The sequence below is a fragment of the Humulus lupulus genome, chromosome 8, assembly GCF_963169125.1.
Source record: "Humulus lupulus chromosome 8, drHumLupu1.1, whole genome shotgun sequence".
Lineage (NCBI taxonomy): Eukaryota > Viridiplantae > Streptophyta > Magnoliopsida > Rosales > Cannabaceae > Humulus > Humulus lupulus.
Window position 1 is genome coordinate 73,139,911 of NC_084800.1, and position 144,179 is coordinate 73,284,089.

Consider the following 144,179-nt stretch of genomic DNA (forward strand, 5'->3'; position numbering starts at 1 on the left):
TATTTGTAGAGATTAAGTTTGTTCACATTAATCTTTGTGAGAGTGCTGAGTGTACTTGGGGATATCTATCTAGTCCATTGTAATCAAATAGTGTCTATTGTGAACGTGTTCATAAGGATCTTCGGGAGAGGATTCTATCTAAGTCTCACTTCGGGAGGAAGTGTGCACTCGCTGTTCTTTGAAGGGAGTTCAAGAGAATCAGCGTTTCATCAAACCAGATTCATAGAGAAGAGTACAACAAGATTGCGGCAATAGTTTAAGAGAGAGTCATACATTGTTTAAGTCAATGCTTTTGTATACTTTGTTTCTTTACTAATTGGTTTATTCTCTGGGCGTGGCCCCAAGAAGTAGGATATCCGAAAGGGTTTCTGAACCTTGGAAAAATTCGCTGTGTTCTTTAATTTTTGCACTGTCTATTTTGTGTTCAGTTCTGTCGAGACAAGTTCGGATTCTGTCTCGACAGAACCGTTTTCTGTGTAAACAACTAATTACCATTCCGCATTTTAATTAATTCATTGTTTAATTAATCTGGTAATTACTAAAAATGGAATTTCACAATACAATCTAATCCACACTTTTATATATACTAAATACAAACATGGTAGATTTATTTAATTTTATTTATAGAATTAATTAATTATTTTTATTAAATTTTTGTTTCATTATCATATAAATTTTAAATAAATAAATAATATTATTTATAAAAAATGACATAAATATATTAAATGAAAAATTAAACCAAAATATTATTTATGATTCGATAAACATAAACCATACTTTTTTTTTTAATAAAAATTAAGATTATGTATTATACATTATTATAATGATATTTTATAATATTTAAATTTATATTAATATAAGTATCAAACATCTAGTCTTGTGTTGAATATTATAATAATGATATTTTATAATATTTGAATTCATATTAATATAATTAGTAAGACATTAGGATTATATATTATTATCATAATAATATTTTATAACATTTAAATTTATATTAATATAATTATTAAATATTTAGCTTTGTATTATATATTTGTTTACCAAAAAATGGCTCCTGATGATGTGGCTGGCACTGGCAGTTTCGAGTGAAGGGATCATGTTCGACTATCGACCAAATAACTATTAATTCGACAAGTCTCGCAATTAGGTGCAACCAGTCTGGTCACATACTTGCATGTACTTCATTTTGGATACGTAATCTTGTAATAATTACCTTTATTATGTTTCCTTTTATTACATTGATACGCTGATCTTAATGGTAATTAAGGCCCATCGACCCATGTAACCCCTCTTGAGTCTATAAATAAGAATGAAAGGGCCCAAGGGAAGGGGACTTTTTGGACTCTTGAACTTTTTGATCTTTGTATTCAGAAAAAAAAATATAGTGTGATTATCCACCGAAATTGTAGTCCTCCCAAGGCTTGTGAAACTCCAGATCCCTAGTTCTTTGATCACAATTTTGGGATTCAGTATCAATAAGAACACTAAGTGGACGTAGTTCATTACCATACAACTGGGGCCGAACCACTATAAATCGCTTGTGTTATTTACTTTTCATTTGATTCTCTTATTGCTTTCATCTCATTTCCTGTCGTTATTTTGAACCTATGTCGTTGGCCAAATCAAGGGTCAAAATTTTGGTGCTTTCATTGAGAGAATTATTTCGAGACTTCAAGGAGATAAAATGGCTAAGATATCCAAGAAAACTGGGCAGACTTCCGCCGCTGCATCCACTCAACCTCCTCCTCCAAATGTGGCTGAAAAATGAGCCACACTTGGATTTTGAGGAGGAAGAAATGGATTATGAGATGCTAAGGACAACACTGAGTGTGTCGCAGGAAGAGTTGGCCAATCAAGAGAATGCGCGCGGAGACCTTGGCGCTATAGTAGAGGGAAATCGAACGTCAGCGTCAGGAACTGAATGAGTGGCATGCAGACATGGACCGCCGACAGAGAGATGCCACTGCCGCCTTAGAAGCAGCCATTCAGTTAACCGGCTTCTCAACCGGATCAGCCAGGATATCCAAATTTAGGATCCTAAGCAGTAGCCACCTTCTTAAGCTGGTCGAGGCAATCCCCAGCGCCAGAGGCAGAATAGGGTCAGGTAGCCTCCCTGAAGCTCTAGACGCCCAGTAGCAGATGAGCCAAATCCACCGAGCAGGGGGCAACCTTTTGCTAACAGAAGGCACGGGGAGTCAAGCTCTGCGGTCAGGGGACCCCCACAGCATAATACTGCACGGGGACCTACCAACCAACGCAGACCTCCCCCTGATACTCGGGAAATCTCAGCTAGAGGAGGAAATAGCGTGACCAGCGGGTCGTGCTATAGTCGGTCGCAGTTTAGGGGCGACCATGATTATAATGAAGTCGATTCCGACAGGAGAAATGCTGGTCGAGGGCATGAAGGAGGAGGTAGAGAGAGGAAACCCCCACTAAGAGAAAATAGGCCTACAAGCCAAAATGTTGGGGGACAGCCTAGACAGCATAACGTCTTTAATTGGCTGGGCGCCAGCGAGGAAAGGCGCAGGGATGATGATCTGAGGGATGTGTTCAACGATAGGCGCGAGAGGCACGATGAGTACGCTCCTCCGACACCAGTTGCGCCAGCGATCTCAGACACTGTACAGGCCAAATTGATGCACTAAATCAGGTTGTCCAGCAGCTGGTGGGAAGCAAGACGTCCCAAATCGAGTATGATCGGAGGATAGGTACTCCGTTTGTACAAAGGATTGTTGTAGCGAAAGCTCCCAGCAAGTTCAAGATGCCGGTACTGCCGAACTGCAATGGGTATGGAGACCCAGTATCTCATGTAAACAAATTTGAGATATAGATGGATATCCAGAAGGTGTCAGACGATGCCCGTTGCAGGATCTTCCTCGCCACCCTATCCGACACTGTTTAGGAGTGGTTCTTTAAATTCCCCCGGCTAGTATAGTATCATGGGAAATGTTCATGAAGGAATTCTACGGAAAATTCTACGTTGGTCGCGTACACCCCATTGAGGCCAACCAGCTGGTCGAGATACGATAGAAGGAAGGAGAGCCCTTAAAAGACTATGTCCAGCGTTTTATGCGAGCAGCTGCTAGAGCAAAAACAGTGGGAGACGAGGGAAAAATGATGGCCCTAACTGCTGGAGTGAGGCACCATACTCACCATCTGCGGAGGCCCACACCTTGCAAGAGATTGTGGGAAGGCAAGGGAGCGGTACGCTCGAACCTTACGCCATGACTAGAACATCGAGATGATGAGTGTGGAGGATCGAACAACTAAAAAACTCAAACAAAGGATGAGTTGATAACTTTCTCTGAAGACGATGCTCAGCATGTCCGATTGCCACATTCAGATCCACTGTTTGTGGACGTCCAGATTGCCAACATGATGGTTAAAAGGGTGTTAATTGACACAGGGAGCTCGGTTAACATCTCGTATAAATCTTCACTGGAAAGGATGAAGTTGTCCGTCAATGACTTAGAGCCATGCAACCAGTTTCTGGCGAAGGGCTCGCACCAACAGGGTCGATTAGACTCCTAGTTACAGTAGGAGCTGCGCCTGTGAATAGGACATTACTCACTACTTTCATAGTAGTTGATTGTCCTTCCGCGTATAATGCTGTAATTGGAAGGCCTATTCTGGTCGACCTGCGAGCTGTGACCTCGGTTTGGCACCTTTCCATGAAATTCCCAACTGACGCAGGGGTAGGATGCGTATTGGGGAACCAACAAGAAGCGAGGGAGTGTTACAACTCCTCGATATCCAAGGCGAAGAAAGGTGGGTCGAGAGAAGCCCCCGGAAGAGAGTTGCAAACGACCAATGAAGTACATGCCCAATCAGGTGGTTGTGCCACCAAATAGGGTGTTGACCAAAGTGAGGACATGGACTTGGATCCTCACTTTGGGGATTTTGATGAAGAAGTAGGACCCATCGAGGACCTCGAAGAGGTCCAACTCGATGAAGCAGATCCGACAGGGCTATGAAAGTTGGTAAAAACTTAGAGACAACAACAAAACAACAACTGGTGGAATTTCTGAAGAAAAACCAGGAAGTCTTTGCCTGGTCTCATAAAAAAATGGTTGGGATTGACCCAGCAATTATCAGCCATGTCCTGAACATAGACAAAAGATTTCCACCAGTACAACAGAAGAGAAGGCTGCTCGACAAAGATAGATCGAAAGCTTTAAAGGAAGAAGTCGAGAAGCTAAAGGAGAACAAACTCATCAGGGTGGCATTTTATCCATCATGGGTCTCTAATCCCATACTAGTACCAAAGCCAAATGGAAAATGGAGAACATGTGTGGATTTCACAGACCTTAATAAAGCCCGCCCAAAAGATTGTTTTCCACTCTCTAGAATCGACCAGCTAGTCTATGCCACTTCAGGGCACGAGATCCTGTCATTTATGGATGCATACTCTGGGTACAACCAAATCAGTATGCACCCACCTGATGAGGATCATAATAGCTTTCAGACCGATACAAGGTTTTACTGTTACAAATTGATTCCCTTCGGTTTGAAAAACGCTGGTGCAACTTACCAGCGACTAGTCAGTCACATGTTCAAGGAGCTGATCGGTACAAACATGGAAGTATTTGTTGATGACATGCTAGTTAAGTCAAAGAAGGAAGAAGAACACATAGGGGACTTACAAGAGTGCTTCAACATCTTAAACAAGTATCAGAGAAGCTGAATCCCCTCAAGTGTTCCTTCGGGGATGGATCAGGGAAATTTTTGGGATTCATAGTAAACTCACAAGGAATTGAAGCTAACCCAGAAAAGATTACGACCCTAGTCGATATGAAATTGCCAAGAAATATTAAAGATGTTCAAAGTTTAACCGGGAGCGTTGCTCTAAGTAGATTTATCTCCAAATCGACGGATAAGTGCGTCCCATTTTTTAATCTACTTAGAGGCAATAAGAAATTTGAATGGACAGAGGAGTGCAAATATGATTTCCAGGCTTTGAAGTCTCATATGTCGCAGCCACCGATTCTATCTAAACTGGTTGAAAACGAAACTTTGTTCATCTATTTGGCGGTCACAGGATATGCTGCAAGTGCTGTCTTGCTAAGAGAAGAAGAAAATGTGCAGAAGGTCGTATATTATGTAAGCAAAATTCTAATAGGAGCAGAGCTACGGTATCCACCCATCAAAAAATTAGCCTACTACTTGATTTTAGCCTCCAGAAAGTTGTGGCCATACTTTCAAGCTCACCCTATCACAATTTCAACCAACCAGCCTCTACGGCAAGTTCTGCAAAAGCCAAAAGCCACTGGTCGATTGTTGAAGTGGGCAGTTGAGCTTGGACAGTTTGAAATTTCATATTTGCCGCGAACAACAATAAAGGGGCAAGTTCTGGCTGACTTTGTCGCAGAACTCACTGAGCTTCCAGACGGTGAGCAGATAGAAGAGCCTGAACCTCAAATCCAAACTCCCTCTTGGAAGTTGTTTACAAATGGTTCTTCTAATGAGCACCACGCTAGAGCTGGAGTGATTTTGGTGTCGCCTGAAGGCCATTGATTCCACTGCGCAATCAGATTTGACTTCACAGCGTCCAACAACGAAGCTGAATATGAAGCACTGCTCGCTAGGTTATAATTAGCCAGAGACATGAACATAAAGTCGCTTGAAATATATAGTGACTCCCAGTTGGTGGTTAATCAAATTATTGGAGAGTACCAAGCCCGGGGATTGAAGATGGTTTCTTACTTGGACAATGTTGGCACAGTTTGAAAAGTATACCCTCCAGCAAGTACCTTGCGACCAGAATTTGAACGCTGATGCTTTGGCCAAGTTAGCAAGTATCAAGGATGCTGACACCCTGAATATAATAATCGTTGAACAGATGTCCACATCAACCATCCAAGTGGAAGAAATCTCTCTGGTGATTCAGGCAACGGATACATGGATGGCACCTTTTGTTGAATAATTGACGTAGGGTGTGCTACTGACGAACAGAAATAAAGCCAGGACTCTCCAGAGGCAAGCTGCTTGGTTCATCCTGGTCGACGGAATTCTGTACCGAAGAGGATACTCTATGCCACTCCTCAGGGGTATTTCAAAAGAAAAGGCCAAAGAATTAATGAGAGAGGTCCATGAAGGCTTTTGTGGGGACCATGTTGGGGGGCAGAGTTTATCAAAAAATATCCTAAGGCAAGGATACTTCTGGCCGACAATGAATGAAGACTCGATGGAATTTGTTCAAAAATGTAACAAGTGTCAGAGAATCTCCAAGATTCCGCGAGCAGCCCCTAATGAGCTAAAACAGATGCAAAGTCCGTGGCCATTCGCAGTATGGGGAATATACCTGATTGGATTATAGAGTCCCAGAACTTTACTTAGCGATTTAGATAGTAGTAGTAATAGTAGTAGCTAGTAGTAGTAGTATAGTATGTTAGTTACCATAGATTTTGGTTTAAACCTGGACTTAGTTGAGCACTCGTAGCAACACTTATAGATTTTATAAGTTTAACCTATAGTTTAAGAATATTAATTATAACATAAGGTTTAATTAATATAGCTAATTATAAAGATATTATTTATTATACTATAAGGTTTAGATAGAACTAATAAGGTCATGACACTTGTCATGTGCATGTTTGTTAATGATTTAAGTATTTTGATGAATAGTTTAATTAAAAAGAAAGATCTAGAAGCTCTAGAACCTTCCAACAGCTGTTAGGGTCGAATAATAACTCAGTCAAAGTTGTTTATCCAATTCAAAATAAGCTAAAATAGTGCAAATGCGTATATAATATTTCAGCGTATGCCAATATATCGCTGCTATAGGGGCTGATATATCGCCTACGGAAGATACGAAAACCACGTCGACTTTGCATGAATGATCAAACCAGCCTCGTGAATACTAGGGGAGGCGATATATTGGCCCCACTTAGCTATTTTTGAAAGCTTAGTTTTTCAATTTTAAAAATAGTCTTAACCTCATGACTTGCCTCTGAACGTTTTTGACCGAATCTTAAGCATCTCTTGAACGATTATTCAAATGTTTTCAATTAATATTCATTATTTTTATTCAAGCTAAAATGAGATATTTTCACTCCTTGAACTCTATAAATAGGACCTAGTGCACAGCCATTTTCTTCATTCTTCAAGCTGTGTTCAGAGCCTCCAAGGTGCTAGTGATACTATAGAGAGATAAACACTTGGGTTGGGATAAAAAGCTTTATCATCTTAAGCTTTACAAACACTTGGGAAGTGAGATATAGTGGGATTTCGATATCAAGGTTTAGATTGATTCATAAGGTCATCAAGGTATTCTTATTCTTTAGTTCAATTTTCTTTAGTCTTCATTCAAGTCCTAACTCATTATTTTGATTCTTGGTTAGGTACTTAAGTTCTTTGAACTTAAAGTTTCTTTACGGTAAGTTTCTTGATGGTTTAGTTCTCTTTTTTTTTCCTCTCCTTTCTTTAGGAATTCACCATTTATTTTTTTGTTTTTGGAGTGTTCCAAATCCCGTTCTTGTCTCCATATCCCAGTATTTTTGGTAAGGAAAATAGGATAGATTTTGTATGCTTTTATGTTTTGATATGTTATGTTATGAAATATATGAAAATGTTTTTATGTTGCTTAGGGGCTTATAGTTGCTTAGCTAGCAAACCTCAATGTATTTTGAGGCTCATAGTTGCTTAACTAGCAAACCCCAATATTTTTATGTCATTTAGGGCTCATAGTTGCTTAGCTAGCAAACCCTAATGTTACCATGTACATGGATTGAAATATGATATATGTTTTATAGTATATATTCGATATTGTCTTATGTTTATGTTTATATGTTATATGATTGATTAGTAGATTTCCTTGCAGGGCATTAGGCTCATTCCTTTATTTTTATGTATGCAGGAAAATAGTTATGGTGGCGGAAGGATTCGTGGTAGCTTGGCTTGTGTATTAAGGATGGATGGATTCAATGGATTGCGTGAATGATCGAGGATGAAGTTATTTTTAGTCTTTTAAATGTAATTCCGCAAATTAGTATTTTGTATGCTTTTATGCTTTGTAAACAATGGGATCCCATACCCTATCATATATTATTTCATATTTTTATGTTATTTTTTATATTGATACAATGTCTATTTTTGGGGTTTTAATAAAGTTATTTCTTATGTATGTTTTTCTCAATTAGTAGTAGCTATGTTTAGTAGATTTAATGGTCCAAGGTCTTAGAAATAGTTAGGTCATTACAGTTGGTATCAAAGCAACGGTTCATCTGCATGAAGTTCTCCTTGATACACACGCACAAACTCCGAATCTAACCGCCAATGTAAGTGTTTATGTTTATGTTTATAGCTAACAATTTAACCCTTATGTTTTCAGTTGAGAATGGATGGAGACTTGACTTTTCAGGATATTCGAGCCATTAAGGCATTAAAAAGGATTAGAGAGCCAAGGAATATAGTAGGAGCATTAGAAAGAATCACTCAAAGATTGATTTTATTCCACTAGGAGATAGTTCACCTTCAGACTACTAAGAAAATCATGATGAGATCAGCGGTACAATATGTTTTAGTGATTAGACTTTTTAAAGATTTTCCTCCTGTAATTTCAACCTTAGAAGAAATATGGGAAGCCATAGATGATTTACCGGTAGCTATAAGATACTATTTTCTAATACTTAGGTTCAACTCTAAGATGGAGTTTTAATTTACTAATGAACAAAAACATAGAATCTTGATGAAACTTCCCCGAAGAAATTTTGAGGCTCAAGATAATGATGACTATGAAGAGATAGATGAAGATATGTTAGATGAAGGGTCAGATGTAGAGTATCCCGATTTTTAAATTCACCTTAGCTATGTTAGTTTATTTTTTTATTTGCATCTATGATTGTAACTAGTGATTTTTTTTCTTTTTCAAATTATTGTTATTTTTGATAACATGTATGAGTTTGATATATATATTTTTTCACAATCATAATAAATAATAAAACTAATAAATAATGACCAAGTTCGATGAGGGTGGATACAAATCAATGGACCAAGTTCTATATTGAGAGTTAGGGGGCCATAGTAGTGGGAACAATTTTACTGATCCCAGTCCTCCCTCAATATGGTTAACTTTGGAACAACGACGAGTTTCGAGCCTGAAAATTAAGTCATATAGGATGATTAGAAACAGACTTAGTAAATTATAAAGATGGCTTATTTTTCTAAGTTTAGAAACGCACCCTAATCATAAAGAAGGCTTATATAAATTTTCATAAGAAATCATAATTAATAGGTCTGAGATATGTTTGCTTAGATTAAGTTTTTGCCTTAGAGCCTATTAGGGCAAGTTCTAACATGTTTTCTTGACTGTTAGAACTATGTTTAAGATGTAGCTTAGAAGGTTTGCTCGCACCAATTCCAATGCCGCCAACGCCACTCCTAAGAGCAACGAAGCCCATCCTGTTCGTAGAAGGGGAGTGCGAGCTATTGCCAACCGAAATGCACCGCCGCTGCTGGTTGACAACATTGTAGAAATTGCTAGACTACGGTAGCAAGTTGAGGATTTACTACAGCAACAGTGACAACAGGCTTTGCCTCAGACTCAGCCTCCGCCTCCGCCGCAGCCACAGTCTCAGCAAGTGGCTCCAGCACCCAAACAAGTGGTCCATATGGGGAATGGCCAATGGCGAACTATGCGCCATACCCAGCTCAGCACATGGAGCCAATTTACAAGCGGTTTCGTAAGCAACACGCTCCGAACTTTGAAGGGACAACAGAGCCCTTCAAGGTAGAAGAATGGCTTAGAAATGTGGAGCCGATCTAGCACACGTGAATCTCGGCAACGCGGACCGCATATCCTGTGTTTCGTCTCTGATTAAGAAAGATGCTAGAATATGGTGGGACTTAGTTCAGCAGACTCGCGATGTCACCACCATGACTTGGATGAGATTTGTGGAGCTGTTCCACAAAAAGTACTACAACTCAGCTGTCATCGCTACAAAAGTCGAGGAGTTTGCTGGTCTGAAGCAAGGGAACTTATCAGTAGCAGAATATACTTAGCAGTTCGACCGATTAGCCAAGTTTGCACCAAAATTTGTTCCAACTGACTTTCTGAGGGTAACCAAGTTCATTAGAGGACTTCGACCAAATATTGAACTAGGGGTTAAATTAGCAAACCTGGGAAATACTACCTATGCCAATGTTCTAGAAATGGCAATAGAAGTAGAAAGGCTTCAGGCGAATGTTAGTAAAGAGGAAGCCAGTAAGCTTGAGCCTAAATAACAGAGTCAACCTCAGAATGGTCGGAACAATAACCATCAGTCCAACAACAATAATAATGGTCAGAAGAGACGACATCCTGACAACAAGCAGTCCGATAACGATAAAAGAGCACGGACAAACAACGGAGGCAATAAGACGAACTATGTAGAATACCTGCGATGCTCTAAGTTCCAAAAGAAACATTCTGGTAAGTGTTGTTCGAACACCAAGGAATGTTACAATTGTGGTCAGGAAGGTCACCGAAAGAAAGAGTGTCCCCAGCTCAAGCTAGAGGGAAAAAGGGAAGACGAGATGGTTCCTGCCAGGGTATTTGCCTTAACCCAAGGAGAAGTTGACGCTAGCAATAAAGTAGTTATAGGTCAGATTCCTATCCTCAATAAAGTATGTTCAGTATTATTTGATTCGGGAGCCACTCACTCGTATATCTCGTTAGGAATGATAAAAAAATTAGACAAACCTTGTGAAAGATTTAGAACTATGTTTCTAATAGAGTTGCCTTCGGGTAAAGTAGTTCTATCATCACGAATAGTACGAGGCATACCGATCAAAATTGAGGACGTAGAACTAGAAGGAGACATGATAGATCTGGAGATCAAATACTTCCATGTGATACTAGGCATGGACTGGCAAGCAAGCCATGGCGCAACCATCGACTGCAGACGTATGCAAGTAATGTTCGAGACTCTTGACGGTCAGAGAATATGCTTTATGGGAAAGGTTTTAGGGCTACGCACACCACTTATTCCATCTCTCCAAGCTCAGAGGATGATATAAAAAGGATGTCACGCATTCTTAGTTAGTGTCACCACTAAAAAAGATACGAATGACACGTCGACTTTGCGTGAACAATCGAACCAGCCTCAGGAATACGGAGGGAGGTGATATATCGCCTATAGGGGGCGATATATCAACCCCACTTAGGTATTATTTAAAGCTCGGTTTTTCAATTTTAAAAATAGCCTTAACCTCTTGACTTGCCTCTGAACGTTTTTGATCGAATCTTAAGCATCTCTTGAACGATTATTCAAATGTTTTCAATTAATATTCATTATTTTTATTCAAGCTAAAAGGAGATATTTTCACTCCTTGAACTCTATAAATAGGACCTAGTGCACAACCATTTTCTTCATTCTTCAAGCTGTGTTCAGAGCCTCCAAGGTGCTAGTGATACTATAGAGAGATAAACACTTGGGTTGGGATAAAAAGCTTTATAATCTTAAGCTTTACAAACTCTTGGGAAGTGAGATATAGTGGGATTTTGGTATCAAGGTTTAGATTGATTCATAAGGTCATCAAGGTATTCTTATTCTTTAGTTCAATTTTCTTTAGTTTTCTTTAGTCTTCATTCACGTCCTAACTCATTATTTCGATTCTTGGTTAGGTACTTAAGTTCTTTGAACTTAAAGTTTCTTTACGGTAAGTTTCTTGATTGTTTAGTTCTCTTTTTTTTTCTCCTTTCTTTAGGAACTCCCCATTTATTTTTTGATTTTAGGAGTGTTCCAAATCCTGTTCTTGTCTCCATATCCCGGTATTTTTGGTAAGGAAAATAGGATAGATTTTGTATGCTTTTATGTTTTGATATGTTATGTTATGAATGTTATGTTATGAAATATATGAAAATGTTTTTATGTTGCTTAGGGGATTATAGTTGCTTATCTAGCAAACCTCAATGTATTTTGAGGCTCATAGTTGCTTAGCTAGCAAACCCTAATGTTTTTATGTCATTTAGGGCTCATAGTTGCTTAGCTAGCAAACCCTAATGTTACCATGTACATGGATTGAAATATGACATATGTTTTATAGTATATGTTTGATATAGTCTTATGTTTATGTTTATATGTTATATGATTGATTAGTAGATTTTCCTTGCTGGGCATTAGGCTCATCCCTTTATTTTTATATATGCAGAAAAATAGCTATGGCGGCGGAAAGATTCGTGGTAGCTTGGCTTGTGTATTAAGGACGAAGAGATTCAATGGATTGTGTGAACGATTAAGGATGAAGTTATTTTTAGTCTTTTAAATGTAATTCTGCAAATTAGTATTTTGTATGCTTTTTTATTTTGCAAACAATGGGATCCCATACCCTATCATATATTATTTCATATTTTTATGTTATTTTTTATATTGACACAATTTCTATTTTTGGGGTTTTAATAAAGTTATTTCTCATGTATATTTTTTTCAATTAGAAGTAGCGATGTTTAGTAGATTTGATGGTCCAAGGTCTTCGAAATAGTTGGGTCATTACATGGATCTTTGCCCACAGGGAAAGGCGGTGTCAAATACGTCGTAGTGGCTGTTGATTACTTCGCGAAATGGGCCGAAGATGAGCCACTTGCAACCATAACGACCATGAAAGTACTGGACTTTGTGGTCGAAAACATAGTGTGTTGTTATGGAATACTGATAACTCTACAAAATAGAGTTATTTTACCACTTTTTATGTGCTAATTGTTGCTTAATTCTTGATTTTTTAATTAATTTACTAAGTTTTTAAGTAATTTTGAACTTATTGGGTTTATTTTGATTTTATATATTTTTGTGTGTTTTTATTGTTATTTTGTTTTAAAATGTTGTAATTAATCATTTGAATTATTGTTGTTTAATTTGAGGTAAAAAAATGTTGTATTATTGAGCTTAAATGTTAAATATAAATTAAGTTATAATTAATATTTTCAAAGAGTTAACTTGATTTATTTTATAGTTGGAAATATTTTATTATGATTTATTTTGTAGGGAATTTATGGTATTTTTGGGCTTTTAAAAGTAAGGAAAAGAAATATGGCATTTATGGAATTTATAAAATAAATATTTTATATTTATTTTGTAGGGAATTTATGGTATTTTTGGGCTTTTAAAAGTAAGGAAAAGAAATATGGCATTTTTAAAAATGCCATAAGACAAGCCAAGGGTCTCATCCCAGCTGGGCCCGTTTCTCTTCCAGTCGCCTGGCCCAGCAAGCCCTAGGCCCAACGAAGCTCCTCAGCCCAACCTGCACCCCACGACCCACCTCCTGAAGCCACACAACCCATCTGATGCTTAACCCACCAGACGTACCCCACGGCCCATTAGCTCTTCAGCCATTCCCTTCTCCAAGCTCCCCAACGCCCAAATGCCTCCAATTCCTCCAAGGCCATGCCCACCACATGGCCCAATTCGGCCCTGCCTTCAGCCTCACCACACCAGCCACCAATGCCACTTTTTCTTAAGCCCAACAATGTACCCTTGTCCCCTTTGCCAAGAAAGCCAACTCTTTACCCAAATTTTTCTACACATTTTACCCCAAATCATCATCATTATACCCTATGATTTACCCCTATTTTCCATATTAGTATTAATTTAATCAATTTAATTAATTTAAATTGATTGTTTTAATACTCTCATTTTGGCTATAAATAGGGATTTTCAAGACCATTAGGGAGTGCTTATTTTGGGAGAGGTCATACCACAAAGTTTCTACACTTTCAAACCACTCCATTCTCTTCATCTTATTCTTCTTTTTGGTCATTTTTTCTATGAGTTTTTAGAGGAAAAATTTGGGGGTTCCTCCTCCAAATTTTCCTATTTATGTTTGTAATTTATATTCTAGGTATGAGTTTCTAATCTTTTTATTAAGGTGATGATGAAACAATATGTAACTAGATAGTGTTTATTTTGTATGTTGATTTCTCATTTTGTGCAATAACGTTTATAAATTTTCTTTTTCAAATATTTTCTTTCATCTTAAATATCTTGTATTTTTTATTGTTAGAACATATTTACACTTTGTTCTTCATTAATGCAAAAACATAATATTCTTTGTGTAAGATGTGCCATTAAATTGTACACATCCAATGCTTAGAACAAAAATATTATGTTTTGCCTTATAAATAATGTTATTTGATTTGTTTTTTTCATTAGGTTGATTCACATTAAATACTTTGAAATTATACTTTTTGAAAAAGTAAAGAAAAATCCTATCTTTCTAGAAGTAATTTGTGCTTGAAATTATAAATCTATTTGGAAAATGATAGTTTGACTTATTTTAACTATCACTAAAACTTGAGAATCAATATACTTATAAATATTATTGAACTTATATTTTGTGGATTCTAATACCTTAATAATCTTCTTTTACCATCTTGATTTCTAATATTAATTTATTTTTATTTATTGTCTTTAATTTCTTTATTATTATCTTTTATTTTATTTTATTTTCATTATACAAAAAATCTCATCAATCTTTGGAGCTAGGTTAGAATTTATTAATTTTGATTTAAATAGTTTTCTTTTTTTATTTTAGATAACTCCTTTGGGTTCGATCTCGTGCTTACACGATTACTATATTTCATATACGATTCATGCGCTTGCGAGTATAAATTTTTAAAACATACCCATTTTGGGTCCATCAATTACCAAGAAAAATTGTCTCAAACAACGACACACAATTTGATAGTGATCTGTTCACGGATTTTTGCGAGCGACATGGAATTATCAAAAGCTTCTCTTCAGTTTCTCATCCATAGGAAAACAGACAAGTCGAGGCTATCAATATAACATTGAAGGATACTCTGAAGAAAAGGCTCGAGGAAGCAAAGGGGGCATGGCCAGAGCAGTTGCCTGAAGTCCTCTGGTCGTACAGAACATCACATCGAACAACATCGGGCCATACACCATTTTCCTTAGCTTATGGATATGAGGCTATGTTTCCTGTTGAATTAGATCTGCCATCGCCTCAATGGATAACATACGATCAGGGCTCTAATAGTCAATTATTAATGGAATCTTTGGATTTGGTTTATGAAAGGTGTGAGCAAGCCCAGCTCCAAGTAGCAGCTTACCAGCAAAAGATCGCCCAGTATTTCAACTCTAAAGTACGTGAAAGGAAATTCAATGTGGGAGATTTGGTACTTAGAAGAGTTTTTCTTAACACCCGCGACCAAGCTGCTGGAGTACTCGGACCCAACTGGGAAGGTCCCTACCAAATCGAAGAACTCCTCCATCCAGGCACTTACAAACTTGCTCGCTTAAATGGAGATCTCGTAACTCGTTATTGGAATGGAGAACACCTGCGCAAGTACTATCAATGAACAATTCTTCTTAAAGAATTGGCTTGTATTCAATTTACGTTTTTCAAGTTTATGAACAAGGGTTGGTCATTTTTGTGACTGATCGCTTATAAGTTTAAGATCATATTTTTGATCACTCATATAGACACGATTTGCCCATTCATTACGAGAAATAAAAGGGACCGTGCGCAGCTAGTCAATCTTGCCAACTATTGTATTTATTACAGGTATTTGCTAATTACATGTGTTGTTTTGCTATATTTTCATTGTTTTTACAAGTGTTCGAACAGGTTTCGGTCAAGGCAAGTGACCGAGGACCTAAATCTCCTCAATCACTTGGGGGGCATATAAGTTATCTAGTAAGCAAAGCATATCAAAAGGTATGTGAGCACACGAGTAAAATAAGTGAAAGCATGCTACGGTACTTAGAGTATTTTTCAAAATTTTGTATTTTGTTAAATCAAACCAAAGTACTATGCTAAGTTTGGTCATGCGAACATATGTTATAATAAAATGAAAGTATTATAATATCAAAAATGAATCCCTTTACACCGTGAGCAGTTACTACTTGGATGTAATTGTCTATTAAAAGAAAAGTTGCCCGTGCAACAATAAAAATAAAAACGGTCTCGACTACAGGATAAAATTAAAAAAAAGATAATTATGAGGCAGGAGGGTCTTGAGGATTTTCTTGGTCGATGGTAGTTCCAACTTCATTTTCCGCACCTTCAATTCCTGTGGCTAGGGAAATTTCTGGGGAGGCTAGGGTATTTGCTCTCTCCTCTTCCTCCAGGCAAGCAGTGCACCAGGCTATTTCAGTTCGCCTCAGGCGCTCAGAAAGATAATTGAAGTTGGCACCACGGTTGTGCTTCCAGAACTCATAAAAGCAATGGTTGGTGGCTCCCCTATACCTTTCCAAGTTGCTGGCGTTGGTTTCCTCAAGCTCCTTGACGTGCCCCTCCAGGTCCTCAGTCTCCTTTCTGCTAGCAATCATCTCGGCCTCAAGCTGTTTGGCCTCCTGAAAGTTAAAGTCTAGCACACTCCCTAAACTTCTCTTTTTCTTCATTGGATTTGGTTAGGGCAGCCTGAAACTGTTGAAGCTCTTCGGCCCGCTTGGAGTATTGCTCGAGTAGTTCTGCGTTTTTCCCCTCAAGCATCTTGTCCTCCTCAGTGTGTTTGGCATCAGATTCTTTTGGACTGAGCGATCAAAGACCCCGTGTGGCGCCAACCGACAGTCATAGTTAACATTCCCTGCGATTGGATAAAGAGATAAGATGATGGCTGAAAAAGACACAAAGTAAAATGAACAAAGCTCGACAATAGAAAGCAACTTATACTGGCTATCTCGTTCAGTGCTCAGTTTATTATCTAATCAACCTCCATGGAGTCTGTGTTGATGATGGATTCTCGACTGCATTTTTGCTTTGAGAGTTTGTATATTCTCTCTTTGGTTGAGCTGACCACGGTGCTTGTCAAGACATCTCCAGGTCGAACGTGAGGTGTCTGGTCGGCAGGTGATGGTGGAATAGGATTCTGGTTAGCTAGTGCGGGGGGAGATGGGCTGATCAAGTGGGGATGGAGGGGGCGTTGTTTCTCTTAAAGGAACGACTGTTGGAGGATCCCCAGTCCGGGCCTTTTCAGTTGAAGGAGCATTGCTGCTCTCTCCACAGTGTCGCTTGCTCTCCTTCTTCTTGCTCGAATGAGCAGCAGGTGCGTAGTAGTGGTCAAACACATTCCCATATGACATATCTGCAAGTAAGGAAACATTGTGAGCAGTTAGACAATATGTATAGATGGAGTTAAAAATGAGAACAAGGAAATTGTAAGCCAAATACCCGAGCTATAACTACTGGTCACTACATTACTTACTGAACTACTGCTACACTCACTCACTGCCTGGAAGAAATCTGAATTTAAATTGGGTATGTACTTAAAGTTTTCGTCCCCGTCAAATAAATGACAGGGAATGGGCAAACTGTCTAAAAGTGAGAAGACAGTTCCATTCTCATCTGAAAATTCCTCAATGGGTGTAAGGTGTTCGGAAACCTTCTTTTTGCCCTTTCCCAATGGAGCAGGGGGAATGTCTGCTCGTGGGGTGCTGGAGGGTTCCCTGATTGTCACCCCAGTTGTCCTCATCCTTGGAGGTTGTGACACGTCTTGGTGTTGCTCGGGAACTTCTCCACCAGTTGCACTCCCCACCGTTTATTCCCTCACATCTTGGTGAGGTGCCAAAAGACCGACCAACCTTAGATTGGCCTCAGTGACCAGCTCTTTGATGCTTTTCTCTACATTGGTCATGCTAGCAAGGGATGTTGCTCGAATCTCCATTTCTGGAGTAGGAGCTGGTCGTTGCCATGGACCTGAAGGGTACTAATTTTCAAAGGAGGATGCAGATAAATAAAAATAAATAATCGACCAGAGAATAAAGAGATTACCTCCTTGGGTGAAGGCTAGGTTGTTGGCAACCAAATCAGTAGTTAAAAAGTACTCTTGGAAGTACTTTCTTACATTAGACTTGTAGGTAGTCTCACTCAGGAAGATACGAGTCGATTTCTGGTGATAGAAATGAAAAAACCCCGTGTTGTCTTGGTTGGGGTTGGATTTAAGATTGAATAGGTAGTTGATATCATGCGGCGTAGGAACAGGCCACTTTTTATGGCTAAAGGATATAGAGAGCATAAAGCATTCTATACCCATTTGGAGTTATTTGGAAATGAGCGACCCCGAAATAATTGGCCACTCCTTGGAAAAAAGGATGAAGAGGCAAGATTGCTCCTGCCTTAATATGGTATCTCGACCAGGCGCTGAAGGCGCCGCCAGGCAGGTTTGCCCACTGGTCGTTGGTGGGTTGGAATAAAGTTACCCCAGGAAGTCCGTACTTCCTGAGGTAATTGGTTAGCATCCTAGTAGTGATTTGGCTAGGAGGAGCAACGTACCATCCGACGTCTGGTCGAAGGACATCCCGGGGTTGGGCTTGAGTTTGGATTCCTGGCTCAAGGGTGTTTTCAACTCGACCGCTGGTCGAAGGAATTTCAGCCCGAGGAGGAGGCTGATTTGCTTGAGGGTTGGTTGGTTTGTTTTTTTGGGCGGTGGATTTTACTCTACCCATGTTTGATGGACTGGTCGAAGGTCTGTTAGATGGGGTATGAGAAAAGGGAATTTCCGGAATGAGTAACAACGGCTGTTCTTTGTCTTCGATCAGCTGGGCGAGCAGGTCGTCGTCGATTGGCCTCTCACCTCCCCATAGATCGTGCATGAAAATCTGCGAACAGAGAAGGGGAGATGAGAATTTACAGCCCAAAAGACCAAGAGGTATAAAGAGTTGGAATAACGTTGCTCGTGTATAAAAGTTAAGCTTTTATACGACCAGAAACACTCTAACAAAAACACTAGGTTTTATGCGAATAGTTGAGAAAATGGATCAAAGAGCAGAAGTGAAAAGTTTTTCAGAAAAAACTTTTTCGACTCTAAAAGGGCGGGAAAAACCCAGTTGTTCTACAAGCTTAAAAATCGAATTTTTACTTCGATTTTACGCCCTAAACAAATGATCCTAACTACCAAACTGATTCCTAACCCCAGCAAAGTGTTATTTTCCTACCATATTAAACGCGGATAACATACCCATTTACCCCAAAGCAATTTTTTCAAGAACAACAGACATGAAACAGGCAGTGCATGGCATCTCAAAGAATTAAAGGCTTGAGAAACTTACTTGGATGAATGTCGAGGTAAAGGTCTGAAATGTTAAGGCAAGTCTCCAGCTATAAACTTCGCAAATCGTGAAGGATTATCCGAATTCCTGAACTTTTGGGTCATGTTCTTCAGAGTTCTTGAGGAAAGAGTAAAGGGTAAAAAGTAATTTTGAGGGGGTACTTATATTGAGCAAGGGGCAGTTACCTAGGCAATCATGGGGGGTAATTTCCCAAGGCATGGGTAAATGTAATAGTCGTCATACCAGTTTTGGGAAACTGCAATGATGTGATTGGTTGCCTTTTTCGAGAAGGCATGGATGACTCTGACAGATTTGGTGGGGCATATGAAAGGTTAGTCGCTTAAGTTTACTTTATGCTGGTCGCAGTAAAATAAACTTGGGGGGCAAATGTTTACCCAAAAATTGCTCCTGATGACGTGGCTGGCACGTGGCAGTTTCGAGTGAAGGGATCATGTTCGACTATTAACTAGACAACTATTAATTCGACAAGTCTCGCAATTAGGTGCGACCAGTCTGGTCGCATACTTGCATTTACCTTAATTATGTTTCCTTTTATTACCTTGATACACTGATCTTAATGGTAATTAAGGCCCATCGGCCCATGTAACCCCCCTTGAGTCTATAAATAAGAATGAAAGGGCTCAAGGGATGGGGACTTTTGGACTCTTGAACTTTTTGATCTTTGTATTTAGAGAAAAAAGCATAGTGTGATTATCCACCGAAATTGCAATCCTCCCAAGGCTTGTGAAACTCAAGATCCATAGTTCTTTGATCACAAATTTGGGATTCAATATCAATAAGAACACTAAGTGGGCGTAGGTCATTACCATACAACTGGGGCCGAACCACTATAAATCGCTTGTGTTATTTACTTTCCATTTGATTCTCTTCTTGCTTTCATCTCATTTCATGTCATTATTTTGACCCCGTGTCATTGGCCAAATCAAGGGTCAACAATATTATTATAATAATGATATTATATAACATTTGAATTTATATTAATATAATTATTATATATAGTCTTATATTAAATATTATTATAATAATGATTGTTGACCTGTGAAATTGGCCAATGGTCGTATGTACAGTATACGACACCTTTTGAATGAAATAAATATAATATACGACAGAGTACAAATATCTAAAAAAACATAGAAATTTGTAGGGGTTCAGCCCTGTTCTGATGAACAGTAATAACCTAATCCACTTAGTCTTTAGTATTGAATCACTCGATAGACAATTACACAGATGAATTGAAGTGTTCACTCGTCACCAATTTCCCCAGAGTTTTTCCCCATAAAATATCAGTCTAAAAATTGATCGAAAGATCTCCCATTATGAAGCCCTGGGCCCTTTATTTATAGTACATAGGGGCTATTACATGATCAGTAATACTGGGGATCGTGGTTTGGTACTTGATTATTGGGTAGTGGAGATACATGTCCACATCCCCATGATTATGAGATCGTGGGTCTTCTCGTTGTTTCTCTAGATCATGGTTGATGATGCATGATTGAAACCTTTGGGAAAATGATAAGTCTCAGTTGGTCTATGATACTTAGGTGCTAGGACTGATGACTCTGTGGGTGCTAGGCTTGTTGATCTTTTGGGTGCTAGGCATGTTTATCTTCTGTTTGAATGAGTGATAATTTTATCTAGCGAAGTGTATTTGGGAGTTTAGGTCGACCACCCTATGATGAATAGGGTGGGCCGACCACCCATGTGGCTCTTGAGTATGTCAGGTCGACCACCCGTAGAGGGTTAGGGCCAGGCCGACAACCCCTAGGGGGTTTAGGCCTTGTTGACTTCCCTATAGGTCCTGGACCTACCTTTTTTGCTCATAGTCTTTTTTCAATACTTTGTCGTTTTTCCCTACTTGTGATGCCACGTGTCGCTTTCTCATTCGCCACGAAATATTTTGAATTTTGAGGGATAACATTTGCCCCCCAAGTTTATCATAATGTGTTCAACATTAAGGTAAACTTGATCTAGCCCAAGAAACATATCGTAGCAGTACTTTATCAGCAAAGTCCCTCGGGACATTACGTAGTACTTTTATTAACTATCGATAATTTGCACAGCACGTAATTTTCAAGAATAATTGTAATTCCTAAAAATAATTATATTTTTCAAGGAAAATTAATTTCCTAAAAATCTAGTATATCTTTCAAGGAATTTTGAAGTCCTAAAAATATAATATATTTTTCAAGGAGCTTTGAAGTCCTAAAAATAATATATATATATATTTTAAGGGGTTTTGAACTCTTAAAAATATAATATATTTTTCAAGGATGTTAATTCCTAAAAGTACAAAATATTTTTCAAAGAATCTGAATTCCTAAAAATATAAGATATTTTTCAAAGAATTTGAATTCCTAAAAATATAAGATATTTTTCAAGGAATTTGAATTGTTAACCATATATTTTCAAGGAATTTGAATTCCTAAAAATATGGTTAGCTTGAGAGGCTATAAGTTGGGACTCACTCATCACAATCTCATACTCATGCGCCTATACTGTAGGGTATTCTGAGCGTGATTATCCAATTCTTCATCAACTCTGCATATTTTCACTTGGGTAAGTATTTTCTCCTCATCTTTACATCATTTAATTTAAATGTGCTTACATTTAGTAGAAATACTTTGAATCTTTGACAAGTCTGTCTGAATCTCTTGCTTTGCTTTACTTTGATTCAAAACAACTGACTTGTTTGAACCAAATCTTGTTTTTAATCAAAAATGGGCTTGATCCTTGCCTCTTTTTGTGTGATGTTTTAGGGTTTAGAGGTCAGTAGGCCGATCACCTTTAGATTCACTAGCCTGGGCAATTTCCAGGCTTGTAAAACCCTATCCTAAGCCGACCACCCTTGAGATTCACTAGCTTGGGTGATTTTTAGGCTTGTAAAACCCTAGGCCGACTACCCTTAAGTTTTCCTATCCTGGGAGATTTCCAGGCTTATAAAATTAGGGTTAGGCGATTTTCAGGGCTCCACATCTAGGCATAGGTGACTTCCAGGGTTTCAAATCAAGGCATATAGGTGATTTCCAGGGCTCAAAATCCAAGTATAGGCGATTTCCAAGGTTCCAAATATAAGCCTAGGTCGCATTCCCTATGCCCTGGGCGATTTGTAGGGTTCCATAACCCAGGTGGCCGGCCTTAACCCTAACATAGGCCGACCACCACACTCCTTGGGCGATTTCTAGGTCTGCCATTCCCATCATAGGCCGACCAACCCTAGGGTTTCCTAGCCTAGGCGATTTCCAGGCTTGTGAATTTCACCATGGTCCAACCACCCTAGGGCTTCTATGGGTCGAGCACCTTAGGGCTTCTATAGCCTGGGCGATTTCTAAGGTCATCGCCCCAATCATGGGCCGACCACCCCTGGCCATTTTTTTTTCTTTTCTTTTAACTTCTTTACTTTTGCTCCTTACTAATGGATATGCCCCTAGCTATTGGCTTCATTACGTGATGTACTAACTTTAGTTTTTGCTATTTCTTTGTTGTTGATGTCCAACTTCTCTTTGTCTGAAAAGTCTTTGAGCGAGTGTACTCCCCAAGAGCTGTTGGAAAGGGTGAAAATGATTGTCTCTTGTTCCGCTCTATTTTATTCAGTGACAAAGATTTCTTGAAAAGGTATAGCCCAATGGTGAGAGTAAAAAAGACAACTCGGCAACCTTTCGAAGATAATCCTCACATTGTCAGGCACATCACTCAAGGCTCTTCACCTGGCCCTTCTTAGACCTCTTCTCAAAATCGTACTCCCCATGGTTCTCAGGGTACATCTCAGCGAAGTCATTCTTCTTAGTGGAGTCTGCCTAGTCAGTGAGACTCCTCACAATTCCCTTTACACTGGGATACCAGTCGGGTTCTCCATCACTCTTCTTCTAAGCAAGAGTATACCAAGGGCTCTCATCGCCAGGCTATTCACCCTCAGGAGCGCTCTATTCACAGGTTCCAGCCTAAGGTAGCTCGTGATGTTGCTGAGGCTCAGGTCGGTCTTTCAGATGATACTCCTCGCCCTAGTTAGTCTTCTTTTGGTCTTTTATTCTTTGTCTTTTCTTTTTTGCCATTGGTAGGGCACCTTGTACTTGAAACTTTTTACATATGACCTTTTATGCCTTTATGATTATTTGTTATGAGTACTTAGTGTATTAATTGAAATGTTTTACCAGGTACAAGTTTACATTATTTTATGAGCTCTACTGCTTGGTTGCCGGTGGAACAGTTTGGATTGGTATTCTCTTGCAATCTTGACTTCGTACTTTTAGTATTACGGTTTCTTATTTGTTTTAGTGCTATATTATCATATGTTTTTATTATTCTGTTAACAAGTAGCATTAACTATCACTTTCTAATCTTGTACAGATTCATCCTTGTCAGCTAACGTAAGAAATAATCAGCAACAGTTAACAAACGTTGAAGCAGTAGACTGCAACTGTTTAAGACTATTTTGTTGACTATTGTGAGAATTTTTTGTTTTTGTTAATTAGGTCGTGTTGAAAATCTTAAGAATTTTGGATTATTTTTTAGATAATCTTGAATGTATTTTGACACAATTATTTGGTTATGTGTTATGAACCATATAATTGGTACTAAAAAAATATATTTGTACAATGTTAAGGTGTCTTAAGTATATTAAATGAAGTGGGTTTGAATTAAAGAAATAAAAAATAATTATAATGTACAGGTTTATATTATAATAATTCAAGCTTATCCAAATATTAGAATAATACAAAAAATGTGTTATTGTATCTTTTATAATAACACTGGTTTACAAGCATAAATTTATGTTATGCAAACTATTTTCTATAATGCAAAAAGGGTGTTATTATAAAGTGTATCATAACACTACTTTATAAGTACAAAAAAGTGTTATATAATCTACTTATAAATAACATAATGAAATACTTATCTAACTATTAAAATAACACAATAAAAGTGTTATTGTAGGCTATACCATAACACATGTCTATAACTTTGGAAAAGTGTTATGCAAAGTGGTCCGACCTACTATAACACTGCTTTCCTTAACACATCAAAAAGTGTTATGATATATATTTGATAATACTTTTTCGGTCTTATTGAAAGTGTTTTTTCTTGTAGTGTATATAGCAGAATTAGAGAGTGAAAATGACATTTTTGGCCCTTATGCGGTGTTGAGAGAGAAGCAGGTTGAGTGGAGGCATTTTGATCATTTGGGATCGTTCGAATATAAGGGTTCGACTGAGTTCATTAACTCAAAAAATACAAGTCTCACTCTTGTTCTCTCTCTCTCTCGTTCTCTCTTTATGCTCGTTAGCGTTTTCGAAGGAAACTCGAGTTTTAGAGCTCGGATTCAAGCGAGGTTAGTGTCATAACAATTCTAGGGAAGATTAAAAGCTTGATAGCCTGGGAATTTAGCTGGAAAATGAATGTATCAGAGGTAATTTGAGCTTTAAGTTTACGAGTATTTGTTTTCCTTAAGTTTCTTAAGCTTGATTGAATTTTATGGTTTTGGGGAATTTGTGATTTGTTTGTGAGTTGGGTTTTGCTACCTGTGATGTACTGATGATGTTATGAGACTCAGTTATGGGTTTGGTACTGTTTTGGGGTGAATTTTAAGGGATTTAGCTTGGAGAAAACATTTGAAAAACTGAGTTAGCGAGGTCTCACCGCAGCTCTCATGAACCCAGGAGCCTGGGCGGTTCCCTGAACCGTCACCGCTCCGCGTGTAGAGTCCAAGAACTTTACTTAGCTAATTGTTTAGTAGTATTATAGTATGTTTAGTATTATCTTTGTAACTGTGGATTTTTGGTTCAGACCGGGAATTATTTGGACACTCATAGTAGTACTTGTAGATTTTCTAAGTTTAACCTATAGTTTAAGAACATTAATTTTAACCTAAGGTTGATTAATATGACTGATATTAAGGATTATATTTATTGTACTATAAGGTTTAGATATCAACCAATAGGATTTTAAGCACATGTTATGAATGGTGATTAAGGATTAAGTATTTTTTAGGATTAAATTTAATAAGGAGTAAAGTTTGAATGTTATAGGGTCAGTCAGCAGCTTTGAATACGTTGAGGGCTTAGTCAAGGCTGTTTACTCCATTCAAACTTAGCTAAAAATGTGTAATTTCGTGTTTAAATATTCAGCGTGTGCCGATATATCGCAGCTATAGGGGCGATATATCGCAGCACGTAGATACAGAAAACACGAATCGATGCACGGTCGCCTCGGGAACAATGGTCCAGGCGATATATCGCCTATAGGGGGCGATATATCGCCTCCTCCAGCATAAATTCAAACATTTTTGAATTCTTTTCCTTTCAGCCATTCAAACTTCTTCATAAGTCCAGCATCTTTTGAACGAGTCTTCAGCCTCTGCTGAACGATTATTCAAATGATTTTCACCTAAAAAGCCATTATTTTTATTCAAGTAAAATCAAGATACTTTCATTCCCAAACTCTATAAATAGGACCTAGTACCCAGCCATTATTCACCTTTTACTCTAAGTTCAGAAGCTGCTAGTGCTAAGTGAGTGTGAGAGTGTAAACACCTGGTTTGGGAAATCATAAGCTTAAACATCATAAGCTTATCAAACACTTTGGGAAGTAAGGTTCTTTAGTATTTCGGTTGTGGATAGATTGGTCTTGCAAGTCTTTGAGGTAAACCCGAAACTCTATTTCATTTGCTTCATGTTGTTTTCTTTCTCAAAGCCTTCTACTCAGTCCCCTAACCTCATTCTTATTTTGGTTAGGGAATCCAAGTTCTTAAGCACATAAGTTGTGGTAAGCATATTTCTCAATGGTTTAGTCTTCCTATTCATTTTCATTTCTTCTTCTTCATAAGACTCACTCTTTCTCATATGGTTCTAGGAGAGTTCCAAAAGTCCCAACTCAGTCCATCATATCCCGGTAACTTTGGTAAGGAAAATATGATAGAATCTATATGTGTTATGTTATGAAATATGATATGTTATGAATATGTTATGAATGTGCATGTTTGTAGGCTTGGGCTTATGCCCTATTTGACTAACAAGACCCCAAAAAGATTTTGGGCATATGCCTACTTAGCTAGTAGGACCCCACTAATCTCATGGGCATAAGCTTGATTAGTCTATGGGACCCCAAGTAATAATGGCCATTATAATAAGTGTATGTATTAAGTGTTATGATATGTCTTTACGTTTATTATGAAATTTATGTTTATGACTATGTGTTAGATTTTCCTTGCTGGGCATTAGGCTCATTCCTTTCTGTTTTATGTGCAGGAAAATAGCTTTAGAGGCGGTAAGATTCGTGACGCTTAGAGGATGTGTATCGATGGTGTATGGAGTCAAGGGGCCGAGCGTTATTCGATTCGATGATGTAGTCTCATTTTACCTTTTTATGGTTTTATATGTATTTTCCGCATTTCTTATGTAATTCTTTTCATTTAAATCATGTTTTGTTTTTTAAAGACAATGGGATCCCATATCCTTCTTAGTATTTTATTTTGTAAGTAACTCTTATTTCTTTTACAAGTTACTTAATAAAATTATGGTATTTTCGTAAAAATGTAAGTTTATGTATAGTTTCGTTAATGGTCCAAAAAGTCTAGATTAGTGGGTCACTACAGTTGGTATCAGAGCAACGGTTCCTTTGCATGAAGTTCTCCTCGATACACACGCTCAAAGCTCCGAATCTGGCCGCCAAGTAAGTGTTTAAGTTACTAGTTATGTTACTTATGTGTATAGCTAACACCTTTAGTGTTTATGTTTTCAGTTAAGAATGAACGGAGCTTTAACCTACCAAGATATCCGAGCCATTAAGGCCTTAAAAAGAATAAGGGAGCCAAGAAACACCGTAGGAGCCCTAGAAAGGATCACTCGAAGGTTGCTTTTGTTTCACCAAGAGATAGGTGGCCTTCAAGAGGCTAAGCAAATAATGCTAAGATCAACAAAACAATATGTACTAGTGATTAGGCTATTTAAAGATTTCCATCCTGTAATAGCAGCTTTAGAAGAAATATGGGAAGAGATGCATGAGGAGGATGAATTACCATTAGCGATGAGATACTATTTCCTCTTAGTTAGGTTCACCGCAAAATTTGAGTTTCAATTCACAAATGAGCAAAAACATAGGATTCTCACCAACCTTCCTAGAGGACGTTTCGATGCACATGACAATGATGATTATGAACAAATAGATGATGATATGCTAGATGACGGATCGGATGTAGAAGATCCCGATTTTTAGATTAGTAGTTTTTATTTGTTTTATTTACTTTTTATGTTATGATTGTAATAAGTGAAAAATCTTTTCCAAATGAATAACATGCTATTTGAATATCATGTGTGAGTTTGATTTTATTTTTGCAATCATAATAAATACTAAATAAAATGAATAATGACTGAGTTCGGTGAGGGTGGATACAAATCAATGAACCTGGTTTCCTTATTGAGAGTTAGGGGGCCATGGTAGTGGGAACGATTTTACTGATCCCAGCCCTCCCTCAATATGGTTAAACTTTGGAACAAAGATAAGTTTCGAGCCTGAGAATTAAGTCATATAGGATGATTAGAAACACACTTAGAAAATAAAGATGACTTGTTTTCTAAGTATAGAAACCCACTCTAATAATAAATAAAGACCTATATACTTTTTCATAAGAAGTCATAATAAATAGGTCTGAGATATGTTTGTTTTAGAATAAGTTTTTGCCTTAGAGCCTATTAGGTCAAGTTCTAACATGTTTCTTTCAACTGTTAGAACTCTGCTACGATGTCGCTCCGAAGATCTGCACACACCAACGGAAACGCCACCAATGATGTTCCAGCGACCAATGCGGTCCCTACAGTTCGCCGAAGGGGAGTGCGTGCTACTGCTCGACGCAACGCACCGGCACCGCCAGCTGACAACACTGCGGAGATTGCCAGACTGCGACAGCAAGTCGAGGAACTTCTGCAGCAACAACGCCAACAGGCTCAATCTCAGCCTCAGCCTCCGCCACAGCCGCAATAGCAGCCACAGCAAATGGCCCCAGCACCCCAGCAAGTTGGTCCATATGGGGGATGGCCTATGAAGAATTACGCGCCGTACCCAGTACAGCACATGGAGCCAGTGTACGAGAGGTTCCGCAAGCAGCACGCTCCGAACTTCGAAGGGACTACGGACCCCTTTGAAGCAGAAGAATGGCTAAGGAATGTGGAGCCGATCCTGGCCCACATGAAACTCAGTAATGCGGATCGCATATCCTGCGTCTCGTCTTTGCTCAAGAAGGATGCCAGGATATGGTGGGACTTGGTCCAGCAATCCCATGATGCTGCCACCATGACATGGACCCGATTTGTGGAGCTGTTCCACAAAAAGTACTACAATTCAGCGATACTTGCTACAAGAGTTGAGGAGTTCACCAACCTGAAGCAAGGGAATTTAACAATGGCAGAATATGCTCGTCAGTTCGATCGCTTAGCAAAGTTCGCAGCAGAGTTAGTTCCAACCGATTATCTGTGTAACGACCCAAATTCACTAATAAGGCTTAAGGGCCTTGGTTAGTGTGCCGAGAGGGCATGGTGGGAATTATGTGTGATTTCTATGATTAAGACGCATGATTATGATTTAAAGCATGTTATATAATTATGTGAATTATGTTATGTGATAATTATGATGTGTGAATCGTACCACGTGGGTGCTGTGATACCAATGTGATGCACGTGCCGAGACGGTCCTAGGAAGCTAGATAGTGGTAACTGGTAATTTGGTAACCTGCGTAACTATTAGTAACCATAGAGAGTAACAGGTTTTATGGGGAAAGTGGTAGAATCGCAAAGCTGGTAAAAGGACGAGTATGCCCTTGGGGGTTAGTTAGGAAGGGGTATTAGTGGAAGGGTAGAATAGTCATTTGGTAGGATAAATGACCATTAGCTGAAGGGAAAAGATCATAAACGTTATCTCATTTGGGGCATGATTGATTTATGCTGAATATGGAGACCTAGAAATAGAGAAAAAGAAAAGAAGAAGAAGGAAGCTGAATTTGAGTCTTGGAAGGAAAATCAAGAGGGTTGAAGTAATCAAAATCAAGCTTAAGCCAAGAATATTCAGAGGTAAGATTTTGGTTATGGTATGTCTAAGTTTCAAGTCTGATTTTTGGTTGATAAGTATGAATTGAAACAAATTGGTGGCTGGTTTTGTATGAACTCAGAATTGGGTAATCAAAGGGGAAGGAGGTTTAAAGCTAGAGGTTGGACTCACCACTCAAGGTAAGGTTTCTGTGTAATTATTAGGCTTATTTCTGTTAAGGTTTAGGGAGTTTGAAGTGTGGCTCGTGTTTGGGTTTAAGTTGTTTTTAATTCTCTGGTTTGAGTTGCAAAGCATGAAACTCAAGAGTGAATCTTGGGAATAGTTGTACGAATGGGCTTGAGTATGATGTTTCTAGGTTGTTGTGGGGTTTATTAAGGATCTAGAGTTGGTTTTGGGACTTAGGATGGAGTTTGGGGTGATTTGGAGTGAGTCAGGCTTGGGAAAAACGCGAAGGAAAACCCAGAATTCTGGGCCTGCGAAGGCGCGCCGCGGCACAGTTTTAGCGTGCCGCGGCACAAGGCCCCTGACTTGCTGGGTGCCGCGGCACAAGGCCAATTTCAGGACATCAATTTTGGCAATTTTGGCCCTTTGCTTCGGGGGTTCGGGGGATGTCTCCAGGGTATAGTTTTAAGGTTTTGGGGGTTCCGAGAGTGTGGGTTAGGTTCCGGGAAGGTAGTTTTGGATTGGTTAGTGACAAAGAATGTTTTATTTGTGTTGTGATTAGGACTTTGGAGAGGCTCGGGGTAGAGGACCGTGCTTGCGGCTACGTGGCATCGAAAACCAGTGAATTGAAAGGTAGGAAAACTGCACCCAAATGTATGATTGTAATGGGACTAAGTGCTCCCGAGAGTTGTATTGTGTCAATGTTGGTATTATGCCAAGGGACACGTAAAAGCGGTCTAAGAGTACCGTACATGATTTTAGCGCACGGGGTGCGAATTGGCCACTGGGAGCCAGAAACAATAGGATAACAGAGGGAGCAGCCTGTGAGCGCTAGCCCTGGTTATCGTCTGTGCATTATGTATTGTAAGCTGAGATGCTTAGTATATGAAATACTTGATTGATGATATACTTGAGTTTATGAGATGCTATATGTGTAATTGACTTGTTTGCTAGTTGTTCATGCTCTGTTGTTGCTGTGTTTTCTTGCTGGGCCTTGGCTCACGGGTGCTTCGTGGTGCAGGTAAGGGCAAGAGCAAGCTGGACCAGGCCTGAGGTGGAGAGCTCCGAGGTGAAATGTACATAGCCAGTTGTTCGATCACCATGGTCGAGGAGTGTGTCAGGACAGGGAATTACCTAGCTGCTCGTTTTTTCCTTAATATGGCCAGTCAATGTATTTGAACTTTGTAACTTTTGTAAATGGCTTTTAAACTGTCATTTTTGGGATCCCATGTAAATAAACAATGTTTAGTAATGAAAATGTAACTTTTGAGACCAAAACACTTTTAACCCTAGTTCCTCTACTATTTCAGTAACACGCTTTTACTTTAATGACTTGATTAGCAAGTCTGGCACTTTATAAACACACAGTGTAACGGTCTTGGCTATCCAGGGCATTACAATCTGAGGGTGAACAAATTCGTGAGAGGACTCCGACTGAAGATCGAGATGGGGGTTAAACTAACGAACTCGGGAAACACTTCATATGCCGACGTTCTTGAGACAGAAATCGAAGTAGAAAGGTTGCAGGCCAACGTAAGCAAAGAAGAAGCCAGTAAGCTTGAACCCAGACAGCAGAGCCAACCTCAGGCCAGTCGAAACAACAATCAGTCTAGCAATAGCGGCAACAATCAGTCCAACAACAATGGTAACTGACAGAAGAGAAGGCATCCTGACAACAAGCAAACTGACAATAATAAAAGGGCACGACCGAATAATGGGGGAAATAGGTCGGGCTACGTGGAATACCCGCCATGTGCCAAATGTCAGAAAAAGCACCCCGGAGAATGCCGCGCCAACACCAAGGAGTGTTTCAACTGTGGTCAAGAAGGGCATCGTAAGAAAGAGTGTCCTCAGCAAAAGCCAGAAGGAAAGAAGGACGAAAAGATGGTTCCTGCTCGGGTTTTTGCTTTAACCCAAGGGGAGGCCGATGCTAGCAACAAGGTGGTCACAGGTCAGGTTTCTATCCTCAATAACTTATGTCATGTATTATTTGATTCGGGAGCCACTCACTCGTATATCTCGTTAGGAATGATAGAAAAACTAGACAAACCTAGTGAAAGATTTAGAACTAGGTTTGTAACCGAGTTGCCTTCGGGCAAAGTAGTTCTATCATCACGAATTGTACGAGGCGTACCAATCAAGATTGAGGACAAGGAACTAGAAGGAGACCTGATAGAACTGGTGATCAAAGACTTCGACGTCATACTAGGCATGGATTGGCTAGCACGGCATGGCGCAACGATCGACTGCAGACGCAAGAAGGTGATGTTCGAGACTCCTGACGGCCAGAAACTGTGCTTCATGGGACAAGCTTCAGGACTACGCACCCCGTTAGTGTCATCTCTCAAAGCTCAGAGAATGATGGAAAAAGGATGCCAAGCGTTCTTAGCCAGCATCACGAATGTGGAGAAGGAGACATCACTTAAAGTTGGAGATGTTCGGGTTATACAAGAATTTCCAGAAGTTTTTCCCGATGACTTGCCAGGATTGCCGCCAAATCGAGAAATAGACTTCACGATAGAATTAGTACCAGGCACCGAGCCTATCTCTAAGGCACCATACCGGATGGCACCTACGGAACTCAAGGAGTTAAAGACGCAGCTACAAGAACTCCTAGAATTGGGTTTCATTAGGCCAAGCCATTCACCATGGGGAGCTCCGGTACTATTCGTGAAAAAGAAGGACGGAAGTATGCGAATGTGCATAGACTACCGTGAGCTGAACAAAGTAACGATTAAGAACAAGTACCCGCTACCTCGGATTGACGATTTGTTCGATCAACTCCGAGGCGCGACTGTATTTTCTAAGATCAATTTACGGTCCAGGTATCATCAGCTCAAGGTAAAGGGAGAAGATATTCCTAAGACAGCCTTTAGAACTCGTTATGGACATTACGAGTTCTTGGTTATGTCTTTTGGTCTTACTAACGCACCAGCCGCGTTTATGGACTTAATGAATAGGGTCCTCAAAGACTACTTGGATAAATTCGTCGTTGTGTTCATCGACGACATTTTAATTTACTCCAAGGATGAAGTAGAGCACGAGGAACACTTAAGGCTGATTTTGACGCGATTGAAGGAACATCAACTCTACGCCAAGTTCAAGAAATGCGAATTTTGGCTTTCGCAAGTGGCGTTCCTCGGGCACATCATATCAAAATACGGAGTTGCAGTGGATCCATCAAAGGTAGAGGCAGTGAAGGATTGGCCTAGACCAAAGAACGCGTCAGAAGTAAGAAGCTTCTTAGGGCTAGTAGGTTATTATAGAAAGTTTGTAAAGGGCTTTTCTAAGATAGCCACTCCACTCACCAACCTGACCCGGAAGCAACAAAAGTTTAACTGGAGTGATAAGTGTGAGGAAAGCTTCCAGTTGCTTAAGGATAAGCTTTGCTCAACACCAGTACTTAGTGTCCTGACACCCAACGATAAGTTCGTTGTCTACTGTGATGCATCAAAGCTAGGATTAGGATGCGTGTTGATGCAAAACGACAAGGTGATAGCCTATGCCTCACGTCAGTTGAAGGAGTATGAGCAACGCTATCCAACTCACGATATGGAGTTGGCAGCGGTGGTCTTTGCGTTAAAAATCTGGCGCCATTATCTTTACGGAGAACGGTGCGAGATTTATACGGACCACAAGAGTTTAAAATACTTCTTTACGCAGAAGGAGCTCAACATGAGGCAGCGCAGGTGGTTAGAGTTAGTCAAGGATTACGACTGCGAAATCCTATACCACCCAGGGAAAGCAAATGTAGTTGCCGATGCACTTAGCCGGAAAAGTTATGGGAACTTAGCAGCCTTATCCGGAATAGAAAAGCCACTACAGCAGGAGCTTATCAGTGCTGGAATAGAAATGGTTGTAGGCAAGCTGGCTAACTTGTCTATCCAATCAGATTTGTTAGAAGATATACGAATTGGTCAGGGACATGACGACACACTAGCAGCACACATGGATGCAGTCAGAGAAAGCAAGACTACAGATTTCTCAATATCCAGTCAAGGTTTATTGAGATATAAGGATCGGGTATGCGTGCCAGACGATCAAAGTATTAAGAAGGCGATCCTAAAAGAAGCGCACAATACCCCGTACTCAGTTCATCCAGGGTCTACCAAGATGACTCATGACATCAAGGCAGTCTATTGGTGGCCAAGGATGAAGAAGGAGATAGCAGAATATGTATCTAAGTGTCTCGTATGCCAGCAAGTGAAAGCGGAGCATCAGCGGCCTACAGGATTATTGCAACTACTTAGCATACCGGAATGGAAGTGGGACGATATAGCCATGGACTTCGTGACGGGTCTGCCAAAGACGAATAAGCAGCATGATTCCGCTTGGATAGTAATAGATAGACTAACCAAGTCGGCTCATTTCCTGCCTGTTAAGACTTCATATACGGCAGACCAATATGCAGACATCTACATCCAAGAGATTGTACGATTGCATGGAATCCCCAAGACGATAGTGTCAGATAGAGGATCAGTGTTTACGTCAAGATTTTGGAGAAGCTTACAGCAAGCCATGGGTACTAAGTTAAGTCTTAGTACAGCTTTCCATCCTCAGACAGATGGGCAGTACGAGCGTGCGATTCAGATTTTAGAGGATATGCTACGCGCGTGTATACTTGATTTCGGAGGATCGTGGAACAAGTACTTACAGCTGATCGAGTTCTCGTACAACAACAGCTACCAGCCGACGATCGGAATGGCACCTTATGAGTTGCTATATGGAAGAAGGTGCCGATCACCATTGCACTGGGACGAGGTAGGAGAAAGGCAGCTTCTAGGGCCCGAAGCTGTTAGGCAAGCTCAAGAAGAAGTAGCGCTTATTAGACAGCGTATGCTTGCTGCTCAAAGCCGACAGAAAAGCTATGCGGATACCAAGCGACGCGGTGTGGAGTTCCAAGTTGGAGATCAAGTCTTCCTGAAGATATCTCCTATGAAAGGTGTCAAGCGGTTCGGGAAGAAAGGCAAGCTTAGTCCCCGATTTATAGGTCCTTTTGAGATATTGGACAAAGTGGGACCAGTTGCATATAGACTAGCCCTACCGCCAGCACTAGCCGATAGCCATAACGTCTTCCACATCTCGATGCTACGCAAATATGTGTCAGACCCATCTCACGTCCTCAAGTACGATACCATAGCGCTCCAGAAAGACTTAAGTTATGAGGAATGACCGATTAGCATCCTAGAAAGAGGGATGAAGCAGTTGGGGTCCAAGAGCTTTCCTATAGTCAAAGTCTTATGGAGTAATAGTTCTGAACGCGAGGCAACGTGGGAGTTAGAGGAGGACATGCAGAACCGGTATCCGGAGTTATTTGGTAAGTAAATTTCGAGGACGAAATTCTTTATAGTAGGGGAGAATTGTAGAGTCCAAGAACTTTACTTAGCTAATTGTTTAGTAGTATTATAGTATGTTTAGTATTATCTTTGTAACTGTGTATTTTTGGTTCAGACCGGGAATTATTTGGACACTCATAGTAGTACTTGTAGATTTTCTAAGTTTAACCTATAGTTTAAGAACATTAATTTTAACCTAAGGTTGATTAATATGACTGATATTAAGGATTATATTTATTGTACTATAAGGTTTAGATATCAACCAATAGGATTTTAAGCACATGTTATGAATGGTGATTAAGGATTAAGTATTTTTTAGGATTAAATTTAATAAGGAGTAAAGTTTGAATGTTATAGGGTCAGTCAGCAACTTTGAATACGTTGAGGGCTTAGTCAAGGCTGTTTACTCCATTCAAACTTAGCTAAAAATGTGTAATTTCGTGTTTAAATATTCAGCGTGTGCCGATATATCGCAGCTATAGGGGCGATATATCGCAGCACGTAGATACAGAAAACACGAATCGATGCACGGTCGCCTCGGGAACAATGGTCCAGGCGATATATCGCCTATAGGGGGCGATATATCGCCTCCTCCAGCATAAATTCAAACATTTTTGAATTCTTTTCCTTTCAGCCATTCAAACTTCTTCATAAGTCCAGCATCTTTTGAACGAGTCTTCAGCCTCTGCTGAACGATTATTCAAATAATTTTCACCTAAAAAGCCATTATTTTTATTCAAGTAAAATCAAGATACTTTCATTCCCAAACTCTATAAATAGGACCTAGTACCCAGCCATTATTCACCTTTTACTCTAAGTTCAGAAGCTGCTAGTGCTAAGTGAGTGTGAGAGTGTAAACACCTGGTTTGGGAAATCATAAGCTTAAACATCATAAGCTTATCAAACACTTTGGGAAGTAAGGTTCTTTAGTATTTCGGTTGTGGATAGATTGGTCTTGCAAGTCTTTGAGGTAAACCCGAAACTCTATTTCATTTGCTTCATGTTGTTTTCTTTCTCAAAGCCTTCTACTCAGTCCCCTAACCTCATTCTTATTTTGGTTAGGGAATCCAAGTTCTTAAGCACATAAGTTGTGGTAAGCATATTTCTCAATGGTTTAGTCTTCCTATTCATTTTCATTTCTTCTTCTTCATAAGACTCACTCTTTCTCATATGGTTCTAGGAGAGTTCCAAAAGTCCCAACTCAGTCCATCATATCCCGGTAACTTTGGTAAGGAAAATATGATAGAATCTATATGTGTTATGTTATGAAATATGATATGTTATGAATATGTTATGAATGTGCATGTTTGTAGGCTTGGGCTTATGCCCTATTTGACTAACAAGACCCCAAAAAGATTTTGGGCATATGCCTACTTAGCTAGTAGGACCCCACTAATCTCATGGGCATAAGCTTGATTAGTCTATGGGACCCCAAGTAATAATGGCCATTATAATAAGTGTATGTATTAAGTGTTATGATATGTCTTTACGTTTATTATGAAATTTATGTTTATGACTATGTGTTAGATTTTCCTTGCTGGGCATTAGGCTCATTCCTTTCTGTTTTATGTGCAGGAAAATAGCTTTAGAGGCGGTAAGATTCGTGACGCTTAGAGGATGTGTATCGATGGTGTATGGAGTCAAGGGGCCGAGCGTTATTCGATTCGATGATGTAGTCTCATTTTACCTTTTTATGGTTTTATATGTATTTTCCGCATTTCTTATGTAATTCTTTTCATTTAAATCATGTTTTGTTTTTTAAAGACAATGGGATCCCATATCCTTCTTAGTATTTTATTTTGTAAGTAACTCTTATTTCTTTTACAAGTTACTTAATAAAATTATGGTATTTTCGTAAAAATGTAAGTTTATGTATAGTTTCGTTAATGGTCCAAAAAGTCTAGATTAGTGGGTCACTACACCGCGGCCGGTGTCCAAAAAAAAGAGAGGCTGGGCTCTCTGACTTGAGAAGAGGCGCAATGCCTATGAGGGGCGTCACGGCTCAAATTGGGAATTAAGGCCAAGTTAGGTTTTGGGTAATTTGAACTCAAACCTAAGGGCTCGGGAAGGATTCTACTACCCGGTTTAGTAGAGTTCAAGGTCTCGGAGACTAGGACTCAGTCCATAAGTCTTTATTTATTCGATATTGATGGATATCGTTTATTATGGTTGTGACTAGGGTACCGCTATGTCTCGGAACAGGATCCTGTTGAGGGGTCGTGGTTAACTAACTTCTGCTTGGACCAGAGGTAAGAAAATTGCACCCAATACGTGATGTATGTGATTAGGGCTTGGCCCGGTTGTTAAACATAGATTTTATTAGGGCTCGGGCCCTTATAAATGAGCATGATTATGATTGTGCATGTGATTGCTGGATTAAGCATGCTTGAATACTCTATATGTGGATAATTGTTGGATGTTGTATGCAGGTTTGCATTATCTGATTGGAAACATTGACTTATAAGTCAAGTATAGCAATAGCGCACTAAGCGCTGGTCGAAAGCATTGACTTATAAGTCAAGGGCAGCAATGGCACACTGAGCACTAGTCGATATAGTTAGGCCTAATCAAGAGCCTATTATACTCTTGACTGACCCTATGGTTGTTGGAAAACTAAAGCGCTAGGTACGCATGGCTAGCTCTAAGGCTGGTTATACAAAGGATAGGGCAGTGAGCTCCGGGGTGACTCTATAGTCCCATATCCTAGGGCAACGAGTCTCAGTATGACTTATTAGTCATTTATTTAGGGTAGCGGCCCCAGGGTGACTCTATGGTCACTTATTTAGGGCAACATGCCTCAGTATGAATTATTAGTCTCGTATCTGAATAGAATGCATGCATGAGTAGTGTTATTACTGCTAGGCATGCTTATTATGATTCTGTGATATGTTATTAACTACTTATGAGTATGTTTAAGTTTTCTTGCTAAGCCTTGTCTCATGAGTGCTATGTGGTGCAGGTAAGGGTAATGCGAAGTTGGACCATCCATGAGTTGGAGTTCTTTGGTGGCGACGTGTACATATGCGGCTGCTCAACCACCACGGTCGAGGTTTCTAAGAGGAACTAAGGTCAAACCCTATTTTGTCGCTTAGGTCGGCTGGTTGTACCTTTGAACTGTAATTAGCCTTTTAAAATGTTATTTTGAGATCTCATGTACGAACGTAAACATTTTAATGAAATGGTAATTCATTTTGACAAAAAAATTTAACCATAAACTGTTAATCACATTTAGTTACACATTTATGGCCAAGAGACTCATTTAGAGAGTCTATCACTATTTAAAACACATAGTGTAATGGTATTGGCTATCCAGGGTGTTACAATATACATGATTTAAAGCCTTAATAGTGGAAGAAAAAAAAAGACACAAAAATGGTGGAAATGACAGTTACCGTCGCTAGGGAAGAAGGCTTCACGCGGGAGCGAAAATGGAAAATGAGGGGTCTGTGAGAGTCGGGGACGAAGGAGAAGGGTTTTATGGACATTTTCTTAGTGGTTTTTTCACAAAAATCGCAGAGAAAAAACTCATTTTTCTCAGCAGATTTTTTTTAGCCGTAGAGAAAAATGGTCTTATGATATTGGAGACATTTTCTTTGTGTTTTTTTTGTGCTTTTTATTTAACGTTGAAAAAAAAGGTGGAGAATACTTATATTTATAGTAGCTAGTGTCTTTCTGATGTGAATTTAATAGAACAATTTCTAACTACACTTCAAAAATTGGGTGCAGCAATTTTAAAATTGAGAATAATTCAAACTTTAATTAAACAATATTTAACTAATTAATTTCCACAATATATATTTGTCCAATTTTAAAGTATACATGATCATAGGCTTAATTTCCTATATTTTTTTATTTTACTCACAAAAAGGAGCTGTTCTCAAGTGCAAACCCCTTCCCCCAGATTTAATAATAATAATTATAAAAAAATCAGTATGCTAATATACACAATTTTTATATATCACTCACAATATCAAAATCATTGTTGAAATCTAAAACAACATCAAAATATCAACGTTTTTATGTAAAATAGACTATTTTTTAGTGAGATGTAAAGTAGACTTAATAAGCTTATTATAAATCTTAAAAAATATTATAAGAATTAATGCAAATGTTGGGGCGATTGAATAAATGAGAAAAACTTACTAAGAATATCAAATATATCTCTATCGAACGAAAAATAAAATAAAGAGAAGACATCTTAAAGTTGGGATTTTATGATGTCTCATGTAGTTTAAATTTTTTTGAAGTAAAAATAAAAATAATAATTTTCAAAATGCATTATTGTTAAATAATCTCTCTCTCTCGGCTAAATCTTGATTTTTTGTGGTTAATATGTATTCTGATAATGGTTTCGTGAGATATATATTGTGTCAGCTGGATTAATTTTGGGAGGATATATAGATTGCCTTAATTTGATATAATTATGGGATGATAGTTTACGAATATATAATGGCGTTTCATGATATGAACTATATAATACTTACAATTATATACTTTCACGTAGTTATTGCTTTGCTCAAATTTTAGTCCCTAACTAATTCAGGAGAGTATTGGGAGCAAGCTAGTTATATTATAAGTTCATTGCAATTAAATCGTTTTGCATGATATAAATGCGTATATAACTATTTAGAACTACAATTGACTTGATATTTCGTAAAGAAAGTATGTAGGCAGCTTAATTAGTCGGAAATTTACTCATTTGGTACCTTATGATTTTGCAAAATATCATTTTGGTACTCTCTGTTTTCAATAATGCTCATATGGTATCCTATATTTTAAAACCATACATATTTGATACCCTAGACTTTGAGTTGATTGATAAAATTTTGTTAATATGACAAAGCTGTCATCAGTTATATGTAATTCAGTAATTAAATATAAATTTGGAACTTATATAATTGAGAGCATTTTGATTAAATTTGTAAAATTTTATTACTTAAATTTGAAATTGGGTATCAAATATGTACGATTTTATAATACAGGGTACTAAATATGTACGATTTCAAAATACAGGGTACCAAATGAACATTATTGTAAACACAGGGTACCAAAATGATAATTTGCAAAAACACAGAGTACCAAATAATTACCTACCCTAATTAGTCAAATTTACTAACTATAGTCGCAATTCCAATTTTCTCAAAAATGAACAAGTAATTAATATGATCATAATTGGAATCAAAATATTTTTCTTTAAATAAAAACGGTAGTAATTAAGAAGTTATTATTATAATCTTCTTTGATAGGTCGAACTCAAATTAATAAATTCTTATGCTATAAAGTTGTCATAAGTGAAATTGTGTTTGACATTAATTTTAATATATTAAATTTGAAATTTTTATTTAACCTATAGTCCCTAACTAATTCAAGCAGAGTTTTGGGAATATAGTACTATCATCAAAAGTTACAAAACATGTACTTTGTATTTAATCAATACAAAGAAAAATGTATGATGTATCCATTACATAAGGGAAATTTGACTTTTTATGCTTAATAGAATGGTGTAATACAAAATAATGCTAGGCATTTTTAACATTACAAAATAATGCCAAAAGTTTTGCTAGTACCCAAAATACTCCTAAAAACAACTATCTCCTCTCTTCCCTCCTCCTCTCTTCCTTCCTCCTCTCTTCCTTCTTCTTGTTTCTTCCTCACTCTCACTCACCTCACCTCACCTCACACCACCACTAAGAGCACCACGGTAGAACCCCATCAAGCTTGGGACCGCCACTAAGAAAGCCATTTGTAGAGGGGGATCAAGACCAAATTAAGGGTTGAGAAATCTTGGAGAAAAATTTAATGGATAAGCAATTTTTTCTTAAATACTTGGATTAGTGATGTTTCCTTTAAACTTTTTGAGCATTTCGAATAGATTTGAGCAATATTTGTACATTTTTTTGGGGTTTTTTCTGGTTTTTTGTCGATCTGCGTTTTCTGGGAATTTTCTGGGTTAGTGTTATGCTCGATGGGTGCTCGATGCCTGCTCGATGCAGGCTCGATAACACATCAATTTTAGCGTTGCATGTTCTGCTCGATGAGTACTCGATACCTACTCGATGGGTACTCGATGGTAATGTGCATTTTCACTATTTCACGCATGCTCGATAGATGCTCGATGCAAGCTCGATGGCACATCATTATTTACGTTGCATGTTGTACTCGATGGGTACTCGATGGTAATGTGCATTCTCACTATTTCATGCATGCTCGATAGATGCTTGATGGCACATAATTTTTTACGTTGTATGTTGTACTCAATGGGTACTCGATACCTACTCGATGGGTACTCGATGGTAATGTGCATTATCACTATTTCATTCATGCTCGATGGATGTTCGATGCCTGCTCGATGCAAGCTCGATGGCACATCATTTTTTACGTTGCATGTTGTGCTCGATGGTTACTCGATAGCTACTCGATGCAAACTCGATGGTAATGTGCATTCTCACTATTTCGTGCATGCTCGATGCAGGCTCGATGCAAGCTCGATGGTCATGTTTTTCAGCATCATTAAAATACCATTTCCTACCATCTGTTTTTTAGCTAACTGTATATGTGTTTTTTTATTTCAAGTTCTACTGTTTACGTATTTGTTTCTTACAACGGTGTTTGGGAAATGGATGGTAGGAAATGGTATTTTAAGGATGCTGAAGGTGAAGTGATACCAGTAGAGAATGATATCACTTACTTGCAACTACTTGACATACTGCACGAGACATTTCAGGTGGATAGAGAGGTGTATGAATTGAAACTCGAGGTGCCATACGTATGCGGCGAGCAACCATTTGCACCGGTTCAATTGAAGAATGATCGTCAAGTTCATGTATTCTTATGAATAAGCTTGAATGAACGGGTAGTCTTATGTGTGACTCCAATTAAGAAGAATGTCATATCAGATCCTTCTCCTAGTCTGAACAAAAAAGACACGACCAGTATCGATTCATCTCCTGCAGGTAGCAATTATAAGCATCTTAGCGAGGTGGGCACTTTTTTTCCAGTTACTGATCCGATGGCTACTATTCAGCTTGATATACCACAAGGAGGTCCCACAGGTGTGCTTGAGGCATATGAGTATGATCCCTATGTGAATGATGATCCAGTTGGTAATTGCTTTGAAGATAATGATGATGGTTCCGAGGATGACTCGTATTATAGTGCAGATGTTTCAAATGAGGAGTTAGACATTTCCCAAGCCCAACAAGTAGAAGAAGAGTCAGGACTGCCTCTTGCACAGGCACACCTCCCAACTCAAGGACGCCGAGCACCTGCTCGAAGCAGTAATCAACCTGCTAGGACAGAAGATAACTGTAATGCCCCGAATTCTCCGATGTATTTAACGGCGTGAATAGTAGGCCGGGAGGGCCGTACTTGCTTAATTATGTTATTAATTGATTAAATGCATGTATATGTTGATTATATTATGATATGATGTGAAATGCATGCATGTGAGTCCATATTTCTTTATACAGGGGTGTGATGGTAATTTGGCCCGTTGAGGGTAAATTGATTATTTATTCACATGTTGGTGATATAATTTGAGACCACATTATAATGTGGGTTTGTTAGAGCTATTTCGCATGAGACGATCAAGGAATGTTAATTATCGGTTTGGTCATAACGGGCTTAAGCTCGGGGCTCGGGGTGAGTCTCGGGGTGCTTTTAATGTTTAGAGTGTTACTGGGTATTAAAGGGTAACGGGATGTGAAATATTGGTGTTTGAGAATATTGAGAATAGCGGGAATTGGGAAGCGTTAATTATCATTGACGGTGTAGGTTGAAAATGTCAAAAATGCCCTTGAGTTGGTTTTAGAAGCTTTATTATACCTAGGGGTATAATGGTCATTTGTGTTGAGGATATATATGATGTATGGATGGCTGCGAAAACAGAGTTTTGCTTCTTCTCCTTCCCGTAGGTTCATTTCTCTATTCTTCCTCTTTGGAGTTTTGAGCTCAAGGTGTGGAAATAAGCTAGGAAACTTGGAGGTTGAGGTTGTATACATAGTTCAGCCATTGGAGAGGGTTCAATACCAAGCTTGAGGTAAGCATTGATCTTTATTTTTACTGGTTTTGCTCTGTTTTCATTCATGGTTTTCAGCTCTTGATTTAGGTGTGGAAAATTGGAATTAAAGGGAGTTCTTGAGGTGTTTTCCTTGGGTTATGATGAGGGAGAGTTTTGAGTGTTGTTTAGGGGTGTTAATGGGTGTTTGAGAGAGGTTTGGGTGGTGTTTAAGTTGGGTTTGAAGGTTGGTTTCAAGGGAAAACGCAAAGGAAGAAAAACAGGGGTTTTGGCTGAAATGGGCGTTGCGCCGCGGCATGGCCAGGGTGTGCCGCGGCCCTTGGGAGCTGCTGGGTTTAGCCGCCTCTGTTTGAGGGGCGGGCCGCGGCATGGCCAAGGAGGGCCGCGGCCCTTAAGGCATTTTTGGCCAAAGAGAGCTTTTTGGCTCGGGGATGCAAGCCTAAGGCCTCGGGATTGAACCTACTACCCGGTTGAGTAGTGTTTGAGGTCCCGGAGGTTAGGTTTTGGTTTGGGAACCTTTTATTATTCATTTTATTGATGGAATCCCATGATTTGGTTATGACCAGGTAACCGCTAAAGGACCAAAAGGTTGATCGTTCTCAGGGTCATTCTTTTATTTGTTCTTGCTCGGACCAGAGGTAAGAAAACTGCACCCCAAGTGTGACATGCATGGATATTCCTGAGGCATGTTGAATGTGAGAGTATGGACATGGATTGTATATGGAATGCTTAGCATATGTTGCTCATTTGTGCATGGCACTGACTTATTAGTCAGGTTTGACAAGAGTGCTAGTATCACTGTGAAGCTGTGACTTATTAGTCAGGTTCGGCAGTGGTATTGGGCATTGGTCACGATGAGCTGACTTATTAGTCAGGACGGCTTTGGCGTGTGTCACGCAAGTCAGTAAGATTGGATCTAATCGATTATTAGCATTGAATGACTCAAGGAGCATTAATGCCTGACCGACCCCGAGGGTCGATGAATGAAATAAGCGCTTGGAGGCTAGTGGCTTACTCAGCAGCCACTCTCCCATTTGATTTAGTGACTTGCATGGCAGTCACTCAGTGTGGTTTATCGGAACCTCATGTGGTGTTTACCCATTGGTTTGAAAGCTTTATGCTCAGTGTGATTATAACGATAATCATTTGATAATTTTTATGTAAAGTGTTATGTTTTCTTGCTGGGCCTTGGCTCATGGGTGCTATGTGGTGCAGGTAAAGGGAAAGAAAAGCTCACCTAGCCTTGAGTGGAGAGCTGATGTGGTGGTGTGTACATTTGCGGCCGCTTGACCGCCACGGTCATGGTGTTCTCAGAGGAACTAGGGGGTTTACCCTATTTTTGCCGCTTAGGTCGGCGGGTTTGTAAATTTAAAACAGTAGAGACCATTTTGTACTGAGAACAACTTGTTAATGTTTTGTTTAGCTCTGCAGAGCAGTTGTAATAAAATCTCCATTTCCTTTTCATTGGTTTTATGCCTTAACCCGTTAATTACACTTAGAGCACGTTTTTGACCAAAGGACTCAGGCAATGAGTCAAATTTTCGGTCCATCGTTCACCGTAACTGTTCTGGGGTAGCCAGGGCGTTACAACTTGGTATCAGAGCAATGCCAAGGTTAAGGTTCCTGTAGACTGGCTGGGCATGTACACACATCACTGACGTCAAGCTCGACTCTTGGTTTGGTAACTCTTTATGTAGTTATGTGCATAACTGCTTAAATGTGGTGCAAATGCTTTACCTGTATGCATGAGTCACTGTGTGTAGAGTCCAAGAACTTTACTTAGCTAATTGTTAGTAGTATTATAGTATGTTTAGTGTTATCTTTGTTACTATGGATTTTTGGTTCAGACCGGGAATTATTTGGACACTCATAGTAGTACTTATAGATTTTCTAAGTTTAACCTATAGTTTAAGAATATTAAGTATAACCTAAGGTTTGATTATATGACTGATATTAATGATAGTATTTGTTATATTATAAGGTTTAGATATCAACCAATAGGATTTTAAGCACATGTTATGAATGGTAATTAAGGATTAAGTATTTTTTAGGATTAAATTAAATAAGGGTAAAGTTTGAATGTTATAGGGTCAGTCAGCAGCTTTGAGTACGTTGAGGGCTTAGTCAAGGCTGTTTACTCCATTCAAACTTAGCTAAAAATGTGTAAATTCGTGTTTAAATATTCAGCGTATGCCGATATATCGCAGCACGTAGATACGGAAAACACGAATCGATGCACGGTCGCCTCGGGAACAAAGGTCCAGGCGATATATCGCCTCCACCAGCATGTTTTCAAATACTTTTGAATTCTTTTCCTTTCAGCCATTCAAACTCCTTCAACAGTCCAGCATCTTCTGAACGAGTCTTCAGCCTCTGCTGAACGATTATTCAAATGATTTTCACCTAACAAGCCATTATTTTTATTCAAGTAAAATCAAGATATTTTCATTCCCAAACTCTATAAATAGGACCTAGTACCCAGCCATTATTCACCATTTGCTCTAAGTTCAGAAGCTGCTAGTGTTAAGTGAGTGTGAGAGTGTAAACACTTGGTTTGGGGAAAAACTATAAGCTTAAACATCATAAGCTTATCAAACACTTTGGGAAGTGAGTTCTATAGTATTTCGGTGGAGGTTAGATTGATCTTGCAATCTTTGAGGTAAACCCATAACTCTAGTTCCTTTCTGTATTTTATGTTATTTCCTTTCTCAAAACCTTCTACTCAGTCCCCTAACCTTATTCTTATTTTGGTTAGGGAATTCAAGCTCTTAAGCATATAAGTCGGTAAGTATGTTCTTTTTTTATGGTTTAGTCTTTCCATCTCTTTCATTTCATCTCCTTTCTTTAGACTCACTCTTTCTTATGGTTTTAGGAGTGTTCCAAAAGTCCCAACTCAGTCCATAATCCCAGTAACTTTGGTAAGGAAAATAGGCTAGAATTAATATGTTATGTGCTTATGTTATCTATATGTTTTATGTTATTAATGTGTTATGATATGTATATGTGTATGTTTGTAGGCTTAGGCATATGACCCATATGGCTAACAAGACCCCAAATGGGTTATGGGCATATGACCTACTTAGCTAGTAGGACCCCACTAATCCCATGGGCATATGCTTGTTTAGTCTATGGGACCCCAAGTAATAATGGCCATTATAATAAGTGTATGTTATATGTATTATGTTAAGCCTTTATGTTTTCTTATGAAATTATGTATATGACTATGTGTTAGATTTTCCTTGCTGGGCATTAGGCTCACTCCTTTCTGTTTATGTGCAGGAAAATAAGCTTTAGAGGCGGTAAGATTCGTGACGCTTGGAGGATGTGTATCGATGGTGAATGGAGTCAAGGGGCCGAGCGTTATTCGATTCGAGGATGTAGTTTCGGTTTTATGTCTTTTTTACATGTATTTTCCGCACTAATTATGTAATGTCTTATTATTTTAAAGTATGTTTTTGTTTTAAAGACAATGGGATCCCATATCCGTTTTGGTATTTACTTTGTAAATAACTCTTATTTTGCAAGTTACTCAATAAATTATGGTATTTTCGCAAATGTAAGTTCTTTTAAGGATTTTATGTATAGTTTCGTTAATGGTCCAATTAGTCTAGAGTAGTGGGTCATTACACTGTGTTGGCCTTGTGTCTTTGAAATATTATGAACTGTTACATGATACATGCAAAGTGCTGAGTGCCATAAACATGTATCTGCTTGTGCATATTGAATGACTGTGGAATATGATAACTGTCTGCTTGTTCTTGGACCGTGAGGCGGCAAGAGGTTTAGTTATTACTACCTGACTGGCCGTATTGGTTATTATTGTTTCAGTAAGGTATCAGTGACAGAATGAACCCAGAACAGACAGACACTACAGCTGGCCTGAGTGGTCAGGGTCAGAATAATGACAATAGTCAGGGTCAAGAGAATGACCATTCCCAGATTCCACAGCCAGCACCTGCAAACTGGCAGCAGTTGTTTAATGATTTGCAGGCTATTGTGTTGAAACAAGGGGAGGAGCTTCGTCTCCTGAGGCAGCAGCAAGTGCCTGTAGTGGTTAATGTACCAGAGGCACCTTCTGTGTCAGTGCCAGTTATTGGGCAGCAGCCTGGGGTTGAAAACAGATTGGAACCTCTTTATGAGCGGTTCAGGAAACAGCAACCTCCAGTTTTTGAAGGCAGCGCTGATCCTATTAAAGCTGAGCAATGGATGAGCATGCTTACCACTATGCTTGACTTTATGAAGGTAGTGGGTAGTGAGAGGGTGGCCTGTGCTGCCTATATGTTTCGGGAAGATGCCCGGATATGGTGGGAAGTGGTTGGTCAGACCAAGGATGTTAATCTCCTGAGTTGGGAGGAATTTCAGACCTTGTTTAATGAGAAGTATTATAATGATGCTATAAGATCGGCGAAAGCCGATGAGTTTATGAGGCTACTTCAGGGAAGCTTATCAGTTACTGAATATGCCTTAAAGTTTGACCGTTTGGCAAAGTTTGCCAAAGAGCTGGTGCCCACTGATGGGACCAGGAGAGAGAGATTCCTCCAGGGGCTACAGCCCAGGTTAGCTCGTGACGTTCGCATCACCACTGTGGCAGGAGTTACTACTTATGCACAGGTGGTGGAGAAGGCACTTACAGCTGAAATTGCAGAAACTAAGATCTGGCGTGACAATGCAGCCAGAAGGGATTTCAGGAGGCCAGGTCCTCCATTTGTGGGTTCTGGTAGGGGTGTTGGCCCCAGTGATCAGAAGAGGAAGGTTCCTGATACCTTCCCAGTTCCAGGTCCTGACAGGAGACCTCGTGGTATTTCAATAGGTCGTCCTGGGGGCAGTGAAGCCTGGAAGACCCATCCTGAATGCCCTAGGTGCAAAAGACGCCATTTGGGAGAGTGTAAAGCAAAGGCCTGCTTCTTGTGTGGAGTAGTGGGTCACCTTAAGAAAGATTGCCCTCGAGTAGGGAAAGAGGAATCCAGAAAGGTGGACAGCTCGACCCCAGCTCGAGTGTTCACATTGACTCAAGCAGAAGCTGAGGCTTCCCCCTCAGTCGTTACAGGTCAGCTTCTTAGTGCAGGAACCCCTTATCGTGTGTTAATTGATTCTGGTGCTACACATTCCTTTGTTGCTAGTAGCATTATTGATAGGTTGTGTAGACCTTGTGATTTCTATGCTGTGGGGTTTGGTACTTTGTTACCCACTGGAGAGATAGTGGTATCCAGAAGATGGGTCAGATCTTTGCCAGTGATAGTAGAGGGCAGAGAGTTGTCAGTGGATTTGATAGAGTTAGTTATGACTGACTTTGATATGATACTGGGTATGGATTGGTTGGCAAAGTATGGGGCAACTATTGACTGTAGAAGGAAGATGGTCACCTTTGAGCCTGAAGGTGAGGATCCTTTTGTGTTTGTTGGTACTGTGCATGGACCCTGTATTCCTATGATTTCTGTGTTGAGGGCCAGGGATCTCTTGCAGAGAGGATGCATTGGATTCTTAGCCAGTGTGGTTGATACCACTCAGGTCGTGCCAGTGAGACCAGAGGAGACTAGACTTGTATGTGAGTTTCTGGATGTGTTTCCAGAAGATTTACTAGGGTTGCCACCACACAGGGAGATTGAGTTCGTTATAGAACTGGCACCAGGGACGGAGCCAGTGTCTAGAGCACCATACAGAATGGCCCCAGCTGAGTTGAAGGAATTGAAAGTGCAGTTGCAAGAGCTGCTGGATATGGGTTTCATCAGACCTAGTTTCTCACCCTGGGGTGCGCCAGTTCTGTTTGTAAAGAAGAAATATGGTTCTCTGAGAATGTGTATAGATTACAGGGAACTGAATAAGCTGACAATTAAGAATAAGTATCCTTTGCCAAGGATAGATGATCTGTTCAATCAACTGCAAGGTATGAAGGTATTCTCTAAGATCGACCTTCGTTCTGGTTATCATCAGTTGAGGGTCAAGGAGGGAGATATACCGAAGACTGCTTTTCGTACTAGGTACGGGCATTATGAGTTTCTAGTTATGTCATTTGGATTGACTAATGCTCCTGCTGCTTTCATGGATATGATGAACAGAGTGTTCAGGGATTACTTAGACCAGTTTGTGATCGTCTTCATCGATGATATTCTGGTATATTCTCAGACTGAATTAGAGCATGAGCAGCATCTGAGGTTGGTTCTATAGAGACTGAGAGAACACAGATTGTTTGCAAAGTTCAAGAAGTGTGAGTTCTGGTTGTCTCAGGTATCCTTTCTTGGACATATTGTCAGTAAGGAGGGGATTAAGGTAGATCCAGCGAAGATCGAAGCAGTCAGAGATTGGCCAAGGACAAAGAATGCTTCTGAGGTTAGAAGTTTCCTTGGATTGGCAGGTTATTACAGGCGGTTCGTGGAAGGGTTCTCGAAGATTGCTAGTGTTTTGACTGAGCTGACACGCAAGGGCCAGAAGTTTGTGTGGTCAGATAAGTGTGAGAACAGATTCCAGGAACTGAAGCAGAGATTGATTACAGCTCCGATTCTGAGTCTTCCGACAGATCAGGAGAAGTTTGTGATTTACTGTGATGCTTCTCATCAGGGTTTGGGCTGTGTTTTGATGCAATCAGAGAAGGTTATTGCCTATGCTTCTCGTCAGTTGAAAGAGTATGAAAAGAGGTATCCTACTCATGATCTGGAGTTGGCAGCTGTGGTTTTTGCTTTAAAGATATGGAGGCACTATCTCTATGGAGAGAAGTGTGAGATTTATACAGACCACAAGAGCCTGAAATACTTCTTCACCCAGAAAGACTTGAATATGAGGCAAAGGCGTTGGCTGGAGTTAGTAAAGGACTATGATTGTGAGATTTTGTATCACCCAGGGAAAGCCAACGTGGTAGCTGATGCCTTGAGCCGGAAGGGTCCGGGGCAGATTCATGGTATGAGGCTGATAGCCAGAGAGTTAGCAGATGATATGACCAGAGCTGGAATAGAGTTGCTGGTGGGCCAGTTAGCTAACATTACGCTACAGTCTACACTGTTGGAAAGGATCAAAGAGGGTGAGTTGAGTGATCCTCAGCTGATCAAGATCAGGGAGGATGTTCTGGCTGGAGCATCCAGGGATTATACAGTGTCTGAGGTAGGTTTGTTGAGATACAAAGGGCAGATATGTGTACCGTTAGACACTGCATTGAGACGAGAGATTCTAGATGAATCTCATGCTACACCTTACTCTTTGCATCCAGGCACCACGAAGATGTATCAGGATATGAGATCGTTATATTGGTGCCCGGGGATGAAGAGAGATGTAGTAGAATATGTGGCTAAGTGCTTGACATGTCAGCAAGTCAAGGCTGAGCATCAGAGGCCGGCAGGGTCACTGCAGCCTCTGGATATTCCTGAGTGGAAGTGGGAAGACATCACGATGGATTTTGTGGTGGGCTTGCCCAAGACTACTGGTCAGCACGATTCCATTTGGGTGATAGTAGATCGCTACACCAAGTCAGCTCACTTCTTGCCAGTGAGGACTACATTTACAGTTGATCAGTATGCAGATCTCTATGTGAGAGAGATCGTGCGGCTCCATGGTGCACCTAGGTCGATCGTGTCAGATCGGGACCCCACTTTTACTTCCAAGTTTTGGGGGATTTTGCAGAAAGCCATGGGGACAAAGTTAAAGTTCAGTACAGCTTATCATCCTCAGACAGATGGGCAATCTGAGAGGACGATCCAGATTTTGGAGGACATGCTGAGAGCATGTGTACTGGATTTCGGTGGTTCTTGGAGTAAGTATTTGCCTTTGATAGAATTCTCCTACAACAACAGTTACCAGTCTACCATTGGGGTAGCACCTTATGAGATGCTATATGGTAGGAAGTGCAGACTCCCATTCATTGGGATGAGACAGGAGAAAGGAGATACTTAGGTCCTGATGCAGTACAGAGGACCAGTGAGGCTATAGAGAAGATTAGAGCTAGAATGCTTGCTTCTCAGAGTAGACAGAAGAGCTATGCAGATCCCAAGCGCAGGAACGTGGAGTTCCAAGTAGGAGACTATGTTTTCCTCAGAGTCTCGCCATGGAAAGGGGTGAGAAGGTTTGGGAAGAAAGGCAAGCTGAGTCCTAGATTTGTAGGTCCATTTGAGATCCTGGAGAGGATAGGTCAAGTGGCTTACAGATTGGCTTTGCCTCCGGCGTTGTCTGCCGTGCATAATGTGTTTCATGTGTCAGCTCTTCGGAGGTATGTATCTGATGTGGGCCATATTCTGAGTTATGAAGATCTGGAGCTTGAGCCAGATCTCTCCTTTGAGGAGCAGCCAGTTCAGATACTTGATAGAAAGGACAAGGTCCTCAGGAATAAGACAATACCTTTGGTTAAGGTATTGTGGAGGAACAGCAAGGTCGAGGAGGCGACCTGGGAGCTGGAGTCAGATATGTAAAGTCAGTATCCCGAGCTGTTCAGGTAAATTTCGGGGACGAAATTTCAGTAAGGAGGGGATAGTTGTAATGCCCCGAATTCTCCGATGTATTTAACGGCGTGAATAGTAGGCCGGGAGGGCCGTACTTGCTTAATTATGTTATTAATTGATTAAATGCATGTATATGTTGATTATATTATGATATGATGTGAAATGCATGCATGTGAGTCCATATTTCTTTATACAGGGGTGTGATGGTAATTTGGCCCGTTGAGGGTAAATTGATTATTTATTCACATGTTGGTGATATAATTTGAGACCACATTATAATGTGGGTTTGTTAGAGCTATTTCGCATGAGACGATCAAGGAATGTTAATTATCGGTTTGGTCATAACGGGCTTAAGCTCGGGGCTCGGGGTGAGTCTCGGGGTGCTTTTAATGTTTAGAGTGTTACCGGGTATTAAAGGGTAACGGGATGTGAAATATTGGTGTTTGAGAATATTGAGAATAGCGGGAATTGGGAAGCGTTAATTATCATTGACGGTGTAGGTTGAAAATGTCAAAAATGCCCTTGAGTTGGTTTTAGAAGCTTTATTATACCTAGGGGTATAATGGTCATTTGTGTTGAGGATATATATGATGTATGGATGGCTGCGAAAACAGAGTTTTGCTTCTTCTCCTTCCCGTAGGTTCATTTCTCTATTCTTCCTCTTTGGAGTTTTGAGCTCAAGGTGTGGAAATAAGCTAGGAAACTTGGAGGTTGAGGTTGTATACATAGTTCAGCCATTGGAGAGGGTTCAATACCAAGCTTGAGGTAAGCATTGATCTTTATTTTTACTGGTTTTGCTCTGTTTTCATTCATGGTTTTCAGCTCTTGATTTAGGTGTGGAAAATTGGAATTAAAGGGAGTTCTTGAGGTGTTTTCCTTGGGTTATGATGAGGGAGAGTTTTGAGTGTTGTTTAGGGGTGTTAATGGGTGTTTGAGAGAGGTTTGGGTGGTGTTTAAGTTGGGTTTGAAGGTTGGTTTCAAGGGAAAACGCAAAGGAAGAAAAACAGGGGTTTTGGCTGAAATGGGCGTTGCGCCGCGGCATGGCCAGGGTGTGCCGCGGCCCTTGGGAGCTGCTGGGTTTAGCCGCCTCTGTTTGAGGGGCGGGCCGCGGCATGGCCAAGGAGGGCCGCAGCCCTTAAGGCATTTTTGGCCAAAGAGAGCTTTTTGGCTCGGGGATGCAAGCCTAAGGCCTCGGGATTGAACCTACTACCCGGTTGAGTAGTGCTTGAGGTCCCGGAGGTTAGGTTTTGGTTTGGGAACCTTTTATTATTCATTTTATTGATGGAATCCCATGATTTGGTTATGACCAGGTAACCGCTAAAGGACCAAAAGGTTGATCGTTCTCAGGGTCATTCTTTTATTTGTTCTTGCTCGGACCAGAGGTAAGAAAACTGCACCCCAAGTGTGACATGCATGGATATTCCTGAGGCATGTTGAATGTGAGAGTATGGACATGGATTGTATATGGAATGCTTAGCATATGTTGCTCATTTGTGCATGGCACTGACTTATTAGTCAGGTTTGACAAGAGTGCTAGTATCACTGTGAAGCTGTGACTTATTAGTCAGGTTCGGCAGTGGTATTGGGCATTGGTCACGATGAGCTGACTTATTAGTCAGGACGGCTTTGGCGTGTGTCACGCAAGTCAGTAAGATTGGATCTAATCGATTATTAGCATTGAATGACTCAAGGAGCATTAATGCCTGACCGACCCCGAGGGTCGATGAATGAAATAAGCGCTTGGAGGCTAGTGGCTTACTCAGCAGCCACTCTCCCATTTGATTTAGTGACTTGCATGGCAGTCACTCAGTGTGGTTTATCGGAACCTCATGTGGTGTTTACCCATTGGTTTGAAAGCTTTATGCTCAGTGTGATTATAACGATAATCATTTGATAATTTTTATGTAAAGTGTTATGTTTTCTTGCTGGGCCTTGGCTCATGGGTGCTATGTGGTGCAGGTAAAGGGAAAGAAAAGCTCACCTAGCCTTGAGTGGAGAGCTGATGTGGTGGTGTGTACATTTGCGGCCGCTTGACCGCCACGGTCATGGTGTTCTCAGAGGAACTAGGGGGTTTACCCTATTTTTGCCGCTTAGGTCGGCGGGTTTGTAAATTTAAAACAGTAGAGACCATTTTGTACTGAGAACAACTTGTTAATGTTTTGTTTAGCTCTGCAGAGCAGTTGTAATAAAATCTCCATTTCCTTTTCATTGGTTTTATGCCTTAACCCGTTAATTACACTTAGAGCACGTTTTTGACCAAAGGACTCAGGCAATGAGTCAAATTTCCGGTCCATCGTTCACCGTAACTGTTCTGGGGTAGCCAGGGCGTTACAATAACACTGGGTGGAGGGAGACAATTGTATCAAGAGAAGATCACACCAGATGGAGTGCCCCAATGTTTACAAAAGAAGATATTGAGACATCTGCTAAAACCCATTCCTCATCATCTGGTGGACCATTGGGAGAAATATATGTTGGGAAGACTTTTGAGGACAAGATTGATTTAAAACCAAAGCTGCTCTATTTGCAATGAAGAATAACTTTGAGTATATGGTGAAAAAGTCTGGTACTGACGTGTGGTATATCACATGCAAAGATTCTGACTGTTGTTGGAGACTGAGAGGGAAAAAACAACCAATGTCCCCCATGTTTGAGATCACGGTATACAAGAGCGTACACACATGCTCACTAGAAGTGCGACAAAAAGGTCATCGTCAAGCTACACCGTCGGTCGTTGGACACCTCATAAAGAACAAATACGCAGTTGATGGGACCAGTTACATGGCAAACAACATAAAGGAGGATGTGAAGAAAAATTTTGGTATTGATATGAGTTATGAAAAGGCATGGAGATGTAGAGAGAAGGCACTTACGTATGTTAGGGGGACATATGAGGATTCGTATTACAAGTTGCCATCTTACTTGCACATGTTGCAGCAAAATAATCCAGGTACAATTACTGATTTTGTCACTGAAGATGGTTGTTTCCTATATTGCTTCTTTGCCCTTGGAGTTTGTAGGAGAGGATTCAGATTTTGTCGTCCTGTGATATGTGTGGATGGCACGTTCTTGAAGAATAAGTACGGTGGCCACATGCTATGTGCCGTTGCTTTGGATGCTAATAGTCATTTATATCCAATTGCGTTCGGGTTGGTGGATAGTGAGAACCACAACTCGTGGAAATATTTCATGACGAAGTTGAAGGAAGCCATTGGGGACGTTGATGACTTGGCTTTTGTGTCAGATAGGCATGCGAGTATTATTCATGCTCTAGAGGCTGTCTTTCCTGATGCCTACCACGGCGCATGCTACCATCACATCAGTATGAATGTGAAAGCCAAGTTCAAGACTGATCACTGTCACAGTGAGATGTGGGCAGCAGCCTATACATGGAAGAAGACCGAATTTCTAAAGCATTTTGAAAATATTAAGCAAATGGATCCTCCTATAGCTGCCTATTTGGAAGGAATTGGTTTCGATAAGTGGTCTCGTCCTTTCTTTCTTGGAAAACGATACAATATAATGACAAGTAACTACGCTGAAAGCTTCAACAACAAGACCAAAGATGCAAGAACCTTTCCAGTTACAATTTTTTTAGAATTCATTCGGCTCACACTACATTCTTGGTTTTCTAAACGACGTAGTTTGACAGAGAAGACTACCACCAAATTATCCACCCTGATGGAGGCAGATGTATCAAACAATGCTGACAAAGGAAGGTTCATGAATGTCTATGCCCTTGGTCAATTCGAGTTTCATGTAACTGGTGCAGACAGCGATGCTGAGGTGAATTTGATGACGAAATCATGCTCATGTGGGGTATTCCAGCTCATAGGCACACCTTGTCCCCATGCAGCTGCAGCAGCTATAGAGCGTGGAGTGAACCTTTACTCTTTGTGTTCACCATTTTACACCATTGAGTCATGGAGGAATTCGTACAAAGAAACCATTTACCCAACTGGGAACGAGGATGACTGGATACTTCCAGATGACATTAAGAATATGGTAGTTGGTGTACCCATAGAGAAACAACAAGTTGGTCGCCCAAAAAAGCCAAAGCTAGGAAGACCAAGGACAAACCGTTGGCCATCTGGCGGGGAAAAACCAATTACAATGCGTAAGTGCAGTAGATGTGGTGGTCGTGGCCACAACAAATCCTCATGCAAAGCTCGGCTTTGAGTTTATTTTTTGTTGTATTTTATTTAAACTTGAAGTTGAAGGTTATTTTTTCGTTTTCTTTTTTTATTGTCGTTAATGAATTTTGGTCGTTAATTGTCGTTAATAAAAAGATGCTCGACTCAAAAAAAATTCTTAAAAATCTACATTTTAAGCAAATAAATATAACAAGAGAATGTTCAATGTCTAACATTCTGATACCATAAGTCAACTGTCCATTTGTTTCTAAACAACTCCATGTTGTCATCGCAAATCGTGTCAAGTGGTAGCCTACCCAATAAGTGTTCGATGTGCTTGATGGCGTACACACCACAATCTCCACTTTAACCAAAACATAAAATGCATTAGTAACAAAATCAACATAGAATTTAATTTAAAAAACTTGAATAAAAACTAGACTTTTGTTTACCTGACTTTGGTTTGGGGTACTGAATCAACTGGCATGCGGTGCACATTGAACTCTTTGCATCTTTTAGCTCCAGGTGGAATCGTCAACCGAGGGTCGTCCTTGAAAAGTTGTGACTGCAATAACAACGATGGGAACAAAGTAGACCATGACTTCATAAACGATTGCAGTTGTTTATCACTTATCACGGTCATGTCCAAATCATAAACATTCAGAGTCCAAGTTGAAATTGAGGCTTCAACTGCAAACCAATGCGCTTGAAGGTAGTTCTGGCACCAATATACAGTGTCTACTCCCTTCCACGATGCCAGAAATTGATAGTCAATTCCCGTAATCATTGATATCACATCTGAATCCCACAAAAACCTTTTCTTATCCGCTTCCTTGGCATTCTGATATGCATCATAACGGGCCGGTACCACTTGTGAGAACATAATATTCATCACAACAGCATCTTTCCGATACGTCCCGGGATAGAACTGTTGACGCTACGTAGCATATGCTTGGCCGCATCAATATGCTGCAAAAATGATAGGAAAGCAATTAATCAGCCTATCGAAACCCCTATTGAACCCACTGTTTATACCAGATAAGAAATATTAATAAATTTAATAAAATTACTTACCCCATCATCGATCCAAAACTGTGGTGTCTTCATCGTCAGAAACCAACTTGGACCATACACACCAGTTTGGACATCCCTCTTCGTCTTGTTCGGAATATCTCCAAGCAACCACTTGCCGAGCGTTCTGTACTGTGTAGCAAGTGGCTTCTTTAGAGGGTCGAGGACTAATGGCACGTCATCAATCGCATCCAAACGAGCTTTCTTTCTGGTTGGGTCGGTGTAGTCTTCAAATTTCTTAGGTTTGCGTCTTTTCCTCTTGGCCAATTCAAACTCTACACCAGCAACATCCCCAGGTTCTATAATAGCAACACCTGGGGTCTCAGGATTTGCTGTGAGTACTATCGGGGGAGGAGCCTATGTCATGTGAGACAAAATCATCTGGGAGGTCAAGTAAGTCGAAATCAGAATCAGAATCATTTGGAAGATCTTGTACGAATGTCAAGATCTTATTGACAACATCCATGATGACCGCCTGGTTCTCTAGGATGGTATCCTAACGACTCTCGACTCGCTCCAACCTCTCCAACACCTCCCGTAAATCAGGTTGATCAGGACTGGGGTGTACCGATGGGGCTGGGGCCGAGGGTGTGGGGCCGATGGGGACTGGGGTATCCTCATCATCAGGGCCATCAACAAAAATATTGGCTGCCTTCGCAACCTCAACAGCTATCTCCGCCACCTTCTCAAAATCAGTGGGAGTTTCTACCTCTTCTTCTTGGCCCAACCTGGGATACAAGGGAGCATCACCCTCCGTCAGAGCGCTATAATAATCTATCTCCGAAGGCCGGGGCTTCAACATGGACAACACAATCAACTGCATCAAATACAAAGCATTAAGTTAGTTTGAAACCACCAAAGAATACTCTATTTTGACATAATATAGCAAAACTTACACTCGTCTTCTTGAACATCGGTGCAAGGTCAGCCTTCGAAATAGGACGCTCCTTATTGCTCGACCAACTGAGCATCCTCGGAAACTGGTTTCCATGGTTAATACCATACTCACGTGCAAACTACTAGATGGCTTCGTATGCCCAATACTGCAATGCAGGGACATAACCATACAAACTGTATTTTGCTTCTTTCTGTTTCCCCTTAACTTCCTTCTTCTTCTCATAGTTCCTCTTCTGATGATGCATGTCTTTCTTATATGAATCCATAAGCTTGTTAAAAGACACCTTCCCCCATGGGTAAGTAAAGAAGTACTCAGTGTCCTCCACCATCTTCAGTGAATCTATCCATACATTTAACTTGCCCTCTCGTGCAAGTAAAACCCCCTCAACAAAGAAACATAGGCCCAACTTGTAGGCATCTTCAACTACAGTGCAGTTTTTTAAAGTAGCCTCCAAATGCATTATCTTTACTGTTTCTTCATCATTAAAGTACTCATTGATTAAGCGGTCACTAGTCAAGTGTTTCTTCAAACCATTCTTAGATGGCCTGGAACTGAAGTTCAACCCCGTAACCAAAGCAAACTCGCCTCTACCAAATCTGCAGGGTCTAGATCCCAAATGTAAATGCAACTCATCCTCTTTGATGAACTGGATCTTGCGCAACATTAATTGATGTATGAGAGATGCAGAGAAGTCTAACTTCTCAGCCATGAAAAATTGCTTGAAAGGGGATTCCTTCACCCTTTCTATCAACTCGAGCTCCTCAAACTTGTCCTTGATTGTTTTAAAGTAACCATTGCCCCTATATGTGACTCGTCCAAGAAAGTGATCTGTCAAGGGTAAAAGAAACTTCGGCATCTGCAAAAAATAAAGATAAAAATAATACAGTTAAACAAAGTCGCGTGAAAAATCCATAAATAAACATACATGCAACCATCGACCCATATCGAACACCCATCGAACCCCTATCGAGTACCCATCGAACCCCCTATCGAACCCCTAGAGCATGCATCGAACCACCATCGAACCCAACATAAGACCCAATCCATCGAGCATGCATCGAACCCCCATCGAGCATGCATCTAATTTCTTAGGTTTAAACCTGGAACCCATATGGGCCTACCCCATCGAACCAACATTGAACCCCTAAGGCCTACCCTATCGAACCAACATCGACAAGCATCGAACCCAACAAATATCCAACCCATCAAGCATGCATCGAACCCCCATCGAGCATCGAACCTAAACTTGGAACCCTTAACAGCTTAACCTATCGAACCCCATCGAGCATGCATCGAACCCCCATCGAGCATGCATCGAATCCCCCCATCAAGCATGCATCGAACCCCCATCGAGCATCGAACCTAAACTTGGAACCCTTAACGGCTTAACCTATCGAACCCCCATCGAGCATGCATCGAACCCCCGTCGAGCATGCATCAAACCCCCCCATCGAGCATGCATCGAACCCCCATCGAGCATCGAACCTAAACTTGGAACCCTTAACGGCTTAACCTATCGAACCCCCATCGAGCATGCATCGAACCCCCCATCGAGCATGCATCGAACCCCCATCGAGCATCGAACCTAAACTTGGAACCCTTAACGGCTTAACCTATCGAACCCCCATCGAGCATGCATCGAACCCCCCATCGAGCAACCTTACCAGACCCACAAAAATCCCAGACTTCACTAAAACATACCCACACTATTCCATACCCAAAACAAACCAGATTAATCCATACACACAAACAATCCCACACTAATCCATACACAAACAATCCCACACTAATCCATACACATACACACAAACACAAATTCAATGTAATAAGCTTACCTTTGTTTTGGGTATGGAGAAACTCGAACCGTGGGTTTTGGATGACGGACGGCGAGAGGCCGTGGGTTTCGGATGACTGACGGACGGCGAGAGGCGAGATGCGAGAGTGGAGACGACGGGCAGCAGCGCGGGGTTTCGACCGGGGGCAGCGCGGCTTTGACAGGGGCTGCGACGGGGACTTGAACCGAGAGTTTGAGAGAGAGAGCTTGAACGGTCGGGGGAGAGCTGGGTAGTTCAATGGTCGGGGGAGAGCTTGACCGAGAGTTTGAGAGAGAGAAGGAGAATCAAAAGTGGGATTGGGGGGAATTGTGACAGGGGCATTTTGGGTACTAGCAAAACTTTTGGCATTATTTTGTAATGTTAAAAATGTCTGGCATTATTTTGTATTACACCACACTATTAAGCATAAAAAGTCAAATTTCCCTTACATAAATGCAACGTATTGTACATATCTCAACATGATATCCTCCAATCTTTAAAAGATAAATGATGATTGCATTGATAAAATATAAAAGGTTAACTTATTAACCAGCGTTCAACTTTCCTATAAAAAATGCTTGGACCATAAGTAGACATAAACATGTCAAAAATGAGGGAAAACTGGAGCCATATAAACAAGATGACAGGAAGGCAAGCTAAAACAATGACTGAATTTCTAAGCCAAATTTGTGAGCCAACCATGATGAGAAGCGCAACAGAAAATGCTAATGTCATGCTTGCAAGTGATACGAAAAGTGTGGTAAGGCCTATCATCATTTTTGTGGGTAAGGATTTGAGAAAATCTTCTTCTGCGTAACGCGATGTTAAGATTGCTAGAAACATTAAGACTGAAGCCACAGAAGAAAAGAGTGATATGGCGTCTGATACGATAAAAATGTCGAATAGTTTGCGTCCTAAGAAAATAGGATAACCTGAATCTTGATTATTTCCCCCAGGCACAGTGAATGCTACGGCAAACATTACTGTAAAAACGAGAGCACCAACAACAGTTGAAGAAGAGGCTGTATCTTTCATCCATTCTTCTGCACGTTTCATCAACTCACTGTGGCTTTCTGTAAATAACTCTCGTGGTGTCTTCGATTTATCATTCTTACTTTCCAAACGGTCAGCTGTCATGACTCTCTCTACTTCCTACATTTGCTAATGATCGATGAGCATATATATATATATATATATATATATGTAATGTTATATTTGTGATTATATATACGTACGTACCTTAAACCATTGTAGTTCCCTTTGCATTTGTAAGGCTGCACCTTGAATTTTATTAAGTTGGCTGGGTGGTGCCAATAGTCCCGCCATGTGTAACATATTGTTTCCACTGTTATCGGTCTCAGTAGCCATTGCTTGTTTAGAACCAAAGCCATGTAGGAGAGAAAATATTTTGGGCTGACGAAATTCGATAGCATGCATGAAAATGGTCGACCCCTTTTCATTCTGATGCCATATGAGTTCAGGAACCATTTGCAGCACGCTCACAAAAAACTCCACATTTCCTCTACCCGCTGCTTCATATAGTGCCTCACATAAGGAATCAACCATTTTTGGGTCCAAAGCTTTAATCTCCTTGGATATCAGATCCAGGAGTTCAAAGGAATGGTGGTGGACCAATTTCAAGTCATAAATTCTTCTTATTCCTAGATCAAATAATAATGATGAATAAAATTTATATATGTAACTTCAGATATAATAATATTAATTTCTGTAGATTAATTAAGCAATAGATTCATAACTTCAGATATAGTATGAATAGGTTTTCAAGACAGTTACCTAAAAGCTTGAGGAGTTTTGAAGCTAGCAGATGCAATATACCTATACGACGTTAAATTTATATTATATATCAACGTAAATGATGCAAAATACATGAAAGTAATTCACGGTCAACTGAGAAGAATTAAAAAATCAAACCAAACAAATAACAATTAATTAATGTATAAGATTAGAGAAATAGTAATATGTATACGTACCCATATTTCTCTCATTTGTTCGGACATCATCATCTCGAACATCAATAGGAAAAGAGCAGTTGTTATGGTTGACTTGTTTATGTTGTGGATGTCTTTTCCTTTGCTGGGAAAGCTGCTCATGTTTTGGTATGCATATACCTAAATATATATATATATATATATATATACATACATCAAAGAATCATAATTAATTAATTACCTAAAAAAACCGTTATATTATAATCATATGTAAGAGGAAAAAAGAGTTGACGTGACTAACAATAGTTATATATCCAGCGTTGCCAAAATGTGAGTTGAGTTCCACTAAGAAATGCAGAGGATGTGCAGGCCAATTCGAAAAGAGGGCATCTGTCCCTATGGTTTGATGCAAAAGCCAATCTTGGGCAACGATCCAGCAAATGATAAGCAATGTCTGTACGTACGTATAGTGTTGTTATTCCACTACTATGTATTCTTTGTACCTAATAATAATATATATATATGTAATATTAATTAAGAATAGGATGATCAATCGATCTCTTACCATATTGTTTCATTCTTATAGCATAGGTTAAGAGACTTGCCCCATTTGTACCTTTCTCCGGTAACAAGTCTTCCAAGGGTGTAACGGGGTAGAGATAGCGAGCCATGCTCTTGTTACCATATGCAAGAGCAAGCACAACCGGAATCATTCCAGTCTCGGTGGGAATACTCACAATTTTAGGGTTCTTTCCAACCATACACTTGGCTATATTTGCTTTCCCATTCATTGTAGCATCAGCAAGAGCTGTGAAGCCATCCAAGATTCCTCTTCGTTCTAATTCTTTTTCTTCCATTAACTCAACTAACACTTCAACAATATCGGTGTGTCCCGCTACGGAAGCAATATGAAGAGCTGACTTGCCAAAATTTAGACTGGTTGCCCTCAATATGTCAGGATTTTTATTATAAATTTTCTTTGCCTCATTCCATTTTCCTTCCTGGACTGCGTTGAAGAAACTGTTCTCATTGTTATGGTCTCCTGCCAGATAAATAATAGAGAATAACTATTAATTTAGAAATTCTATTAATATAAATTCAAATATTATAAAATATAGTTATTATAATAATATTTAATACCAAATATTTAATAATTATATTCGTATAATTTTAAATGTCATAAAATATCATTATTGTAAATATGGTATATAATACGTATATATAATCTTAATTTTTATTAAAATATTTATTGTTTATATTTAAAAAAAAACATGCTTAATCTAATTTATAAAAATATATATCTCTTCTATATAATAAGTGAGTAGATAAGGGAAATTTTTTATTTTAACGGTTTTTTATTTTTTTAATGTTAATTTTAACGGAATATTCTTATATTTAACAGAATATTATTATATTTAATGGTAGTTTGTAAACACTTAAACTTAAATAAAATAAAATTAAAAATTAAAAAAATAAAATAGGATATTTTTGAGATATTTTACAAAGATAATTATTTAAAAATAATATATAATTAAACAAATTAAAATATGATATTTTTTTAGATATTTTACAATGATAATTATTTTAAAATAATAAATAAATAAACAAATTAAAATATGATATTTTTTAGATATTTTACTATGATAATTATTTAAAAATAATAAAATCATATGTTTTATAATTTAAATAAAATTTAATTAAATTTAAACTCACTTATTAGAATAATATCATATTAAATATATAATATAATATACTCTAAATTAACAACAAATTACTTTTTTTTTTTAAAAACAAGCAAGAAACTTAAATTTAAAATTCACTTATAATATTTAATATTACATTAAATATATAATATATAATATATAATCTCTTGTTGTCACTTTTAAATTCAGAAACTAAAACAAACATAAACTTAAACAAAAATAAAGAAATTAATTAATTAAAATATGATATTTTATTTCAAAATTGATATGACATTAATATAAATTTAATAAAAATAATTAAAAAATCTATAAATAAAGCGAAACAAACATACATATTGCATTTTTTTTTGTCTAGTATACATACTAAATATGTACCTTAAATAATAATATTTATTTTTTAAAAAAAATATAGACAATGTATTGGCTTAATTTTTCTTTTAATATATTTATGTCATTCGTATATATTTATATATAATATTGTTTGTTTATTTAAAATTTATACGACAATAATAAAAAATTAATAAATTTTTTAAATAAAACTAAACAAGTTTGCTTGCAACTAGAAATTAACAAACTACAAAATATTTTTTTGTACGAGAGCATCAATCATATGATTTTCTTTTTTCTTTATTTTATTGGCCGGTGCCTGCGTTTCGTTTTGTTTTTTGGTTGTAGTGGTTTGCTTTGGTTTTAGGATTTTGTATATTATGAAATTTTATTAGACTTTTTGTAAATTAAAGGAAATTTTATATCAATATTGCTGTTGCTACGCTATATTTTATCCTTCGATTAGTTGTTCAAAAATCGATCAATACTTTTTAAAGGGTCGTATATAATAATCTCAACTGATCATAACACAGTTAAAAACTCTTGAAACAGTTTCAAAACAACTATATAAAAGTGAAAATGTCAATCAACATTTTGATAAAATATATAGATGTAAGCTATACTCTGATTCTAGTTGAATAATTACTCTAATTTCTATTATTTTTATCATTAACTAATAACTTTTTTTTTTAGAAATAATTATTTTCTATTTTAACTTTGATTGGGCACAAACATGTATTTTGTGTACAAAGAAACCTTCCTCAACAATACAAAAATAATTAACATAAGTAATATATATAATTATTAAATACTAATAAAATGAAAATGTATATATATATATATATGTATATAGATTTTTTCAGCTGAAGTTATCATTCTTTACACTTTGTAACACTTATATCTCAAAAGTTAATTTTGTATCAGTTTGGTCCCCAATATTTTCAAATCGTATCATTTAGGTCCCTAAATATTATTTTTATTTTTTTTATTTCAAAATACATAAATAAAATATAAAAAAATGGTGAATCAATCTTAAAAAAAAATTGGACCACTTAATTTATAACAATGCCAAACATGACATTGAAAAAAATATATTTTCATAACATTTTAAAAAATATTTAATGATTTTATAAATTAAATTGAGTTTTTATTAAAAAAATATTCACCTACAAATTTTTAATATTAATAATTGAACTATCAAGAAATTATTAATATTCATAATATACATATTTATTTTGTAATTTTTTTCTATAATACAACTTATAACTAATTATATATATATATTGCACACAAATAACTTTATATATTATTAAGTTTTAAAAAGAATGTATGAAATAAAAAATTATAAACATAATAAAAATTTATAATATTAAGATAATTGAGATTATATAATTATTAATATTAACTATAAAACAAAAATGTTGATAATAATATTTTTTAAATAAAACATTATTTTAATTTATAAAAATATTATATATTTTAAAAAATGCAATTAAAATATTTTTTTTCTCATATTATGTTTTTTGTGTCAAAAAATAAATGTCCAATTATTTTAAAAATGATTCACCATTTTTTTTTTTATGTATTTTGAAAGAAAAATTAAACAAAAATAGCATTTAGAAACCTAAATGGTAGGATTTGAAAATGTTGGAGACTTAACTAATACAAAATCATCTTTTGGGATCTGAATGTTACAAAGTATAAGGAATGAGTACGTAGCTGAAAAGACTCATATATATATATATGAGAATTCTCCTATAGGGACTTCATTTTAAGCCCTACCAGTAGGGCTTTCAGTGTTTTCAACCCTTGAACAGTTTTCGGCGTGATTTTTTTATGACTGTGTATATTATAGCTATTTAGAGCATCCTGGAAATTTTCAGAAAATTCCGAATAGTTTACAATACCGAAAACTAGGTTCAAATATGTTGTTACAAGCGTGACTAATTTTTTTTATGCGCGTGGAAAACAATATGTTTTAACATAGTTTTCGGTACTGTAAACTATTCGGAATTTTCTGAAAATTTACAGGATGTTCTAAATAGCTACAATATGCACGGTCATAAAAAAAGATCGCATCGAAAACTGTTTATAGGTCGAGAAACACTGAAAGCGCTTTACCAGTAAGGCTTAAAATAAAGCACCTATTGAAGAATTGTCATAAATATATATATATATATATTCACAATTATTAATTACGTACCATCTTCTAGCACTGGATTTCGAAGAGGTCTTGGCTTCAAGTGTGACCCCAGACCCACTATTTTCTTTTTACTTATGTATAAGTTCTGCATTCCAACAATGAAATATATAAAAAATTATAAAGTGACAATTAAACAATTAATTTTATTTTTCGCTAAAACAAACTCCATATATATATAAATATATTTTTTTCTGATTATTGAAGTATACTAATAATAATGCCAACTACTTGAAAGAATAAGTCAACTACTCATATTCATATTCATTATTATAAATTTTTGTAAGAGTAATAGGTAATAAAGGACATCTCGCTAAGATCGATCAGCACCTCGGTGAAAGCAAAATTATTAATGTTTTATCTATTTATTAGAGGCCCTCTATTCTAACATTTACATCTTCGGTTTCCCAAACGGCAAGATAACATATAATAGCGACGGATTCATTTGTAGAAATAATGGAAAGGAAAAAAAAATCTATATATATATATATATTTTATTTTATTTTTGTTTGGAATTCTATTTAACAGATACACAAGTAAATGAATAAATAGATATAGTACAACACTTAAACATGTCAAATTGTGAATGAAATGGAATGAAAAGCTCATCTCTTGTTCTAAGGACAGTAAAATTCATATATATGAATTTTTTGGCCGGCGCGGTGAATAATATAGTTGACGATGAGATAAACAGTGATGATGGGAAGAAAAGCAAATTAGATCTCAACACAACTTCTTGTTGTTTTAGAATTATAATATAAGGTACGTACCTTGCCCCTGTTGGATGTGCAGCTGGTACTACTACTACTACTGCTCATCATTTCACCACTCTTCGATCTTCTTCTGATTCCCACTTAAACTTTGCCCAATTTGATCTATTGATTTGAGACCTTGCTTGGCACTTGGCAGCCGAACCTTAACAAAATAAATAAATAAATAAAAGGTGAATTGACCTTGCTCAGCATGTTCACACACTACTAGCTAGCTAGGTTTACAGCTGTCCCTCCCATCATTTAAAAAAATTAAGAGAATTAAACAGCAATATAAAAGTGACCAGACCTAGAGGTGATAACTGTACAAATATATATATTTAAATTGATCCATGTGAGGAAAGAGTTAAATAAATAATAATAAGAGAATTTCTATCATCTAACGTTTTGACTAAACGAAAACAGTGACAACCCAACTTGCAATATATTATATGTAGCACATGTTTTGGATTGTATTGCATGGAAGTTTCCCAACCAACAAAACTCAATGCTCATTTAGGTGAATAAAAAATTATTAAGCACAGGTCAATTAATTTGCCAGGAGGATAAAAATATAGTCTTTTTTTAATGATTAGTTTTTATCTGACTACACATCAATTTGGCACTAAATTTTTTATCCAAAGTAGCTGTTAGTGTTTGACAGGATTAAATTTAATGGAGATTCAAGAGAATCAAAGTAACAGTAATTACAAATCGTGGTCGGAGACCGGAAGCACCAGCGGCGCCGGGAGTTTCAAGGACGAAGACAAATGCGTGGAAATCACGCTCGATGTCGGAGACGACTCGGCCGAGTCCACTCAGATAGATCATCAGATTCAGAACATGTCCGCCGACACCGCCCGCGTCTTCAATGGACTCAAATTCGTGAACGAGAGGAAAACCTTCTCCGAGTCAGAAGAAGGCTGGCCTGAGATCGAGCGGCGTTTCGATCTATTGGCCAACAACTTTGGAATCCTCCCCAAATCGGAGTTTGGCCAATGCATAGGTACGTAATTCTCTGTTTGGCTGGTGATCGAGAAAACGTACGGGCAAGAAAATCGAAATGAAATTCATGTAATGATTTTGACCATTTTCGATTCTTATTTAAATGATCGAGTAGGGATGGAGGTGGGGTCGAGAGACTTTGCAAACGAACTGTTTGATGCATTGGCTCGGCCGAGAGGTATAACGTCAGCTTCAGTGCTCAAAGATGAGTTACACGAATTTTGGGAACAGATCACAAATCAGAGCTTCGATGTTAGGCTGGAAACTTTCTTTGACTTGTAAGTGTAAGACTCAATATATATTGTGGTTTCTTCGATTATTTTGTCTTTTTGAGTATCATACATGCAATCTGGTGCAGGGTGGACAAAGATGGAGACGGTCGAATCACTAAAGAAGAAGTGATAGAGGTAAGCTATTTAAGTTTTTTTATTTTTTTTTAGGAATTGAAATATGTATAAATATATATATATATATATATTTATATATACGCAGATCACAATGTTAAGTGCTGGTGCAAACAGATTGGCTATAATTAGAGACCGTGTTGAAGAATATGCAGCTCTTATCATGGAAGAGTTGGACACAGATAACCCTGGATATATTCAGGTCTATCTCTTCTTCCCTATAGCTAGCTCGATCTCTCAAATAAATTATATTTTGTAAATAGAATTACAATCAAATTTCAGAACATATGGTGAGATTTACACATGTAATATAAGTTGGTACATATGTTTAAAATGTTTTTTTAAGCACAATATATTTTGAAAAGATAACAAAAATGTTGAGAATAAATTTGTCTAATTAATTACTTATTGTAAAAAAAAAATATCTTATTGGATATATAGATTTCAATATTTATTTTCTGCTTTAGGGTTTATACTATTTTTTGTCACTGTGTTTTCAGTTAATTCCACAATAACTTCCTGTTTAAAAAAATTTATTTTTGTACTCTATGTTTTTTTAGATGGTTAAAAATAGTTCTCTAAATCTAAATTTAGTCGAAATATTTTTACTTTCACACTTTATTTATAGGGTTATTGAATTGAGAAATGTTTGGATCTTTGAGGGTCATCAATTTATATAAGATTATATTTAAAAATATTAACCAAATTTGAGTTCATGCAATTATTTTTAATCATTTTACAAATTAAAGCTCAAAAAATATATGTTTTAAAAACACAAGGGCCATCGTGGAATTGTTCTATAAAATAAGGGAACCCAATATGGTACAAACCTTGTTTGGGCTCGACCCATTTTTAAATGTAGCTCATTTCACGTCTACTTAGAGAATAAGTGGAAATTATGATTTTTTTTATTTAATTATTTCAATGGGAATTTCAATTTATTAGTATTTTTTATGATTTTTTTTTAGTTTTTAAATACATGCTTTTTAGATTCCTATATAAATGTATAAGTTAACAAATAAATCATAATTTTTTATATAATTAATTAAGTTGTGTAATCCAAAACTTAATTATTTAAAATGTCATATATTATACAAATTTTTTAAGCTTTAATTTAAGAAAATTAGTAATAAGGTAAAGTCACATTTTTATCAATTAGTTTTTAAAACAATATCATATTTATAAAAATAATTTCCTACAGATAAACGACTTGGAAATACTACTTCTTCCAGACCCAACCAAACCAAGTAACATTAAAATGGGGTTGAACAATTTTGTCCTTAGAAAATCAATAAGCATGAAGGTTGGAAAAATAGACTACAACCCCATCTGCAGGCGGCTCGAATATTTCGTAGAGGAGAACTGGAGGCAGATTTGGGTGGTGGGGCTTTGGGTTGCAATCTGTACGTGCCTTTTTACTTGGAAATTCTTTCAGTACAAGAATCGAGCCATTTTCAAAGTTATGGGCAATTGTGTTACCACAGCCATGGGTGCAGCCGAGACCCTCAAGTTCAACATGGCCTTAATTCTTCTACCGGTGTGTAGAAATACCCTTACTTGGCTAAGGAGCAACACTAAGTTGGGAGTGGTGGTTTCCTTTGATGACAATATTAATTTCCACAAGGTAAAACTATATCAGGCTGTCATTTTCATAATCATATGATAAAACTGAAACTAATTAATAATTTCATAGATAATATCTCACGTGACAAGTGCTAATGTCATTAATTAGCTGACCAAGGGTATGTTTGGTACCAGTACTATATTGTAGTATATTATAATGAATTGTGTTTTATAGTATATTTTTATATAGTAATATGTTTGGTATTGACTTTTACTAAAATATTATATATTTATATATAAATACAAGTCGATACAAAATATAGTACAATATAAAAATATAATATAAAATATAATATAATTTATTGTAGTATAATATAGAATGGCAACTAATACTCAATGTTTTTAAAATATTGCATTTTTATACCCAATCTTATTTTTTTGGCCATTTTTTTTTTCTAATCCTTCGATGAAAAGATTTATTTTCTATACTCAATGTCTTTAAAATGTTATACTTTTATACCCAAAAAAAATTTTAGCGATAAATATAGCTAATGTTTTCAAAATATTGCACTTTCATACCTATTTTTATAATTATTTGGGGAAATAATAAGAAAGTGAATGAAAAATATAGGATTTTAGTTATTTTTAAAATTTTAAATTATTTTCACTTTCAAAATAATAAAAAAAATTAAAATTAATCAAAATAATTAAACTTATATTTTTCCTTTACTTTTTTTTAAAAAAAAAAACTTATATTTTAAAGTGATGAAAAAATATAAGTTTTTAATTATTTTAAATCATTTTTATTAATTTTAATAAAATATTTATTAATGTTTAATTTAAAATAGTTATTTTGAGAAAAAATAAGAAAGAAAATTATTTAAATTATTTAAAATTATCCTATATTTTTTTTTCACTTTCTTATTATTTATCAAAATAATAAAAAATAGGTTTAAAAGTAGAACATTTTAAAAATATTGAGTATATTTACCGCAAAAAAAAAATTGAGTATAAAAGTTGAACATTTTGAAGACATTGAATATATTTACCGCAAAATATATATATAGCGACGAAACTAGAATATTTTATTGACTCGGACTTAAAAGTCAACAAAAATAAAGTTTAAGTATTTTTAGTATTTAAAAAAAACAAAAGATATTATTTTTTCAATTATTTATATTGAAGAAAATGATAGTAATATATATCTTTTGTAAATTCAAACCAAGAGTTTATATCTTAATCATATTATGCTTATATTGAGTCTTAACTAAAATCTAATAGCTAGTGATTCATATGCTTGTATTTGGAAATCATTTGTAATTTATCTTTTCAGAAGTTTTATTTAATTTAATATTAAGTCTAATTTATTAATCAGATACCATACTTAAAAGAATTATAAATAACAAACGTTTTTCTATATAAGAATTTAGGAGCAGCAAAATATTTTTTATACATAAAGAATATAGTTACTCATTTTAGTTGGTTGTATAATATGGCGAAAATAAGCACTTTTTTTCTACATTTATAAAAATATATTTTTTTTTTTACAAAATAATACTTATGTAACCGAAATAGAATAGAAAAAGCCAACATTAACTTACACTTGCAAGAAATGTATTTTTTTTTCTTTCTTCATTTTCAGATCATCGCTACGGGGATTATAATTGGAGTGGGTCTACATGTAGGAGCACATTTAACATGTGATTTTCCAAGGTTACTCCATGCTACAGCTGAGGAATACAAGCAAATATTTGGTGAAGAACGACCCAATAATTATTGGTGGTTCTTAAAAGGCATAAACGGGTGGACAGGATTGGTCATGCTAGTCCTAATGGCTATACCTTTCACCTTAGCACATGGTGGGTTCCGAAGAAATAGGTTAAACCTTCCTAGAACCCTAAGTAGACTTTATGGGTTCAATGCTTTTTGGTACTCTCACCACTTGTTTGTTATCGTTTACGTCCTTTTGATCGTTCATGGATCTCATCTCTACCTCTCTAACAAAAGTTACAATAAGACTGTAAGTCGTTTCTTTGCATACTATGGACATCATCATCATCATCATCATCATCTGATTTTGTTTTAAAAATTATTGTTGTAGACATGGATGTATTTGGCTGTACCAATCCTTCTTTATGTGTGTGAACGCACGATTCGTGCATTTAGGTCGCAACAAAAAGTGAAAATATTAAAGGTATATTTTTTTTCCATATATTTGTATCGAGTAGTTACTAGTAATAATAATGAATGATGCTTCAATTGTTTTGAGGAGAAAATACATGTTAAATTTAACACTTATTCAAAAAAATTCAGGTTGGATTGTATCCTCGAAATATTTTGGTAATACATATCTCTAAACCGCATGGATTCAAATATATTAGTGGCCAATATATATACATAAAATGTCCAGATATTTCCCCATTTGAATGGTATGTGTGATACCTCGAATTTTTTTTATCTAAATTTTGTCAATCTTTAATGTGTGATAGTTATGTTGTATAGTTGTTATCAATGTGTATTGATCCAATATCAGGCATCAATTTTCACTAACTTCGACTCCTGCGGATGATTACTTAAGTGTTCACATTCACACATTGGGTGACTGGACAAACCAACTCAAATCTATTTTCTCTGAGGTACGCACCTCCTTTAGCATATTATTGCTCAACTAGGGATTACAGAACATTTAATCGAATTTATATTATTTTATACTTCTGAATTTTAACTAAATACAAAATAGGCCTCATTGTTTTTAAAATAAACCGACTTTTCATTGAGAATGAAACATCGGCCACAAAAGAGGCTCAATACAAGCGGATAGTCAGGTCACAAAATATGATATGATATGATTCCATATAAAGAGCTAGTTCTATTGAAAAAAATGAGCAACTACATTAGCAATTCTAGCTGGGATAATTTTAAAAAGTAATTTATAAAATTCATTACAAACAAGAATAATATCGTTGCTAACAATGCCTATAGAGTCGTGCATATTCTTGTTTGTGGGCTGTAGGCCATGTTTAGCTAAAAATAATAAGTTGCTTTATAGTTTTTAAATTTTTTTAAAATTACTACTTTTAAAAATGTGTGGGCCGGTCATTTTTTTTAATTAAAAAAAATCTCTATTTTCTAAATTAAAATATTTTTTTTATAATTCTTAAGTTAATCATAAAAGAACTTTATTATTATTATTATTATCCAAATATTTTTGTTAAAAAAAATCATTTAAAAATATATTTATATTATAATTATCAAAAAATAATAATAATAAGTCAAAGCTTATACTTATTTTGTGATAAGCAAAATGTATAAGTTTTCCTAAATGAAGCCAAAAAAATTTCTTTTATATAAATATATATATTAAAATTTCGTACTTCTTTGATTGCCTAAAAATTTCATATATAAATGGTTGTGCCTATTGAAGTTGGTTTAACATACATTAGTGATTACTTATATCATGTACGCTATGATATCAAAGATAGATTTTAAGCAGGCAAAATTAAAGAATACTTATAAAATTACATGCTTCAACACTTATAAAAAATCACCTAACCCGGGGCAAAATTAAAGGATACTTATAAAATTACATGCTTCAACACATAAAAAATCACCTAAGCCGTGGGACCTTGTCCACAGAGAATAATTTAATAAGAAACTAAATCAAGTTTACAGAGGTCAAATACAACACTTTCTAAGTTAAATCAAAACGCAGAAAGTAAACATTATACTTCTGAAACTCCAAATTCTTCTTAAACTTCTCTGGTTGAGAATCCTATACTCAACTTCTACGCTTTGAAATCCCTTCAAAAGTTTATCTGAAATCCCTTTAGATCGAATGATAATAAGTCCTCTTATCTCAAATTCAAGAACATCATTGTTGCTCAACTATAACACTACAAGCCACAACAACAAAACACGTTATTACCAACAAAGCCTTCCGCCGATAATAATGCTGGATTCCGTCGGTAATGACCGTTACTGCCGGAACCCCACCAGTAATAGTTGGTCGGTAATTATGATTATTATCGGCGGACTAATGCCCCGTCGGTAATATATTAATATCGGCAGATTATTAGGGGCGGACTCTGCCGATGTACAAAGTAGTCGACATCGTATTTGACTCATTTAATACCAGTGGGTCCTGCCCCTATTAATATGCCGGTAATTAATTAATATTTTTTTTAAAAATATATTAAAATATAATAATTCGTTTGACTTTATTTAATAATAAATAAATATATAATAATTATTTAAAGATAATAAAATTTAACATAAATTAAAATTAATTATTAATAACGCAATTAATATTCATTAAACAAAATTACATATAAACTAATAATAAAATAAACATAATAAAATATCAATTGTCTTAATTTAATTAAAAAATGTAAACTAATTATTATTGTTTGGATCGGTCCAAACAGGAGAAAAATATTCATTAACATTTAGGTCAATATCTTCACCAATATTAGGGCATGACAATGGTGGTGAAGCAAACTGTGATGTTGATGGTGAAGGGTAATAAGCTTGTGGAGACTGCTGGGAATTAAATAAAATTATAAATTTCTATATTCAAATAATTTATAACTATTTAATATTAGATAATGTTATTTAATAAACAAATTAATAATTTTTCTTAAAATAATTTATTATTTAATTAATTACATTATTAAAAAATAATTCAATTATTAACAAATAAATTATTATTTATTTAATTATTTATTCATAATTTTTTAATTTGTAATAATAATAATAATAATTTTACAAATGAATTATTATTTAACTTTTAGACTAATTTTTTTAATAATTACATAAATTTTACTAATCTTTTTCATTTAATATTTTATTAATTATATTTTAAACTTATCATTTCTGTGCCGATATCCCTATCATTGATGGTTGTGGTCAATAACCATCAATCATAAGGATATTGGGACAGAGAAAATAAAGTAATTTCTAATTAACTACTAATTTATTTGTTTAATAATTTTCTATTAATTATAAAATTACTAATTAACTAAATTATATAATATTCATTACAATTTTAGTTTCAAATTATGTTGACATAACATATAACAAAAAAATCTAGTTTACTTAATTAAATTTCACAAAAAATTTGACAACATAACATTTTATTACAACCATTTCAAAATTTTTAAAATTCTGCACTCAGAAAATCTAAAAACATTTATAATAACACATAAAATATTTATAACTAACCAATTTCTATTATTTTAATTTTTTTTACTATTTCACATGTTAAAATCTCAAACATATATAAAATTGCTAATACATAATTAAACTTTTCTAACAAATACACAAAATAATATATACATAAAAACATACTTTGGACACAAAAATGGAAGCGGAGCGGCGGCGGCAGCAGCGGAGCAGAGCGGCGGCGGCAGCAGCGGAGCGGAGCGACGGTGGACCTTGACACAAAAATAGAATGTGTCAGAAATTTATACAAAAATTAAACAATAAAATAAAAATTTTAATACACATACCGTGGGGGTGTGGCTCAGGTGTGGGGTGTCGTGGATGTGGAAGGGCTCAGATGGGGGGTGCCGTGGGTGTGGAGGGGCTTGGGTGGGGGGTGGAGGACGGTGGCTGGAGAAGATAGAGAGATAGAGAGAGGAAGAAATTAGAAAGTAGAAGAAAAGGGCGTTGTGGGTATTTATATAGGAGATTATTAGTGGCAGGGGTCTGCTGTTAATAATGATTTTCCACCGGTAATAAAAAAACGCTTAGAATTACTCATTATTAGCGGTGGACCTTCGCCGAGTCCGCTGCTAATAATGGGTACTCACCGGTATTAAAAAAACGGTCATAATTACACATTATTATTAGCGAAAGGCAGTCTGCTGCTAATAATGTGTGAGACCCGCTGCTATTATGTATTAGCAGTGGGCAGTCCACTGCTAATACCATTCAAACAGAAGCCCGGGAAAATTCCCGCACTTTTCCTCTTTTTTATTAGAGGCGCTAATAGTTTTTGGTCTGCCACTAATACTTTTTTAAAATAAAAAAAATTAAAAAAAAAACTTTATTAGCGGCGGATTGTAGGGTCTGCCGCTAATATCCCTCTTATTAGGGGCGGATTCATGTCCACCTCAAATACGTCCGCCTCTAATATTAGTCTTTTTTGTAGTGAGCGATCTTTGGATTCCCTTAAAAAACTTGTCTAAAATCCCTTTAGATCGAATAAGAATGAGTCTTTATCTCATGTTCAAGAACATATCGTTGCTCAACTATATAACACCACAAGCAATCTTCAATCATAACTCTATTCTTTTCAACATGAAAAAGAGAGCAAACAAACCGGTCAACAAAGAAATATGGAATTTTCTGTCTAAACTTATTCATAATATTTTAATAAAAATTCCTAAAATGCCCTAATTTAAATTAACTAAATAATATTATGTATTTTTATTTTGTTTTATTTAATTAAAATATTAATTAATATAATTTAAATAAGATATTTGAATTTTTTTTATTAAAATCTTATCATTAACTTTGTTTTTTCATGTCTTTTCTAACCTTCGATGGTCTTTTTCTCTTTCTTCATTGTTCCGTTTTTAAGTGAGGTCATTTCACAAATAAAAAAATAAAAAAACTATTTCTAGCCTTCCAGGTTAGTTTTCTAGCATATTTATTATTGTAAATTTTTCTTTGTAGGTATGTGAACCTACAAGATCTAATGTTGAGCAAGCCAATCACATACACAGGTATATATATTTATGGTGCAATCGATGTACAATGCTTATTTAATTTTATTAGAGAATTTATTATTGTATTTTCATGACTGTCATATAAATATTAAATAAATAAATAATATTATATATAAAATAAAATAACGTGTACATATTAAAAGAAAAACTAAATCAAAATATTGTCTAGGGTTATTTTTTTTAAAAATAAATAATAATATGATAATTTTTTAGATTACAAACTATCATATTCAAAAATACAAAACACATCTCAATGATTGGTGAAAAATCTTATTTATTCTTGATGGAAGATAAATATTATTATAATTTCTTATGTAGTTACACAATCATTTTATTTGTAAACACAGGACACACACACATATATATAGGGAGCGACTACTATGCATCCACATTTTTTACAACATTGGTGCATCATTTTTCTATTTTTCGGCACATAGATAGATATAATCACAAATTTTTTTATATGACGGTGTACATTGTAGCTATCTAGAACATCCTGCAAATTTTTAAGAAATTATAAATAAATTATGGTACCAAAAACAATACCCAAACTGTCTGTTGCACTCGTGCCTTCTTTTTGTGTACGTATGTAAAATTTGACAATTTGAACCGTGCTTTTGGCTTCGTAAACTATTCAGAATTTCTTGAAAATTTACGGGATGTTCTAAATAACTACAATGTACACCGTCATATAAATATTTTTGGGATTATATTTATCTAGGTGCCGAAAATAGAAAAAAAAAATGCACCGGTGTTGTCAAAAAAGTTGATGCATTGTAGTCGCCCCTATATATATAATATTTGTTGTTATTTAATATGAATATATATTTATATAAATTAGATTAAATATTAAAAAAAGTAACATGTTTTTTTAAAAAAAATAAATGATAAAAAGTTTAATAAAAAATAAGATTATGTACTATATATTATTATAATAATGATATTTTATAACATTTGAATTTATATTAATATAATTATTAAATATATAGTCGTGTATTAAATATTATTATAATAATGATATTTTATAATATTTGAATTTATATTAATATAATTACTAAATATTTATTCTTCCACAATTATATATAAAATAGGATTATGTATTGTAACGGCCTGGATAGCCAAAACCAATACACTATGTATTTTAAATAGTGATGGACTTGCTGATCAAGTCATTTGGATATAAACGTGTAGCTAAGGGTAATTAACGGACTAGGATTTTAAAATTTTGATCATAGGAATAGTTATTTTCATTTAAAAGTTTGAGTCTATACATGGGATCCCAAAATAAACACTTACAAGGCATTTACAACTCCCAACAGTAATTACAACATAAACTGGCCTAACCAGCAAAATTTAGGTTTGACTCTAGTCCCTCTTAAATCCTCGGTCGTGGCGGTCGAGCAACTGCAAATGTACACGCCACTCCTAAAACTCTCCAACTCATGGCTGATCCAGCTTCTCCTTTTCCCTTACCTGCACCACATAGTACCTATGAGCCAAGGCTCAGCAAGAAAACTTAAATCAACATATTCAAATAAGAAACATAATATAAACAACAAGTTTAGCATCAATAATCCTGCTCAAACAAACTCATAATCGAATTTAACAGTCAATAAGATAAACAAGTGCAGATTACACTTCAGATTATTTAGGTGGTGTTCGGGCTAGTCAAGTGCATATTGCATTCCCAGGTTGCACTAGCTGAAATGGCCCGCGTTTCACATGCTTAATGCATTCCCCAGTTCCCTTAGGTTGAGCTTTCAGATGTATAACCAGACATATAGTTTGCATAACGCACAATCAGATGTAGCATATACAAGCATGTCTAATCAAACAATCACATTCATAACCACAGTCATATTCATTAACAAAGGCCCGAGCCCTAACCTCAGCTAGGGTGAAGTTTTCTTACCTCGAGTCCTGAGTAGATAGTGTATCGCGATCCCGATCTCAATCCCTACTTCCAAGCCCTAACGGTATAACCTAGTCACAACGCAATAACGGTAATCATCAAGATCTAAACTAATTAAAAGCTTCAAAAGTACTTAATAGCCTCTAGGACCTCGAATTCTACTAATCCGGGTAGTAGAATCATTCCCAAGCCTTACGGTTTGAGTTTTCGAGCTTAAAAATCCCTTTTTGTCAAAACCTCCCATTTGCCTCTCAAAAGCATCGCGACCCTCTACAAGTCAGAGAGCCTCCCCCCTCGCTACCCTGGACACGCGTCGTGGCGCAGACCAACCAGCGTCGCGGTGCTAAGGCGGTTCAGAGAACCACCCCTAGCCCCTGAGTTCATGCGGGTCGCGGTGCTCCAAGAATAACGCTACGGCGCGACCCTGCAAACCCAAAAATTATGGGTTTTTCACTGAGAATTAAGTCTTAATCTCATAACAGAAGAGTATAACCAACAAATAACCATTAAGAACTAAGTTAAAACCTCATCATAACTTAAAATCCCAACTCTTGAGTTCAAAACTCAAGAGCACTCTAAAAACAAATTCAGAACCTAACCAAAATAAGAGTTAAAGCTTACCTCAACTGAGAATTGCAACCCCTGAACTGAACCTCAACCAATCCTAGCCACAAGCTTCAATTCAATGCAAGCTCCTCCAAAATTCAGTGATTTTACACAAAGCAAGGGAGAGAAAAAAGAGAAAACGTGAGGGAGAGAATGAGAGTGTTTCTATATGTGTTATCTGAAAGCTTCCCACAACTTCTAGGTAACTAAGGAAATCCAAGACTAGGAAAAGACCATAATGCCCCTCACTCAAGTGCTTTCCCTTTAAAGCCCTCAAGGGCAAAACAATCATTTGCCACATTTCCCACTAATTCTCAAATAGCACTATAAATTCTCAATTAATCCTGACACACCCAAATAATCATCAAACAATTACCCATCCCCGATGAACCCCCAGTAATGTACTAAGTTACCGAAATACCCCTAGGCTCACCCCGAGCCGGGTATTCGACCCCGTTGTGACTTTTTCCGCTAACTCGCTCACTAGGATTGCCTCAAGTCGAATATCGAAAATATATTCACATAATAATGTGGTCTCAATCACATAACACGAATAATTACAATTATACCCTAAACGGGTCAAAATTACAAATATGCCCTTATTAACAAAAAATGGGTCCACATGCATATTTATTACACATAAACATGCATAAGTAATAATATTACCATATAATTCATATATGTCGCATAATCACACATATATTCAATTAATTTCACACAATTCGCATATAAATATGTTACACCCAGATTTCGAGACCAGAGGTTATGACCTCGAAAACTGGACTCGTCAAGTGTGAGCTCGAAATGTATGAAAACATTGTCTATTCCAGCTGTAAGATCTTTGAAGTGAAATAACGACCTCGAAGATGTGTAACCTCGAGATGCTTTCTAAGTTCGAAATGACATGACGTTGGGATACATCCGTTATCGATTGTCTTCGGATTAAACAGTCCGAGCTTGGGAAGTGCAGGCTCGAGTATGATAGCTTCGATAGTGTCAATCTACTCCGAGCATGTCCTGAAGTAGGGTGGCAAGCTCGTAGCAATACCATAAGTCTTGACAGCCACAGGGTCGATCGCTGATCTCGAAGACCTAATGAGTCACCTGGGATAGCCCGTTACGTATGAACATATTAATTTATTGTTGTATAATCCCAATATTTAAGGGATATTATTTAGTCTATTATCTATTCCCGATTCTTATGGGACGTTTCCATATATGTAGGAGATATGACATTTAATGTCATTATTTAAATTGATATACAGAATATCTTCCCGAGATATGTGGGAATGAACTCGGTAACCTCCCCTATAAATAGAGGAGGAATGACCACTTGTAAAGGATCGGTTTCTTTGGGCTGGAGAATAAGCTTTGGGTAATTCATCTCTGAAGAATTTCCAGAAATCTTTAAGCCTTAATAACACAGACTCGTGTACTAGGCAGAGTTAACTGCTAAACCACGTAAAAACCCTCTTGTCTTTCTTCATTATTCATTCGCTTCATAGTATACATTGTTTAATTGCTCTACGATTTAAGTTGACGAAAAATGATGTCAACAGTTTGGTGCTTTCATTGAGAGCATTAAGCAGTACGTACGTGATTCTATTCAGTCAAAGAAGCCTCCCTGAATCAACTATGGCCGCGAATGATCCCAATGTTCCTGAGGAGGAAATCTTAGAGGACGTTGACTACCCCGGCGCCCTGGGAAGCAGTTGATGATGAATTCGAACCCAGATGAGAGGAGTGGGTCCTCTGACTCTCGAGGACCACCTGCACCACCGGCCCCCAAGGACAACGAGGACATGTACTACAACCCTGAACGATATGTCCGTATTGTGGAGATTGAAAATCGTCAACTGCGAAAGCAGTTGGTGGAGGCCAAGAAACATAACGAGGAGCTGTCCAGATTGGCTGCTGAGGCGTAGGCGGCTCAGCCCCCGCCTCCGCCTGAGGCCCAAGCTCCACCTCTGTGAGATGTTCATGTTCCACCACGCAGGCCTCGTGGGCGACCTCCCAAAAACGCTGCCACGCGAAGAACGGAGCAACCTCCGCCACCTGCAAAACAGCCTGCTCCCTCAAGGCCCCGGAGAAGTACTCGGGCTAGGGCTCCTGCCAACTCAACTGTTGAGGCACCGGTCGAGATTGGGAATAACCGTGCCCCCGTGAAGGCTCGGACCCAAAATCCTGGTAACACGTAGAACGTTCGTGAACGAGCACAAGAAAACTCGGGACCTTCTAGGCCCCGTAATGGATGGCAACCACCATCACCCATAAGGCTCCCACCATCGCCGATAAGATATCCCTCACTAACTCGGAGAAACACGCAACCGACTCAGGGTGATAGAGAAAGGCGAGCAGGGCGAAAACATGGGAATGGGGAGACTGTTAGGGGGCATAGAGGTACCCAACCCACGAGAAGCTAAATGTCTCGGTCTCACACTATTGAGATGAGACAACCAGAAAGAAACCCATCTCAAAAAAACCGCGGGACGAGCCATATCAGTGAAGGCTTAAGAGATACTAGATCGGTCAGTATGTATGACCAGGGACGCAGAAATACTGGGAATCGAAGGGATCACCCAGATTTACGGGAACATCTGAACCAGAATCGAGGTAATGATAACCCCTCGAACCTAGACTTGAGGGATCACCTCAATGGACGCAAGAATCCTATGCGGAGGCACGAAGCTGGAATTGTGATCAACGATAACCAGTTTCAAGTCAGACCTCCCATGGATCCAGTCCAAGAAAGGATCGAACAAATGGAAAGAGCGTTCAGGCTCTTACAAAATGAACGAGGTTGGGATCGGGATGAAGAGTTCGACGAGGAACTCGAACCCTTCGCCCCCCATATTTCTAACACCTCGTTTCCTCAAGGATTCCGAATTCCTCATGTCCCACCATTTGATGGGAATTCTGATCCATACATTCACTTAAGTACGTTCAATACAATTATGAGAGCGAGTAACGTGGGCTACGAGCTCAGATGCATGCTGTTTCCAGCCTCGCTCACAGGACCAGCAAAAAACTTGTTTGAAAAACATAAGAGGCATTCAATTGCTTCTTGGGATCAATTATCCGGAGATTTCAAGAAACAATTCAGGGCCATGTTTGGAATAAGGCCTGAGGCATCTGCCTTGACCAATGTCCAACAACAGCCGAATGAAACATTGAAAGGTTACCTTACAAGGTTCAATTTTGAAGTTGCCCGAGCTCGTGACATAGATGACAGTGGTCATCTGATGGCTGTTCGAGCTGGGGTAATGTCTGGAAGCACTCTCTGGGAAGATATATAGAGGAAACTAGTGAGGTCCTTAACCGAGTTCAATCGACGAGCTCAGAGGTTTGTTAATGTAGAAGAGGCGAGGTCAGCGCTGAATATGGCCTCTCAACTCGTAACTACAGCAACAAACGTAAACTCTGCCTCGACCTCGGTAGACCCTACGACCTCGAAACCCCCTGTGAATAACCCTTCTAAAAGAAAGAAGAATGAAGGGAATAATCCCGAGGCAGAAGGGGGAAACAAGAAGAAAGGGGAAAGATATTTCTCCGTGTACAAAGTGTATACCGAGTTGAATGAGTCTCGAGAGAATATCTACCTGGCTAATGAAAACCAGGTCCCTGTTAAGCGTCCGGACCCCATGAGGAACCAGAAAGCAAAGAGAGATTCTAGTAAATACTGCAGATTCCATAGAGATATCGGACATACAACCGATGAATGCAGGCAACTAAAAGACGAGATAGAAGGCCTGATCTCGAGAGGATATTTAAGGCAATATGTAAGAAACCAAAATCCCAATTAGGTTTCTACCAGTCAGAGGGTAGCTGCACCACTGCCTCCTCAAAATAATAACTCCTGAGCAAGGGAGGACGAGAGACCCCCTCTGATTGATGGAGAAGATGTTGTAACCATCTCGGGGGGACCTCATCTCGCAGGATCAGGCAGGAACGCCCAAAAAAGATACGTGAATGAGCTGCAAACTGGTGACGGGTCCCCTTACGAACCCAGGGCCCTAAAACACTAGAGGGTTGAATCTCAACCTATAACTTTTACTGAGGACGACGCACCTTGTGTGCAGTTTCCTCACAATGACCCGCTGGTCATCACCCTTCAGATAGCGAATAAGAGGGTTCATCGAGTCCTGGTAGATAACGGTAGCTCAGTGAATATCCTCTATAAGGCCACCTTACAAAATATGGGACTCTCGCTTCGTGGCCTAAAAGCCTGTGCAATGAAATTGTACGACTTTTCAGGAGAAGGGATTGCCTGTATGGGATCTATTGAACTCCTTGTAACCTTGGGAGACTACCCAGTCTCGACAACCAAGATGATGGAATTCGTTGTAGTAGATCTACCATTGGCCTACAACGTACTGCTCGAGAGACCCACCCTAGTAGGGCTGGGGGTAGTTTCGTCTGTAAGGAATTTGGCCATTAAGTTCCCGACTTCCAGTGGCATCAGGACACTAAAAGGAGACCAGCTCGTAGGAAGGGAATGCTATAGCATTTCCATTAGAGGAAAGAAACACACAAGCGCACAAACACTTGTCATAATTCAGAATAAGGACGGAACAGTCTTCGAGATAGACGAAGAAATTAATCTGAGAATAGAGGAAAGAATTGACCTTGAGCCATTAGAAGAGCTCGAAGAGGTCAGGCTCGAACAATTAATTTTCTTTTTGAAAAAGAACCAGGATGTTTTTGCATGGTCACATTCGGATATGGTAGGTTGACCACAATTTTGGCCAACGACGAGTAGACATCAAAACTACAATGAACCTTCAAGAGAAAAATACGACACAGATAATTTTATAGTGGTTCAGCCCCAATTTATTGGTAATAGCCTAATCCACTTGGCGTTGTGATATATATCCTACACTTAAGATCAGATGAACTTGAGCCAACTGAGTTTTTTAAGTGTAAGTAGAAAAATACATAGTTTCTCTCTCTAAACTCTCTTAGAAAATGCCCCAAGAATACCCCAAGTAACAGTCCCAAAGTCTCCAAAATAGAGAGTTTTTCTCAGTCTAAAAGATCAGATCGCTAAAATGATGCCATGAGCCATTTATTTATAGGCTCATGGATCGTACATCAAATATTCCCTTTGACCGGGTCCTTTCTGTTACTCTCACAATATTTAATTAATAATAACATCTAAAATACAACAATATGCAATTCTTTGGGATAATATGAGAGATTCCCGCGCAGGTATGACCGATTCTAGCTGAAGCCGTTACTGGGATCTCTTGCGTAGCAATGATCTGTTTAGTCAGTCCACATCACACCCAGAAGGAAAACTGGAGGGCCAAAACACTTCACTGGTCGGCCAAACCCTCATTGGTCGGCCAAGACAAGTGACTGGTCGGCCAAACACATGTCTGGTCAGCCAAACACTTGACTGGTCGGACAAGCACCTGACTGGTCGGAAAAACACCTGACTGGTCGGACAAGCACTTGATTGGTCGAACAAACACATGACTGGTCGATCATGACACTTGAGTGGTCAGCTAAGTACCTCACTGGTCGGTCATGACACTTGACTGGTCAGTCAAAAATCTTCACCGGTCTGACAGAAATTCTATCGGATCGGTCAGATCACTTTATCACAACTCCAAAGAGCCAACACATTTATTGACTATTAATGTGCCATTTACTGACCATGCATTGCCACTTGTCACCTCTGATTTCCACGTCATCGAACTGAAATTTTGGGGATAATAGTAGGGATAAATCCGAATGTGGTAAGCCACGCTCTAAAAGCTTTCCCTCGAAGCAGCAAAAGCGAAGATTCCTGGATGACGACAGGAAGAAGGCCTTAAAAGAAGAGGTCGACAGGTTGAAGGCAAACCGATTCATTCGAGATGCCTTCTACCCCGATTGGGTCGCCAACCCGGTGCTAGTCCCGAAACCTAACGGGACATGGCGGACATGTATTGATTACTCAGACCTCAATAAGGCCTGTCCAAAGGACTGCTTCCCCTACCTCGAATCGACCAGCTCGTAGATGCCACAGCTGGCCATGGACTTATGTCATTCATGGATGCTTATTCTGGATATAACTAGATCGCCATGCATGCCCAAGACTAAGAGCATACGAGTTTTGTGACAGACAAAGGACTGTATTGCTACAATGTCATGCCGTTCGGACTAAAGAATGCTGGAGCCACTTACCAACGGCTCGTAAACATGATGTTCTCCAAGCAGATAGGTAATAACATGGAAGTTTATGTTGATGATATGCTGGTTAAATCTAAACATAACAGTAACCATTTGGACGACCTTGAAGAGTGCTTTGCCGTGTTACGGAGATATGACATGAAACTCAACCCCCAGAAGTGCTCTTTTGGAGTATCGTCACGAAAGTTCCTAGGCTTCATTGTAAACGCCCAGGGAATAGAAGCTAATCTAGATAAGATCCATGCTTTAATTGATATGCCCTCACCTCGAAAGCATAAGGATGTCCAAAGTTTGACTGGGCGAATGGCGGCACTAAGTAGGTTTATCTCGAAATCTACAGACCGTTGTCTTCCCTTTTTCAGCCTTTTGAGGGGAGGCAAAAAATTCGAGTGGACAGAAGAATGTGAGTTAGCTTTTTAGGAGCTTAAGAAGCACCTCGCAGAGCCTCCCATCTTGTCGAAACCCATCACGGGGGAAACTTTGTACCTATATCTTGCTACGACCGAGCACGCCATTAGCGTCGTGCTCGTCCGAGAAGAACAGAAGGTGCAGAAGCCTGTATACTATGTCAGCAAAAGGTTACTGGGGGCAAAATCGAGATACCCCTTAATGGAGAAGCTGGCTCTCAGCCTAATTCACTCATCTTGAAAGCTCTGACCCTATTTCCAGGCGCATCCCATTCATGTGCTGACCGATCAACCACTAAGACAAGTCTTGTCCAAGCCAGAAGCCTCGGGCCAATTACTAAAATGGGCCGTTGAACTCGGACAATTCGAGATCACCTACTATCCGAGGACAACCATAAGAGGACAGGCCATGGCAGACTTCATAGTGGAATGCACTGGAGTGACCAACGATGAAGTTATAACCCCAGTCCGCGAGCTGTGGAAACTTTATGTTGATGGGTCTTCCAATGAAACGGGTCAAGGGCATGAATAATACTGATCACCTCAGCAGGAAGTCGATTTCACTCCGCTTTGAGATTTGACTTTGAAGCGTCAAACAATGAGGCGGAATACGAAGCTCTACTAGCAGGACTTTGAATAGCCAAGGAACTCAAGGCTAAGGCGGTACATTGCTACAATGACTCCCACTTGGTGGTCAACCAAATCTTAGGGGAATACCAAGCTCGCGGGGCGAGAATGGTTGCATATTTAGCAAAAGTGAAGGCAGCCCTCAAGCATTTCGAATTTTACACGATAGAACAGGTTCCCCGAGAGCAAAAATCAAATGCAGACGCCTTAGCCAGGCTCGCCACATCCACCGAGGTCAATGGGCTGAATGTCGTGCCAATCGAACATCTATCGACACCCAGTATAACCGAGCCTGAACAGGAAGATGTATGCATGATAAACTTCGAGCCGACCTGGATGACCCCGATAATTAGGTACCTTGAGAACGAACCAAGGCTCGAAAATTGATGTATCACATCCCCATGTATACTGTTGTGGAGGGAAGGCTATATAGAAGAGGATACTCTATGCCATTACTCCGATGTGTGACTCCACCCGAGGCAAAGAAGATCATGGAAGAAATTCATGAAGGATTCTGTGGAGACCACACTGGGGGGCATAGCCTATCCAAGAAAATCATATGCCAAGGATACTTCTGCCCTACGATCAAAGCAGATTCGTTTGTTTACGTCAAGAAATGCGACAAGTGTCAATGATTCACCACAATCCCTCGAGCTCCACCTTCCAAGCTGACTATGATGACCTCCCCATGGCCATTTGTAGTATGGGGAATCGACCTCATAGGCTCGCTGCCAACTGGCAAAGGCGGAGTCAAATACGCAGTAGATTACTTTACGAAGTGGACCGAGGCCGAGCCTCTAGCGACAATTACCTCAAAAAAATTCTTGGACTTATGCCGATATGGGATGCCAAGGAAGATTGTGTTCGATAACGGTACTCAAATCGATAGCGATTTGCTTACCAACTTTTGCGAGAAAAATGGGATAATAAAGAGCTTCTCCTTTGTGGCCCATCCCCAAGCGAATGGCCAGGTCGAAGCTATAAACAAAACCCTAAAGAGTTTTCTGAAGAAAAAGTTGGAAGAAGCAAAAGGGAAATGGCCCGAAGAATTGCCCCAAGTTTTGTGGGCATATCGAACCACAGCTCATACTTCAACGGGACATACCCCCTTTTCTCTGGCATATGGATGCGAGGCTATGCTTCCAATCGAGGTCGAAATACTCATAATTCGTGCCCACGCTTATGACCAAGCGTCGAACCAATCCCAGCTCGAAGTAAGTCTAGACCTGATTGAAGAAAAAAGGGAGGAGGCTCAGCTAAAAAATGCTGCATACCAACAGCGAGCTACCCAGTATTTCAATAAAAGAGTTCGAGATAGAAAATTTGGTGTGGGAGATTTGGTGCTGAGGCGTGTGTTCTTGGCAACAAGGGACCCAGCTGCTGGTGTGCTCGGGCCCAATTGAGAATGACCTTATCAGATCGAATCAGTCATCCGACCTGGCGCCTACAAGTTGGCTAGATTGAATGGGAGTTTGGTACCACGAGCATGGAATGGCGAACATTTACGACCTTACTATCAATAGTGTAGGAATGATGTCACTTGTAACCATGCTCATTTATCTGTACTATGTTCCTATTAATAAATTATTCAAACAAAGTTCAATTTCGTTTCAATATGCTGTATTTTTTGCAAACTCTCTTAATTTAGTAACCTATGGTCACACTCATAGGATATTAAGGGGGCATTAGTGGTACATATACCATCAGCTTGAAAAAATGAAATAGCATATATTAGAAGCATACAAGTGTTTGGATGTAACCAAATATGCGAGCTAAGATAGTTTGGAGATAACCAAATTATTAAAAATAAAGTGTTTGGATATAACCAAATACACGAGCTAAGATGTTTTGGATATAACCAAATTATGGAAAAATAAAAATGTATGGATTAGAAACCAAACACGGCCTAAATAGGTTTGGAACGAATCAGCTAAAACTAATCGACAGTAAGTTGGAACACAACCTATTTCGAGCCAAGTCAAGATCGAGGCTGGAATATCCTGCAAAAAGATAGTTTCGACCTCATAACCTTGGGGAGCTACCCAAGGACGAGGAAAATTAACTAAAAAAGAAAAATATAACTAAACCACTTACATTACACGCCATAGAAGTACTTTCGGGTGCATGGTAAAAATAATTTTCGACCTTGACAAATAACGAGATCGGATACGGATATATCGTGCAAACTATGCATGAATGCATTGAAGCTCGAGCCTAAAAATCCACCGCGTGTTTGTGTGAATAAACAGACATAAGGACACTTTAATATAAATTGCGTGAAATATTTCGACCTAAGAAATGTAAAGCAAAAATATTAAAGTAAAGTCAAATACGGTATTATAAATATCATAAGAAAATAGCTCTTTCACAAGCTATAAATTGTCTTAGCCCCAGGGGCATAAAAAGCAGAAGATAAAAAACTATTACAATTTTTTTTTTAAAGGGACGCAGCCCCAGGTAGAGACTTGGGAGGGAGGAGCATCCTCCTTAGCCTTCTCAGCATCCTCCTTGGCTCTCTCTGCCTCCTCTCGAGCAACCTCCTCCTCATCGAGCTGAGCTTGCCACTTGGCCACTAGTTCTGCCTCGAAAGAGCCTAAGAAGCTGGTATCGAGATCGGCATTACTGGCCCAGATCCTATACATGGCCAGGTCGACCGCCCGATCCTTCTTCTCCTTAAACTCTGCAAGGAGACGAGCCTTTTTGCTCTCCATAATCTTGAAAGTGGCTACCTTCTCCTCCTCAAGCTTGGCATTAATCTTCTTAAGCTCCGCGAGCCAGGCATTCACCTTCTCGAGCTCGACTGTCTTGGCCTTTAGTTGTTCAGCTTCAGCCTCCATCTTTGCTTTTGTGGCCTTGAGCTCGTCACTAAGCTTGAGTTGGAGATCCTTCGACTCCTGGGCATAAGACATGCTCGAATGGACCTCATTTTTCAACTTATAATTAAGTTGAGCAGAGAAAACAAGAGTCTGACACACAAAGAAACCAAATTAGAACATGAACTAAGTATAAGTACAACTAGCACAAGATGAGGGAGGTTACTGCAGCAGTGAGCTCGAGACTCTTCTCATAAAGTGTGTTGCAGTCTCGAGCATTGTTTAAAAACTGCCAATGAGGGGCGTCAAAACTACTAAAACTCTAGCCCACTCGAGACAGAATGTTTGAGCCAAGTGTAGCCCCATGGGATCCGGCAGCAATGTCGATTACATACTCATCGACGTGAGTAGAAATCGACAGCATATGCGTTTTGGAGGCCGAGGGCTTTTTTTGAGGTGGACCAAGCGTGGAGTGGACCAGGATCGGAGGAAGCACGGGAGGAACAACCATAGAGGATGCTTCGACCTGAGGAGTTGGATCCACAGTTGGGCTCGTAACAGCTGGAGCTGGTGGAGGAGGTGTCTTCTTGGTCCTCTTAAGGACCCTGGCAGGTCTGTCTAATTTTCGCGACCCCCTCGGGCGCTAACTCCTTTGGGCTCCCTCGCCACTAGCGAGCACAGTATCGAGGTCGAAATCCATATCACCTGCACATTTACATCGCATTATGAGATATTCCAAGACAAAAAAGTTAGCATGATGCAGACAGGCAAAGAATAAAAAGACAAGCAGAGAGAAACCTAACTGGAACTCTCCCCCGAGTTCGTGCTCGGCGACCACGTAATTTCCCCATCTTCAGAGGAGGCGGGGGGAGTACCTTCCCTATAAGTGGAAGTCAACCTCGAAAGGTCTCTATAGTCGTTTGTCCCGTATTGAACGGCTATTCCGTTCCATACCTCGTTCAGACTATACATGGTGTCATACTTCCCGAGCCAACTATCAAACCTATGAACCCTCTCATCTACCTAGACCAAACATAAAAATGGTCCCTATCATCCTCACACAACACTAATCTGTCAGGTTTATACATAAGTAGTGAGGGAGACCACAAATCTGAGCTAAGGATGACTGTACCTCTGTCACGTGAGCTCGAGCTCGAGGCTTCATCATTGGCCTCGTTCCCCGATTGCAGGCTCCTGCAGCGTCGAACTGGGGATGGTGGTTTAGCATTTCACCTTGAAGGGAGGCTGCCGGTTAGGAGAGGCATAAACTCTCACTTGGTGTATTTTTTGTTGGACCAGTCGAATGTGGACTGATCCTTCTCTAGGAGGCCACAAGCTCAGAGTTTGTCTTCATGAAGGAGATAGGAGAGGGACCTCCTGCCGTAGGGAAGTTGGAGCAAAGCCTCTTTGTGCTCCTTCATCTCCTTAGTGGGAGTGGGACGACGATAGTTGGCTGGAAAAATGAACATATTATGACCAAGCACGAGCTTAAACAAAACTTGGGCACAAAAAGAAGAAATTTTTTTTAGACACTTTCGAATTCGTCTGAACGAATAGTATCTAGAGGGAGCTAGGCCATCTGTCCAGAAGAAAGCCTTCTTGAAATCTGGGGGATGGTTGGGTAGATCCTCGAAGATCTTCTTCTCCTTGGGATAGCTCGAGAGGTAGTAGAAGTCGTTCCCTCCCTGAGCTCGGGAAGGATTGCTTTTCAAGCAAAAGAGATACAAGATCTCCTTTGGAGAAGGTCCTTCCCACCCTAGCTCGTGGTATAGCGACCTTAGGGCGAACAAAACCCTGTAAGAATTGGTGTTGAGCTGGAAGGGAGCCAGCCCGACGAAATCCAGTAAGTCCTTGAAAAAGGACTTCAAGGGCAATACATCCCCTGCCTTCATATGTTCCTGGCTCCAAGCTGCATATCTTAGCTTGCTGTCAGGATTTCCATCTCCCGGGGCGTGGCGACTTCGCACGTGGGAGGCCGGAGCTCGACACCTCATCGAGGCCGACAGTCTGATATTGTGGAGGGCCAAAATGTCAGAGATCTGCCCTAATGAAGAGATCGAGCTGCAATAATGTTCGGCCTCGAAAAATTCCCTCTTCAAGGTGGCGACGGAGGTTGGCTGTGAGGTAGAAGGTTCCCCCATCAGTAAGAATTGGATATCACCTGGCCTAAAGGAAACTATCACTTTGAGCGTAGAGTCGAGGGGAATCGGTCTAGGCTCGGGATCCGGATCTGGGTAGATGGCGACCCTTAGTTTTTTCCATTTTCCTTCTTCGACCTCGTTTATCTGACGTCGAAAATGATCTCGGATGTCTTCTTGCTCACACCTCAATTTGTGCTCCCGAATTAAGCGCTGGTTCTGAGTAAAAGGGGACTCCAGGCTTGGAGTTACTGGTGAATAAGGAATCGCGAGCTTTGACCCCCACCACTTTCCCGAGTTCTATGGCATCTAGCAAGAGAGCAAAAGGGTGAGGGCCAAGCGAACAAGAAATGATGAAAAATCGGGATGACCTAAGCTCGAATGATCGATGCTACAAGGAAAACTTGATCCAAAGGACGAGGCCAATCTCGGAGCGTGTATTCCATCGAAAGAAAGGAAGGTGGATTTATTTTTGAAGATCCCTATATTTCAGGGAAAAAGTTGGCGGTTACCCAAAGAGTGAAATTTTCGGGAAACGTGCATTTTATAAAATCCTAATTTTATACCTGATATCTTGGTGTACAAGATATGCCATTCAAAATTCAAAAAATTCGGTAAAAGAAACATGTCTGGGTCTTCTACGCATGAACTAGGTTTAGAACCCATGATATTAGAACTTAAGACTAGTATGTATTGAAACATTCTAATGTGCAAAACTAGCAAGGGAACTAACTGTACAACAATATAAACATGTATGAAAAATATGCGGGCATACAAAGCCATGAACAGAAGCTTACACAATGTGGTCGGCAGAAACAGAGAGATTGATGATCGAATAAGTGGTTGCAAAAATGATCTCACAGAGTCGAAGAGGTGAACGTTGCTCTGTTTTCGTGGCTTGGAAAACATGCAAGAACTGGGCGATATTCTCTGGTTTTTTCTTCTTTTCTCTCTGCAAAGGCTTGAACATGAAAATAAAATGGGGATGACGAGTGGAGACATATTTATAAACCCATGGGAGTGTAAAAAGCCGAATTAATCTGGGCCATTGGACAGATTCCGTATCAGATTTAACGGCCAGGGATCTATGAGTTGATAGTACCATAAAGAGTGGCAGGCGGATAGACGTGGGCAGGTTTCCAAGGTACTCAAGTACTTTGAGTGTTCAATACCCGGTTGACGTGTGTCCACACTCGAGTGTTTTTTATGGTACAGTTTCCAAGAGGAGCAGTTCAAAAGTTTCATTCTCATAGGATTCGAACTAATACTTTTGAGGGGGCAAACTGTTACACCTAGATTTCGAGACCAGAGGTTATGACCTCAAAAATTGGACTCGTCAAGTGTGAGCTCGAAATGTATGAAAACATTATATGTTCCAGCTGTAAGATCTTTGAAGTGAAAAAACGACCTCGAAGATGTGTAACCTCGGGATGCTTTCTAAGCTTGAAATGACATGACGTTGGGATACATCCGTTATCGATTGTCTTCGGAATAAACAGTCCGAGCTTGGGAAGTGCAGGCTCGAGTATGATAGCTTCGATAGTGTCAATCTACTCCGAGCATGTCCTGAAGTAGGGTGGCAAGCTCGTAGCAGTACCATAAGTCTTGACAGCCACAGGGTCGATTGCTGATCTCGAAGACCCGTTGAGTCACCTGGGATAGCCCGTTACGTATGAACATATTTATTGTTGTATAATCCCAATATTTAAGGGATATTATTTAGTCTGTTATCTGTTCCCGATTCTTATGGGGCGTTTCCTTATATGTAGGAGATATGGCATTTAATGTCATTATTTAAATTGATATATAGAATATCTTCCCGAGATATGTGGGAATGAACTCTGTAACCTCCCCTATAAATAGAGGAGGAATGACCACTTGTAAATGATCGATTTATTTGGGATGGAGAATAAGCTTTGGGTAATTCATCTCTGAATAATTTAGAGAAATGTTTAAACCTTAATAACATAGACTCGTGGACTAGGCAGAGTTAACTGCTGAACCACATAAAAACCCTCTTGTCTTTCTTCATTATTCATTCGCTTCATAGTATACGTTGTTTAATTGCTCTACGATTTAAGTTGACGAAAAACGGCGTCAACAAAATCCAATTATGCCCTCTCGGTACACTAATTAAGGCACTAAGACTTATTAGCAAATTTGGGACGTTACATGTATTATGTATTATTATAATAATATTTTATAACATTTTAATTTATATTAATAAAATTATTAAATATCTAATCGTGTAAACATATTATTATAATAATACTTCATAACATTTAAATTTAAATCAATGTAGTTATTAAATATCTAGTCTTATATTAAATATTATAATAATGATATTTTATAATATTTGAATTTATATTAATATAATTATTAAATATTTATTTTACCGTTTTTTTTAATTAATTTTAAAGGTAAATTTCGTTAAATATTTATAATATTCGATTAAAATTAAAAAAATAAATCGTTAAAACAAAAAAGAACGGTTAAATACACATTTTTATATAGAACTAGATACAAGCAACGTGTAATATACGCGTTTTTTTAGTTTTATTTATAAAATTTATTAATTATTTTTTAAAATTTATATTAATGTCATATAAATTTCAAATAAATATCCAATTTTAATTAAATAATTTATTTATTTTTGTTTAAGTTTATGTTTGTTCTAGTTTTGAGTGACAACAAAAAAGATTATATATTATATGTTTAATGTAATATTAAATATAATACATGGATTTTAAATTTAAGTTTCTTGCTAGTTTTTAAAAAAAATAAAAAATTTGTTGCTAATTGACAGTAGATTATATTATATGTTTAGTATGATATTATTCTAATAAGTGAGTTTAAATTTAATTAAATTTTATTTAAGTTTTAAAATGTATGATTTTATTATTTTTAAATAATTATTATTGTAAAATATCTAAAAAAAAACATCCTATTTTAATATGTTTAATTTATTTATTATTTTTGAATAATTATCATTGTAAAATATATCAAAATATCCTATTTTGATTTGTTTAATTATTTATTATTTTTAAATATTTATCATTGTAAAATATATTAAAAATATCATATTTGAATTTTTTTAATTATTTATTATATTTTATTTAAGTTTAAGTGTTTATAAACTACCATTAAATATAAGAATATTCCGTTAAAGTTAACATTAAAAAAAAAACCGTTAAAACCAAGAATTTCCGTTATCTACACACTTATTATATAAAAGAGATATACTAGGTACAAGCAATGTGGCAATGCATATTTGCTTAGTTTTATGTAAAAAAAAATGATTAAATATATTTATTAAGTTTTTATGATTGTCATATAAATTTTAAATAAATAAATAATATTATATATATAAAGAATGACATAAACATATTAAAAACAAAATTAAACTTAAACATTGTTTATGGTTTTAAAATATATATATATATATATATATATATGAGAACACTTTATATCATAAACTACACTATTTAATCTATAAAACTTTCATGATATTATTCAAATTGCACATTTATAATTGGAGAAGAAACTTGTTTATTCTTCGTAGAAGATAAATGTTATTCTAATTTTTTTATGTATTATATATTATTATAATAATGATATTTTATAATGTTTGAATTTATATTAATATAATTATAAAATATCTAATTTTGTATTAAATATTATAATAATAATATTTTATAATATTTAAATTTATATTAATATAATTAATAAATATCTATTTTTAATAACTTTTAAAAATATAATCTATAAATATTTGTAATATTCCGTGAAAATTAACAAAAAAAAATAGTTAAAATCAAGAATTTTCTTTATCTACACAATTTTTATATAAATTAAATATATTAATATGCATCCATCTTTATCAAAGTCATCATTTTATAATTTAAAATATTAAAATTAAGATACCATCTCAAATATGTTGTCAAACTAGAGCAATTTTGTATCAAAACTTGATAACACTTCACTTTGACCTATCAAACTAATATATTGAACGAAATCTTCCAAACTATCAGGATGCCAAGGCTCCTCATCGATGGTCCATACGGTGCAGCTTCACAAGATTACAAAGATTATGAGGTTGTGCTCGTCATAAGCCTTGGAGTTGGAATTGGTGTGAGTCCTATGATAAGCATTCTCAAAGATGTTCTTTATGGCATGAAACAACGGAAGGAAACAAAAGGTGGAATAGGAGAAAATGGGGTTAATAAGAGAAAGCCTATTACCCTCAAAAAAGCCTATTTCTATTGGGTCGCTAGGGGGCAAGCCTCGTTCGAGTGGTTCTTAGGTGAATTGAATGAAGTGTATGAGAACGATAGTGATGGGGTTATTGAGATTCACAGTTACTGCACTTCTATATATGAAGAAGGAGATGCTCGCTCTGCTTGGATCTCTATGCTTCAGTCTCTTAATCATGCTAAGAGGGGATTTGATATTGTGTCTGGGACAAAGGTCAAGACCCATTTTTTTGCACCAAATTGGCGGGATGTCTTCGAGGGCTTAGCAATGAATCATGTCGATCAAAAAATTGGTAAGTATTTGGTGCGCAACCTAACTTTATATTGCTTAATATTTACATCACAAATCATAATATTACATGATCTACAATGTATCAATATATAATGATTGATGTAATTTATTGTCGGTCTCACATACTTAAATTTAAAATAAAATTATGTGAGATTCGATATCAAATTACACTAATCATTTTATGTTGCATCATGAATTGTTCGGTATGGTACCATAGCAATATTCTCTATTATTGTGTATGTTTTGTTTTTAGTTTTTACATATATAGTCATGCTTTATGTCATATATGTGTATAGATTTTATATTAAATTGTAGGTATTTTGCTTAATTATATTTTACATACACATCAACATTAAGTATTGAATACATAATAACTAACTTATACAACAAAATATTCATCACGTGAGTGTCACAATTCACTATAAATGTTGAGAATTTTGTTAGATTTTAAATATCACTAATGATTAGCTATAACTATTGAGAATCTTGTTTGGTTTTTATTTTGTCGCAGGTGTATTCTATTGTGGTGGACCTCCATTAAGCCACGAGATAAAAAATCTATCCCAAGAGTTGTCCCGGAAATCAACCACCAAATTTGACTTCCACAAAGAGACCTTCTAGATAAAATCTAGGCATATTAATGAAGAGAAATAAATTTTGAATAATTTTAAAAAAATATAATGACTGGTTGAATATTATAAGGGTGGGACACCCATTCTAGTTAAATAATTTTTAAACATATATTATATAAATTAGCATAAATATCTTGTTAAGAAAAATTAATTTAGCGGCTAAGTAATATTTTTTTAAAATTTAAGGTAAAAGTAAAATGTAATACATATTTTCTTAGTTTTATTTTAAAAATTTATTATTTTATTTTTATTATGTTTTTTAATTCTCATAATTTTTTAAAAATATAAATAATGTCATATATGGTAAAAGAAGATGTTTAAAACACTGAAATCGGACTCTTGAATCGAAAGTTATGACTAAAATATTATCATTATAGATTGATGGCAAAATATAGGAGAAGAAAGAAGAAATGATCTATTTACGTATACGTATATATACACATAAAGTGAGAAAGGAAGAGAAAGAATACATTAACAGAAGTAAACAAACAATTGAAACAGAGAGATTGCGTGATTGAGAGAAAGCAGCAGTGGTGATTTTAAATTTTGAATCATTGTGTTATAAGTAATATTTTGATATTGACACATAGGTATATAGTATCCAAATAATTCATAGGAGAGTGCTCCACAATACACATACAATTAAAGCGAAAAGCCATAAAACATGATTAAAAAAAGAAATACATGCATAAAGAATAAAGATACTGTTAATTCTATTTTTGGCATATTTAATTTGACAAAAATATTTTTTATTTTCTTATTATATTCGGCTATATATAAATATATATTGTTGATATATGTTTTAAATAATAAAGTTATAATTGATGACAAACTTTTCTATATTAGGAAAGTTTGCCAAAAATAGTGTGGTTTTATTATTATAAAATCAAATCTTTTTTAACTGTCTTTTTCCAGCTGATTGCCTCAATGTATCTGACCATATAATTGAGTTTTATTGCATAATCAGGTTATAAAAGGGAAGCTTTGATTCCTACATCAAATGATGGATTGTTACCATATATAGCTCACGATTCTATAGCTACAGATTTAGGAAATCCTGTCAAATTGAAAAATTCATTTAGGAAAGTTTCCTTGTGGGCCTAGGTCAGTTTAGACTATATATTAGCTGCCCAATATGAGTATAATGACTATAAATACTCACATTGGCTGGTAGGTTTTAGTAATCTCTTTTTGTATTTCATTCTTACTTGTAAAAGAGAGTCTTTGTTTTATAGAGGTGAGTGAGTTCGACTCTACCTCTGTTTTTCAGTGTTCTTGTAATTGTTTTGAGTCTTCAAACAGTTCTACAATGGAGGAGAACAAAGTGCAAACCTTCGAGAGAAGGTTCTTTAAGCCTTCGGGAGAAGGTGGTTCAAGTCTTGCTTCGGGAGGAAGCAAGCACACTTCAAGCAGATCAAAGGGAGTTCGTATTCTTGAAGGTTCAGCAAGGTTCATTTGTATCAAGGTGGAATACATCAAGCTTGCAACATATAATAAGAGGAAGTCTATTTATGCATAAGTTAAAAACTTTGTATTTTTTAGATCTTACTAACGAATCTTATCTCTGAGCGTGGCCCCGTGAACTAGTAGCAATCTGCAAGGATTGCTGATACCACATATAAAAACCTTGTGTGTTTTTATTCTCTACACTTTAGTTCTTTTCTGGTTTTCCGGTATGTAGTTACAGAACCCTGGTCTGTAGCTACAGAATATCTGTTTTAGTAACAACTTAATTATTCCGCATTTAATTAATTGATTAATTAAATAATAAGTTGGTAATTATAAAATACAGAATTTCAATTGGTATCAGAGAAAGTCACTAAACTCTTAGTGAGATCTTGAGGTTATATTATTCTGTTTAATTTGTTTTGTGTGAGATGTCGTTCTTTGCAGAAGGAAACTCCATCACTCGGCTACCTCTATTGAATGATACTAATTATCCATACTGGAAGGTCAGGATGAGAGCATTCATCAAGTCACAAGATGAGAGGGCTTGGAGATCTATACTCTCGGGTTGGACTCCACCAATTGAAAAAGATGTTAAAGGTAATTCAAAGGTAAAATCTGAACTTGAGTGGTCCATTGAATATGAAAAGTTATCTGGTTATAATAATAAAGCTTTGCATGCAATTTTTAATGGTGTTGGTGAAGGCTTTATAAAATTGATATCATCTTGTGAATCTGCAAAGGAGGCGTCGAAAATCCTTCAAACTCAGTTTGAAGGTACCGCTGATGTAAAGAGATCATGTTTACCATGTTGCAAACTAGATTTGATGAATTAAGAATGTTGGAAACTGAAACTTTATCTGAGTTTTATGAAAAGTTGTCTGATATTGCTAATGAGTTTTTTGCCTTGGGAGAAAAACTAGATGAATCTGTGTTGGTTCGAAAAATAGTTCGTGTGCTTCCAGACAGGCTTGACACGAAATTTCTAGCAATGGAGGAGGCTAAGGATTTTGGAAAAATAAAGGTTGAGGAGCTTATGGGTTCGTTAAGAACATTTGAGCTAAATCAACAGATAAAGAAAAAGGGTAAGCCGAATCCTTCAATTGAAAAAAGCAAAGGTATTGCATTTAAATTTTCTGAAAAAGATGTTTCTGATGATGAAATGGCCTTGTTAACAAGAAATTTTCAAAAGTTCATGAAAAAAGTTCAAAAGTTCATGGAAATAAAAAGAATTTTTCAAAAACTCCAAAAGGTAACACCTCTTCTAAACCTCTTGTTTCTAACAATAAAAAGGGTATTCAATGCCGGGAATGTGAAGGTTATGGTCATATTTAGTCTTAATGTGCCAACACATTGAAAAAGAATAAAAAAAAGGTTTTAATGTTACTTGGAGATGATGATTCTGAAAGTAGTGAAGAGGATAATGAGAAAGTTGCTTTAACCAGTGTTTTGTCAAGTGCTTTTCAGGAAAGAGGAAAAATTTTGTGTTTAAACAATACCTTGACTGATGTCAATAAAAAAGAAATTGACTTGGATTCAGACGAGTCAAAACTCAATGAGGAATCACTAGTTGAATTATACAAGGTAATGTATGGTAAGTGGTTACAGGTTTATACTGAAAACCGTTCCTTGGTTAAAATGAATAAAGAATTGTCTCACAACATCAAAGATCTTGAAGAAAAAAATAAATCTTGTGAATTTGAGATGTGTTCAAAAAATTCTGAAATTGTATTTTTGACAAAAGAACTTGACAAATTGAAAAGAAATGTTAAAATGTTAAATCCAGGTTCTAACATTTTTGAGGAGGTTCATAATTCAGGTTAACTGAGTCAGGCAGGATTGGGTTTTGTTGAAACTCAATCGAAAATTAATAGTAAATTTGTTAAATCTGAAAATATGTCTTCTGGATATTCTGATTCAACTTTGCAGGGTTCTGTTTTTATAGCTGAACATTCTGTTTCTACAGAAATGAAGCAGTTAGGTAAACCTGAAAATTCTCATGGGAAAAAGAAATGTTTCATTCCCTCTTGTTATTTTTGTGGAGTAAAGGGTCACATTCGACCTAGATGTCTTACTTTGCAGACCATGTTTAGTTCTAAATTTTTTGTAAATTTTAAAGTGTTTCAAAATAAACATGTTTTTCAAAAACAAAAATGGGTTGTCAAAAATAAATGTCTTGCTGGTATCTCTTGTTTTGAAACTGCTGCTTCTCAAATGTGGTATTTTGACAGTGGTTGTTCCAGGCACATGACATATGATAAAGACTTTCTTGTCAACATTAGACCAATGAAATGTGGAGAAGTTACTTTTGGTAATGGTCTAGCTGTAAATGTCATAGGGATGGGAACTCTTAATTTTGAAGGTCTACCCAGGATTAAAAATGTAATGTTGGTTGAAGGACTAAGAACTAATCTTCTTAGCGTTAGTCAAATTTGTGATTAGGGTTACACTGTTAATTTTGATAGTAATCGTTGCTATGTTGTTAATGACCAAGATGAAATTATTTTGCAAGGGTAGATCTAATGATAATTGTTACACTCTCACTACCTATGCTACTTGTCACTCTGCCATAGATAACTCTACTAATTTATGGCATGAAAAGCTTGGACACATTCATTTCAAAAATTTGAAAAAATTGTCAAATGCAGGAATTGTTCGAGGATTACCCAAACTGGGTAAAGAATCTGTGGGAAAATGTGAACCATGTCAACTTGGTAAGAAACTGAAAATTTCTCACAAAAGTATTCCTGATGTGAATACTTCCAAAGTTCTTGAACTTCTTCATATGGATCTAATGGGTCCAATTCATGTTGAAAGTTTGAATGGTAAGCGATACATTTTTGTGTGTATTGATGATTTCTCTTGGTTTTCATGGGTAGATTTTTTTAGAGAAAAATCTGATACATTTGATGCTTTTAAATCTCTTTGTTTGAAATTGCGTGTGGAAAAAGATTGTAATATTGGAAAGATTGTTCGGATTAGGAGTGATCATGGAAAAGAATTTGGAAATACTGTTTATGATGAGTTTTGTAAATCTAAAGGTATTTCTCATGAATTTTCTGCTCCTAAAACTCCTCAACAAAATGGAGTGGTTGAAAGAAAGAATCGAACTCTGACAGAGATGGCTAGGGTAATGTTAAACAGCAAGAAACTTACCAAGCGTCTATGGGTTGAAGCAATTAACACTGCTTGCTTACATCAACAGAGTGTTTTTCTGACCAGGTACTCATAAGACTCCTTATGAGATCTGGAAAAGTAAGAAACCAAATGTGAGTCATTTTCATGTTTTTGGCAGTGCTTGTTATATTTTAAGGGATCGTGATCATACTAGTAAATTTGATACAAAAAGTGATGTTGGTGTGTTCATAGGATATTCTATTAACATTCGAGCTTATCGTGTTTATAATATGAGAACTCAAACTGTGATGGAATCTGTTAATGTTGTTGTTGATGATCTAAAAGATTTCTCTGAGTTTTCTACAGAAGAACAGATTGAAAGTTTGCTGGAAAAGTCTCCTGAACTGGCAGACGATTTGGCTGCAATCACAGAATCTTCATCTGAGGCTACACCTCAAGATTCTGTAGCTACAACTAATGATCTTCCAGAAACTGAGCAACCACCAAACATAATCACTGATCCAATTCAAAGAGAACCATCTTCCAGAGTCAAGAAGAATCATCCTACCGATCTCATACTTGGGAACATGGATGAGAGCATGGTTACTAGAAGAAGGTATGCTAATTTGATTCAATTTGTGTGTTTTGTCTCTTCTTTAGAGCCTAAAAATGTGAAGGAAGCCTTGATGGATGAAGCATGGATTCAGGCAATGCAAGAAGAGCTGGATCAATTCATTCGCAATAAAGTATGGACACTTGTTCCTATACCGACTTGTGCTAATGTCATAGGAACAAAGTGGATTTTCAAAAAAAAAAAAAGTGATGAGTTTGGTACCATCATTCGAAACAAGGCAAGATTGGTTGTCCAAGGTTATACTCAAGTTGAGGGTATTGATTTTGATGAAACTTTTGCTCCAGTAGCAAGACTTGAGTCCATCAGGTTTCTTCTTTCCATTGCTTGTATTATTGGTTTTAAATTGTACCAAATGGTTGTTAAATTTTCTTTTTTGAATGGTTTTTTTAAATAAGAAGCTTTTGTTGAGCAACCCAAAGGATTTGAGGATCCTCATTTTCCTAATCATGTATATAGGTTAGACAAGGCGTTATATGGTTTGAAACAAGCCCCTCGTGCTTGGTATGAACATCTAACTGAGTTTTTAATCTCTCATGGTTATAGAAGAGGAAATGCAGATAAAACATTGTTTATCAAAAACATTAAATCTGATGTTATTGTTGCTCAAATATAATGACTATAAATACTCATATTGGCTGCTAGATTTTAGTTACCTCTTTTTGTATTTCATTCTTATTTGTAAATGAGAGTCTTTGTTTTGTAGAGGTGAGTGAGTTCGACTCTACCTTTGTTTTTCAGTGTTTTTGTAATTGTTTTGAGTCTTCAAATAGTTCTACAAAGGAGGAGAACAAAGTGCAAACCTTCGGGAGAAGGTTCTTCAAGCCTTCAAGAGAAGGTGGTTCAAGTCTTGCTTTGGTAGGAAGCAAGAACACTTCAAGCAGATCGAAGGGAGTTCGTATTCTTGAAGGTTCAGCAAGGTTATTTGTCAAGGTGGAATACATCAAGCTTGTGGCATATAATAAGAGGGAGTCTATTTATGCATAAGTCAAAAACTTTGTATTTTTTAGATCTTACTAATGAATCTTATCTCTAGGCGTGACCCCGTGGACTAGTAGCTATAACGCCCCAACTCCAGGGACCGTTACGGTGTGCCTGGTAAACAGTGCTAAACTCGCTAATCGAGTCATTTGGCCAAAATCGTGAACTAAGTATGATTAGCGGTTTAGGGATTTAAAAACTTTGGTTAAGATGTAACGTTTCACTAGAACGCTTAATAAATACACTGGGATCCCGAAAATATAATTTCAGAGTCTATTACATAAAATATTTACAACAGGCCGTTCTAAGCGGCAAAACAGGGTTTAACCCTAGTTCCACTTTAAACCTCGGCCGTGGTGGTCGAGCAGCTGCACATGTACACATCATCACCTAAGCTCTCCAACTCAAGGATGGTCCAGCTACTTCTTGCCTTTACCTGCACCACGTAGCACCCGTGAGCCGAAGCCCAGCAAGAAAACACAATATAACATGATATAATATCAACATTGATTGTATTAATTATTCAGGACCAACCGTCCGAACAAATAGGTGATTAACACAAGAGTCACGAATGTGGGGTCAGCACCCTTTAGCCATGTGATGATAGAATCACCAGGCTAAGAAAATAAGTGAGCATCTCACTAGCTTTAGCAAGATAGGTGCATGGTGATTGGTCACCAACATAACCTTCCTCCCTACTCTAGAGTCGTAACTATGGACAGTGTCCCCTAGCCATGTAACAAACAGTCACCGGGGCCATATGCCCTGGCTATGAACATCTGGTCTTAGACCAAGCAAGCGCTTATAAGTTCTTCGACCTTAGGGCCGGTCCAGCATTAATGCCATAGAGTCATTCAATGCTGATATCGATTAGATCAAATCTTCGTTTGGCCCGACGTTCATGACGCTATGCCATTTCTGACTCTTAGGTCAGAATCCCTGACTAGTCAGTGCCATAAGGAAGTAAGTCATGCCACCAAACATATGTCACATATCCAATATCCATAAACAAGGTATTAAACATGCTTACTTAACAAATATTAATGCAATTAGGACCATGCACAAACCCAGAGGCACAAGCTCTGAACAATATCATAAACGGTACTCAAAGCATGTCCTATTCACATGTTTCTCATGCAGCATATGCATTATTTTCAACAATCCAACATGCACCAATAATCGTCATGCATGTCACGTTCAATAATCCACCAACATGCATCGAGAAAAGCCATGCATGTCATCCTTAGTAATCAGCCAACATGCATCAATAACAACCATGCATGTCTTACTCAACGATCAACCAACATGCATCAATAACAGCCATGCATGTCACATATATACAGGGTGCAGTTTTCTTACACATGGCATAATACCATTCTTTCAATCATATATATCAGGGAGCCCTTAGTCCCGTTCAAATATTCAACCGAGTGTAGTTTTCTTACCTCAAAGTCGAGCTAGAACGATTAAAAGAACGACCCTTGAGAACGATCAACTTTTAGTCATTTAGCGGTCACCTAGTCATAACCAAATATAAGGTATCATCAATAAAAATGATCAACATAAGTTCCCAAATCAATATCTAGCCTCCGGGACATCAATCCCCACTTAACCGGGTACTAGGTACAACCCCGAGGTCTATGGCTTGAATCCCCAAGCTTAAAAACTTGTTTTTGGTCAAAATGGCCTTAAGGGCCGCGACCCTCCCCAGCTGCGCCGCGGCGCGCCCTCTAGACAGAGAGGGCCTCCCTGCCAAATGCCAAGGGCCGCGGCGCACCCCAGCTGCGCCGCGACGCTCAGCCCAGACCAGGCAAAAACCAGCACACACCCCTGATTTTTCCCCTGCATTTTTCCTTGGAACCAAGCCCTCTAACCAGCTCCAAACCTTCACCAAACACTCAATTAAACCCCTAAACATCACCCATAACTTCTCCTCACCAAAACCCAAGCTAAACATCAATTAAAACCTCTTCAAATCCAATCTTCCAACAAGAATCCAAAACTGAAAAACCAAAGAGAAAAACAGAGCACCACCTGAATTTAGTGACTAGAACTCACCTTAACTCCGGTTTTGAATCCCTTTTAATGACTGAAACAAGTTCCCTAGCCTCCACCTTTGATCTCCTAGCTTAATTCCTCAATTTGGGCTCTCAAAATTCAAAGAGAAGTGAAGGGGAAAATATGTACGGGAGAAGAAGAAGAGGTGATGAGGATAAGACCCTATTTTGGTTCTGTTTTTCTACAGCCCTTTTTAATTGATACTTATCCCTTTCCAAATGACCTAAATGCCCCTAGGTCACTTAAAAGCTTCTAAACACTTCCAAGGGTAAAATCGTCATTTCCAACCTATACCGTTAATTATAATTAACACTCTCCGATTCCCGCTAATCTCAACATTCTCAAATACTAATAAATCATAACCCATTACCCTTTAATTCCAGGTAATGCTCTAATCATTAAAATGACCCCGAGACTCACCCCGAGCCCCGAACTTAAACCCGTTATGACTAGACCGAACACTTACATTTCATGATCGTCTCATGCCGAATAGCTCGAACCAATCCACCTTATAATGTGGCTATATTAATAATTCACAACCATGCACCCAAAACACACAATTACGCCCACAGTGGCCAAATTTACCAAAATGCCCTTACAATGAACCCATATGCATGTATTCACCATCATATAATAATATAATTTACATAAACATGCATAAAATCATTAAATACTATAATAAATCAATTATGGCCCTCCCGGCCGCCTAATCAAGGTCCTAAACCTTATTAGGAAATTTGGGGCATTACAGTAGCAATCTGCAAGGATTGTTGATACCATGTATAAAAACCTTGTGTGTTTTTATTTTCTACACTTTAGTTCTTTTCTGGTTTCCTGGTATGTAGTTATAGAACCTTGATCTGTAGCTACAGAATATCTGTTTCAGTACTAACTTAATTATTCTGCATTTAAATAATAAGTTGGTAATTATAATATACGGAGTTTCATATACAATTAAAGCAAAGAGCCATGAAGTATGATTAAAAAAAATGCATACTTACCAATGTCCAATCCAATCTATCCCTTCTTATTTGATGAATTTGTTCATATTACCAATGTCCTTATTGTGTGGAATCCACAAGTTGTGCGCAAGATTTTGGTGGGGTGGCAATGAGGAAAAGAATAAAATGCCTAGTGTATGTGGAAGAAACTATGCTGGCACAAATCTTACGGAGGGTTGGGGTTCAAAAACATCTCTTTTTTTAATAAGAGGATGTTGGCTAAACAAGCTTGGAGGATTTACAATCACCATCATTCTCTTGCTGCACGTGTTTTCCAAAGTTTGTATTTCCCTCATAATTCATTTTCACATGTGAAAGTTAAGTGGAACCAAGATCTTATTTGTGACTCTTTCTCCAAACAAGGGGTTGATGCTATTTTATCTATTCCTTTATCTGACTGTCTAGGCGTGGATAAACTTATCTAGCATCACACTGAATCTAGCTTGTACACTGTTAAGAGTGGCTATTGGCTTGCTACTAGAAGAGCTGGTTTTGGTCAAGCTTCATCATCTAAGGGGAGGCCTTCTTGGTGGAAAAAGATATGGGAGTTACATATTCCTGTCAAAATCAAACACTTATGTTGGAAAATTCTATGGGATTGGCTCCCTTCCAGGTTAAATTTAGTCACACATGGAATGCAAATTGAGAGAATTTGTCCCCTATGCTCCATGGCTGATGAATTCGCTTTTCATGCTCTTTGGGACTGTCCTTCGTTGGGCACAATTTGTAACTCATTGTTGGCCAAAATTGCAGGTAATCTACCTCATCATACAAAATGGGGTGATTTCTTCGCAAATAATCTTGACACAATAAGTACAACAAAGCTAGAGCATTTTTTGGTTATATCCTGGCGTATATGGTATAGGAGAAACTGACTTATTCATGATGGGAACTACATGTCTGATGTGATGGTGGTAGAGTGGGCTAGAGACTACTTAGACAAGTACCAAAAAGAAAACGCCAAAGCCAGCAACAACACTACAAAATCAAGGCCAATTGTGAAGTGGTCCCCTCCACCTAATTCTTGCACCAAAATTAATACATATGCATCTATTATGTTGTCCCATGGCATTGTGCGCCCAGGGCATATCCGCCTTAGGGAGGGTATGCGCAGGGTTCAACGGTGCAAACCCCTCAGGGGGCCCCCGTCGCGCAAGCACCCGACCCTGGAATGCCTTATCCATCTGGGATGGCACCCCCTCGAGTGGATGGACATGTGGCCACCATCTCGGGCGGACCTCACCTGGGAGGGCCGTCCAGGAATGATCAAAAGCGCTACCTAAGCGAGCTAGACCACAATCAGGAGGTGTGCCCCCTGGTCCAGGCCCCGGTTCAGCGCCCGAAGTTGATGAACCTCCCTATCACCTTCACGGAGGACGACGCCCGCAACGTCCATTTCCTGCACCATGACCTGCTGGTCATAGATGCGCAGATCGCCAACAAGTTGGTGTCCCGTGTGCTGGTAGATGACGGGAGCTCTGTCAACATCCTGTCCAAGCCCGCTTTCACTGCGATTGGCTTGACTGAAGCGGATCTGGCATCGTGCCCAACCCAGATCTACGACTTCAATGGAGACGCGTTACTCCCCATGAGTGAGTTGCAGCACTCGTTCAAGTTCTGCACCTTCGTAGTGGTGGATTGCCCCACTGCTTGCAATGTCATTTTCGGCCGGCCCGCATTAGTCGAGTTTGGGGCTATCACCTCCATCCGTCATCTGTGCATGAAGTTCCTTGCGACAACAGAGGGGTGGGGACTGTCCGGGGAGATCAGAAGAGCGCCCGAAAGTGCTATCACGTGTCCGCCCAACCAATATACATGGTCCGGGACGAGCCCTTTGAGGACATCGTTGACCTGGTTCCTCCCCCACCTGCTGAGAGAGTGATCCGGGAAGAAGATGATCTGGACCCGAGGATAGGGGACGACCGCGTCCTGGAGCCCATGGACGAGATTGAGGAGGTGTGCATTAGTGACATCGATCCGACCAGGGTCATCCAGGTCGGGAAAAATCTGTCGGCAGAGGTCCGGGCCACCATAATTGCCCAAGTTAAGGAGAACCAGGATATTCTGGCCTGGTCTCACTCAGATATGACGAGGATTGACGGCAACATCATCTGCCACACATTGAGTATCGACCCGAACGCGACCCCAGTCCGCCAAAAACGGAGGCCCTTGGGAACAGAGAGGGCCAAGGCCCTTAAGATGGAAGTAGAGAAGATGTGTTCAATCAACTTCATACGCGAGGCTGTATACCCCGTGTGGCTGGCCAACCCCTTTCTGGTGCCGAAACTGAACGGGGCGTGGAGAACGTGCATCGATTTCACGGATCTCAACAAGGCTTGTCCGAAGGATTGTTTGCTGCTTCCCCAGATCGACCAAATGGTGGATGCGACATCCGGGTATGAGATCTTAAGCTTCATGGATGCTTACTCCGGCTACAATCAGATCTCCATGCATGTGGCAGACCAGGAGCACACCAGTTTCCAAACCGACAAGGGAATCTTCTGCTACATCGTCATGCCCTTCAGACTGAAAAATGTCGGGGCAACCTATCAAAGGCTTGTCAATCGAATGTTTCGGGCCCAGCTGGGGCGAAACATGGAAGTCTATATCGACAATATGCTAGTCAAGTCCAAGACATCCAGGAAGCATTCGGATGACCTGGCCGAAGCTTTCGCAGTCATTCGGAAGTACGGGATGAAGCTGAATCCCAAGAAATGTACTTTCGACGTGGCTTCCAGAAAGTTCCTTAGCTTCATAGTGAGCTTCTGGGGAATAGAAGCCAATTCGGATAAGATCAAGGCACTAATTGATATGCCCTCTCCCCGGAAGCATAAGGACGTGCAAAGTCTGACCGGGCGGATAGCCGCCTTAAGCCGTTTTGTCTCCAAGGCCACGGACAAGTGCATCCCGTTCTTCAACGTCCTTTGAGGAAGCCAACGGTTCGAATGGTCAGTCGAATGTGAAGAAGCTTTTCGAAAACTAAAAGAGCACCTGGCCCAAGCGTCGATCCTGGCAAAGCCGGTGGACGGGGATCCTCTGTACCTCTATCTGGCAGTGACCGAACACGCGATCAGCGCCGCATTGGTACGGGAGGACCTAGCTCCCGGTGTACTACGTGAGTAAACGATTGTTGGGCGCTGAATCTCGGTATCCACTAATTGAAAAGCTGACCTTTTTCCTGCTGATGGCATCCCGAAAAATCCGGTCTTACTTCCAGGCCCACGCCATAAAAGTCCTAACCAACCACCCCCTGCGGCAAGTGTTACAGAAGCCTGAGTCATCGGGAAGACTCCTAAAGTGGGCCATGGAACTAAGTCAGTTTGATATAGCCTACATTCCTAGGGTATCCATCAAGGGGCAAGCCCTAGCCAACTTCATCGTGGAGTGTTCCGGGATATCCCAGGAAGGCAATCCCGTGGCCCCCGCGGCGCCCGTGTGGAAGGTGTTCGTGGATGGGGCCGGGATCATCTTGGTATCACCCCAGGGACACCAACTACAAAACGCCTTGCATTTCCAGTTCAAGGCATCGAACAACGAAGCTGAGCACGAAGCCGTGTAGGCTGGGCTGCGCCTGGCCCGGGAAGTAGGGGCCACGAACCTGGAGATCTACAGCGATTCCCAGCTGGTCGTCAGGCAAGTCTCGGGGGAGTATCAAACCAAAGGGAAGAGAATGACGACCTATGTGACTCAGACGAGAAAGATGTTGCAGGCGTTCAAAAAGCACTCCATCCGCGAGATCCCTAGAGAGCAAAATGTGTTCGCAGACACACTAGCAAAGCTGGCCACCGACGCCGAAGCAGAACTGGCCGGGCTAGTCCCTGTCAACCATCTCCCCATCCCAAGCATCCGAGCCCCCACGGTCAACACCATCGACCACTCCACGTCTTGGATGGGACCTCTTATCCACTATCTGACAACCGGGGAGATGCCAGCAGACAGGGCGGCGGCCAGGAAGCTTTAGTACCAGGTCCACCGATATGTCATGATGGATGAAAACTCTATCGCTGGGGGTTGTCCATGCCTTACCTCAGGTGTGTGTCCGGGACAGAACTAAGCGCCATCATGCATGAAGTGCACGAAGGCTTTTGCGGAGATCATATAGCTGGGCCTAGTCTGTCCAAAAAGATTATGCGCCAAGGATACTTCTGGCCGACCATGAAGAAAGATTGTATTGATTACGTCTGCAAGTGAGAACAGTGCCAAAGATACTCAAAGGTCCCGCGGGCCCCGCCGACAGAAATAACCTTGATGACTAGCCCTTGGCCTTTCGCGGTGTGGGAGATCGATCTGGTAGGATCGCTCCCGACCAGGAAAGGAGGAGTGAAATACGCCATCGTGGCCGTTGACTACTATACCAAGTGGGTTGAGGCGGAGCCCATGAACACGATCACTTCGAAGAAGGCCCTGGATTTCGTCATCAACAATATAGTGTGTCGGCCTCCCCTACAAAATTGTATCCGATAACGGGAAGCAGTTCTACGGCATCCACTTCACAGATTTTTGTGAAAGACATGGCATCGTCAAAAGCTTCTCTGCGGTCACCAGGCCCCAAGCAAATGGGCAAGCAAAAGATGTCAACAAAATATTGAAAGGGACGCTAAAGAAAAAACTCCAGGCCTGTAAGAGAAAATGGCCCGAAGAGTTGCCCCGCGTGTTGTGGGCTTACCGGACCACTGAGAGGACATCCACCGGGCACACTCCTTACTCCATGGTCTATGGATGCGAAGTCGTAATCCCCATCGAAACGACCATCCCGTCTCACCGAAGAGACACGTATGATCCCGCCCAAAACCACACCTTACTCCAGGAATCACTAGATCTCATCGAGGAGATCTGGGAGGAGTCGCAAGTACAGTTGAAGATGTACCAAGGCAAGATCGCATGACATTTTAACTCAAAAGTAAAAAGCCAAAGGTTCGGAACCGGCGACTTAGTCCTGCGAAGAGTCTTCCCTGCTACTCAAGATCCGGGATTAGGGGTTCTGGGCCCGAATTGGGAAGGGTCGTATGAGATCCAACATGAAGTGTGTCCCGGGACGTACCGCTTAAAGCGACTCGATGGCTCGGAAGTCCCAAGAGCCTGGAACGCGGAGCATCTCCGTAAATACTATCAGTAGTCAGGAGAACGTGTTCCAATTTTGCATTTTCGTTGTAAATAATGTACACCTCAGGGCGATCCCTTGAATAATAAAAATGGCGTGTGCAAAACGCCATAAAGAAACATTATCAGTCAATGAAAATCATACTCAAGTGACCCCAGACCAGTCTCCACTCACTTGTGGGGGGTATCCCGGGTATGAGCAAATACCAGGCGGGGCGCAAGCCTCAGGCTAGTCCCGGCCCGGACCGACGGTGTCCGGGGGATACAAACCCCGTGGGACCAAGCCTAAGGTTGTTCCCACCTCGGACGAACAATGTCCGGGGGTATAAATTAAAAGAGGACCAAGCCTAAGGCTGTTCCCACCCCGGACGAACGATGTCCGGGGGTATAAATTGAAAGAGGACCAAGCCTAAGGCTGTTCCCACCCCGGACAAACGATGTTCGGGGGTATAAATTGAAAGAGGACCAAGCCTAAGGATGGTCCCACCCTGGATGAACGATGTCTGGGGGTATAAATTGAAAGAGGACCAAGCCTAAGGCTGGTCCCACCCCGGATGAACGATGTCCGGGGGTATAAATTGAAAGAGGACCAAACCTAAGGCTGGTCCCACCCCGGACGAACAATGTCCGGGAGAGAAGAGCATCCGGTATGCCCCAGGGCAAAGTCGTGGCCCGCAGCTGGTAGAGTGAGGGAACTAGGTTTCACAGTAAACTATTTGAACCTCATTGGCCCAGGCCGTCAGTGGGTCTAGTCCTGGCCGTTGGAACCGGGACCAAATCCTCATAATCGGTCGGGCACGATGATAAAAGGAAATTTTTATTTAAGGAATAACAAAAATATGATAAACCGGAAAAAGCAATAAAAATTGTCTTGGACGCGTACGCGTCCAAAAAAGTTACAAAATTATAAAAAAGAAAGAAAAAAGAGGCAAGGCGAAGATCCGGGCCTAGGCTTCATCCTCCAGAAGCTCTGCGTCTTCCTTCTCCTTGGCCTCAAATTCAGCCCTCTTTCGATTCCGGGTCAAGAAAGATTAGGAGGTTCATGCTCTTGTCCTTGTGCCAAGCCATGTAGATGGTCTCCTCAAAAGTGACATGCAACAAGTCGTCCGCCTGCTCCTTTCCGCGGCGGGCCTCCTCATGCGCCGTCATCTCCTCATGAAGAGAGCTGTCAAGCTCGCGAACCCGGGTCTCCAAGTTCTGGATCTTCTCCCCGTCCCGGACAGACTGAGCCTCAGCCGCCTCCAGAAGGGCTGCCCTCTCGTTGGCCTCGATTTCTTTCCGGGACAAGGCCTCTTCAAGCCCGGCATTGACTCGGTCGAACTCTGCGCGGTCCGCGTCTGCCTGAGCAACCGCTTTGCTCAAAGTCTCCCAAGCCTGGGCCGTCTCCCTGGCTAGGGCCTCCTTGGCGGCCTCCCTCTGGTTCACGGCCGCCTCCAGCTCCAGCTGGAGCGTCTCCATCTTCATGGCCGCCTCGGCCACCAGATCGGCATTCCGATGGGACAGCAAAGCATCCTGGAACAAAGCAAAGTTAAGAGGAATCCTTATAAAAAAATAAAAAGAAGGAAGAAAAAGACAAAGTAAACTTACAGCGGTGGCCTGATGGCGGAGAGCATGGGAGATGAACAACATGTCCAGGTTGGCGATGGTGGCGTACCGCTTGAGCTGGAGGTTAGACATGGTGTTCCCCACCTGGTCCAGCAGGTCCGCTACGAATGGGGTCGTGTCCTGCCCCAGCTTAGGGCGAAAGCCCATCTCAGCAGCTGGCCGATCCACGATCGGCTGAGGGACGCTAAAAGCCACCGGGCGCTCAACAAACTCAACCTGACGACGAATCGTCAGGGCCTTGTACGCCTTGTCTCTCCAGTCCCGACCACTCTCCCAGGTCCAAGAAATTAGCCGGGACTGCACGTCCCGCACAACGGCTTCCCCCCCTCAGGTAGTGCCGGGTGTATGGGGAGGGCCGGTAAGGCGGGAATCTCCTTCGCGGCGAGGCGGCTTTCCCCGTGCGACTTACCGGCCGAGCCAGCCCGCCTTGTCCGGGGTCTCTTCTTCCCGGTATCAGCCTCTGCAGTGCCCTGATCCAGGGTCCTTTTCCCAGAACTCTGGCTTACCGCAGGTTCTGGCACCAGATCGATCACCGGAGGTTGGGCAAGGCCGGGGACGGCAGCCAGGTCCACGGCCATAACAGGGACCGCGACAAGTGCACCCTCCTCGGGTCGAGTTTCCGCCTCGGGCGTCTCCTTGTTGAAGGATGGGTCCGAACCCAGCACCTCTGGAGTCTTCTTGGCAGCCTTCTTGGCCGCGACCTTGGCCGCCCTCGCGGCCCGGGCCTCGAGGAGTTGCCTCATTTCGTCCATGGGGGTAGACATGTCGGAGTCTCCTGCAACAAACGCAAATAAAAAAGAGTTAGTACAATTAAACAGGAAAATCAAAATCAAAATTAAGAGTGACCTAGGACGAACCCTCATCTAAGCCCCGGGCGTGACTCAACTCATCTAGCGCGAAAGAATAGACTCGGTCCCCCATGTCGTCCAGGTTTAAGAAATTCCCATACTGAAGGAACCCGGACGAGAACATGAGAACTTCCGAGCCTACGGGGACGGGAGACGAAGGTCTCATCTCCCCGTCATCCCCGAACGCGGGGCCTCGAAGTGCTAGTCTATCCCTAGTTAAGTCCCCAACTTGGGGAGCATAAGTTAAGAGCAAAGGTGAGTTACCTCGCCCTGATACGCTAGCCCCAGGGGTACCCGTGTTCGGCAGGGCCTCCTCGAAAAGGGCTTCCAGCTCCTCTGAAGAGGCCGCCTCCGTCTGGGCCAAGTCCCTCTTCCACTTGGCCCCATCCGCTCGCGCCGCAGTCTCCACCTCCGCGATATGCTCAATGGCCAGCTACTCCCTGATGGCGGCAATCTTCTCACACTGGATTCCCCGAAGGTTCGGGATGACAATAGTCTGGTGGGCCGCGAGCATCCCGACCAGTCGGAGGTTGTCCGTGTTGACGTAGCCCCCTACATCCAGGTCTTCCGCGCTTAGCCCAGAGTAAAACCTCCTCCGTTCCAGGATAAATTGGGTGAGAGGAGTCTGAGCGAAAGGTCCTGCCACCCGAAGTAAAACGATGAGAAAAAGAAAAAAGAAAAAAAAAAAGAGGAAAAGAGAAACCGGCCAGCTAAGGGTCAGGGAAGCACTTACCCACTCGCTGGAAGTCCAGCAGCAACGTGGGGTTCTTCTCCACGAGGAACCCGGATGTCATGAACCAGTATTGACAAACGTCCAGGGGATGCTTCCAGGAGCTTGTGGGAGCGGGGTAGCTACCTCGCGACTTCAGCCTGTAGAAGTCGTCCAAGGTCTTGTCCTTGGCATTGACCTGCGGTTCCATCTTGTATAAATACAAGATTTCCGCAGGGGCGGCTCCGCGTTCTCCTTCGTGGCGCAGAAGACACGCCATCCCGCAAGCAGTCGGTAGGCTTAAGGCAGGAGCTGGAAGGGTGCGATTCCCACGTATGTCAGGAACCGCACAAAGTAGTCGTGAAGCAGGAGCGTGGCTCTTGCGCTGATGTGGCCAGCGCTCCAGGCCCCGAACCCTTCTACGGAAGTATGCGCCTATTCCTCTATCCTGGCCAGGCGGTTGTGGAAGAGTCCAGGAGTGGACTCTATGCCCAGTCGCTTCTCCAGGACGTACATCATTCGGTAGTTCTGGAAGAAATTTGGCACCGTGTCCATCTCCCATCTGTTGCCTTTGGGGGTCCGGGACCCGGAGAGGGCGACGGGGGCCCTATTGACTTCTTCCTCCGAATGAAGGGTGACGCCCGTTGTCATGGTTGATGATCTGGGAACAAAGAAAAGAAACCAAGCAGTCAAAACCAAAACCCAAGAAAGTCGATTAAGGTACGGGGAGCCTCCTACGGACTGCTTGGAGTCCCCTCCGGATCAAGTCCGGGTTCACCAGAGAACCACGAGACCCAGATCGAGAACGAGGAATGGGCTACTAAATAGGCTCCGTCTGCCCAGGAAGCATCCGGACCCGGATCAACCCGGACCAAGCGGCCTTCCTAACACTACTCCTAAGCATAAGCAATTTCTAGCAGCCTAAGCTTATGAACAAAAAGACAGCCTACGTTCATGTATTTACCAGGAAGGACAGGAAGACTTACTGTGAGTAGTTGGCCATGAGAGATGGTGGTTGTCCGACGGTAAGGATGGCAGAACCTTGTTCTTGAACTGGTGAAGGCGGTTCAGTAACTCGTTGATAGGGCAGGCCCAGGACTTGCGCTCAGGCAGAGGTGCAAACACTGGGACTGCTGGAAATAGGCGAAGGCGCAGGGTGAGCAGGCGATGAAAGATGTCGTCGGCTATATCGGACATAAACAGCTCCTCAGTTCTTGAAATGGCTAGAGAGTGTAAAAGTTCCAAATGAATGTCCGAGGAGTATTTATAGAGACCCAAATCCTGGTCTCTGATCCAGGGGATAGAAATTCCCCCATCGGTCGGTCCAAAATCGTGTAGGGGCATTAATGAGCACTCGAGAGCTGGTTCCTCACCTTTTCAATCCAACGTCCCAAGAGAGACGAATTTCAAAGGTCGCCCCATCCTACGGTCCACCTCAGCGCAGAAGCATTAATGAAGGACCCCCATGCGGATGGGACGCTTCGGAATCCGTGCTAACGCACTAGCCTAGGCCTAGCGACCCTTGAGATGGTTAGGTGACCTTTCGAGGTCAAGTGCCATCGTTGCAGCAATCGCTTGGCGACACGTGTATCCTTCACCACAGAGCGGGACATCAGTAAATGGACCCGGACATTGGTAAATGGTTCGGGCCCGTGTGCGCCCAGCGGCGTTGCCCTTTGCCACGAACCCACGATTCTAAGCAGGAACTGGGAAAGCAACCGTGGAGTATCCGGGAGCAAGGCAAGCCTCCACCTCGCAAACCCAGGCAAAGGCTTGGGGGGTAAATGTTATCCCCATTTCCTGCCTAGGGCCCGGGATGGTGGTCCAGGACCACACTCTGGGCAATTGGATTTGGGCCCGGCCCAGGCCCACTAAGCAGGGGAATGACCGGGGAACGACGACCCAAGTGTGGGTCCAGACCCGGACGGTGTCCAGGATGGATGATCCAGGACGATAGTCCGGGAGACGTATAGCTAGTTGGGGGTTACAGTCGAGGTGTACGCAAATCGGTCCCGAATCCTAGTTACCGATCCGGCCCTGCAGTAAACAAAGAGGGACAAAGGTAAACGAACCTGGGTCAAGTCCTCCCGGTTAGCAAGAAAAAGCATCCGTGAACCTGAAGCCGCCCCACGACGCGTGGGGGTTGTCCCCACTTTTCTCCTGCAGAAAAGGCCACCTCGGGATTGCACGCCGCTGGTTCAGACCTGCGCTGCCAGTGCACTGACTGGCTTTGTCCCCTGAATCTGCCTTGTAACTCGGAATGCCCAAACCAAAAGCCCCATTTTGTCGGGCGAAGTATAGTTCTTGGGCTGCCCCATTGGGCCTTGATAATTCTTAGTCTTTTGTATTTTTATCCTTTGTATTGGGCTTCCGCCAGAGAAGCCAAGGGTACCCATATCCTTGATGGGCCCGGGTCATGCCCGGCCCAAGCCCAGTGCTCCTATGAGCCTATAAATATAGGCGATAGAGCACTGGAGAAGGGATCTCTTCGACTTATATACAGTTACTCTGTCAAAACATAGAGAAAAACTTCATTGTAAGAGACTTTACAAGCTCTAATACAACTGACTCGTGGACTAAGGCTCATTAACGCCCCAACCATGTAAAAAACCTGTTTTTACCTTCTAAATTCCATATCATTAATCTCGCTTATTTTTCATTAATATAGTTTTCGAAAATCTCGATAAACATAAGGTATTATTGTTTGGAATAAAAAAATGTACATTTGCTTTATAATTGAATGTTTGAATTATTGTTGAATAATTATAAATATAAAAAAAAATTCATATTCATTAATGAGAGAATACTATTGTATGAGTACGAGATGATTAAGATCATAGATAATGAATAAAATTGTCAGCAACATATTTAAAGTATGAAATCTTTAATTAATGGTTGCTAGTACGGTTTACTAAGCATGTGAAGTAGATTATATATGACTGGACCGATGTGAATTAATTTCTTTATAGACAAATTGTTTGTCACACAAATTTAATTCATATAAAAAAGATGAGCATATGTGGATCAGTCTAAATCCTAAGTAGTCATGAACTCATGTTCATGTCTACTGAGTCTTTTGATTCACTCGTTAAGGTCTCTTACTCTTTGTTTGGTATGGTGGTTGGAGGAATGGTGGATGAAGATGCATGAAGGAAGCTATCCATCATTAGGTTATCTTTGTTTGGTAAGGAGGAGGGAGACCAAAGGAATGAAATAGCTATGGATGGTGAATCCCTAGGGCCCACAAAAAAAACCCTCCATATATGGTTGGATTGTTGAACAAAAAAATAAAAAATCTATTAAATATTAAAATGACTAATATTTTAATATTTTTATTTATTTTAAATTGTAAAATAAGATTTTTTTTTCTTTTCTTCCTATTACACCAAACAAGTTTAAAGGATTGCTACTCTCCTCTCCTTCCCTCTTCCTCTCCATCCTTCTTAGATAATCCATCTCTCATTCTCCCCATCATTCCTACCAAACCTAGTGTTAGTATAATGAGGCTAGTGACTTTTTTTTTGGAGATTCAATAGTATGAATGGTTAGGAACATAAACTTACAAGACTGGAATCCAAGCTTTCCTAACATATCAAATATTGGTTATCATAAGAGTTAATTATGGAACTGAATAATTATTGAGCTCAAATTTATAATATAATTATAAATTAACTATTCATTAGTGAGTTAATAATACTTAAGGAATAAAAGTAATTTTGACTAGTTCTAATTAGCGAACTAATAAATTAGAGGAAAATTTTACATGAAATGATTATATCAATGGACAAACAGAGAGATAATTGTAAATATAATTCTATAATTACTAAGAGTGCATTTCTATATTTATAGTGCAGTAATAATGGAAGTGATAAATAAGATTATTTAATTAAATAATTTAATTAATAATCTAGTTTATTGGAGCTTAGTATTATAGGTTCATGGTCCCCAAGTCACATCTATACTACATTGTCAAGGGTGTAGATATAATTGACAAATTAAAAGGAGAAAATGACTTAGTTGTCAAGGAGTTAATTTTCTAAGGCTAAGTCGTAATTATGTGATAATTATGTGTAATTAATTAATTATGAATTAATTAAATAAACTAATATGTTTTATTTGAAAACTATATATTAGTTGTATTGAGTATGAATTAACTTTGGGTTAATTAACAATCATTCAGAAAAATATTAATTTATTATATGATAATAAATTATTTAAATTATTATATGATAATAAATTATTTAAATTATTAGATAAATTTAATTTTGAATTAACTCATATTTATGTATTTGTGAATATTATATTATTTTAATGCATAAATATATTGTCTTATTAATTGAATAAATAAATAAGATAAAATTGGGGGGCACATGTCACTACAAGAAAAAAGGTACTTTGCAGCGAAACTAGAATTTCGCCACTAATAATCTTCGGAAATATTTTTATAGATGTATGGAACTATTTGTGTAACGCCCTAAATTCCCGGGACCGTTATGGTGTGCCTTTTAAATAGTGCTAAACTCGCTAATCGAGTCATTTGGCCATAATCGTGTAACTAAGTATGATTAGTAGTTTAGGGATTACAAATTTTGGGTTAAGATATAACGTTTCACTAGAACATTTATTGTATACATTGGGATCCCAAAAAATATAATTTAAAGGTCTATTACAATAAAAATATTTACAACCAGTCGATCTAAGCAGCAAAAAAGGGTTTAACCCTAGTTCCTCTTTCAACCCTCGACCGTGGCGGTCGAGCAGCTACATATGTACACATCGTCAACTAAGCTCTCCAACACAAGGATAGTCCAACTTTCTTTTGCCTTTACCTACACCACATAGCACCCGTGAGCCGAAGCCCAGCAAGAAAACTTAACATGCTCATGAACAGTAATAATATGTCATCAAATCATAAGGCGCATGCTTAGCGAATATAGCCATATTCAAGCAGCAAATAAGTTCACGTAATGATGGGTATCCAAGATAAGGAATCTTGCCCTCCTGAGTGGATGACTATCAAGTCAATCCTAATCAGATAAGTGATTTAACACTAGTGGTTCCGGTAACCATGCTGGGCTTATAGCCCTAAATAGAAGAATGACAGTTGTAAAAGTCACTAAGGTGGGTTCCGTTCCATTTATAAATAAGTGATCCTTTCACTAGCTTAAACAAGACAGGTATCTGGTGAAACAGTCACCAGCATAAACCTACCGAGTGACCACAGGGTCACTAACATGGGATTTCGCTCCCTTAGCCATGTGACAAAACAGTCACCTAGGCCTTTGGCCCTGGCCCTGAGTAACTAGTCCTAGACTAGTCAAGCGCTTATAATTTTCATCGACCGTCGGGTCGATCCAACATTAATGCTCCTAGAGTCATTCAACGCTGATATCGATTAGATCTAATCTTTTATCGGCTCTGCGTTCATGACGCTCATGTCGTTTCTGACTCTCGGGTCAGAAAAACACGACCAGTGCCGATTCTGAATAGTCAGTGCCATACACAAGTAAGAAATGCTACCAAGTATATATCACATGTCAAATATCCAAATACAGGGCATTCAACATGCTTACTTAACAATTGCTAGCACAATTAGGATCATGCATAAACACAGAGACTCAAGTTCTGATCAATCTCATATTCAATATTCAATACTCATGGCATGCCCTAATCACATGTTTCTCGTGCATCACATTTAAACATCCAACATTTATCAAGAATAGCCATGCATGTCATATACACAGGGTGCGGTTTTCTTACCTCTGGTTCGAGCGAGAATTAGAACAAGAACGACCCTTGAGAACGATCGACCTTTGAATCCTTTAGCGATCACCTAGTCATAACCAAATATAACCTCCATCAATGAAAGTCAACAATAGTAGGATCTTGACCCAAACCCCACTCTCGGGACCCCGAAATGTACCCACACAGTGAGTAGATTCGATCCCGGGCCTTAAGGATTGAAACCCCGAGCCAAAAACCCTTAAAAACACACAAAATGGGATTCTGATGGAACAGGGTAGTGCCCCAGCGCTACCCCACTAGCGCCCCAACGCTCAAGTCAGCATGCTCCCTTCCCTGAGTATTGCTGTAGCGCCCCCTAGTGGGCGCTACAGCGCTACACTCAGCCTGAAAATGCCCAGAAAATTCTCCCTTCGACTCCACCATTTCTAACCCAAACCAAAAGCTTCCCAACATCATTTAAACCCCAAATTGAACCCAAATATCATCTACATACAACCTAGGCATCATAACCCAAGCATCCCTCGCCAAAACTCTCATTGAATTCTCAACTTTCCAACTTAAAAACCAATCTAAAACTCCAATGAAAACAGAGCAAGAACAAGAGATTCTATGGCTAAAAACTCACCTCAATCTCAGCAACACACCCTCTTCAATGGTGGAACACAACCCTAGCTTATCACAGCTTGGTTCCTTGGCTTGGTTCCTCAAAAAGAGCTCCAAAATTCAAGAAGAAATGGAGAGGAAATGGTGTATGGGAGAAGGAAGAGAAGGTGCACTGTTTTGGTTCACTTCCACAGCCTTCTAATGGCTAATTATAAACTTAGGGTGAAAAGACACAAATGCCTTCATGCTTAAATAAAAGCCTTAACAACCACCAAGGGCAAAATCGTCATTTCCTGCCTATCTCGTTAATTATAATTAACGCCCTCAAATTCCCGTTATTCTCCAAAATTCTCAAACACCAATAATCCATATCTCGTTACCCTTTAATTCCTGGCAACGCTCTAATCATTAAAAATTACCCCGAGACTCACCCCGAGCCCCGAACTTAATCTCGTTATGACTAAATCGCTACTTTGTACTCAAGATCGTCTCATGCCGAATGGCTCGAAAAAATCCACATTGTAATGTGGCCTTATCAATTAATCACAAACATGCACCAAAATACACAATTATGCCCTCAACGGGCCAAATTACTAAAATGCCCTTATAATAAAATGTGGATTCATATGTATGCATTTATCATCATATAATAATATAATTCACATAAATATGCATATAATCATTTAATAACATAATAAATCAATTATGGCCCTCCCGACCTCCTAATCAAGGTCATAAACCTTATTAGGAAATTTGAGGCATTACAATTTGTGGTGAAAGAGAATTATTTGCGACGAGTAGATCACCGCAAAAAGGGTTCAGATTTGGCAGGGAAAACTCCCGCCAATTTGATTCATTCGCTTGGGTATTTTCATTATTTGTGGCGAAGTTTAAGATTAGTTGCGTCGAAATTGGTCGCCGCTAATGAGGTCAAAAAATTGGTCAACCATTTCAGAGGGAAATGTTCGCAATTATTTTCATGAAGTTATTTGCGGCGAAATCATAAGTATTTGCACGCAACATATTCGCCACAAATACGTTTGAGTTTATAATAATTTTTTAAGCTTTTTTTTTTTTAAAACAATTTTTAATTTTTCACAAAATAAAATTTATTAAATTTATTTGTTTCAAGAAGTTAATAATGTTAAAGAAAAATATAAGTTTTGTTTTACTCTTTTACAAAATAAATTTTTTCATAAAAAATTATTTTACTTTTAGAAAATAATTAACTTTTGTGTTAATAGTATTTTTTGGGGTTTTTTTTAAACTTTTCTTTCAATTTTTAATTCTTCAATTTTCTCTTTGCCTTTCTTGTAAACTCTTAAATTAATTTTTTTGAAAAAATAAAATAAAATGGGGTTTGATTGGCGGCGATCGAGACCGATTTGTGCATTTTGAACACTAAAGTCAACAAGAACACTCTTGGTTAGTACCAATTATTAATCTTAGAACACCTCGAATAGTGATCCAACCGTTGATTAGGTCCGGAATAGTCCGTAATCACTCAAGGATGCCTTAGACTACCACGTATGGGTGAGATCGATCGCGATCGAGATCGATCTGTGCATTTTGAACACTAAAGTCAACAAGAACACTCTTGATCAGTGCAATTATTATTCTTAGAGCACCCCCAATAGCGATCTAACTGTTGATTAGGTCCGGAATAGTCCATTATCACTCGATGATGCCTTAGAATACAACATATATGTGAGATTGATGACGATCGAGATCGATCTGTGCATTTTGAACACTAAAATCAACAAGAACACTCTTCATTAGTGCGATTATTATTGTTCGAACACCCCGAAGAGCGATCTGATCGTTAATTAGGTTTGGAATAGTCCGTAATCAATTAAGGATTCCTTAGACTACCACATATGGGTGAGATTGACGACGATCGAGATTGATTTGTGCATTTTGAACATTAAATTCAACTTTTTATGCAGGGTTTACGGCGATTGTGAGAGTATTTTTTGCCGCAAATAGTTCTGCAATTAAATTTTCACGAAAAAAATTGGTGGGAGAATTTCCCACCTTATTTTTCACTAACTTATTTGCGGCACATTGGGTAGTATTTTGCGACGAAATTTTTCGTCGCAAATAATATTAGGGTTTTAGTGGAATGACGCCGTTTTGCTGATTGCTTATCACAGCCCCACATTTACGACGAAGTCCTAGGGTATTTGGGGCGAAAATTTTCGCCACAAATAAAAGGCTCGATATATGTTCCAGAAGCCTTTCTTCTTCCTCATTTATGTGCCTCTCTCTCTCCTCTTCAATTCTCTCTGCAAATCCGAGAGAACTCTACCTGAAACCCCACCTCCGACCCCATTCAATCCCACCCCGACGCCATCCGCCCCACCCCCGTCCCCATCTAACCACTTTCTTCTTGAAAAATCTGTGAAAAAAATCCCTCTCTCCAAAAAAAATTCGAAACCCATTTTTTTCAAAACCACCACCGCCGTCGGAAATAGTCCATCACCACACCGGAGCCTCTACCAACACAAGTATTGTCCCTCTAACTCTCTCATTTTTTTATCCATTTAATTTTTTTTATGTATAATCTCTCTAACTCTCATTCTATTGTGTTGTCGCCACCACCACCGCTATGTCAAAGCAGTTCCATAGCTGCTCACTGCTGAGAAGTCACCACTACTTAGATTGCCCAATGCCGAGAGGTATATATATATTTTGGTTATGTTAATATTTTTATAAGAAAATTAATTAAGTTATAAAATATTATTGTGTTTGGATTATTAATTTCATATTAATAAATATTTATTTAATTAGTTAAAATTAATTTTGAAAGTTTGATGTAAAATAATTTCTAAGTTTGATTTGTTAGGATAAAAGTTTGTTGTTTATTTAATATAAAAGTTTGATGTTAGTAATATGTGAGTAAAAAAAATATGTTGGTTTGAATTATTTTACTAATTTATTGTATTAAATATTTTGTATGTCCTCGGACTAGATTTAAATGTTATTTGCATGGTTTTAAATTTTGGGATAGGTAGAAATATAGTCGTTATGCTGTCGAATTTTGAATAAATTTTTATTTAATTAAATTATAGGATAAATTAATTTTTTTAATAATAAAATTACGAAATAACTATGAAAAATTGAAAGTTTAAATTAATGTAAGATTAAATTAATTAAATAAATTATTAAAATTAAACTTTAACAATAAAATTAGATTTTAACATTTAAAGAAATAAAATAAAATTTTAATAATTAAAAAACTTATAAAAATTAATATTTAATAAAATTATGAATTATTATAAAATGAAGGTTTAAATTAATCAATTCAGATAACTTAACTTAATAATTAATTCAAATAAAATGTTAACAAAAAAAATAAATAATAAAATTAGATTTTAGTAATTATAGAAGTTAAAAAACAATAAGTAAAAAACTAAAAAAAATAATTAATCAATTTTATCTATAATTAATTTAAATGATGAAATAAACGTTTTAGTTTAGAAATTAATATCAATCTTTATAAAATTAATGTAAGGCTTAATTAGTTTGGAAACAATGTATTGACTTATTGTTTAAGTTGCTAAGACAATACAAAGCAGACATTGAGTTCTTGTCTTAACGTCTTCCTCTTGAATTCCGTCCACGAACTCAAACAATAAGATAAGATGAAGTAACTCAATGGTGGGAGATGCATGCGGCTGTACCTTCATAAGCTTCACCACCGTCTTCATATCTGTTCAGAGATGACGTTCCTACACATGTTCCCCCATCAATCCCACCTCAATCTACATTAAGAAATGACGCGTCTTCGTGAGCTCCTCTGCCACGTTCTCTACCACCCTCAATCATTCAGTCTCCAGATGACACTGACGGTGATGATGCGATCAACTTAGGAGAGATTATATAGTTTTATAAATAGTAGTGTTTATTTGTTTTAAAATTATTAAGACCATTATTAATAATGGAGACTACAATTTTGATTTTAAAATTTATTATATATTAAATTTGAATTTTTTTAATTTCTGTTACACTATTTACGACGAAAATATATTGTATTTACGGCTAATTATTCAACGCAAATAAGAGTCAGACAAGACAACTCAGTCATTTTGCGACAAATTATTTAAATTTTTCGCTACAAATAAGGTCAATTACGACAAAATCTATAATTATTTGTGACAGATTTATTGATATTTGGGGTGGTTTTTTCGCCGCAAGGCGAACATTTTTTTGCCACAAATAATGGTATTTAGGATGACCTTTTTACAACAAAATATTTGCGGCTAATTATGGGGGTATTTACGGTGAAATTGATAGCCACAAAAAAATTTTAGGCATTTTTATTTTTCTAGAAGACAAGAGGGCCTAAACCGATTTGCTCTTAACCATCTTGCTGTAGCAACTTCTATGTTTATCAAAGAATGCAGAAGCTCATGATTGATGATCTTCTTTCAAATTTCGTCAAATGCAATGTGGCCTTGTGCTCCACCATAGGTGGCTGCAACTCAGAAAATTGGATAGAATTGAATCCAATTCATTATTCACCATTTAATCTTGTCTAACTGGCAAAAGCTGCGGACAGATGACATTCTATCTCAATTTATTTTTTAAATGCATTGCAGAGGCTAGGAACTCTCCATAACTAATCGTTGCCCTGTTATGTATTTTCTGTACCTGCAATAGAGATAATATGGTTGCAGTGAGAAAACATAAAACAACCTCAGCAAATGTTTCGTTGAAAGTTGAAACAATAGCATAGTCCAGATACCAAAAAAAGAAAAGAAAATGAACCGAGCCTAAGAAACACTATAAATCTTTATTATTGCTTTCTGGTAACTATCGCCAATATTGGAGAACTTATGGTCCCATTTGTCTTGCATTTTTTTATCTGCTGGGATTAAATAAAGGTCGAGTTTCATATCCTAGAATGTGCAAATACTTAAATAATAATGTAACATAAACTTACCATTGGCCTCAGAACAGCAAAATCCAGTCCCTCCTCAAGATTCTCTCCAAAGCGTTCTAATTCATCCGTAATTGTTTTATAAGTTAATTTGCCCCTTTTGTAAGTGTCCATCATCTTGAACCTTTCTTTCAGGTCAGCTATTTCATTTTCAGATAATGACTGTGCAATTATCTGTGAAAAATATATAAGTTTAAATTAAAATAATGTGTTAATATTGATATAAAATTGTGTCAAACCGTCCTATTAGAAGAAACTGAGAGATTTACTCTAGTAGCCTCTTTCTTGTAACTGCTTATTTCAGAAGACTGCTTTGAAAGACTCAATACTTCATAACCAAGTTGAACCCATGGGTGACCTGCAAGAAAGTTAACGACCGCTAGTGATGAGTAAAATAGAATTGAACATACTTCAATATATATATATAAATATATTTATAGGACAATTCTTCAATAGGGGCTCCACTTTAAGTCCTACCGGTGGGGCTCTCGGTGTTTCTCGACCCGTGAACAGTTTTCGGCACGATTTTTTTTTATGACCGTGTATATTGTAGCTATTTAGAGCATCTGCAAATTTTCAGAAAATTCTGAATAGTTTACCGTACTGAAAACTAGGTTCAAACATATTTTCCATGCACATAAAAAAAATTAGTCACACGTACAACAACATATTTGAACTTAGTTTTCGGTACTGTAAACTATTCGGAATTTTCTGAAAATTTGCAGGATGCTCTAAATAGTTACAATATAGACGGTCATAAAAATCGCGTCGTAAACTATTCACGGGTCGAGAACACTGAGAGTCCCACCGGTAGAGCTTAAAATGAAGAAAATTCCCTTATATATATATATTTATATAAAGGACCACAATTATGGCAGAGAGAAAAATATAAATTACAACAATTATTAACAAACTAGATCACATGAACAACCTGTGCTTTTCCAGAAATTCTAAAAAATAAGATTTAGTTTGAAACATTTGTCAAAAAAAAAAAATAATAATTAGTTTGCAACAAAAATTTATTCTCTATCAACACGAATCATAACGATATTATTGGAACTTTGAAAGTGAGCTGAGCCGGGATTAAATGAAGAATATATATATTTATAGATGGTAAAACATATGATATGTAAACAAATGCTGTCAGTGTGATATTGACAGTTTACAGTAGTTTTTGTCTAAACAAGGAGCAAATTATTCTCAACATGGCATTTTAAAAAAGATTTTTTTCAGCAGCAACAATGGCTGTATTCAACACAGTGGTTTAGCTTTGTAACAAAATAACAAATACTTACTCAAAATTTTGGGTGCAGATATCCGCGTACTTGGGTCTTTATCAAGCATTCTCCTTACTAAATCTTTGGCGCCCTCAGAAATACTAGGCCATGGATCTGATGAGAAGTCTAGATCATCATGCACAACCTTTCTCCCCACCTCTTCCTCGCTGTCTATAAGAAATAAAATCAGAAAAGAAAAGAAAATCAGATAAAAATATAGATACAGAAATAAAATGCAGATGATAAATACAATCATGAGACTAGCAAGTCAAACTATCGCACCACCAGAAAAAGGTAGCCTTCCACTTAACAGAAAGTAAAGAATTACTCCAGCACTCCAAATATCTGCTTCTGGTCCATATTTTTTAAGAAAAACTTCTGGTGCAACATAACATGGTGTGCCAGCCACATCAATTAATCTATCTCCTGCGATAAGAAGAAACATTAGATTTTTACTTAACTCCTTTAGGACTCAGCTTATATCAGTTTGTTCTATGAACTGTCAAACAAGCAATATAATCAAGCACCATAAAGCTAGAACGGTAAAATCTTAATAGTAAAATATGTTTTCCTTCAAAGTGCAAACGAGTTTACTAGGAAAGTTTAATCTTGAGTATCAAAACATTACATGATATTTCTAAAAATTATTTAAGTGAACAACTAGTATACCTGGCTTGAAGAAAACAGATAATCCAAAGTCAATAATTTTGAGAGGTGCATCATCCTCCCAATTGACAAAAAGAAAATTGTCTAGTTTAATGTCTCTATGAATAACACCCAGCAAATGGCAGGTTTCCACAGCTTCAACAATCTTCCTGGTAAGCTTGGCTGCTTTTCTATCCCCGTAATGCCGACCCCATAAAATAGCCTCTGATAAATCACCACCTTCACATAACTCCATAACAACACAAACTTCATCAGCATCCTCATAAGCCTCTTTGATAGAGATCATGTTTGGTTGTCCTGCCAAATGGTGCATTATCTGAATCTCCCTTCTAACATACTCTGCATCAACATCAGATATAATATTGCTCTTTTCAATTGATTTGACAGCATACTCTTTCCCTGTTTCCTTTTCCACACACAGAAACGTCCTTCCAAATTCCCCTGCACCCAGTTGCCTCCCACATGTGTAAAAATCGTTGAAGTCACCAGTTTTTGTTTGTAACACCGAACCAACCCAGGGTATAGCACTGGATACTCTCTTCAAATGTCGTAGCTTAATGGTTTCTAAAGCAGGTGGAAGGGCTGTGTGTTTTTCTTGGGATGTTGGAGAGCCTCTAGGTTCTTCTGAGGATAGAGTAGACACTGTAGAGGTTCTAAGCTCAAGTTCTGGTATTGTTGCTAGTTCTGGTTGTTTGTTTTGGAATGACACATGTGGTTCTGGCTTCTTGGTTCTTGGGGATGTTTGTTCCGTTGTAGGTTCAAATTGTGGGAACGTCACTAGTTTTGGTAGTTTGCTTTGGACTAGCAAAGCTGATTCAGGCTTCTTAGTTTTGAGAGAATGTTGATCCATAGCAGGTTCAAGTTCTGGAATTGTCTCAAGTGCTGGTGATTTGTCTTGAACTCCCTTCTTCGTTTTGAGGATTTGCTGATCAGTAGTAAGTTCAAACTCTGGAACTGTCTCCAGCTGTAGTTGTTTGTTTTGGACTGGTAAAGGGGATTCATGTTCCTTAGAAGCAACAGTAACATGTTGGGAAATCATGTCATCTGGGTATTCGAACAACCATACTGCAGCTGAAACAGTTGGAACACGTCCATTTACAGTGATCTGCGAACTACAAATATTTCCCATTATATCCAACTTCTAGTTCTTCCTTAACACTTCTACAACCCTACCTCAACACCAACATCCAATCCCATTGAACCTGTTGACATGAGAACCAAACCAAGTGAACTAGTTGATGCAGCAGTACACATGAGATCCAATTTTCACCAAGCTCAAGTCAAACTTTCCTTCTCACTTAGAATTTCTAAAACCAGAACTTTGAATTTACAACTTCTTACAGGACTACTAGCCCCTTACTGAACTTTTAGTAATTAACGAAATTTATACCTATATATTTCTAAAAATTGTATTATATGCCCAGAATGTTTAATTTGGTCAACGATGAGTAAGGCCCAACCACATTATATAACAACAACAATAAACTTAATATTAATGATAATAACTGCTACATAAAAATAAAATTACCAACGAAGCCCTGACCAATTTCAAGAAAGAGTTATGTTAAAATTCACCAGTTTTCTGCTTAAATTAGTCCTAAAGCCGAATACAAATCAAGAAAAAAAAGAAACAATTAAGAAAAACCAAACACCGATCGAGGCCTATGTTGATCAATGACTTAATTTATAATTATACTATCACAGCTAATACAAAGTTTACAAACAAATGGCCTGTTATATTTTTTGATCCCAGAATCAGTCACTATAAATGAAATATCACAATAAGAAAAAGTTCAAATTGGAGGAAAAAAAGAGTGTAGACAAATATTAACAAATAAGCCAGAGCTCAAAAAGCTTTGATCAATTCAACAAGAAACCAAGCCACCCAAATGGGAAGAACAAAGATAAATTGAAAATTTAAGGTAAGACCATAAAAATGCGCATATGGAAATGAAGCTAGAGAGATAGAAAGAGAAGAGATGGGTTTTACCAGTTTTTGATATGTTGATTTTGGAGAAGAAAGAGAGATTGGAGTTGGAAGGAGTTAGTCTCTATCAGTAGGTCTCCTTGTTCGAAACTGAGTCAACTCGTTTGATCAATTCTGAATTCATTCCATGGATTCAGCCAACATTTCCATCCTCTCCCTCTTTTTTTTTTTAACGACTTTCGCTAGCTAATTTTTGCTATTTTTAAAAGAAGACTTCGGAGAAACTTTGCAATTAGTTTGATCTAATGCATTTGACCTTTAAACAATGCAATTAATTTGATCTAAAATATTAAATGCAATATAAAAACTTAAGAGGTATGGTATTGGAAGCTCCAATTTGAACTTATAACTTTATATTGCTATTTTTTTCATTGGAAATCCAACCAAAGTGTTTTTAAGCTTTAAAAGTTGAATGTTGCTATTTAGTAATTGAAAGGGTAGGAAATGGTATGAAGTGACACTCATGGTTTGGTTTGGTAGTGATAGTTCATAATACTTGTTAAATTTAAATATGTGGGATTCGATATTGATTTACACCAATAGTATTATATCACTTTGGTATGTCATTTTTTTATGGTATTGAATACCAATAATGCTTCTTAGAAATTCTCCTAAAAATGCAAAAATAACTTTTAAAAGCATAGCCAACGAGACCAAAGAAGGCACTAGTGGACTATTAGGGCATGTTTAGCCCTATACATAGTCTTATGCTTGCACCTTTTAAATGATCAAACATAATCCTCCAAAATAGTTCTCCTATTTCAAGATTATACTAATCTACCTAGAATTTTTTTTCCTTGTATATATTATATGTTATACACAAATTTTAATAAAATATATAAAATAATTTAATATAAGAATATCAATGTTTATTAGAACTTAGATCATGGGAAGATTGTGAGATGAAGGGGACTTTAGGATTTTGTATAGTTGCTTGGAATATGAGGAACCTAATAGATAAAAGAGAAAATGAAAAATAGCTTTCCTTGAGCACTATCTACACCCCACATAATGTAGTTTATTAGATAAAATATTCCACATGGAAACTGTATGGGTATATTCAATAATTTATAAGAGCATGAGTTACTACATTCATAATTAATTGGTTTTGAGATGAAACCCCATACTTCTTACCATGCCCAATTTTACTTCTAGAACACTTTCCACATTCTAACATAGTATCAGAGACCAAAGAATCACTTACAATCGAGTCATCAAGAGAGCAAAAAATAGTCATTGTAATTCGGGGATACTTTGCCGAAAATAGCGAAAAGAACCAAAGAGTCACTTACAATCGAGTTGTCCAAGATTAGTAAGCAAAAATAGCCACTATTTTGAAAGGAGATGTTAGAGAAAATATCTCACATGGAAAATGTGTGAGTATATTCAACAATTTATAAGAGCATGAGTTACTTCACTCATAATTAATTGGTTATGAAATGGAACCTCATGTTTCTTACTATGCATCTCATTTCACTTCTAGACCATTTTCCAAATTTTAACATAATTTTAAGATAATTCAATCAAATCTACTTAATCTTTTAAATATGATTTTACATAAATATTTTTTTAGGTGAAGCAATACAACTATCTCGATAAAGAAAGAAATTACAACTTTAGTTTAATTTTCTTCATAAAAAAAAGTCGTGAAGAAAATAACTATTCCAACCAAAATCTCACTATATAACTAGCTAATAAAAAATGGTTTCTCTCTCTTGATTCCCAAATCATCTAAAACAAAACTGACACTAAAATGACAATATGATCAACTTGGCAACTTTAATTAGGTATAATTCCATTTTTTGCTTTAATTTTTTTTATTTGTTTTCAAGACGTTTTCTTTGAGAAAAAAAAATTCTCAACTCTCAATTTTTGCTGATTTTTTTTCCTCCCTCATTTGTTTTGCAACTTCTCTCTCGAAGAACTATCACGACCTCTCCTTTTCTTCAGGTCCCAAGTCCCTTATTTATATCTCTCATACTTCAACACTTTTTAAAAAAGTAAGGAAATTTTTATTAATAAGTAAATCGAACATAGTTTATTATGTAAAGATAATGCTCTCGAGCATGATCACTCTTTATCACATAGTTCATTTTGCAACTTCAACACTTGTTTACCACTCTTTCCTAAGTGTCAATATTTTACCTTTTATTATTTGCTCTGCATGAAATGTGTTATTTTATGTTGATACATTGACCAAATACTTCATTTGAAAGGTATTTCTATTACTTTGTTTGGGCCTTCTTTTTACCTTTAGCATATACACTACTACAAAATATTTTGCAATCAATTTAAAACTGATTGGAAGGGTTTTTGTGTCAGTGGTGAAACAAAAGTAAATTGCGGTGTTGCAGTAGTCCCACATTTGGTACTACCATAGATTGAGAGAGACTGAGATTAATTGAGAATTTAATGCACTGTACACTAGATTATACATCCAATATTAAACATTTTTTTATTTTTTTTAATTTATATATAATATTTTTAAGAATTAAAAAGAAAGATTAAGCTTGATATAAACTGTAACGTAAATAATGGATTCGCACACTTTTTACGTTATTTAGTGGTTAAATCTACCAAGTCCAAAAGTCAATGTTATTGTTATATTTTCTCAAGGAAATTGTTTAATATAATTGCTCGAAAGTTTCAGTATACAAAATGTCGTTCTTTTTCTTCTACATTCCCTCTTTATTTATAGGGGGAAAATGAACATGTTTAGGTAACTTACAAAAAAATAACTACCATTTATTACATAAATTACATTATTTGCTTGATTGATTACATTTACTATAGAAAAATCGCAATAATTTCTCTATGGATATAAGTCTCAAATCTCCGGGGATTCATTTCAGCGCCTCTATCCTAGCAGTCGCGAATATCAATATTTTAATTATTTTAATTTTATAATTCAAATTTTATTTATTTATAATTTTTTTATTTAAAAAAAATAGTCAAATCTAGTACAATACCAAATACATTAATGGATTCAGCATAATCCTATCTATTCTAATCTAGCCTATTACTTTCTAGTGTACTCCAGTCCAATGTTACGTACCAAACATGGCCATTGACCACTCGTCTTCCAAGTTATGAGTTGCAAAGTACAAAGAGGATGTGTTGTCTCACTTTTCAATGGTAAATTTTAATACACACTTTGGCATCTCAACTCATGAAAGTGTGTGTCCTTGTGTATGTTGTATATCATCAACACACAAAGCTTTTAACTTTTCTAATGTGGTCGTGAGGTATAGGGAGGAGAAAAGAGAGAGTTGTTATTTTCTTTGTCTTTAAGACAATGAAAATAAATTTCTGAAAACTAAAAAGTATTAGCCTAAGTTGTCTCACTTAAGTATCTAATTATAGAACATTTGGAATGAGTATGTGAGAAGCTACCCTAACCCTTCACTTTATTAGGTTTGGCTGCCCATCACAATCCATGGACTATAGTGGGTACAACTCATCACAATCCATGGACTGTGTTGGGGGCCAACATGTATTTCCCAAAACACATGTTTCCAATTGTCTTTTTATTTATACAATATAAATAATGTGTATAATTAATTAATTTTCATAAAATATCACTATATTTTATTTTCTCTATTATGTTATTCCATAAATAATAATGAAAAGTTATATTATTATTTCTTAAATAATAATTTGAAATAATACTTTATTATTTTTTTATTAATATAATATTTTATTATTTTTATATAGAAATAATATTCTTATGATTTCTTAATTTATCAAATATTTTGTGTTATCAAGTTAGTTTGGGCACAAATGGATCCATAGTTCTAAACTCCAATAAATAAATTATCTCGCTAACTCTTTGCTTAATAAATTAATTTATTAACCATGAAATTTGCCCACTAAAATTTCATAGTGCCACTCTCAAAACATAAAGTCTTATATTATTAGAAGTTGTAACTCATATAGTTATCTATTGATATCGTCCTTGCATGAGTTATGACCCTCCACTAATTATTCATAATTAAAGTTAGGTCAAAGTCTGTTAACATCTCTAATTACATATTCGTCAATCAGTGCACTTGATACTCTAATGAACATTTCTGTAAGTCATATAATAATAGTATTTTTTATCTCAACAGAAATTGAGCGCTCTATATTCAAGTATTGTTGTCAATACCGAAGGGAATAATTAATCTGCTCCCAATCAAGGAAGAAGTGAATTAAGAATCTTTAAAGTATGTTCCCATGACTTCAAAATATTAGGAATTAGGTCCACATTTTCTTTGTAAATTGTACCCGATGAATCAAAAGTCATAAAACTACAAATAGGAGGCAATTACTCACCTCAAGATTAAGGTCAAGTATCAAACAACCATCGAATGATGAATGATGAATGTAATGCCCCGGATTCCCTAATATGGTTTAATGGCTGGATTAGTAGGCCGGGAGGGCCATAACTGTTTAATTATGCCATTAAAAGCGTTTATGCATGTTTATGAGAATTATATTATAATATGATGTTAAATGCATGCATGTGAGTCCACATTTGTTTACAGGGGTGTGTTGGTAATTTGGCCCGTTGAGGGTATAATTGTATATTTGTTTCTATGTCAATGATATATTGTGAGATCACATTATAATGTGGATTGGTTCGAGTATTTCGGCATGAGACGATCCTTAATTATGATTTATCGGTTTGGTCATAACATGTTTGAGCTCGGGCTCGAGGTGAGTCTCGGGGTGTTTTTATTGATTAGAGCGTTACCGGGGATTTTAGGGTAACGGGATATGAATTATTGATGTTTGAGAATATTGAGATTAGCGGGAATTGGGAAGCGTTAACTATGATTAACGGGATAAGTGGGAAGTACCAATTTTACCCTTGGAATGGTTTTAGAAGCCTTTAATGACTTAAGGGTATTTTAGTCATTTGGAAGGATTTATATTACCCTTTAGTTGGCTGTAGAAGCTTGTTGAATAAATAGAACAAAAATAGGGACTCTCTTCTTCCTTCCCATACACCACTCTTCTCCATTTTCTTCTTTGGTGTTCTTGAGCTCAAGTGGGGTACTAAGCTAGGAAACTCAAAGGCTGAGGTTGTGGACTTGGTTCAGCTGTTGAGGAAGGTTCAAAGCTGGTTTTGAGGTGAGTTTTAGTCTTGAATTCAGGTTGTGCTCTGTTTTTATCTTTAGTTTTTCAGCTTTTGATTCTTGTTGGAAGATTAGATTTGAAGAGGTTTTAATTGATGTTTAGGTTGGGTTTTGATGAGGGGAAGTTATGGGTGATGTTTAGAGGTTAAAATGGGTGTTTGGAGGAGGTTTTGGGTTGGTTTGAAGGGCTGGTTTGAGAGGAAAAACACAGGGGAGAATTTATGGTGCGTGCAGCCTTTTTGGCTGATCTGGGCTGGGCGCCGCGGCCCTTGGCGTCTGGCAGGGAGGCCACTTCTGTCTGAAGGGCGCGCCGCGGCACAGCAGGGGAGGGCCGCGGCCCTTAAGGAAATTTTGGCCAGAATCATGTTTTTAGCTTGGGGATTCAAACCTTAGGCGTCGGGGTTGAACCTAGTACCTGGTTGGGTAGTGTTTGATGTCTCGGAGGCTGGGTTTTGGTTTGGGAACCCTCTGTTATCATTTTTGTTGATGAATCCTATATTTTGGTTATGACCAGGTGACCGTCAAGGAATTGAAAGGTTGATCGTTCTCAGGGGTCGTTCATATAATAATTCTCACTCGAACCAGAGGTAAGAAAACAGTGTATGAATACAGTTGCACCCTGTATAGGTATATGACATGCATGGTTTGATATTGAGGCATGTTGGTTGATATATGTGGACATGGATTGCATATTAAATGCTAGTGAACGCTGATTACTTGTTTATGGCACTGACTAGTCAGGGACCGACCCTAAAGTCGATGAACATGCATTGAATGGCTCTATGGCATTAATGTGGGACCGACCCTAAGGTCGAAGAACTTATAAGTGCTTGCCTGGTCTAAGACCAGATGTTCATATCCAAGGTATATGACCCCGGTGACCGTTTGTCACATGGCTTGGGGACGTTGTCCATAGTTACGACTCTAGAGTCGGGAGGAAGGTTATGTTGGTGACCAATCACCATGCACCTGTCCTGATCAAACTTATGAAAGAACTACTTATCGGTTAAGCCCTGGTGACCCTATCGTCACATGGCTAGAGGGAGCTGTACCCATTATTGTGACTTTTGGCTATTGTCGCCTATCTGCTTGGACTGTTGATCCTAAACGATTATTTTGGCTATTGTTGATATTATATCATGCTCTATTGTGTTTTCTTGCTGGGCCTTGGCTCATGGGTGCTGTGTGGTGCAGGTAAAGGAAAAGAGAAGCTCACCCAACCCTGAGTGGAGAGCTTGGGCGATGTTGTGTACATATTGGGCCGCTTGACCACCACGGCCAGGGAGTTCTCAAAGGGACTAGGGGTTTACCCTATTTTTGCCACTTAGGTCGGCGGGGATTGTAAATTTGAAACAGTAGCGACCCTTTTGTATTATGAACAGCTTGTAAACATTTTGAAAGGCTCATGAGCAGTTTATTTACTTAATGAAATGTATCCTTTCCTTTTTACTGGTTTTTCACCTTAACCTAATAATAACACTTAGATCACGTTTTTAACCAAAGGACTCGGGTAGCGGGTCAAATTTCTGGTTCACTGTTCACCGTAACTGTTCTGGGGTAGCCAGGGCGTTACAATGAACTTCTAAATAATCTCTATTAAAACATAGAAATTCTTATTTTGAAGTTCTTTCTTTTATCGTATCTCTAGTCCTATACAATCTATATTGTTACGAAACTCATATCTCCATCGACTACATGTAACAATCCAGATTGATTGTTCAGTCAAAGACAAAAGATAGATCGTGTACATAATCTTAATTAATATAAAAGCTCCCACTTTAATATTTAGCGATTACAGACAATATTTTATGTTATTGTCTTGAATTAAATCCTCTTGTTTATATAATCATATATATATGTATACTTAATTCAAGATTGTTGACGTCGTTTTTCGTCAACTTAAATAGGAGAGCAATTAAACAAGAAGATATTTGAGCAAATAAACAAAAAAGAACACAGGAGGGTTTTTACGTGGTTCAACAATTAACTTTGCCTAGTCCACGAGTTTATATTATTAAGACTTGAGAGTTTTCTGGAAACTTTTTAGAGAACAGTTGCCCAGAGTTTTCTCTCTAGAATCAGTTTTTCGACCCCTTGCAAATGGTGCTTCCTTCTCTATTTATAGAGAAGGTTGTAGAATTCATTCCCACATCTCTCGGGAAGATATTCTGTAAATCAATTAATATAATGCTATTTAACGCATTATTTCCTACATACACGGAATTGTCCCATAAAATATGGGATTGGATAATAGATTAAATGATATCCCTTAAATATTGGGATTGTACAACAATAAACATATTCACACGTAATTGATTAACACGAATATGGGATTCATCAAATATTCGAGATCAGCAGCTGGCGTTGAACTCGCCGTGGCTATCAGTTGATCACGAGCTCGCCGCCTAGTTTCGCCTATGCACGGAACAAGTAGATGTTGACGATGTTGCCACATTCGAGCTTACACTTCCCGAGCTCGAGCCATCTCGCCTGAAGGCAATCAGGGTGAAATATATACAAGTGTCATACTATGGCCATTGCGAGCTGAGAGCATATTTGAGGCTATACATCCTCGAGGTCGTTGTTTACTTCAAAGAGGTCCAACGATTGGATCATATGACGACCACGTATATTTCGAGCTCACACCTGACGAGCCTAGTTTTCGGGGCTATAAATTCTTATCGAGAAATCTGGGTGTAACATTTTTCCCCCTCAAAAGTATCAGTTCAAATCCTATGAGAAGGAAACTTTTGAACTGCCCTTCTTGGAAACTGTAGCATCAATTGCACTCAAGTGTGGACACGCATTAGCCAAGTACTGGATGGTCAGAGTACTTAAGTGTCTTTTGCACCATGCGCACGTCTGTCCGCCTGCCAACTTTATGGCGCCATCTTTTCATTGGTTCATGTCCGTTCGATCAGATACCGAATTTGGCCAACAATCCAGATCATTTCGACGCTTGACATCCTTTGGGGCCTATAAATATGCCCATCGTCTTCCTCGTTTCAGTTTTACGTCTTCGAGTTTTTCAGAGAAAAGAGAAGGAAAAAGAAAACCAGAACCTAATTTGCCCAGTTCTTGCATGTTCTCCAAACCAAGAAAACATAATAAAGTTGGCTTGTTTGACTCCGTGAGATCATTTTTGCAACCTCACCTTTGGTCAACAATTTCTCTTTACCACCATCTACATTGTGTAAGTATCTGTTCTTGACCCCATATGTTCGTGTATATATATATTTTTTTCCATGCATGTTTATGTTGTTGAACTTTAGGCACATTTACTAGTTTTGTACTAGAATGCTTTAGTCCATATCGTGTAGTTTTTAGGCTCATCTAGTGTTATGGATTTCCAAGCCCAGATTTTGCATAAAAAATGCAAATATGGCTTTTACTGTGTTATTTAGATTTCGGATATCATATCATGTAGACCAAGAAACGGGGTATAGAATTAGGGTTTTCAAATTGCATGTTTCCCAAAAATATCACTTTTTTGAGTAACCGCCAACTTTTTCCCTGAAAATCCAGGATTCTAAAAAATAAATCCACTTTTCCCCCTTTACGTGGAATACACGCTTCAAGCCCGATCTTGTTCTTTTGATCGAGCATGTTCCATGGTCTTGAGCATTCGAGCTTGGACCATCTTGATTTTTATCCTTCAGCTCTTGTACGCCTGGCCCTCACCCTTTTTATTTCTTGCTAGATGTCGCAGAATTTGGAAAAGCGGTGGGGGTCAATACTTGCGATTCCTTATTCACCGACAACTCCAAGCCCAGAGTCACCCTTTACTCGGAACCAGCAGTTGATCCGTGAGCACGAATTGAAGTGTGAGCAAGAGGATACTCGAGCTCATTTTTGACGCTAGATCAACGAGGTCGAAGAGAGAAAGAGAAAAAAACTTAGGGTCGCTATCTATCCAAACCCTGAGCCTAGACCAATTCCTCTTGACCCTACTCTTAAAGTGACGGTAGCTTTCAAACCGGGTGAACTCAAATTTTCATTGATGGAAGAATCAGCAAATCATCCATCCACCTCGCAACCAACCGCCATTCCTACCTCGAGGGGAGAATTTTCGACGCCGAGCATTATTGGAGCTCGGTCTCCTCATTGGGGCAGATAACCAACATCCTAGGTTGCCACGGCCTTGGATTATCATGTTCGTTAAGGTGTCGAGCTTTGACCTCCAACGAACGTAGTTGTTACACCCGAGGAGATGGCAATCCTGACAATAAGTTGAAGCTTGCAGCCTAGAGCCACGAGCATATGAGGGCAAGGGCCTTATTGCCCTCGAAGTCCTTTTTTAAGGACTTTCTAGATTTCGTTGGGCTCGCGCCCTTCCAACTCTAAACCAACTCATACAGGGTCTTGTCAGCCCTAAGGTCGCTTTACCACGAGCTGAAGTGGGAAGGACTTTTGCCAAAAGAGATTTTGTATCTCTTTTGCTTGAAAAGAAATCCCTCCAGAGCTCGGGGACGAGATGGCTTCTACTACCTCTCGAGCTATCCCAGGGAGAAGAAGATCTTTGAGGATATGCCCAACCATCCCCCTAACTTCAAGCTGGCCTTCTTTTGGACGAATGGCCTGGCTCCCTCCAGTAATTATTCGTTCAGAAGAATCCGTAAGTATACGTTATCTTTTTTTTTTCTTTTCGTGCTCGAATTTTATTTAAGCTCGAACCACTCATAATGTATTCAATTCTCTAGCCAACTATCACCGTCCTACTCCCACGGATGAGATAAAGGAGCATAAGGAAATTTTGCTTCAACTCCCTTATGGGAGGCACTCCCTATCTTATCTTCTTCATGAAGATAATCTTCGAGCCTGTGGTCTCCTAGAGAAGGACCAATCAACAGACGACAAAGCCATCAAGAAGTATACCAAGTGGGAGTTTGTGCCTCTCCTAATCGGCAGCCTTCCTTCGAGGCGAAGCTCAAAGGCTCGATCCCCAGTTCGCCGTCATAGGAGTCCATGTTCAAGGAACGATGCCAATGATGAGGCTTCGAGCTTGAGTGACAGAGGTAAAGTCATTCTCAGCTCTGCCTTGTGGTCTCCTTCCCTCCTCAAGCATAAACCCAATATCCTGATTTTGTGCCCAGATGACAGGGACAATTTTTATGTATGGTCTTGGGTAGATGATATGGTCCATAGGTTTGATAGTTGGCTAGGGAAGTACAACACTATGTATAGTTTGAACGTGGTTTGGGATGGAATAGCCATCCAATATGGGACAAACAATTATAGGGACCTGTCGAGGTTGACTTCCACATATAGGGAAGGGACTCCCCCAGCCTCCTCTGAAGATGAGGGAATTACTTGGTTTCCGAGCACAAGCTCGGGGGAGAGTTCCAGTTAGGTCCATCGTCACTTGTCTTTAATTCCTCTGACTGTCTGCATTGTGCTAATTTTAGCATCATGAGATTGTTTTCTAATGTGATTTGATTGTGCAGGCACTATGGACTCCGACCTCGAGAACGTGCTCACAAGTGGTGAGGGGGCCAAGCAAAGCAAGCGCCCGAGGGCCTTGCAAAGGTCTGGTCGGCCGGCTAAGGTCCCAAAAAGGACTGAAGCGACCCCTCCCCCAACTCCTTCTATTCTGAGCCCGGTAGCAGACCCTACTTCCCAAGTTAATGCTTCCACAATAGATGTTCCTCCCTTGCCTCCTGTTATCAAGATCCTCCCAACGCTCGGCCCACCTCCAAAGAAACCAGCGACCTCTAAAGGGCGCCTGCTGTCGATTTCTACTCATGTTATTGAGTATGTCGTTAACAACACTGCCGAGACTCAAGGAGCCACACTTGGCTCGAACGTCCTGCCTCAGGTAGGCCAAAGCATCAGTAGTCTTGAGGCTCCCCAGTGGCAATTTTTGGTCAATGCTCGGTACTCCAACGTTCTTTATGACAAGAGTGTCGAGCTCGCCGCCGTGGTAACCTCTCTCACTTTACTATTTGTTGGAATTTGTCTTAGTGTATGTTCTAACTTGATTTGTTTGTGTGTTAGTCTCTTACCGCAGTTGCTTAGCTAAATTACAAACTGAACAACGAGGTCCACGTGAGCATGTCCTATGCCCAGGAGTCGAAGAATCTCCAGCTCAAGCTCGCTGACGAGTTTAAGGCCGCAAGGTCAAAGCTAGAAGTTGAGATTAAAGAGAAGAGCTCCAGGATTGAGGAGCTTGAGAAGTTGAATGCAAATCTCAAGGAGGAGAAAAAGGCCACCTTTGAGATAATGGAGGGAGAAAAGGCTCGTCTCCTTGAAGAGTTCAAGCAGAGGAAGGATCAGGTGGTTGACTTGGCCATGTACAGGATTTGGGCCAGCAACGCCGATCTCAACACGAGCTTCCTGGGCTCTTTTGTGGAAGATCTTGTGGCCAAATGGCAAGCTCAGCTTGATGTGGAGGAGGATGCTCAGGAGGATAGTCATGCTATTCGTCCTGGTGAGGGTAGTGTTTTTTATGATGCGGAGAAGGCTAAGGAGGAAGCTGAGAAGGCTAAGGAAGGCGCTGAGAAGGCTAAGGAGGGCACTCCTACCTCCTAAATCTCGATCCTGGGCTGTGTCCCTCTGAGATTTTTGTAATAGTTTTTATCTTTTTTTTTTATGCCCTTGAGGCAAAAACGATTTACAGGTCGTAAAAGAGCTATTTATTTATGATATTTGTAATACCATATTTGACTTCACTTTAATATTTTTACTTTACATCTCTTGAATCAAAATATTTCAAGCAATTTATATTAAAAGTTTGCCTTTATGTCTGTTTATTCATACAAACACACGCTGGATTTTAGCTCGAGTTTCTATGCATTGTCGCATAGTTTGTTCGATATATCCGTGTCTGATCTCGTTATTTGTCAAGGTCGGAACTTACTTTTACCATGCACTCGAAAGTACTTATATGGCGTGTAAGATAGGTAGTTTAGTTATATCCTGCTTTTCTAGTTACTTTTCCTCGTCCTCGGGTACCTCCCCAAAGTTATGAGGTCGAAACTATCTTTTTTGTAAGATATTTGTAATGACCCGAATTTGCTAATCAGGCTTAGGGCCTTGATTAGTGTGCCTGGAGGGCAATAAGTGGTTTAATATGCTTATATGTGAATTTATGTGTATATATGATTATGATGCAAGTTTGATTGAGTTAAATGTGCATGTTGGCCCCGTCTGGATATTAGGGGCATAAATGTGATAAATGAGATGTATGTTGTATATGTGTGATATGTTTGTACAACACGATCCGAGACAGTCTTGGGGAGCGGTTAGCCAGAGAGTCACAGCGGGGTTGAGATTTGTACTTGGGGCGAGTCGAGGGGTAATTCGGGTATTAGATGAGTTATGGGATTATCGGGACATAGAAATAAATATTTTGAGATATATTTGAGGATAGAATGTCTAGGCGGGAATATTTGGGAAATTTACCATTTTGCCCTCGGGGACGTTTTGGTACCCCGAGCCTTGAGGTAACCCTTTAGACTTAAGTCAAATAAAACAAAAAAGGGGAATTGTGTAGAAACTTGAGGAAACCGATATTTACTTCCTTTTGGAACTGAAGATAGCTTTTGGTCTCACTCTCTAAGACAAAACTCAAGAAGAAACTCAAAGGAATTGCCTAGGAATTGAAGGGATTTCAGCTGGGATACGTTAGGAACTTGAAATCTGGGAATTTGAGGATCATCTCAGGGATTAAGCTCAGCAAGAGGTAAGCTTTTTCATGGAAGTTATGTTCAAGTTTCAGCTGTGTTTCCATGCTTTGCATGTGGGTAGAATCTAAGCTGTTTTTGGGTATTCTAGTTGTATTTTTGGAGCAGATTTCTGTTGGGTTTTAGTGTTGATATTGAGCTGGAATGATGGTGTTATTATCTAGGATTGTTAGCTTGGTTTTGGTGAGAATTGGCTTGAGGAAAGGTTTGGAAAATGGAGTAAAAATCTGGGTTCGCTGTGGAGCGTTGCGGCCCTAGGAGGGGTGCGCCGCGGCCCGCGTGCGCGCGCGGCCATGGGAGGCCGAGAAACTCATGCGCGCCGCGGCGCCTGGTTGGCGCGCTGCGGCCCGTGTGGGGGTCAGTGGGGAGCTAGCCTCTGTTTCAAGGCTAGCCGCGGCTCTTGTGGGTGGGGCCGCGACCCTTAGTGTCAGTTTGAGTTTGTAGGGTATTTTAGGCTTGGGAACTCAAGGGGTAAAGCTCGGGATGGATTTTATCACTCGGATTAATAGAATTCAAGGTCCTGGGGGTCGGGGTTATGACTTGAAGATATTTATTGGATTAGAATTTGATGGATGGACGTTGTTAATGTGTTGTGACTAGGGTTCCGGCGAGGCTCACGTTAGAGGACTGTGCTCGGGGCATCGGTGCTCAGGAAGCTCAGAACTCAGGTAAGAAAACCCTTGTTTCCATAGAGCTTGTGTGCAGGGATGAGCCCAATGTGTTGAATGGAAATGATATGCAGGGCCGAGCCCAATATGCTTGAACTGCAGAGCATAGCTATTTATCTGTTTATGCTTGAATTATGTATTTGTTATTATATCGTGTATGGTATTATATGTGTGATCGGCAAAAGCCGGGAACGGTGTAGACCGAGAACGGCGTGGGGCTGGGAACGGCGTCAGGTACAATGAGTGCAAGGCCGAGAACGGCAAGGGACCGGGAGCAGCGTTGAGCACGTAGGATGCAAGTTGCTAGAGCGAGTCCCTAGAAGGATACCTGGGATATCCTCACGGTGTGGACCGCGAACCCAGGGCTTGGTAAACGCCTGTGATGGCTAGGCCGTATGTGTTTAGCCATTGGTGGCCTGTCTACATGCTTGACTTGTGTATTGCATATGTTATCTGTTATGGGTTTTCTTGCTGGGCTTCGGCTCACAGATGCTCTGTGGTGCAGGTAAGGGTAAAGAGAAGATCAACCAACCATGAGTACAGCAGGCGTGAGGCGGCGTGTACATGTTTGGCCAGCCTGGCTACCACAGCTAGGGGATTTTGGGAGATGCTTGTAAATGAATTTAGACTTTGTCGTTTAGTTGATTCATAACAGTTTTGTGTTGTAAATATTTTCTAAACTGTGTTTTGGGATCCCAAGTGTAAACTTTTATGATTTGCTATGAAAAACTACTTTCTCTAATGCTTTTCTTTAAATTATGGCTTAGATACACGGTTTGACTTAAAACCTCGATTAGCGAGTTGAAAGCACGATTTTAAACCCACCTAGTAACGGCTCTAAGGAAGTAGGGCGTTACAATATTCCAGCCTCGATCTCGACTTAATTTGAAGTGGGTTTATTTATATCCCATCTTTCTGTCGATTAGTTTTAGTTGGTTTGTTCCAAACCTATTTAGGTCGTGTTTGGTTTGTAATCCATACACTTTTATATTTTAATAATCTAGTTTCGTCCAAACTATTTTAGCTCGTGTCTGGTTTGTAATCCATACACTTTTAATTTTAATAATCTGGTTATGTCCAAATTATTTAAGCTCATGCATTTGGTTATATCCAAATACTTTATTTTTAATAATCTGGTTATGTCCAAATTATTTAAGCTCGCGCATTTGGTTATATCCAAACACTTTATTTTTAATAATCTGGTTATGTCCAAATTATTGCTTGTTTTCGTGTATGCTATTTTTGAGTTATTTATTTTTTCAACCTTATGGTATATATACCACTGATTCCCCCTTAATATCCTATGAGTGTGACCATGAGTTATTAAATTAAGAGAGTTTGCAAAAAATACAACATATTGACAAGAAAATGATCTTTATTCAATATCGAACAATCTATTAACATAAACTTTGTAAAGATAAAAAACATGGTTACAGGAGACATCGTTCCTACACTATTGATAATATGGTCATAGATGTTCACCATTCCATGCTCGTGGTACCAATTCCCCGTTTAATGTTTCCAATTTGTAGATGCCAGGTCGGATAACTGACTCGATTTGATAAGGTCCTTCCCAATTGGGCCCGAGTACGCCAGTGGCTGAGTCCCTTGTAGCTAAGAAAACATGCCTTAACACCAAGTCTCCCAATCTGAATTTCCTGTCCCGAACCTTTTTATTGAAATATCACGTAGCTCGCTATTGATATGCTGCGTTTTTTAATTAAGCTTCATCCTGTCTTTCTTCAATCAGGTCCAGACTTACTTCGAGCTGGGATTAGTTCAAGGCTTGATCATAAGCATGGCTCCGAATTGTGGGTATTTCGACCTCGATTGGTAACATGGCCTCGCATCCATATGCCAGAGAAAAAGGGCTATGTCCTGTTGAAGTGCGAACTGTGGTTCGATAGGCCCACAAAACTTGGGGCAACTCCTCGGGCCACTTTCCTTTAGCTTCTTCCAATTTCTTTTTCATAGAACTCTTGAGAGTCTTATTCACAGCTTCGACTTGGCCATTTGCTTGAGGATGGGCAACAGAGGAGAAGCTCTTCATTATCCCATTTTTCTCACAAAAATTTGTAAATAATTCGTTGTCGAATTGAGTACCGTTATCAGATACTATCTTCCTTGGCATTCCATATCGGCAGATTATGTTCTTTACCACAAGGTCTAAGACTTTTTTCGAGGTAATCGTTGCCAGGGGTTCGGCCTCGGTCCACTTCGTAAAATAATCGACTGCGACTATTGCGTACTTAACTCTCCATTTGCTAGTTGGCAACAAGCCTATGAGGTCAATTCCCCACACTGCAAATGGCCATGGGGAGGTCATCATAGTTAGCTCAGAAGGTGGAGCTCACGAGATTGTAGCGAATCGCTGGCACTGCATTTCTTGACATACTCAAATGCGTTTGCTTTGATAGTGGGCCAGCAGTATCCTTGGCGTATAATTTTCTTAGATAGGCTATGCCCCCCAGTATGGTCCCCACATAAGCCTTCATGAATCTCTTCTAGGATTTTCTTGGCCTCGGGTGGAGTCACACATTGGAGTAGTGGCATAGAGTATCCTCTCTAATATAGCCTTCCTTCCACAATAGCGTATCTGGGAATCTGATACATTAGTT

The 144,179-nt window shown here is 38.6% G+C and overlaps 5 protein-coding genes across 5 annotated transcripts; 1 reads left to right on the forward strand and 4 right to left on the reverse strand.

Annotated features, from left to right (window-relative positions):
- Positions 1-55,263: 55,263 nt before the first annotated feature.
- Positions 55,264-56,555, reverse strand: LOC133793877 (uncharacterized). Its single transcript, XM_062231123.1, has 3 exons — positions 56,179-56,555; positions 55,557-56,073; positions 55,264-55,468 (listed from the first exon to the last, which is right to left on the reverse strand). Exons 2-3 carry the CDS (start codon positions 55,994-55,996, stop codon positions 55,327-55,329), a joined length of 582 nt encoding a protein of 193 aa, XP_062087107.1. The 5' UTR covers positions 55,997-56,073; positions 56,179-56,555; the 3' UTR covers positions 55,264-55,326.
- Position 56,556: 1 nt separating this feature from the next.
- On the reverse strand, positions 56,557-57,459 carry LOC133793879 (uncharacterized). Its single transcript, XM_062231124.1, has 2 exons — positions 57,072-57,459; positions 56,557-56,992 (listed from the first exon to the last, which is right to left on the reverse strand). Exons 1-2 carry the CDS (start codon positions 57,144-57,146, stop codon positions 56,672-56,674), a joined length of 396 nt encoding a protein of 131 aa, XP_062087108.1. The 5' UTR covers positions 57,147-57,459; the 3' UTR covers positions 56,557-56,671.
- Positions 57,460-59,352: 1,893 nt separating this feature from the next.
- On the reverse strand, positions 59,353-65,971 carry LOC133797789 (uncharacterized). The gene is made up of 8 exons (XM_062235841.1): positions 65,837-65,971; positions 65,070-65,154; positions 61,402-61,878; positions 61,138-61,290; positions 60,879-61,016; positions 60,682-60,723; positions 60,127-60,548; positions 59,353-60,039 (listed from the first exon to the last, which is right to left on the reverse strand). The coding sequence occupies exons 1-8, from the start codon at positions 65,885-65,887 to the stop codon at positions 59,425-59,427; spliced, it is 1,983 nt and encodes a 660-aa protein (XP_062091825.1). The 5' UTR covers positions 65,888-65,971; the 3' UTR covers positions 59,353-59,424.
- A 436-nt stretch (positions 65,972-66,407) lies between these two features.
- On the forward strand, positions 66,408-95,364 carry LOC133797790 (respiratory burst oxidase homolog protein B-like). Its single transcript, XM_062235842.1, has 10 exons — positions 66,408-66,821; positions 66,936-67,098; positions 67,179-67,227; positions 67,313-67,426; positions 68,426-68,848; positions 70,430-70,807; positions 70,889-70,926; positions 81,241-81,252; positions 94,230-94,744; positions 95,255-95,364. Exons 1-10 carry the CDS (start codon positions 66,491-66,493, stop codon positions 95,362-95,364), a joined length of 2,133 nt encoding a protein of 710 aa, XP_062091826.1. The 5' UTR covers positions 66,408-66,490.
- A 27,943-nt stretch (positions 95,365-123,307) lies between these two features.
- On the reverse strand, positions 123,308-128,328 carry LOC133797791 (calcium-dependent protein kinase 2-like). Its single transcript, XM_062235843.1, has 7 exons — positions 128,095-128,328; positions 126,108-127,306; positions 125,721-125,864; positions 125,457-125,609; positions 124,431-124,519; positions 124,165-124,335; positions 123,308-123,872 (listed from the first exon to the last, which is right to left on the reverse strand). The coding sequence occupies exons 2-7, from the start codon at positions 127,231-127,233 to the stop codon at positions 123,789-123,791; spliced, it is 1,767 nt and encodes a 588-aa protein (XP_062091827.1). The 5' UTR covers positions 127,234-127,306; positions 128,095-128,328; the 3' UTR covers positions 123,308-123,788.
- Between the last annotated feature and the right edge of the window lie 15,851 nt (positions 128,329-144,179).

What these genes read in the sequence shown, in the direction of transcription:
- LOC133793877 (XM_062231123.1), bottom strand. Translation starts at nt 55,996, where the DNA reads ATGAATATTATGTTCTCACAAGTGGTACCGGCCCGTTATGATGCATAT. An exon ending in GTACCCCAAACCAAAGTCAG is followed by an intron (nt 55,469 to 55,556) that starts GTAAACAAAAGT and finishes TTTTGGTTAAAG; the next exon opens with TGGAGATTGTGGTGTGTACG.
- LOC133797791 (XM_062235843.1), bottom strand. Translation starts at nt 127,233, where the DNA reads ATGGGAAATATTTGTAGTTCGCAGATCACTGTAAATGGACGTGTTCCA. An exon ending in ACAAGAAAGAGGCTACTAGA is followed by an intron (nt 124,336 to 124,430) that starts GTAAATCTCTCA and finishes TATTTTTCACAG; the next exon opens with ATAATTGCACAGTCATTATC. An exon ending in TTGCTGTTCTGAGGCCAATG is followed by an intron (nt 123,873 to 124,164) that starts GTAAGTTTATGT and finishes TCTCTATTGCAG; the next exon opens with GTACAGAAAATACATAACAG.
- LOC133797789 (XM_062235841.1), bottom strand. Translation starts at nt 65,887, where the DNA reads ATGATGAGCAGTAGTAGTAGTAGTACCAGCTGCACATCCAACAGGGGC. An exon ending in AAATCCAGTGCTAGAAGATG is followed by an intron (nt 61,879 to 65,069) that starts GTACGTAATTAA and finishes TTTATCTGGCAG; the next exon opens with GAGACCATAACAATGAGAAC. An exon ending in TATAAGAATGAAACAATATG is followed by an intron (nt 61,291 to 61,401) that starts GTAAGAGATCGA and finishes ACGTACGTACAG; the next exon opens with ACATTGCTTATCATTTGCTG.
- LOC133797790 (XM_062235842.1), top strand. Translation starts at nt 66,491, where the DNA reads ATGGAGATTCAAGAGAATCAAAGTAACAGTAATTACAAATCGTGGTCG. An exon ending in ATAACCCTGGATATATTCAG is followed by an intron (nt 67,427 to 68,425) that starts GTCTATCTCTTC and finishes AATTTCCTACAG; the next exon opens with ATAAACGACTTGGAAATACT. An exon ending in TCATGTCGATCAAAAAATTG is followed by an intron (nt 94,745 to 95,254) that starts GTAAGTATTTGG and finishes ATTTTGTCGCAG; the next exon opens with GTGTATTCTATTGTGGTGGA.
- LOC133793879 (XM_062231124.1), bottom strand. Translation starts at nt 57,146, where the DNA reads ATGCTCAGTTGGTCGAGCAATAAGGAGCGTCCTATTTCGAAGGCTGAC. An exon ending in CGATGTTCAAGAAGACGAGT is followed by an intron (nt 56,993 to 57,071) that starts GTAAGTTTTGCT and finishes TATTTGATGCAG; the next exon opens with TTGATTGTGTTGTCCATGTT.